We start from the raw sequence: 144179 nt of genomic DNA on the forward strand, positions 1-144179 counted from the left end.
AACCGTTTGATGGAAAACGGTTTACCGTTTATTTCCAGAATCACACTTTAAAAACAGATTTTACAGAGAATCATTTTTGAATTTGAAGGTCCATCTTTTATGAAACAATGAATGGAATTATTATCAAGGCTTTCGTTTATTAAGGAATAGCTCCAATATTTTTATCAAAATACATTTAAAATTTGTTATCATCAAAATCAATATTATTAACATATTTATGTTAACATTAAGGTTGCAAGTTAATGATCCTAAGTTTCATATTCATTGCCCTCATTTTCAAATTCCTTTGGTTTCAAGTTTAATGATCTCGGTTTTCAAGTTAATGGTAAGTGTTTCATATTTATTGGTCCATTAATTGCATGATTTTCGGGGTTGCAAGTTAATGATCCCAAGTTCTATGTTCATTGCCCTCAGTTTTAAGTTCATTTAGTGTGAAGTTTAATGGTCCCAGTTTCAAGTTAATAGTAGTATTTCATGTTTATTGTTCCATTAATTGCATGATTTTCGGGATTGCAAGTTAATGATCTCAAGTTCCATGTTCATTGCACTAAGTTTCAAGTTCCTTTGGTTTCAAGTTTAATGGTCTCAGTTTCAAGTTAATGGTAGATGTTTCATGTTTAGTGGTCTATTAATCAGGGTTGCAAGTGAAACGACCCGTCCCGCACCCCCAGGGCAAGTCTATCTCAACGTGTATAATCGAATCGATAATAATTATGATATCTAAGAATTCTGTTAAAAATCCGACAGAATCTCCCCTATAAATAAAACATCCCAAACCCGCAATTTACAAAACAATACTCCCAAAATAATTCAATATTCATCCATCCTTCATAACCAACTTCTCAAGTCAACATACCAAATATCACCCCAAATCATTCTAATATTAAAATACAATGGTTATCCTTAATTACAAAACATAACAAATAAATACAATTCGTAATATCCCAAATATCAAAATATTAAATCTATGACTCCTAGCACCATCACGTGACCACAATTTCAAATCTAACTATCGTTGCTGGGTCGACTGATGTACCTGCAAATCTCCTGTGGGGGGAAAAATATAATAAAAAACGGGGTGAGTATAAAACTCAGTGAGTGGAAAATAGTTTTTGAAAAATAAATTTATTTAAAATGATTTAATCTTTCTCAAATCAATTTCATCAAAATATCATAAGAACTTATATAAACATATTCAATTCAAATCATTCATTGAAATAACTCTATTACATAAATTTGCATAAAATCAATGAAATCATAATACTTATAATATCAAATGATGAATATCAAAAACTACACCAAACAAGTACCTAGGGAAATGATCTCATCATATCCGGACCTCGACGGACAGGCAATCACGAAACCATCATGCCCCGGAGCTACAACGGATAGACGGGGAAATCTTATATCATATCTCATGTATCTCAACATATGTATCTCTGTAATCATCATACTGCATGCATAAGCCCCCAAAAGGCAAAAGCGCCCAAACACACGGCCCAAAGCCTCTATGTGTGTTCAGACGGGCCCCAAAGGCCTCTATCTCATCTCATCTGTATCTTTGTATTCATCTCGTATTATCTGTATCTCTGTATCTGGAGGGGAAGGGTACTGTCCAATGATTTTCCAAACAACATTTATACACATGTACATAAACATATAATCACATCTGAAATCTCATTTTCTTTTTATTCAACATATCTTAAATCCACTCAATTCTAATATCATGCATTTACTCAAAAACAATAATAAAATCATTAATCAAATGCATTCTTAACAACAATAAATATCAACACATAGATAAAAATCAATTTTCTAGAAAATCATTAAATCGAAGCATCAAATACTTATTATCAAAACATGTGGTAAAATTAGAATATACTATGAAAATAAGTTTTGTATATTCGACTCACAATGACGAAGTCCAGACTCGGTATCAACAACGTCCGCGAGTTGATTCTCGTTCTCGGATCCTCCTCATCAAGGAAACGACATAATAATTCTCCGTAAATTTGAAATACAACTAATTTTACATAATAATTCTCCAAACGAATATCTATCAACAATAAACTATTCCCGCATGCACAAAATTATCGAAATACCCCTACATGCCAAAATTACCAAAATTCCCTCAACATCATTATTTTACCAAAATTATCCTCATAATCTTCAATTACTAAATTGTCCTTAATTCAGATCACGAAACATAACCACAATGTAAGAAATTATGAAATTACCTTCGCAGCCTAAAATTATCAAAAGAGTGATGATACAGTCACAAGCTCTTGTACAAACTTATCTTGTACAAACTGATGTGGCATTAATTCATTGGTTGAATGAAAATATAAATAAATCATGTGGGCTAAGAGATTTTTAATTCAACCAATTTTATCATGCCACACAGTTTGTACAAAATAAGTTTGTACAAGAGTTTGTGGCTATATCATTACTCTTATCAAAATGCCCTTAATGACTTAAATTACTGAATTACCCTCGAAATCTCAAATTACCTCACTGCCCTAACCTAAAATCACCAAATTATCCACTGATTCCTCAAATTACAAATTCACCCTAAAATTTTATGAAATTACTGAATTGTCCTGCCAGTCAACGGTGACTGGACTTTAGTCAACGACGACGAGAAGCTTAGGTCTGATAGTTCAGACCTCAGTGAGTCAAATGGTAGTGGCCGTGTGTCCTTACATACGGTGCCAGCGGCGGATCGAGCTTTCCAAGCCGTGAGTTCGCAAGTGGCCGATCGACGACAATCTAGCCGTTTCAGGTGATGAGGTTGGTTGGAAAATGATGCTGGTGACGTGCGGAGTAGACCCCAGCTGGAGGTGTGCGCAAACTCCGGCGAAATTGACGGCAATGGTGATGGGTTTTTGCCGTGATTTTTCGAGCTTCGATCGTCGGTGTTCTTGCCGTTTTTTCGGCAACAAGGACAGCTGGGTTATGACGGCCGGCTTCCAAGCTTCAGATCGGTACCAAGCTCGGCCGGTGAGGTGGCCAAAATCGCAAGATCGGTCCGGGTCAAGGTCATGGATCGGGTCAAATCTGGGTCAAAATCGGGTCAACTCTCTTTCTCTCTCTCTCTCACGTGCCCCTCTCACTTTCCTTTTTTAGAAACCAACTTCCCCCTTTCCATTTATAGAAACCGGCTTCTTTTTTTTTTTTTTTGCACTTAAGCTTAATACAAATTAAGCTAATACTAGACCCGTGACGAAAATAAAATTCGACTACCCGAGCTTTTAATCGCGCTCAATTTATCTCGATTTAATGTTGTGACAATTTTAAAATTAATATCGAAGAGGAAAAATTAAATCATACACTTAATTAGGAAAAATTAAAGTGCATATGTTACAGCAAGTTAATGATCCTTAGTTTCAAGTTCCTTGCCCTCGGTTTCAAGTTCCTTACCCTCAGTTTGAAGTTCATTTGGTTTCAAGTTTAATGACTAAGTTTCAAGTTAATGATAGATGTTTCATGTTTATTGGTCCTATGTTTCATGTTAACCAATTTTTTAGGTTTCCATTTCTTTCATATTTAATAATAATAATAAATCTCAGCCATTCGATATACTCCAATTTAATCCAATGGCTATTATTTTTTGCATGTATGAGATACATGCATGTATCGTAGCCACGCCCATAAATCTTGTAGCCACCGACCCTCACCAGCAATAATAATAAAGCCATTAACGGGGTTGATGATGTCACGACACTTTTCTTCAAAATTTTTTGATACTATTAATAATTGAATTTTAGTAATAATATATTTTATTATTTACTAATAGCTTAAAAATTAATTAAATTCATTTCGCAAATTATATGTTTTTTAAAAAATAGAAAATTAGGTAGTATTTTGAGATAAAATAATAAGTATTGTAAACGTATATATGGTCTCCAGTTAAATTCTTGACTCATGTTTATCATGACAAAAATTGAATTAATAAATTAATCCTAAAACTAAAATAATAACAAAAGCATTACCAAATTAATCCTAAAACAAATAATATCAAGAAAAATTTATACTATTTTTTTACTATACTTTTAAGGCTAATTTGATAAATTCACAAATTTGACAAATTCAAATTTTGTTTCTTTTCTTTAGCATGTCCAAGAATATAATTGTAAGGATATTATTGTAAATGTAAGGAAAAAATAAGTGTAAGAGTGTAATATAATTAACAAGTGTATCTTGATGTATTTTTTAAAGTATAGAAACTAAACGGACACTTAAATCAAAATATAATGATTAAACGAGCATTTTCCCTTTCCTAAAATGTATATATACTCATATGTTTCTAGATTCAAATATGCATGTTTGATTGGAAGAAATGGGAGGAGAGAGAGAAATGAAAAGGAGAGAGAGAGAGAGAAAATGCGAGAAGAAGAGTATCAATATCAATTTCATTATTTGGTTTGACATAGAATCCATATCTTTTCCCCTTATTTCTTTCCCCTCTTCTCCTTTCCTTTCCTCTCTTCTCCTTTCATTTATTCAATTATTTAACTAGTCAATTACACACCTATACTTCACATTAATGGTTTAAAGATCATTTTATCATAGTTTCTTAATTATTATATATTTACAATGTTAAAAATTAACCTGTTTGCTCAATAATTACAATACATTTAACACCATAAAACTTGAATGTTTTTCACATTATTTATAACTTTTATTATTCCTCTACACACATATATCCCCCACTTTGAGTTTTTGTTTTTTTTTTCTTTTTTGGGTCCTTTTTTGCTTTCAGCACAATATTCATAAATTGGTGCACAATCTTTTCACTCTCAAGATCCATTATCTACAATTAAATTTTCAAAAATTAAGTTCAACGACGAGTTACAATAGCACAACACCCTCCATCACTACTAAAAAAATTATCTTTATTAACACTTAGTTTCTGACATTTTATAAAAAGTATCAGTAATTATGTACATATGCACCATTTTCTGATTTTAACAAACAAGTATTATAAATTATTGATACTAATGTATCAGTAAATTAAATATTAGAAATCACTAATACTAAAGTATCAAAAGTTAAAAAAATAATTAGAATTTGTAAAACTTTGAACTCAAACCTAAGACTTCTAAAATTTAAAATACTTATGTTTGTTCCGCAAACCACCAGATGGATAGAATTAAGACCCAAATATTATATTAAAAGATTAAAGAACAAAAATTAAAAAACAAAATCCCCAATTGATCTCTTCCCCTCATTTCATCTAAGTGAATAAAACTTACAAACAAAAACTTACAAAATCCCTAAATCTACCACGTCGCTGACGCACCCAAAACCTCTCCTATCACTGCCGTCACTCGACTAGCCACTGCCGTCGACTCCTATGCACCAAAGTCTGGTCTCTTTTGCTGTCATCATCTCCTGTGCACCAAAGTTGGAAATCCCCTGTTGTGATTTATGATTTCGTGTCGTCGCCGGTAACAAATCCACTGTCGTCGTCACCCTTAGGTTGTAACAGCTTCCACCCATCATCAATACTCAGCCATTCATCATCGGTATAATTTCTAAACCTCTGTGGTCACTGTTGTACTACCTCAATCTCCGCCGTCGCTTCCGTACTGCCTCAATCTCTATTCAAGGTAAGCTCAATCTCATGACTGCCTCAATCTCTATCCAAGGTAAGCTCAATCTCATGATTGCCTCAATCTCTGCCTTTTTTTATTTATTTCTTTCATTGGTCTTCTTCCTGTGCTCTCCTTAATTTCTAATTGACTGCAATTACAAATTAAGATTTATTTTGATAATTTTGTTATAATTATTATTTTGACGAGATCAAATTTGTTTTGAAATATTTATGAAGAAACTTTATTTTTCTGTCCATTATCGCGAACTTATTACTTATACATGCGACGGGATAGAATTTACTTACCACGCACATTAACTATACTGATTTTGATGAAGAATTGCTCTTGAACATGTACTAGAATTATTGTTGCAATGAGTCTTTGATTATTGACATGTTATTAGCATCTCTTAATAGAAATATCTAGGTTATCCATGATGACTTTAAATTGAAAAATGGGCTTAATTGAAAATGGCATGATGGGCAAATAAAAGTCATGAACAAAAAAGTGAAGTGGAGGGTAAATGCAGTAGCATTAGGCATCTGGCAGCAGTAGAGGCAAGTAGGTGGAGATGGTTGTGGTGGGTATTGTAATGTAATAAAGAAAAAAGGAGGTGACTGTTGAGTGGGTTGCAGTTGTAGTTGCCTATTGCATAGTGGGAGGGACGCATGAACCCTTTTGTAATATTAACAAATATGTACACACATAATCTATACATTTGTCTGCGTGTACTTAATTCAACTAGATTTGGATTGCTATGAAGGGGGGTATGAAAATTATTTTTGATTTTAGTTTTCAATGGAAATTTCAAAGAGAATCCCATGCCATTGAAATTTCAAATAGGGAGGAGAGTCAAATGGTTGTTTCCCTTTTCTATTTGGTTCTTCCCAAGTTGAAATGAAAACGAACAGTAAAATAACATGGTCTTGATTGGGGTGAGGATTTGACTCGGTTCAATCCAAACTGAATCTAATTGAGTTGTATTATGGCAGTTCGGTTCAATTCGATCGGGCAATAAAATTCAATTGATTCATATGATTTATTTAATCTATAATAAATATGAATAAAAGTGTATTTGACAATAAGGGTAATATTATAAACTTATGCTGTCAGGGGAATTATTAGAGATTACAAAAATGGTAGGAGATAACAGTAACAGGAAAATTGGCAATCTACCTTGGGAAAAATGAAGAGAAGAATTCTTCTTGCTGCATTTCTATTGTCAGCATTTGGTTATGGGAAGAACCAGAACTGCAACTAGAGTACATAGGCAGATGCAACTAGTTAGGACTGCGGAAATTTCTTTCTCTATGGTTCAGTTGGTTGTTACGCTTGCTAATTTTATTCTAGCAGAATTGTGTGTCAAAAACAGCTTTGATGCATATGTTTTCTCACTAGTCTTTGCTATAATTGTTGCTGCATTTAATATTATATAAGCTGGGGGAGTTTCCAATTCATCAGGCCTTGCCTCTCCTATTGCCCCAGGTGCTGATCACCAACTGTGAAATTCCCAGATATGATTGTGAATATAATTGTAAATATCAAGCTGCACTGGGGGAATTCATGTAAGCAACTCATCACCTCTATGAGCTCCTACAAATTTAAAGAAACTTGTGTTAGAATATATTACGGCATGGCAATTATGCTCGAGTCTAGGGATTATATTATGTTAGGGATTAATTTGTTGACCCTTGGCTAATTCTAGCCATATGCTACTTGATCCTAGGTTATTATGTGAATCAAGGCATTCATTTAATGCAGGGGCGCACCAACTATATAACCCCTCTTTTGTACATTCTTTTATATGTTGAAATACAACTTTGCATCAATTGTCTCTCTTTTACTTTTTAGTTTGCTTTCTTTTTGTCTTATTACAAGTTGCATGAGATGACAACTTTTGAAGTGTTGTGGAAAAAGGAAATATAAAAATTGTGAGATTCCATTAACTTGAATGCATTGTGTAAATCAGTAATTCAGTCATTAAATGTCTCTAAAAGATTTATTTTATAATTTATATTTATAATGCTAGAGTGCCTTTGTTAGATTTAGAAATCTTTTATGTAATTAACGATTATTTTTGTAGTACTATGGCTACATCAAAGCTGATATCAAATATTTGATTGTTTGTATCTTTTGTAGGTTCATAACCCAAGTATTATTGCTGAGGATGTGGAAGTAAACGATAGCTTGTCTATGGCCTCATGTGCATATCATCAATTGCAGAATATCCAGGTATGATTGTGAACATAAATGAATCATCAAGCTGCACTGGGTAAATTCACATAAACAACTTATCACCTCTATGAGTTCCTACAAATTTCAAGAAAGCTATATGAGACGGTAAGCTTTTGAAATATTGTGGAACAAAGGAAAACTAAAAGTAAAATAACATGGCCTTGATTGCCCTTTTGTCTTTTTATAGGGCTCTTTATTTTGTTCAATGCCGAGTTACAATTGGCAAAATGAGTTGTTTAGAAATAACTTGATTGGGACCATTGTAATTTTATAATTTTTGTTATAGTTTTTGCCATGTAATAAGAGAATTAGAGACTTTATAATGTGAAATGGCACATTACAAGATTATAGTTGAAGGTTGGCTTGTATTTGGTAGCATGGGTTTTAGTAGAATAATAGAATTAGATGGAACTGAAGGTAATCTTTATTAGTAAAACAAGTATTTGCAGTCTCTAACTCCACTCAGGCAACATATATAGTTTATAGATAGTACCACTATTTTTTTTAATTAAAACTTTAGCTTTGTGTTTTTTTGCTTTTTTGTGGATAAATTTTAATTCATAAGTAGGTTGTAAAATTGAGTGTTCTCTCTCTATAAATATACTTTAAACATTAAAATAAATTTATATGATGATTAAACAATATGAAGACTTTTTTTTTTATTTTAAGTCTTAATTTTTATTAGTTACTTCACTTATGAATTAGCTTGACTTAATAAAAAACCATTAGGGCCCATCTTGCTTGTTCATCTTCTGTTTTGCTTTCAAAGCTTCTTTTGTTCCAATTTTAGGATTTTGTTCGAATTACTATTATAAGTGCTTAATTATAAACCTTCTAAATATCTACTTTTACCTATCCATCTTCTACTGCTCATCACTCGCTTACATTTTAATGGGTTTGTTGCAAAGTTGTTATTAGTGGCAACATGTTACGACATTGTTGCTTTTACTTCACTTTGATGAAGATATACCTATTGAGGTTTTATATCTACATCCACATTTGCATTAAAGTGGTTAGTGTTGGTGTTCACAAGTTGTTTCGGCTTCAAACATTACTATATAATAATGTAGATCAACACTCGTTGAAATATTTTTCTTATTAGCATGATTTTCAAGATATTTAGTGTTTGCCTGTATAATTTTGGATAGAAGAGTAACATTATTGGAGTTCATTTCAAGTGCATAAAGTGTTTTGAATTGTTATCACACGAATATATGTAAATGAATGATAATTAAGAAGTTTACAATTTAACTTTTGGTGAATAACTTCTTGTTTTGAAATTAAAGTTCAAGAGAATTGATGAGTACTCGATGAAAGAGCTCTCACAATTTCGTGATCAATAGGCTACATATGTTGCCAAGTTAATTAAAACCTACAATCGCGAGGTAATATATGAGTAATTTAGGACCACTTTTGCTTCCAAATCTCTAAGACTTATTTTTTGTGGTGTTCTAATTGATTTTATGTGCTTGTAGGTGGGGGGGGGGGGGGGAGGGGGGGGGAAGCCACGTATGGATATTCAGTACATTCTTGTGATTATTCTTGTTGGTTAATGTTCGTTGAAATTGAATTTAGTACTTTGTTGCTTGAAACTTGTCGAAAACTTAATTTGATACTTATGTTCTTTTTTTTTTCCAAACAGTGATGTAGTTGAATTATGTTAATTTAAGTGATGTATTTGGGATATTTATTATGTGAATTGTGTTGGGAGATTTGATATATTTAATATATTTATTTTTTTAATTGTAAAACAAACTGGAAAAACATAATTAAAATAAAAATATATTACTAACCAAAAGCAGTATAACATCACTAAATACTGACTCAATTTTAAATATTGACATGTAAATAGTATTATTAAATATTTACACTTCATATCATTATTTTGGTGATACTAGAGTGACACGAATTATTGACACGTAAATAGTATCATTAAGTACTAACGCCATAGTGTCATTATTTTAGTGATATTATAGTAACACGAATTACTGACACGAAAATCACTGACACCAAAAATTAGTGTTAGTGTGTTCTGACTGGAGCATTACTAACACAATTAACAAGTGTCAGTAAAAGTTATTACTGACACTAAATTGGTGTTATTAAAGCCCATTTTTCTAGTAGTGTATTAAGCAAAGATTTTTTGACATTCACCAGAGTCAGCTGAAAAAATCCTTAATGCCATAATTTTTCTTTTTTTTTTTTTGTCTAATAGTGAAAATAAGAAAAGTCAATTCAATCTGATTAAAATGCCATAATGCTATTTTTTCAAATAGTGAAATTTAGCCAAAAACTTGAATGAAACAAATTTGAATTGACAATAATGACCTAAGTGATGTATTTTAAAGATTTTTAATTTCAAAATTTTTTTCTACAAACAACTAGGACTCATAAAAAATGACCTTAAAATCATCATAGATTTAGTTCAAATCAAAATCACAATCAATATATATTTTTGTCGTTTGCTCATTTTTAATTTTCTTTTTTAAAAGATAAAGGTTTGGGTAAAGGTTAAATCAATTTTTTGATCTTCTACAGTAAAACCTCTATAATTTAATACTTGATAAATTTGTAACATTTATTATAGTAGAATCTTGATAAATTAATATTTGATAAATTGATAACATTGATTAAATAATAGTTTTGTCGGTCCTGATGATGCTAACATGGTAAATAATAATTTGATAAAGTTATTAGACAATAAAATTTAAAATAAAAATCTTTATTAGACAATAAAATTTTTAAAAAAATCTTTTTTTTTCTACAAGACAAAATTAATGCATAAATTAATAATTATTAAAAGTTCTTTTTGATAAAAATTTAAAACTAAATACATAAAATATGTCTCTGATTTTCTTTGTTATACTAGCATAATGCTTTATGTATTTCATTGGTCATTAATTTGAAAAGACTTTTTCGAGGCAACATATTAAGCTAATCTCTCCCTTATTTCTCTTAATATAGTATATTGTGATCCAATCAATGTAATTCAGTAAAAAAATTATCAAATGACATAATCATTCAATCAAAATCGTATCATACAGTTTAATAAAATCACTACAGTCTTTAGGAAAGATTGTCAGTTTCCCCTACTGCAATCAATTTATACCACTTATCCCCTACAAGTTTGAGAACATCCAAAAACCACACAGCACGAAATATTTGTAGAAGAAGAGGGATAAATTAGTCATTGTTTTGATAATTTATCTTTGGAATACAAAATATATGTTTATTATAAGAAAAACATTTAAAAAATAATTAAAATACAAGGGAAATATCTTGTTATCAATTTTTTATTCGCACTGAAACATATGGTTCTTATTTTTAATTCTTAATTTTTCTATTTTAATTTTAATTTATATGTTTCATTTAATTTATAATAAATATGAATAAAAGCGTATTTGAAAATAAGCGCAAAACTTTAAAATTATACTATTAGAGGGATTATTGGCTATTATGAAAACAGTAAGGGGGCAATTTGGTATATATTGATTGTAGTAAGGGGAAAACTAATAATCCCATCATTCTTTAATTATACTACATATACATTCCTAAAGTTCTTATTAGGAACGTAATATCATCTTTATAAATTAATAATTAATAATTATACATATATTAATTTTCGCTAAATTAATAGATTTTTCATAGTCCCAAGGTAGTTAATTTATCAAGTATCTATTGTATAATAATTTTTTGCAGTCTGACTTGGGCCAAAGGGTTAAATTAATAATTTCGATAAATTAATAAGATAATATTTAAAAAAAACCTTATACAACTCTGTGGTCCGATTCATATCACAAATTAATAATTTGCTAAAATTACAAATGCTTTTACAATATTTTATTAAATAAAATATGATTCTATTATTACTTAGTTTTCTTCTTAAAGTTTAAACATAGTTTGATCTTATCTCTAATTTTGCCTGCTACTTCTAGAAGTTCCAAGATTGAATTCCAATATTTTATTTTATTAAATAAAATATAATTCTATTATTACTTAGTTTTCTTTTACAATATTGTGTTAATTTAATTTTATTTAGTAGATTAATTCATTTTTGATTGATTAGACTAGTAAAATACAATGAATTTTTAGTTGAATAAAATATATGTTCATTGAATTGTATACACGCTTCATAAACTAATAATTAATTAAAAATTTATCAATCAATTAATACCTCTTTAAATTAATAATTTTTTTATGGTTTCAAATTATTAATTTATAGGGGTTCTACTGTGGCAACCAATTAAATAAAACTATTTGAAAACCACTAACTCACCCCAAGGGCAATTGCTGTCTTTGCCTATTTATTAGGTAAAATTAGCTAGATATGCTCAGATTTTTCATAATTAATGTTGTTGTTCTCCAATTCTAAAAAAATTAGGTAAATTTGAATTCATTTGTCTGCAACATGATTAAATAAGTAATCTCGAGAGCTTGAGATAGTAATCTTTTTAAAAAGTATAACTAAATTTACATTTATATATGCATTTACACTTGCAAGTGATCACGTGCAAGGGTGTATTTTACGCAGTATTCCCTATAAATGTCTTGAAATTTTCGTTTAGCCTTGTTCAAGCTTTAAATTAAATAAGTAGAAGAAAAATAAAGAGAAAAATCTTTTTTTTTTTTGGTTGCATTGAAAAGAGGGTAATTGGTGTTGAGCCTTAGCAAGAGAGTGATTGTTATCATTTGGTGGTTGTTTCAATCCCAAGAAGCAGTTTACAACAACTTTAATGGAAATGTGACCAAAGGAGTAAGGCTTGTAGATGGTGAAACACCACAATGCCAATCTTAGCACTAGTGAGAGTGAGAAGCTCACTACCCTTCATGTAGAGCCCAAATCAATGTTTAGAGAATGTGATCATTCTGTCAGCCTTATTTTCGCTCTTCGTCTCAATCTTTAACTTCTCCAAAAGATTGAGATGAAGAGGATTGAAAATGAGGTAACAAGAGGATTACATTCTCCAAATGTAGATTCGAGATCTACAAGAAGGCAGATGAGCTTGTCACCCTCATGGGCACTAAGATCGGCATTGTGTGTTTGTTAGTGTCATTGACGTAATAGTTATACACTCAATAAAAATTTATTATTAATCTTCCTAACAAAGCTTTGTTAGCAAATTTTGGCCTTGAAAGATAACAATAATTATTTACCATATTGAAGGTAAATAATTTAAAGGTCAAGTAAGTATAGGCATGCTTTCCCATCGGATAGCCTGCAAAGTTGTACTAGATTATCGTCATGATAAACTAAATATATTTATGGTTTTTTGCATTTTAGATTATTTATTGTGAACATTATTTGTTTCAAAGTGTTTATGCATGTATGTCTTATTTTTTAGAAAATGTCCTCCATCAACCTATTATTAATTATCTTTGTTAAAAATAGACTTATTGGCGAAAATTATCTAGATTGGAAAAGTAATCTATTTAATATTCTCACTGCTAAAGGTTGCAAATATATTTCAACCTAACAATGCCCCCCAAAACTAACATTATACGATTATAGAAACCAGAGGGAGCCTTAAAAGAAATGGTACGAAACTAACAAAATGACCAATCGCTATATATTACCCTCGATTTCTATGGAACTGTAGAACCAACATCAGTGCATGGAAACAACCATTGAAATATTAGCCAATCTCCATAAGATGTTTGGGCAAAATACTCATTTTATCATAGAAGTGGTGTTAAAATGTTCTACTGACACCAAGATGGAAAAGGGCACAAGCGTTTGTGATTATGTCCTTAAAATAATGGACTATTTGAATAAAGTTGAGATTCATGGTGTTTGAATCGATGATAAAACAAAGATTAACATGATGATTGAATCTTCGCCTGATATATTTGAAGAGTTTAAGGTCAATTATATCTTAAGCAATAAAGATGTTGAAACGACCCGCCCTGAATTCCCCCAGGCGAGTCTATCTAGTCTCATGAAAACGGACTTGATAAAAATTCTATTAGTAAAGATTATGCCGAAAATTCGGCAGAGTCTCCTTTATATATATAACACTCCCAATCTATAAATATGAAAAAACACTCCCAATACAATTCAATATACAACAAACTCCAGTGATCAACATCCTCAACCAAAATGCTGAGTTTTATATCTCCAGAGTCTCAAAAGATACAGTCTGCCACCAATGGTAAGCTCTATCCTCGAGCAAGAAAGTGGCGAAGGATAATCTGTCATCCTTCGAACACTTCATCACGTCAAAAATACGCTCTAACTTAACAAACCATGACTCAGCCTCGGTGGTTCTCCGGAACCATTAAAGCTCTTCGCCCCTAAACTCCTCACTCGCTCAATAGTGTTTGCATTACCGACATGCGCTTGAGTCTAATTTTGCACAACTGTAGTCATGATCTGAGCCAGCCTATCAAATGACTGCTCAATATTTAGGGCATTCCCCGATGCCTGTTTTGCAATTTCATGCATAGAGGATTCAACTATCCCCTCATTCGTGGGTTCACTTTCCCCCACAGGTACACTACCAGAAGTCAACCCAGCTATTGGCCTAGTACGGCCACAGCCATGTCTACTGCTACGACGAAGCATGATGGTGCCTACAAGATATAAATTCTAACTTTAATAATAAAACTTATTCTTATTAAGACAGTAAAGTCTACAGAATTTAAAACCATGCTCTGATACCAACTGAAATGACCCGCCTCGAATTCCCTTAGGCGAGTTTATCTAGTCTCATCTAAACGAACTTGATGAAAATTCTATTAGTAAAGATTCTGCCGAAAATTCTGTAGAGTCTCCTTTATATATATAATACTCCCAATTTACAAATATGAATATAACACTTCCAATACAATTCAATATACAACAAACTCCAGTGATCAACATCCTCAACCAAAATGCTGAGTTTTATATCTTCAGAGTCTTAAAAGATAATATTATAACTAATATTAATATTTCAGTTTATTCTTAATCCCAAAAGAATAATATAACAAAAAATTATACAATCCCAACAGGACGAGATAACCAAGATGTCCTAACGAAAATATTTATATCTTCTAACACCATCACGTGGCCAAGACTCAAAATATATTTGCAGTCGCTGGGTCGGTCTGGTGTACCTGCAACCTCCTGGTGAGGGGGGGGAGGGAATATAATAAAAACGGGGTGAGTTTAAAACTCAGTGAGATCAGTGAGTGGATAGTAGTTTGAAAATTAATTCTTACTTTAAAAGAAATAATCATATAATTTCCAAACACGATTTCGTTAAACCATAAGCGAGAAACCAGTAATAAATCATTAAACATTTAAATCAGATTACTAACCATGGAAATCATATCACAATATCATATAGAATTCACAAATCTGAAAATCATCACCAAACAAGTACCTAGGGAAATAATCTCGTCATATCCGGACCTCAACGGATAGGCAATGACGTACTATCTGGGTAACGTCACGCCCTGGAGCTACACGGATAGACAGGGAAATACCATCTCATGTCTCATCATATCTGTGCATGCACAATCTAGTCCCCAAAGGACAAAAGCGCCCAAGCACACGGCCCAAAGCCTTTCTGTGTACTCAGACGGGTCCCAAAGGCTTGTATCTCATCTGTATCATTTGTATCTCAATATCTGTCTATATCTTTGTAATCATCATACCACATACATATACCCCTAAAAGGCAGAAACGCCCAAAAACACGACCCAAACCCTCTATGTGTGTTCAAACGGCCCTAAAGACCTCTCATCTCATCTCATCTCATCTCATCTCATCTGTATCACTGTATCTGGAGGGGAAGGGTACTGTCTAATGATTTCAAAAATAATCAATATATTCATATTCACATACCTCTTAACCATATTTTAAATTATACCACATTTGAATCCACTTTTCTTATCTTTAAAATACTATCATGCTTATTCAAAGTCGATAAGCAAAATCATTAACCAAACATTTTAATAAAATACCAATGCGTGAATAAAATCCATTTCGAGGAAATCATTAAATCAGAAATTTAAAATACTTATTTCGCAAACATGCTTTACTATCATAATTAACTATGAAAATAGGTTTTGTATATTCCACTCACAGTGACGTTGTTCACGGTCAGTTATCGTCCACGTCCGCGGACTGGTTCTCGCTCGCAGATCCTCCTAAATCAAGGAAACGACATAATTATTTTTCGTAAATCGGAATTAGGACTAAATTTTTATGCAATAAATTCGAAACAAACATCTATCCATAATTGACAACTCCCATGTCCATAAAATTACTAAAAATGCCCTTGAGTCCGTAGATCATTAACATGCTCCGAAATTGTAAATCACTGAATTACCCTCGGAATCGTAATTACACCCAATCCTCAATTCTAGGAATTACTAACATATCCACAGGCTCAAAAATTACAAAATTGCCCTCATAGTGTGAAATTACCAAAATGCCCTTGTCGGTCAACGGTCATCGGAATTTGGTCAACACTGGCTAGGAAGCTCAAATCTTAAAGTTCCAATCACGTTGAGTTCAATGGTACCGGCGGTGAGCTCCAACGCGGGGCAACGACGCTGGAGTCTAGCTCGGCAGTTGTGAATTCCAATAATCGACCGATAGCAAAACAGTAACTCTCGGTGCCTATGGATGGTCGGAAATGGAAGAGGGAGACATGGGGAACAAAATCCAACCGGTGGTGTCACCCAAAACCGGCGAAAATCTCGGCGGAACAAAATGAAACAGTTGCGGGTTTCAAGCTTTGATCGCTGGTGTTCCGGTTGGTTTTCGGCGATGAGGATGGCAAGGGAACGACTACCGGTCGATTGTTACCAAGCTCGGCCGAAACGGTGGCTGAAAATGGGAGATATGGCTGGGTCAAGGTCGCGGGTTCCAGGTCGGGTTTTCAGGTTTGTAGTTGGGTCGGTTTGGCAGCTTCTCTCTCACTCTCTGTTACACGTGCATATGTTTCCTTTGTTTCCCGCTTATTCTTTTACTTATCAACTCCTTAACCGCCTTATTTTCATTTTAAATTCACATATGTTACATATATGACCTTAACTGAATTGATGCATGAACTACATGCTATAGAAGATTTTTATCATGGCACAAAATTCTTAAAAAAGGATTCTCTTGAAGGCCTAAGTCAAAAGACTAGGATAAGCAGGAGAGAATTGGGATAAGAAAACTATTTGGTAAAAGAGATGGTAAGCCAAATGGCAAGTGCCACAAATATAGACAGAAGAGTCACTAGAAAAAAGATTAACCTAAGATTATAAAAATCGAGTATGGGAAATCTTTAACTTTCCTAATTAATTAGATTTCTATTGATTTATATAAACTATAGTAAAATTTTATAAGAATGATTTCTTTTAACCAATACCATTTTACAAGGACAATTGGGATTGATCATTGTCACTCTACAAATCTTATTTGCAAAAGTAATATGATAAAATGTAGCTCTTTTCAAGCTAAAGAAAAATGTATGTGGACTAATCAATTTACAAGTTAGAAAAGATTATGAGTACTCTATCAATCTTATTAATTACTATTCATTGCATTTATGTTTGTCCAAATGCATCATGATTCCTTGGCTTTTTGAAATTCAAAAGAGTACATGGATAAGATAGAAAAATAATTAGATAAGAACATAAATGAAATTCGATTTGATTGAAGCAAAGAATCTCTCTTTAGAGAATTCAAAGTCTATTTGGTTGTAAAATGGGATAAAAGTCCCATTTGTAATGAACTCTATGATATAAAAGTGTAATTAATTGAAGAAACAACACTCTTTTGAATAAGACAAGATATATGCTAAGTGATTTGTCATTTACCTTTTGATTTTAGGTATGAATATTTATAACTGCATAGTCTATTGAACTTAATTTCATCTATATCAGTGCCTATTACTCTAAGAAATTATGGATGTGTCTCAAACATGGTTTGAGAACAAAGAACAGATCAAAATCGTACATGAACAGATCAGCTAATTCTCATTAGCTTACATCCACAACGGAATAAAGTGACAGGCCTTTCATTGATTGATCATCAAAGTATAAAGAGTTTTTCAGAGTACATTTCTTTGAACATTAACTCTTAATCACAGAGTTTCAATTCCCTTTTATACTCCTCAATGTAACTTCAGTTTATTAAACAAGAATTAGCTGCATTCAGCAACCTGTAACCACCTAGATGCAATTTTTAGAAACTTAAGTGTGAGGCACGCATTATAACGGCTTTTAACAACCTGATTCTTAGATTCCTTTTTCACATGCATCTCATGTGCTTTATTTAATTAGAAAGGCAACGCATGAAGTCATTTCAATGAGTGTTGATTATACACATCAAAACACACATTACAGAAGTTGTTTTGAAGCCATTGAAATTGTTTCACCAGTTACACAACAACATAGTTATAGACATATACTTAACTTTCCTTGAGGAAGACTAGATAAATGACTTAAACCTAAGAGTAAGGTAAAATTAGAGAAATCATCAAGGGATTAAATTGATGCTTAGTTTTTTGTATATGTTTAAGAACATGAAAAAGAGCAACAATAATTAAAAAAAGGATTATCCTTGAAATGTAATAACCTATAGAACTATGTTGCAATGGGTGTGTAATTTTATTACTAGCCAAGTACATGTTACTGAGAGAATCCTATAGGAATATTTCAAAGAAACAAGTACACATTCCCACTAGTTACAACAAAGCTCTAAATAATGTAATGTGGTACTATGGGAAAAGGCCATAATATGCAAGTTGCTAGGATCCATTTATGGATTAAGGAAAGCATCTTGATTATGAACCATCAATTTTGATGAAGTATTTATAATACTTGGATTCATTAAGGACATTGATGAACTATATTATACAACAAATTCAGTGAAAGGCTGTAGCATTACTATTCCTTTGTAATGATAACATCCTCTTAATTAATAAAGATAGAGGAGCATTATTTGTAATAAAGGGCTAACTAGTAGAACAATTTAATAAAAGTGACCTAAAAATAAAAAGTTATATTCTTAGTACCAACCTTCAATAAAACCAAAAGAATAAAACTCTAACTTTATCCTAAATAGCTTATATTGATAAGATTATGTCTTGATGAAACATTTTCAATTCCAAGAATGATACTAATTATTTAGAAATGGAGTTATTTATTCTCCAAGCATTAATGTTCTTGTATATTTAAGGAGATAGATAAAATGAGACAAAATACCTATGCAAAAACTGTGAATGGAAAGTCTTATTTACGTCAAGACATATTCTTATTCTGCAATTGGATGGTCACTAAATATCATTCAAACCTTAAACATCAAAATATTGTTAATCATTTAATATAGATTCTGAAAAGATCTAAGAACTATATGCTTATGTTTTTTTAGTGGCGATCTCATGCTAGTAAGTTTCACAAAAGATTATGACTTCATGTCAAAAAAGGATTCTAGGAAATTTATTTCTAAATCGTGTTTATATTGGGAAGTGGAGATATGGTTATGGGAGTATGAAACAATTTAATGTCATAGACTTCATAACTAAAGCTAAAAATATGGCTCTTTTTGAAGATATTAAAAAGGCTATTTAATGAAACTTGAGATGGTGCCTGTACCAACTGCATTTGTAAACTTTAGTATTGTACCTATAGTAATTGTATCTATTAAATTTTATTAGCATAATGGTGGTGCAATTGATCAACTATAGGAACCAATAAATCACAAGAAAGAAAAACATAGGGAATACTACTAGTTTAAAGGAATAGTGTAAAAATGTTATATAACACGTACCCCAAATGGCATTAGAAAGCTATATGGTAGATCTTATTAGAAATAGCCATTAATGGGAAATCTTTATAACTTGCAGTTGGAGTCCTATAACATGTGCAATATGCCAGATACAATTTGAGAGCTAGTGGGAGACTCTTGGGATTATGTGCTATTTAAAGCATATTAATTTATTTATAAATACATTTTTTGATTAATAAAATATTTGAGATATTTTTTGAGATATCTTAATTGCATAAATAATTTGAATAAAGTCCATTTAGTCATATTATTTATATGTGTGGTAATCATATGGATTTTACAGAAGAGATAAATACTAATTATCTTATGATTAAATAAATTGAGTTCACAATTGATAAATAGAGTGGGGTGCCCTATTTATGTTTAGATTGTAGTAAGTTCATCGAATAATTTATCTTAATCATGTATGAATATAATGATGTAGTTTGACTACATTAGATTAGATCCCATATAAGATTTAATTAACTCTGAAATGACAATCAGACTTATTAAATCTCATAACCATTGATTTTATTGTGGTCTCAATATTGAGTTAATTATAGTTTCATGATTATGATTGTTATTCTATTTGAGTTATGAATAGGTGCGACATACCTTTGTAGTTAAGATTATGCGGTATCTTGGTGGGAGCAATTATGAGTAATGAAATTATAGATTAACAATATAGAATTTGTACAACACATCTCTTGATGAGCTTTTTGTTGATGTATAAATACTAATGCTATTGGTGTCAATGTGCAAGTGTACACAACAAGTAATAAAGTGATGAGTATTCAAGATCGTCTCCACAGGGATTGATGTTATTAGACTTGCCACAACAATCTTAACAATGCAGATTTTGTGTCTAAATTAAGATAAACAATTGATGAAACTAATTTACTAATGAAAATAAAAACACAATAAATAAAATGCAACAAAGTAAATTATCACGTCAATCTCAAGGATAAAATCAATGGGAATATAAAGTAGTTGAGTGAATAAACTCTCCTAATGGTCTTGACTATTTTCTAATGGTTGGGTCGGTTGCTGCAGTATCTGCTACAGCACTAGGCAGAATCCTTATGTATCCTCAGCCGTCGCATGTTGGATATCTTATATCTATATGCAACCTAACAGTGATCAGTTGCTATGCCAACATAAGATATAGCATTACACGCTTAGGTTCTATTTACCATACAAGGTGAATCCTTACGTCTAATTCATCACTAATCTTAAATCAAGCATGGCCCTTTTGGGACTCAAGTAAAACTCAATCCGGGAAACTCAATTTAAGATCAAGTATTGTTCTGATATGTTCCACTAAGATAGGTCATTTTGCTACTCTCTCCTAACTTGTATCATTAAATGGGCGATCAATCAAAATAATGAATAAACATAAATACTATCAAAACAAACTGCTACAGCAAACATGCAACAACACATATATTCAGTCAATAAACCATCAAGATTGTTTATCACTCAACCACAAATAAATTTAATTCATGGTTTGCAAAAGAAAAATGAAGAACAAAATTTCGGCCATGAAACACATCCCCATGAATAAATAGTAAACAAGAAAACAAGAGAAGAATAAGAAGGACTGAGTTCTTGATTTATTTTTGCAAATTCTCCTCTTGTTCAGCCCTCAATCTCTCTCTTGAATTGTGTTTTTCTTTTGTTTCTTTGTGTTTTTCTCCTTGGGTGACGGCTCCCTCTTTTCCTTATGATGTGTGCTTCTTTTATAGTTGAAAATTAGGGTAAACGAAAGCCTAGGTCGGATTAGGAAACTGCAGATTGCAATTCTGCAGTTATCCCGCGCGGAATTTTCTCTGTCGTTGTTCCAGGATTGCTACAGCAGCGGCTACAACAATGGTTGCTACAGCAACAGCTACAGCAACTGCACTGTTTCAGATTTGTTTCAATTCTTTTATAGCTATGTTCTTCCTCCTTTTTGCCAGCCTATTGCATCAGCATTCCTTCCATGATTTATAAGCTTCTGGAAACCTACAATTATGCACACAATTTGAGCATAAATTACTTTAAATTAAGCAAACCTTATTAAGACTAAACTAAAATGAATATTTATGCAAAATGTAACAAAAATGCAATGAAAACACATCATTTACTCTCTAAGTAATCTTGATTTAAGTCTAAAAATGTCATGATAACTCTCATTTCATAGAGTTATCACTTTTGATACTTCATCATAGAATTCTTCTACTAGAGTATGTCAACATAATTAGTATGTTGAAAATGATAAATAGAGAAAATTAATAAATGTCAAGGAACATGATTTAATTAAATTAATTGGATAGTTGAGATATCAATTTAATTACTGATATGGTACAAAGGATTTTATAGTAAAGAAATCAAATATAGCATTGGTCAAATTATTATTCGAGAACACTATCCTAGATAACATACAATTATTGACGTCAGTAGCAATCTTTTAATGGAGTAGATTTGGAACTAAATAATTAGGGTAGTTTGATTACATGTCTAATTACTGTAGTCATTATTATATGTACCCAAGTGATCCCCATGTTAGCTCTCTTAATTGACTGCATTACTACTGGATTAATAAGAAGACAACTAACTATTTGAGTTAAAAGCCTAAATATTTTATTTGGTGTGAGGCTCCATTTAATATGCTTGTTGTAAGGGGTCCTGTGCTATTTTACAAGGTAGGCCCCTATAACAAGAGCAAGTGATACGCCAATTTTGGTTTTATCTTACCTTTTAATTTAAATCAAATATTTTTTTATTTAATATAATTAAAAATGAGATAAAATAAAGAGCCTTGAGTTTCCATTAAAAGATATAAAAAGACTTACTTTTTCACAAAAGAGATAGGATTCACAATATACAGAATACAAAAAATGAAAATTTTTCTCTTTAACTTTGAGAGAAAAAGCTTTTGACTGATAGTTGCTTTCAATAGTGATAAAGGCACCCACACATCAAGTGTATATTAAACTTGAATAATGATTTGGATGATTGTTAGTGATGGATTGTGATTTAACAAGATTGGTCGTGATAGATCGTGACTTGGGAGCCTAAATTGGTACAACAAAAAAGCAAAGGTACAATTTCTAAATTATATTAATTCTATATGTTATCTGAGAATCGCGATCCAAATATTTCCACTATAAAATAATTTTCAACCAACGCCTATATCTCAAATTAATGGTTTAAAGTAGATTTTATCCTTGTTTTTAAATATTCCCACCCTAAAAACACAAGGAGACAATTTATGAATTTGACTAAAATAAGGAGACAAATCAACTAAATTTGACTAAAATACCCTTGCGCTATTTTCTTTTTTAATGGAGAAATTCAGTTAAGGACTTAATGAAACAAATTTGAATTGCGCATATATTGTCCAAATAAAGATTACTTTTTTTTCTTTGCTTATCTCATTAGATAGCTAGAATTAGCGCAATATGCTTGGATATTTCACAATTAATGTTATCATTCTCTTCTTCTCCATAATTAGGGAAATTTGAATTCATTTATTTTTAACATACTTGAATCAGTAATCTAGAAAGCTTCACTAAGTAATCTTTAAAAGAACATAATTAATTACATGTACATTTTCGTATGCTGAGTGTATTTTACGCGTCATTTCCTATAAAAGTTTCTAACATTTTCCTTAAACCTTCTTCAAGTTTTAACATCACTATTTGAAAATTAAAAGAAAAAAATATTTTTTTGTTGTATTGAAAAGAGAGTAATTGGGTTCATTATTGTGCGAATTTCTAGGGATTTAATTAGATTGATTGGTGTGTAATATGAAAATTGTTAAAACGAAGCAAAACAGATGTGCACGCATATCGGCAAACACGTTACTTTTCCCTCTGTTTTTACTTCATCGTATGTAATCAACATTTGGTAGTTATTTTGAAATTTCTTTTATTTGTATTTGATTTTTATTTTCTGTTCTATTTTGATACTGTTTTTTCTGTTTCGCTTTCCAGTGTAACTTCCCTGCAGTTTGACGTGGACACGATGTTGGGTAGCCACATCTTTTTGCAAGGTATATGTGGCTAAATCGCGTCTCTGTTGCCAGTAAATAATGACACCACCATTGTGTAGATTTACAACTTTAAATTTGAGGATAGATAATTAGTATAGAGTATAGCCGAGAGTAATTTACAAAAATATCAGATGTACTTTTAAAATTTTTCCCATTTTTGTTGAACATACTATAGCATTACTACCATAATAAGCTCGATGAATTAATTGGTGTTGGCTAACATTTCCAAAATGAATGTAATTGCCTTTTTTTTTTAAATGAACACAGCAATTTCCCTGTGCTTTCATATATGTGGTCAATTTTGTGATGAATTTATAAAAGGAAAGACAGACACAAAGAATTAGCTAGTAAGGTCATGATTCTATCTATTTAAATTGTTACTTTACCATGTTTTCTTTATAATTGTTAATGAATTAAATTCGTCAAAATTTAAGGTATATCTTTATTAACTTTATACCCTATTAAATTTTGAAAAATATGGTCAGTGTTAACTTGGAACAGATAAATTCTTGGCCTCATACAAATTAATTGTCCGCGTCTTTCCTCTTATATATGCATCACAAAATGATCATATCAGAGCACACAAATATCATTGTTCATAGAAAAAGAAATAAGCCAATCATATTGATTTTGGAAATGGTAGCCAAGAAAACCAGAGGGAGACAAAATATTGAAATGAAAAAGATAGAGAATGAGGATGATAGAATGATGACATTCTCAAAACGTAGACCAGGTATATACAAGAAGGCCTGTGAGCTTGTTACTCTTACTGGAGCTGAGATAGGAATTGTGTTGTTCTCACTGTCTGGGAAGCCTTTCACATTTGGACATCCCTCCCTGGAAGCTGTTGCTAACCGCTTTCTGGGGTCGAACCAGCAGCATCCGAACGATAACACTCATCCGCTGGTCGAAGTTCACCTCCGGGTGAGAATTAATGAGCTGAATCAGCAGCATAATGAGCTGTTGCGCCAGCTGGATAAGGAAAAGGCGCGGGAGAAGATCTTGACGCAGCCTAGGAAAGGGAAAGAGACTCAGCCACCTAGGCGGGAAACCCCAGTTGATGAGCTCAACCATCAGGAGCTGCTTCAAATGGATGCAGCGGTTGATGATCTGCACAAAACTTTTCTCGCCAAACTAAAAGAAAAGACTGTTGCCGCCTCTTCCTAGATGGCACATCCTATGTATTTTCGTCATTAATAATATATCTCATTTTCCTTTAAATTTGGCATAGAAAATCTGATAAAGCTGCAGGTCCAAATGGTTAACTTGAAAAATGCTAAAAAGCTACCGACCGTAATTGCCTATGGTACAATTTGAGAATACAACTTCTTTTTGTCCCACAACTTCGACATAATTTCGTGAGCATCATTAGCAGCAATATTAAATTAATCTGTCAATTCATTCAAGTAATTAACTGATTCATACTTGGTGAACTAGATTTATTGTCATATATTGTAATACCCCACACCTTTATAAATTGAGAGAGAGAGAAGGAAAGAGAGAAGAAGAAGAGAGAGAGAGAATGGAAGAATCGAACCGGATCGACCCAAACCGGCGAACCCGACCCAGCTTCTGTTTCCATTTCCGGCCACCCCACCAGCAACGGAAGGTGCCGACCAAACCAAAAGATTATGCTTATCATTTTACCGGCCTCGTTGTTGTCGGAAAACGGCCGGAAGACCACCGATTGAAGCCTTCAATCTTCATGGAATCGCCGCCTAGATTCGGTGCATTTTCGCCGCCTCAATTTGGTGCGTTTTCGCTAGAATTAGGCCGTGCCAACACTAGGGTTTTGTTCCTCACCTTGCCCTTTGCTATTTCCGATCATCTACAACCACCGGGGGAACCGATTGGCCGTTGATCACCCGTTGAAGGATTCACGGCTTTGGGAGCTCAATCCAGAGCCATCGCCGCGTGTGGGAGGTCACCACCACCACCGTTGGACTCAGCTCGCCTAGAAGTGCATAACCCGAGCTTTCCGTCGCCATTTGTTGACTTTTGGTCACCATTGACCACCAAGGGCATTTCAATAATTTTACACTCTGAGGGGAATTTTGTGATTCCAAACTTTGTGGGTATTTTAGTAATTGCTATAATTGAGGATAAGTTGGTAATTTATGATCCTGAGGTTGAATTGGTAAATTATGATTTTAGGGGTATTTTGATAATTTTGAATTCAAGGGCATTTTGGTAATTCTAAGTATTTGAGGGTATTTTCATAATTTTCAAAAATTATGAGTATTTTGGTAATTAATTATTTAAATTGAGATTATTTGAAGTTAAGTATGAAATGTGACTGTATTGAGAAATTTGAGAACATTGGAGTTTATGATTATAATTTAATTTTATCTTATAAGATTATTTTTATTGATTTTAGGCCGATGATATCGATACATGTTTGTTACTCGAGGGAGTCAGGAGGTAAGTAAACTAGATTTTTAAATGAATATGTATATGTTTGGACAAATGTTAAGTTACATTTAATGTAACTTACACCACTTACATGAAGTGCGTGGGCCCCACACCACACACTGTTCATGTGAGTGGATGTAAGTTACATTAAATGTAACTTAGGAGCTCCCATATGTTTGACATGTTTGAAAATCATATTTTGATATATATGGATATGGATTTATATACTCTGCCCATGTGTTTATATGATGTGTTGATAGGATGTGTTGTTATGTGTTATGTGTGTTTATGGACATGAGCATATGTATGTGTGAATGATTCATTGGCATGAGCACGAAAATGCATTATGTTTTCTATAAAATAAGAAAGTAGATTTTAGCAAACGAAATTTGAAGAAAGAAAGATTGTTTTACAGTTTTGGCTTGGATGCTTGAATTCATTACTGGCTTAGTGGAGGATACTCTGGATGTTATATTATGGTTATGAGATAAATGGGTGAGGGACATGTTGACGTGAAGTCCAAAGTATATGAAAGTTAAAGGAGTGTCCTACTAAGTGGTAATTGAGTAGCTCAAGTTGAAGTAAGTAATTTGAAAGTAGAATGTGAAATTTTGAAAATGACAAAATGAGATTTCAATGATTTGTTTTACAATGTTTTTTGAATGCCATGGCGCGTCATCCATTTTCATTATATGTATGTATGTATGTATGTATGTATGTATTTTGGTATATGAAAAATTGGTTTGCTTACTGAGTTTCGTACTCATTATAATTTATTGCGATTCAATTCCCATAAATCAGGATTGATTCATGATGAGTGACGAAGGGGACTTGAATTGAGGACGGTAGATGGTTTGGCATAAATTTTAAATTCGTCCGCTGCAGTTTGTATTTCGAGGCTATAATTTTTATAGATTATGAAAGAATTATTATTATTATTATTTTTAGTATACATATTTGAGCTGCAGTTAGATTTGCCCTGTGGAGCTTCAGGCGGGTCGTTACATATATAAACCTCACTCTCCAATTACATCATCCAACTAGCTATTTAAATCATGATCATGATAGCAAGTGGACAAATATACTTCCGAAAACAAGTGAATCGTTCTAAATATATTTGAAACTTGATTTAAAACAAAGGTAAAGGATTTAGTGGGCTATAAAATAGATACATATATGTGTAAGGTTTGGTTGGAGTTGAAAAACTTTACCCGCCAAACCTTGACCCCTGCCCCAAAGTATTTTTACTCAAACTCAGATGATCGGGTATAAAATGAATTCATGGCCAATAGAACTACACCCATGGGACTTTTGGTTCCACATGATTGTTTGCGATACATAAGAAATAATTAATCTTTTCAATTTAAAATCTTAACGCCAAATTCACAACCATTCAAGTAAATTAGAACTACATATAAAGAATTTAATAGTAATAGATTATCTTGCAGTAGCAGTTATGGTATATGTTGATGCTGAAATTTGGTCGAGCGGATGGTGACGACTGGATTGCCTTGTCAAAGGTCAACTTTGTCTTTTACTTGAAAATGCACCCTTGTTGATTTTACGAGTATTGAATCATCTCAATGATTTCTATGACCTGAAACAACAAAACAATGGTTAGGGGTGCCGGTTTTTTCTGGCGTTAACCCTCCGACGCTTAAGTCAGTGATTTTGTGTGATTTTCTATATGGAAGAGATGATATCTTGTTCAGAAGGTCCAACCCCTTTTTCTGAATCTTTTTCCTGCTTTAATTGACGATTGTAAGTGTCGGTTATTGTGGCCGTTGTCTAATTGAATGCATTGATTACGTCATTTAAGTGTGTGGGTTAATACGTCCGTTTATATAGTTATTAGTCAGTCGTTGTAACGCCTAATCATACTTTAAACATACCTGCACGTTACAGACTAATTCCTGAAAGGAACTCGTTGTCTTAGCCTATGAAAATCACGTGACCAGCTCCTGGTCTGCTCGAGTTATGCTGGTCGTGCTTAATACACGAGACCAAATAACGAGAATTCTCCTCGACTTGACTAAATTTTAATAGCCCAAACAATGAGTCAAATACGAAGTTGCTTATTTGTTTGGATTGTCTATGTCCAAATGATTTGTTTGCAGCTTTTGACAAGGAAAAATTACTATCGACTTGCTAAATTTTATCCTAAAGATTTTTCTACAATAGATCTTATAACACTTGAGATGCAACTTGATGCTTACATTACGGATTTGCGATATAGTGCAAAATTTTCAGAATTGAGAGTGATTGGTGAACTTTCAAGGACAATGGTTAAGACTAAAAAGGACAAAGTGTATCCGTTAGTTTACCAATTGGTTACATTGTCTTTAATTCTACCTATAGCCACTACAAATATAAGAGAGTATTTTCAGCCATGAATTTTGTGAAGAATCGACTTCCGAATCGGATGGGTGATCAATGGTTGAATGATAACTTAGTTGTGTACATAAAAAAAGATGTATTTGTTTATATTGACAATGAAATTGTTATTCGATGTTTTCAAAACATGAAAACACGTTGAGAACAGTTGAAGAAGTTTTAAAAATGGTTATGTCAATGAAATCAGATATTTTATTTATTATTTTTTCAGTTGGTTTTATTATCTTGTCGAATTTTTTTTTTATCAATTTATATTAAGCTCCTTTTGAATTTATTTCCTTAGTAAGAGAGTGATTGTTGTCATGGTAGCTGGTTCAATATGTCTGAGGAAGTGGTTTGCAACAGCTTCAAAGTAGCAGTGACCAAAGGAGTAAAGGCTTTACCAGATGTTGAGAAATACCACATTGCCAATCTCAACGTTAGTGTGAGAGTGACAAGATCACTGGGCTTCTTGTAGATCCAGATCTACGTTTAGAGAATGTGATTTTTCTGTCATCCTCGTTTTCAACCTGCATCTCAATCTTTAACTTTTCCAAAAGATTGAGATGAAAAGGATTGAAAATGAGGTAACAAGAGGATTACATTCCCTAAACGTAGATCCAGGATCTGCAAGGAGGCTAGTGAGCTTGGTAATTCACTAGCCCTGCCACCAAGCCTTTCTCAATTGGTCACCTATCAATTGAAGATATTGCAAATCATTTCAGGGTTCAAGCAGCCTTCAATGACAGCACTCATCCAGTTGTTGAGGCTCACTGCCAGGTGAGAAATAACTCAGTTAAGAAGCTTGCATATAATGAAAGTAGTAAATTTACATGCTGATGTACATCAAGAAAAATAATCAAGCTCAGGAATGAAAGATATAACTTCTGGTGGCGTTTTTGGATAAAGAATTCACACGACAACCTTAAAAGTTTGGTAGACAGATCTTTGATTTAGGGTAATGCATCAAATTTGAAGAAAGGCTTCAAATTCTTAATATCAAATTTGATTTAACATTTGCTTTTCTGTCTAAACTATGAATAGGTTTGAATTTAGCTGAAGTTTAAGCATTTCCGAATACATAAATTTGAGTGATATATTTATTTCTCTTTTCTTAGTGTTTAATTACAAATGTTACTTTATTTGTTTTCATAAAACAAAAACACCTGAAAATAAGTATTTTGACATATATGTAAAATGTCCATTAAACTATTAAACACTTATTTATTTATTTTTAAGAAACATCGCTGATATAAGACAAAAATTAAAAATAGAAAAATGACACCGGCCAAAAGGATGTATTTAGCTTTACCCATCAAATGATGCATAGTGATAGAACAAAAAAGAGGAAAAGCCGTACAAGAAAATTTGAAAATTATTAAAATGCACGAAATAATCCAAATATAAAAACGAAAGCAATCAATGAAACATATAACGGGAGAATCCATTAGCATCTTCTATATAGAGTCCGACTAATGAACTGAAGTCACGGCAGCGAATGACAAGATTAGCCAGAAGGTAAAGATAGACTGCATGGCCATGCTGTATAGGGGTGTGCATAAACTGGCTCGATTTGATTTTGCCCAAAAACTGAACCGAACTAAACCCGATCCGTTTAAAAAGTTGAACCGAACTTAGGAACCAAACTGAACAGAGTCGAATTATTTCGTATACGGTGGAGTTGAGGATAAATGTCCTTGCACCAATTCTTACTGGGAAACTGATTCCAGCCACTTGCGCTCCAAACTCTTCATTATCTATCTATGTTGTATTTTCATTATTTATATCCCAGACATTCAAGGATATTTGATGACTTGTAATTGGTATATTTTCAAAAGATTAGTTTTTGCCCCAGTCGTTCTTTTTTTATTCTTCATTAAACTACTAACAATGGCATGAGAATTCATGTTAATTAAAGAGAACTCTATGTTGGAAAAGAAATTCTTAATCCCAATGTTTGAATAATGCAAATACAAACACCGATTATAATCTTGTTTCTAAATAAAAGAGGAAGGGGCCGGGGCAAAAATTTATCTTTTAGCACCTATCTGACAATTCAAAGACGGATGATCAGCCTTTATGCACTTTATTTACACATTGTTATAAAAGTTTACAATAAGAAGTCTACTAAAACTTATCTACATCAATTCTATTATGCTATAACCAAAATTTCTTTTTCAAAAAACAACAAAAACAAAAATGAAGGATTAACCGCGTGGTTTTCAAAGAGTTTTATTTGGGTGACTACCCGAATTTTCAAAGAGTTTTATTTAGGTGACTCCCCAAGTTCAAATCTTAGGTAAGATAGACGGTTAAAATTTGGATTCGGATTTAGCTCACTTTTTGTTTTTGAAAAAAATATAATTAATGGCATACAACTATTCTAAAGGAAAGTGAAAGGGATGATGAAGTAGCTATGCTTTAATATAGTTGTAAATATATATATAATTAATGGCATACAACTATTACGGAGGAAATTGATAGGGATGTTGTATTACAGTTCAGACTTAAGAGCTATGCATTTGCCTGAGTTGCGTTGCCACGTCAAGCATTGTTGGTCTACCATCAGCAGCAAATGGTATTGCCATATTAAAAATCTAGCACAGCATGGAAGTAATACTCTAGAAACAAAATTAAGAAAAAATTTCTGATGGCAACAAAAGGTCTATGAAGATTTCATAATTACTAGGCTGAAACTAATTAGGTAATAAATTTGTAAACCTTCAAATATTGGCAAATTAATAATCCACATAGCAAAATCCATCATTCACGAATAGAAATGTTTGCACATGCTCATTAAATACGTGTTTAAAATCAGGTTAATTTTCAGTCGGGTCGTTGTTGTTTGTAGAAAGAACCTAAAAACTATGGTTTTTTTAAAACTTATCGTTTGTATTCTTCTTAGTTTAAACTTATTTTTCAATCAAGAAAAAGTTCACATAATCATCAAAGACAGTTATACCCCTATATTTTAAATTATAGTTTAAAGTATTTTCTACAAGAAAAAAGGTCATTTCCGAAGGCAGATATCCTTTGAAAAACTCATTTTAAGCAATTCATGCTGTCTACCATCGTTGTATTAAATCTTATCAGAAAATCAGAATTTTCAATGAGTCGTAAGAGGAAAAAAAAAAAAAAAACTTTCGACAGCGTTTCTGTTTGTTGTACATAACGAGACAACTCAATTGAATGGCACACAAATTTGAGCTTTGTGTATGTCATAATTGTTTGTTGCTGACTTGAGCTCTTTAGCACGGTAACAACGAATTGGGGATTACGTGTGTTTTTAACGAGTAGGTGATTTATTATTAATTCCAAATTATAATAGAAGGCTATTGTAGAAACGTTCGCGATTGTGTTGTGTTTCTATTTAATTTCAAAAGTACATACAAGTATTTAGTAAACCCATTTTTAATTTACGACTTACTCCTTTTTAATTAAAATATTGATTAAATTAATCACGTTTGATTCATGAAGTTTAAATAGGTTAATTAAAATAGGCTATGAATGAGTTGAACTTTTTACTTATCACGTTTGATTCATGAAGTTTAAATATGTTAATTAAAATAGGCTATGAATGTGTTGAACTTTTTACTTTCCTAACCACAAACAGCACATAAGAGTTTGTTTCTTAATAATTGGTAGCCGTTACCAGAATTTGTTGGAAATTGTACAGCGGAAGTAACCAGAAAGCAAAAATTAATGGACAAGAGAAAACAACTTACAGCCACCCTTGAGTAAGAAAGTAACTCCCAAGATCATGCTAAAATATAATTAGTGGACGAACTGCTGTCACACAACTTTATAAAATGCCTCCACATGAGTGATCAATCCATACCATCAACAACATCTAATTAAATTATATAGATCGTCAAGAAAACATCATCACTTAATACATCATCGAACACAAGATGGATTATAGCTCTTGCTCTCAGCTGCTAGTACTTGCAATCCTAGTTTTGTTTACTTTGGCCCAAAATATAATCAATGCAGCTCCCAACGGAGTTTTCAATGTAATTGACTTTGGTGCTGTGGCCGATGGCATTAGAGATAACAGTAAGGCTTTTGAAAATGCTTGGAGAGAAGCTTGCAATTGGAATACCTACAGCACAGTATTGGTTCCACCAGGAAAATACTTGGTGACTTCTGTTGTATTTAAAGGTCCATGCAAAGCTCCAATTTCATTTCAACTTCAAGGCCTTATCCTGGCTCCCCCCGGTCTGTCAAAGCTAGCCGATAAGGAAAGCTGGATCACCTTTGAATCCCTCAGAAGCTTCACTCTCACCGGTGGTGGAACTTTCCATGGCCAGGGCCGAACTGCATGGCCCGAAAATCAATGCCACAAAAATTCAAATTGCCAGCTTCCCATTGTAATTCTTGCAACACTTTCTTATTTGTTTATTTATTACATTTATGTATGTATTTGTTTTTTAATCTTTATAATGAAAAAAAGTTTGACAACTGCTTTGATTTTCTATTGTGCAGTCGATACGATTTAATAAACTGAATGACTCGACAATCACTGGGGTGCAATCTGTTGATAGCAAGTTCTTCCACATTAACATCTTGGGTTGCTACAATTTGAAGCTGAATAAAATTAACATCTCTGCACCTGATGATAGTCCGAATACTGATGGAATTCATATTGGAAGATCAAATGGCATTGAGATATCGAATTCAATAATAGCCACTGGAGATGACTGTGTCTCTCTTGGTGATGGCAGTCAAAATGTCTTGGTGTCTGATGTTTCTTGCGGACCAGGACATGGGATCAGTGTTGGCAGCCTTGGAAAATATAAAAAGGAAGAAGATGTAGTTGGATTGACAGTCATCAATTGCACTTTCACAGGCACAAGTAATGGTGTGAGAATTAAGACATGGCCTGATTCTGAGGATGGAAAGGCTTCCAATTTCACATTTGAAGACCTTTTCATGAATAATGTGGAAAATCCCATTGTCATTGATCAGGAGTATTGCCCACATAACCAATGTAACATAAAGGTACAGAAAGATTAATTCATTACTCATTATTTGCTTATATCTCTAGGTTTATGCACAAATCTCGTCTTGACATCCTAACGTTAGCTAATATTTACTAATTACCCATTTTAATAGGTTCCTTCACGGGTGAAAATTAGCAATGTGAGATTTAGGAACATCCGAGGAACTTCATTAACAAAAGAGGCTGTTAGAATTGTTTGCAGCAAAGAGATTCCATGCCAAAATGTTGAGATTGGAGACATAAATTTGGTGTATAATGGTATTGATGATAAGGGCCCGGCAATATCTTCTTGTTCAAATGTTAAACCAACTCTTGTCGGAAAACAGATTCCAGCAACTTGCGTCTAACTAGGTTTCGCAGGCTCTTCAATGTCTAAATCATGTATTTTATTTTTCCATTATTTGATTCGAGGATGTCGATTGCCCCCCTGGGATTGTTACTTGTAATATCAATAAATAAACTAGTAAAGATCATTTATTGTGTTTAATTCCCTGATTTTCCCAAGAAATGAACACCCAAGATTTCAATACTCCCCCGAGATTCAATCAAGAGTAACTGAAAAATCAAGGAATAATAGATCAAACAACAAAGAAAACAAGGGATAAAAATACTTAAGTAATTTAGCAACCAGAGGTGCTTACATGCACTAGAGAACAAGATCAAATGCTTTCACTAAACAAGAATCAAAGTTTACAGACAGTGGCGTAACTACTCTTATGCCTTGTGTTGACCAAAATTTTGGAAACTCTTTTAATTCTATGAAAATTTTCTAAATATTAAGTAAAAAGTAAGAGTTAAGAAAAATATTAATCGTCAACATCTACTAAACTTTGAAAACACATTAATTCCCCGTCTACTTTATAGTCCTTACTATTTTACTATTTATTTATAGAAAAAGTAAATTATCTAACTTTTTTCCTTCCATCAAAGAGATGTAATTATATCTCAACATCTTAAGACTTGAAATTGGGGTTTTCGTCTTCTATTTCTTTTTTTTAAGTTTATTTCACACAATACAGCTAAACGAACTATTCAACTTTAAGTTCTTTGATTCTTTCCCACAAGGGGCAAAGCCACCAACTATACCTAAAGATTCAAGAAGGTAAAGTTGGTACAGAATGAAACAATGTAAAGGAAGTTTAATTTTAATAAATGATTGAATTAGATAGTATAATATACAATTATTTTGTACTTTCTTCAATCTCATTGGCAACCCCAAATTAAAATCCTCACTCCACCCGTGACTGCAGAGCTATAGAGCTCATTACAAAGAACAAAATGCTACTAAGAATTCTCTCTACAACTTTCTCTAGCCTCACGAAGCGATCTGCAAATTATGCTCATCAATTAGCCTTACAAAAGTTGTTTTTAGCTAACCCAGGGAACATCGGCTCCTTCTAACTAACTTCTAACTACTTTTGGGCCCACATTCTAAGCTTCTCACGTGCTCATCGCATGCAACTTAAGTTAGCAAGAAAAGATGGATCACTAATTTAACTCCGAAAACATATGCATTGTCGTCCGCTTATAAACGACATTCCGGTCACTAACTTTAACTCTGAACGTCTTATCGGGGTCTTCGAGTTCTTGTCCAAATCTCTCTTTTCCTTCTACATTGAACTACTGACAATGGTGTGTGTATTGAAATTAAATCACTATCAAATTCTATATTGGCAAAGGAATCCCACTTGAAGGATTATTTTTTTCTTTAATCTACTGTTTAAATAATATGATCTCACCAGTTGTTTTATTTATTTATTGTTGTCTACATGAAAATAAATTAAATTAGAAAAAAATATTTTATTTTCTCCAAAAAAAAAATATTTCTTCCTCTCTCTCAATTCTCAAATCCACAAATTAGGATACTCTCGTAATTATAGCAATTTTGATCTGATATTATTTGAAATTAATTTAAGAAAGATTAATTGATGACGAAAGTGAATATGAAATATTATTACTGTATATTCTTCATATTATTTACACAAAGAATGAGCGTATATATAGGCTTTACATGAAGCTAAAATAAGAAACTGAACAAATACAAATACAACATAAATCGTGGGATATACATAATCATAATCTTGGGAATTAATGGAGATTGATTGGACGAGTGATTCTTGCTCAACATATCTTGGGAATTAACGGATATTGATTGGATGAGTGATTCTTGCTTAACACCCCCCTCAAACTCAAGATGGTGTGGTAGAAGTAAGCTTGAGTTTGCAAACGAGGTCATCAGCTCGGTAAAAAAGACTTGGTAAAAAGATCAATTGTATTATCTCGAGAGGACACAAATTGAAGCTTTATGGTACCTTGGGCGTAATGTTGGCGAATAAAATGACAATCTATCTCTATGTGTTTAGTGTGCTCATGGGAGACACATTGTGAGTGATTTCAATGGCACTTGTATTTTCAAAGTAAAGAGATGTAGCTACATTATGAGTAACTCCCATGTCCCTTAGTAATCGACGAAGCCAAACAATCTCTTGAGCCGCATTAGCAAGTGCCTGATACTCAGCATCAACAATAGACAAAGTAACAACAATTTGTTTCTTATTATACAGAGTAAATCACCTAAAAAGAAGCAAATACCAATGGTAGAACATCGATCAATAAGATCATCTGCCCAATCAAATTCAGAAAAACGATGTAGTTCTAAAGAAGAATTGGCTGAAAAGTGGAGACTATGAAAAATGGTCTCTTTAAGATATCGCAGGATATTAATGACAGCAGCATTATGAGTCGAGCGAGGAGCCGACATAAACTGACTAACAACATGGACATCATGGGCTGTATCAAGTCTTGTGACTATCAAATAAACCAAACGTCCAAACAATTGTCAATAAAGAGTAGCATCATTAAGTGATGTTCCATCAAACAACACAAAGTAAATGTTAGGATCAATAAGTGTAGAGGAATTTGATTATCAGTCAAACTAGCTTTAGTAAAAAGATCAGAAGCATATTTACCTTATGAAGGATAGTAACTAGATGAATCAGAGAGTACCTCAAGATCAATGAAGAAACTAAGATGTCCATGATCTTTCATTTCAAAGTGATGTTGAAGAAAAGCGTTAAGATCTATAATACTTGTAAGATCATCTCCAATAATAATCATATCAGATCATCTCCAGTGATAATCATATCAACAACACAGAGTAATAAAAGAATACATCCTTTGTTGGTGTTGCGAACAAAAATAAAAAATAAAAGTCATAAGAACTGGCATCAAAACCAAATTACTTGATTGTGGTACTGAACTTCTCATACCATGCTCTCGATGCCTATTTAAGGCCATACAAGGCATGGCCAAGTTTGCAAACCTGATTTGGAGGATGAGAGTAACCAAGAGGAGGTTTCATATAGACTTCTTCAAAGAGATTGGCACTAAGAAAAGCATTCTTTACATCCATCTGAAATAATACCCAACGACGAACAGTGGCAACAACTAATAAGCTTCTTATAGATGTAAGGCATTCAACAGGTGCAAAAGCCTCATCATAATCAGTGCTACATCCTTGAGTATTGGTAATGTCATTAGGGTGCACTAAATTTAAATCGTTACTAATAATATAAACAATTAATACAGAGCAAGCGAGGATCGATTCGATGAAGGCTATGCTAGTTGTATCTATTATTAACTCTAAAACAAAGACTAAAAATAAAATAATAATAATAATAATAAATTATGAAAATAATAATTTAATAGAAACTCTAATTAAAGGTAAAACAAATAATAATAATGAAACTTTGGTCAAAGGATCATTCGCCACCACCGAACATGCACATAATCAATAAATCAATTCTATCATCAATTTCTATTGAAACTATCAACCATTGACAACAATAAGATTTGTTAATCTCTATCTTTCCTTATTATATCGTTAGGAAAAACAATTTCTTCAACTAATCTCTGACCAATAAATAATTCAAAACAAACTCTTGAAGTTTAAGATAATAGAAACATTAATTAGAGAAAGATATTAGGCTGATCTAAGTAATAAACACACAAGCTCGAATTATTTAACTTAGTTTATGTTCTTCAATTGAAATCACTTATTCCAATTTGCTACTAATGATAAAATATCAAGACAATTACGAATCAAGAATTTTAATTTAGCAATAGAATTTATTCAAATCCTATCTAATTGGCCACTCAAATAAGATAAGGATAAAATCATAAACATTTATTATACAAGAACATAAACAATCTCAATTAAATAAACTGAATGATAGAAATTGAATATTAATCATATGACATGTTTAGGGTTTTGAATTCACCCTTAACCAAATAGAATATCTAGCCTAGCATAATTAAATTGAAAATAAAAAAGTTGATAAAACCAATCATGGAGATTAATCCAAGCAACTGCTGATCCAATTTAGTTCCTTCGGGCTTCTCTTTTTCTTTTTTTTTTCTCTTCTTGCGGCCGTCTCTAGCTCTTGGGTTTTTGTGTATTTCTCCTTCTGGCAGCCGTCATTCAAAAGCCAAAGGTTGGCTTTTTATAATGCTTGGTCGAATCCTTGTAGAATTAGGTTGCTTGGCCACCAATTATAACCTAAGTATCCTCCAACAAGGACAAGCCAAATAAAGCCATTAGTTGATCACGTGCTGACCACTTTTGGTCTTAATTACTTTTCCTTTTTAATTTCCTTTGTTTATTTTTTTTCTCAATGTGCAAGATTAATTCAATAATTAGGTGATTTTGCTTGGCCCTCTATTATAACTTCCTTATGTATAGATTTCCTTGTAAAAATAATGCTTCTCGTGTGCATGCACTATTAGAAAAATGGGCTACCATGACAGAGAATATCTGTCATCCGACCCCCCTTATGACAGAGTTTCCATCTATCATTGTAGCCCCTCTCATAAATCTGTGACAACATTTTATCTATCACATGTTCCTATGACAGTGTATATCCATCACACATATGTCATGAACCAAGCGATGTCTGTTTTGCAAAGCTTTCGAGAATTAATTGAAAATTTTAGCAAGTAATTTAAATTATTTTGAATTTGGTGGGTTTCTTCAAAATCTGTCATATATTAATGATTCACATTCTCTGTCAAGAGATTTAAGGTTTAAAAAAATAAAATTATTATTTTCAATTTTGAAATTATATTAATACTAATTAACATTATTTAAATTCCAGAATTTTGAAATAGAAATAGCAAAAGCCACATTTTAAAACTTGAATTAACAAAAATAAAATTACATTCAAATTCATAAAACTATCTAAAACCAAATAGCACCATACACTAAACATTTCAATCACTTGAAACTTCCAACAAATAGCATCATCAAAATACATCGTGTAACATATCTCACAAATCCTTTGCAATATCCAATCATCAGCCTATAACTAGAAAAACAATTAATCCATAAAAAAACACTGATATTAAATTCCCAAAAGCCACCAACATCACCTGAAAAATAGATTAACCAAAAAAATACATATTAACATGTTGACCACATACAATTAATCAGATTCATAATAAAGTTCACCTGTGTGTAATTGATTTAATCAGCTTTGATACCAAAGGGAAAATGAGGATAAATAGCCCCAGAGGAAAAAAAATCACATTTGACAATTGACATAATGAAGCAGTAAGCCTCAGGAGTTGTAAAAAAGAAATAGGAAAGGGAAAATAAGGGACATCTTCAATGCATGTAGTTTATATTAACCTAAATAGGAAAGGGAAAATAAGGGACATCTTCAATGCATGTAGTTATTAACCTTTTTTTTTTTTGTTCCTAAAGATGTATTAAGAGGAAAAATGATATTCATTCAATGCTTGCATCTCCTATTTGTTAATCTAATTATTCTCCTATTCCTATTGGTTAATAAGGGAGTCAATAAGATTTTAATTTAACAATATAGCAGTGACAATTAACTAGGTCTTCATTAAGAGTTGTTGAATTAGAAAAGATTGAAGTATAAACAAACTATTGTGCAACATAATACATACCGAAGAGAAATATCGAATCAAGTGCAATGCCAAATACAAGAAAAGAGAATTTTTAGTCTAGCCTTCTATAGATTTCAATTCTGAATTTCTTTATGCACCAAACTAAGTATATTTCAAAGACTACAAATTAATTAATGCAAAACATCTAAAATCATAACAACTTTCCATACATAATTAAACAAAATCCACCAAAATCAAGCTAATAAAAAGAAAGGTAAAAGTTGTAAAAATCCAAAAGAGGAAATATCAAAAAATTCTGGAATCACCAGAATCTCCCCATTCTATCAACCTTAATGCCATGCTTGTAGGCTTGTGAACACTGACCCTATCCAACTCAAAGAAAGAAGACACAGGCTAGTATTCTCATCTGGATTACATCACATTAGCATTTGAGATATTTTTACTTTAATGTTTCAAAGAGAAGAATTTTTGTTAAAGCAAGATTTTCAACAAATATGTTAAAAGGAATGCTCATTGTCCAAGGATTTAAGAGGATGCCGAGTATAAGTTTGTTTACAATATATTTTTTATTTTTCTTTTTTCTTTACGACAAACTGAAAAATACAAGTATATCTTGATTTTAAAAATCAACCAAGACAAGAAAATAGAATGAACAACTATTTTTATAGGCAATGAATGGAAAACCTCTAAATGTAGTCATTGGTTTAGTAAGGACAATTGGAACCATAAACAGTGGATAAGTTTCTAATAAAAATAATAAAATCCATCATCTATATAAGTTGAGAAAAAATAAATTTCATGTTAAAGATCTAAAAAATTTGAAGGAAACCTGATAGTAAACAAATATTCAATTCATAATAGTATGAATAATAAAAACTTTACTGTTAACCTGAAACGTAAAGTTGCTTTGTGTTTTTGTCAGCGAGTCCTATTGTTTTTAGCAAAACAACAAACCTTAGCATTTTAATTGGTAACAAATCAGAACCAACATAAAAACAAAATTAGAAAAGATATAGAGATGTATCCTACCAATGTGCAATGTTGGTATCGTCACCATCTAGTAGCCATGGTCTAGTAATCGAATTAGCCACCAAGTCAAGATCGTTCCATAACTTCCTCCTCAGATTTGGGTTGGGGCTAGCATAAACAGTAGTGACTCACGACCAATGGCCTGAAGAATCTGTAACTTTAAAATGAATGAACTGCTTGTGGTTAAAAATAAACTCCATCCTGAAGCCCTCTTTCCACAAAATCCAAATACCCTCGGCAAAACCCTCAGCTTCCACTCGATGCGAGAAATCTAAACCACTATGTTTAATAAAGTTATCAGCTTTAACTCCGCTAATTTAGGCTCCAAGATTGCAACAATATCAGGATTATAAATCTTATCGATTGTGACAAAGGTTCTTCTAAAAACCGGTGAAGACACCCCTTGGCAATTCCAAAAAAGTATAGATAAATTCATCAAGATATACAGAAAAAAAGGGAGGAATCTGTCCATACCATACTTCATTCAGATTCCATGTTATCCTCATCTTCCAAGGAGGTTCCGCTATCATCTGATTCTAAGTCACTTTTCTCACCTTTATCCTTAAAGCTCTTATCATCCGGGTCATCTTCATCATTGGCATCCATTTCCAAATCCTTATTAAGGGGTTTGTCTCGATCATTAATCGGGATATTAGGATCAGCAAGCTCCTTATTTGGTCTAGTTGGATCTAAACTAATATCTTTAGGGTCCGAATGAAAATCATGTGAGGGAAGGAATTTGATTGCTGTGTGTTTTACAGGGTCCAGGCTAGTGGGAATAGCGGTGGGAACATGTAAGTTGGATGAGGTTGCAGGGTTTTTAGATTGTGCACGTGACAATGCTTCTGCATGCACAAAAATTGGTGTGGACTTTTCACTAATAGGGTTTACATTCAAAAATGAGTATTTGGCGGTTGTGTCACTTGGAGTTTGCATAGTTGGAGAGTTGACATTTGCATGGCTATTTATGATAGTAGGATTCTTAGGATTCTTTTTATATATGAATTTAAACTGAATAGCCGACTGATCTTTTTCGGTACTGTGCCCATTTTTGTCATGAAGGGAAGGAAAACCTCTATCCTCATTATCCTCATTTTCGAGCACCTCAAAACGTGATCCCCCTGAAAACACCACCATTGTTGACTTTCCCCTTCCTTTTCGACTGACAATCATCCAGGGTCCAAAAGAAGGGTTTGCTGGGATGACTGTAGAGGACCGCAGTTTATCACTGATAGCGGTCCCAGTCAAAGCGTAAGTGATTGAATATATTTCTACTTAGGGTGAGAAATAAGACCACAAGATATTTGATTTTTTGGATAATAGTCAATGCCTTTATTCAAGTCTGTTGAAGCTTATTTATACTTGAAACAACTTAGCCAAACAATCTAACTATCACTCGAGATTGTAGGCAGGTACTAAGCTAACAACTTGACTTATTCTTTTAGCTTAACAAAACAACCGAATATGAATTAAACCAAATAATAAATCTCCATTAAATCAGCAAGTGATCCCATATTGACCGAATCAACCCATGATCCCTGTAGACTGCTCCAACGACCATTCTTCCAACATGCTGCATGTTGCATGTAACGTATGCATGAGTCTTGAGCCATGTGACCGTTCGACTTCTAAGCATCCATGCATAATTCAAACGTACCCAGCATACTTGTTGCTAGGCTTTGGAATCCTTGATGACCTCTGTGGCGTATCAATACCACCTCCACGAAGAGGACCCTTGTCCTCAAGGGTCAGGTGAGGGAATTGCTTTACTAGGAACTCTAAATCTTCCCATGTTGCGTCCTCATGTGGACGGCGTTTCCAACGGACAAAACTTTGTTCCACCAACTTGTCACCTCTTTTAAGCCAACGAACATCAATAATTCTGTCCGGTTCGAAAATGAGTACTCCATCGTCATCGACATATGGAAGATCTGCGCTGAATTGAGGCATCACACCAACATATTTTTTTAGCAAGGACACATGGAATACTGGATGCACTCGAGATCCCGTCGATAGTTTAAGCTCATAAGCCACTTGACCCACTCTTCGTATAATTGGATATGGCCCAAAGTATTTGCTGGCCAACTTCTGATGAGCACGACGGAATACAGTAATCTGCCTATACGGTGGAAGTCTTAGGAATACCATGTCACCCTCCTTAAACTCCACGTCGCGCCTTTTTTTATCCGCAAATTGTTTTACGCGATTGGTTGCCATTTCCAAATTTTGTTTTAGTTGTCGCAGCAACTCATCCTTAGACAACAAAGCTTAATCTACCTCGTGCACTGGAGAAGATCCCACATGATACATTGGTACTACCAGTGGATGTCACCCATACAAAGCCAAAAAAGAAGTCATACCTGTGGACTCATGGTACGTTGTGTTGTACCAGTATTCTGCCCAAGGTAGGTAAGAGTTTCATTACTTCGGCCATTGGTGAACAAAGCTTCGCAGGTATTGTTCAAGACATCTATTAATAACTTCCGTCTGACCGTCGGTTTGCGGATGAGATGAGTTGTGTACCTGACATATGAAAAAACTCCTTCCAAAACTTGCTAATAAAAATAGGGTCTCGGTCACTGATTATTGATTTCGGCATGCCATGTAATTTTACCACTCCATCAATAAACTTCTCAGCCACCATTTTTGCTGTGAATGGGTGAGTCAAGGCCATAAAGTGTGCACTCTTGCTGAGCCGATCCACCACCACTAGAATAGAATTTTTACTGTGTGAGTTTGGCAGCCCTTCAACGAAGTCGAGCGTGATATCATCCCACAATTGGCAAGGAATTGGCAAGGGCTGGAGGAGACCGACAGGCTTAAGAGTTGATGCTTTCGTTTTTTGACAAATCTCGCATTTACCCACATAGTCATGAACCGTTTGAAACATTGAAGGCCAATAGAATTGTTGTTTCAAACATTTGTAAGTACGTAGAACTCCTGAATGACCTCCCATCCTAGTGTCATGGGCTTCAAAAAGTAATGATTGACGGAGTAGAAGAGGAACTACAACTCGGCCCTTGAAGAAAATCAGCCCGTTACCTATGAAATAAGGGCCAGTGGGTTGAGTCAGGGCCTGATGTGTAATTTGCTTCATATAATCATCATCTTAGGCAGACATTTTTTTTTTCGTTCCAAATAGATACCTGCGCCACAAATAAACTGTTAAGAGTAGAATTATGAGGTTGTTGTGAAAGGGCGTCGGCGGCAACATTCTCACGGCCGGGTCTATATTGGATTTCATATTCAAACCCCATCAATTTGGCCAGCTATTGTTGCTGTTCGGGTGTCGTAATTTTCTGCTCCAAAAGGTACTTAAGGCTACGTTGATCGGTTTGGATGATAAACTTTCGTCCCAGCAGATAAGGTCGCCACACACGGATAGCTTCTATAATCGCAAACATCTCTTTTGCATATATGGACCAAGATTTGTTTGTGACTCCCAAGGCATGACTCATAAAAGCGATGGACTGCCCTTGTTGCTGGAGTATTGCACCAATGCCGTCACCGGATGCGTCTGTCACAATAACAAAAGTTTAATTAAAATTAGGCATGGGTAATGTAGGTGTACTTGTCATTGCCTTTTTTAAATTGATAAAAGCTTTGTCCGCTTCTGCAGTTCATTCAAACTGCCCTTTTTTTAGAAGATTCGTGAGTGGTCGAGCTAAAACTCCATATCCTTGGACGAACTTTTTGTAGTAACCCGTAAGGCCAATGAATCCCCGTAGCTCTGAGATGTTCTTTGGTTGAGGCCAGGAGACCATGGCCGTAATTTTTGTCTCATCTACTTTTACCCCGTGGCTGGTAATTATGTGGCCGAGGTACTCGAGTTCTTGTTGGCCAAAAGTGCACTTGCTTGTTTTAAGGAAAAATTGATGCTCTTTAAGAACCTTCATTGCCTGCTTAACATGAGTAAGGTGGCTACGCCAAGAGGGGCTGTATATTAGTATATCGTTAAAGAAAACAAGGACAAATTTCCTAAGATAGGGATAGAAGATAGAGTTCATGATGGCCTGGAATGTCGATGGTGCGTTGCATAAGCCAATCGGCATTACTAAGTATTCGTAATGTCCGTTGTGTGTGCGGAAAGCTGTTTTGTGTATGTCGGCTGGGTTTACACGTACCTGATGGTATCCGGCCCTTAAGTCCAGTTTAGTGAAGTACGCTGCTCCATGTAACTCGTCCAACATGTCATCGACTGTAGGGATTGGAAATCAGTCTTTAACAGTGGCGTTATTGAGAGACCGATAGTCGGTGTAAAATCGCCAACTTTCATCTTTTTTTTTTACAAGTAGTACTGGTGATGAAAAAGCACTGGTACTAGGCCAAATGAGTCCCGAATTCAGCATCTCCTGGACTTGTTTTTCAATTTCGGCTTTCTGGAAATAGGCGTAGCGGTATGGCCGTACGTTGACTGGCTCAGTTCCCTCTATCAATGTGATGTTATGGTCGATTTCTCGTCTAGGTGGTAGTTTTGTTGGCTCTTGAAATAAAGTGTTGTATTCCTTTAACAAGTCTTGCATATTTGGAGTTGTTGTGTTGAGAGAGTCTTCTACATTCACATGGAAACAAATGGCAAAACCGGACTGCCCTTGTCTCAGCTCTTTGGTAATTTTGGTCAAGGATGCCGTTTGGATTGATTGAGGCCCGATGCCTTGTAACCGGCAACTTTTGTTCTCCCAAGTGAAATCCATGGTAAGTTGTTTCCAGTTGCAAACCACTGAGTCTAGCATCTCAAGCCACTGGACTCCCAGCACCATATCCAGCCCTGTAATTGGAAGTGAATAAAGAGTCAAAGTGAATGGAACTTCTTGTAATAATACCTGAACCTGTTCGAATTTTCCCTTGCATGATAGCGTTTCTCCATTTGCCACGCGCACCGAAAATCCTGCTGTGGGAATGATTGGCAGCCGTGACATGTTGGCCATTCGCGAGCTGATGAAATTGGGAGTTGAACCACTATCGATCAGAACCATAATCTCATATGGTCCTACCTTTGCCGTGACCCGCATGATTCTTGGGGCTGCCCATCCAGTGAGGGCATAGAAAATGATTTTTGGATCGGTTGGCTCTCTAGTGTCAGGTTCTGTACATAAGACTTCAGGAATTCCCTCATATGTAGTTTCATCATTCATTGTGTCACTTTCAAGGAGCAATAGCCGAGGTTGGGTGCACTTATGACCTGTTGTAAATCGATCGTTGCAATTTAAGCAAAGTCCCATTGCTCGACGCCGCTGCATTTCGTCCCAAGTCGGCCGTTTGATGGGTCTCGTTGGTTGGGCATGGGTATTGTTTGTTGGTGCTGGTGGTGTACTGTTGAGGTACTGTGGTCGCAGCAACTTCCTTTGTCGCGTCAATTGATCATCCTTCATACGTGCGAGGTTTATAGCTTCTTTTAAAGTTTTGGACCAAAACATCCGAATTTCTTTTGAAATTTTCGGATTCAATCCTCCCATAAAGGTCCCGACCAAGGCCTTTTGCGTCCATCCTCGTACCCGGTTCCCAAGCCTTTCGAATTCCCTCTGATAATCACGTAGTGACCTTGTCTGCTTAACCCTGGACAACGCCTCATCATAATCTTTGCACTCAGTAGGGCCAAACCGTGCACAAAGCTCCTCTACAAAAATTTCCCATGTTACTGTCTTTTCCTCTTCTTGATAAGTTCGTCGCATCCACTGCCACCATTGGTTGGCCCCTCCTTCTAGGTGAAAAGAAGCTAAGGAGACTTTCTGTTCGTTGGTTGCTTCCTGATACTCGAAAAATTGCATGATCCTATTATACCACTCCATTGGGTCGTCGCCGGAATATCGTGGACACTCCAGTTTGGTAAGTCTTGATGCTAGCTGATGGCGGCTCCCTTCACTATCTCCACGGCTAGGCTGTGAGGATCCAGCGTGATCAGAATTGTTATGACTTGGCATCCCTTTTGAAGTTGAAAGTGAATCTACCAGTTTGCTCATTGTTTCTTCTAGGCAGTGCAATCTGTCAGTAAGCCCTAGTTCCATATGCTTCATTCCATCTTGCAAGCTTCCGATCTCAACTTCCACACGCTCTATGCGTTCCTTGTTGGTTGACATAGTAACCTCGCTCTGATACCACTGATAGCGGTCCCAGTCAAAGCGTAAGTGATTGAATATATTTCTACTTAGGGTGAGAAATAAGACCACAAGATATTTGATTTTTTGGATAATAGTCAATGCCTTTATTCAAGTCTGTTGGAGCTTATTTATACTTGAAACAACTTAGCCAAACAATCTAACTATCACTCGAGATTGTAGGCAGGTACTAAGCTAACAACTTGACTTATTCTTTTAGCTTAACAAAACAACCGAATATGAATTAAACCAAATAATAAATCTCCATTAAATCAGCAAGTGATCCCATATTGACGGAATCAACCCATGATCCCTGTAGACTGCTCCAACGACCATTCTTCCAACGTGCTGCATGTTGCATGTAACGTATGCATGAGTCTTGAGCCATGTGACTGTTCGACTTCCAAGCATCCATGTATAATTCAAACGTACCCAGCATACTTGTTGCTAGGCTTTGGAATCCTTGACGACCTCCGCGGCGTATCAATCACCACCACTGTTAGTTATGTTCCCAACTCCATTGTTCTCTGAATTTTTTGTTGCTCCTTTTATTGTCTTGAGCTGAGGACAATTTTCATTATTATCACCATAGATCCCACAATTAAAACATATAACCGGCAAATTTTCATACTCCACTTTCTGCATTTTGCCATCTAGAAAAAACTGTGAACAAAGAGGTTTATTAAGTGAAACCTCAACTGCAATACGCGCAAACTTCCCTCTTGTTAATGACTCAGTGTTGTAATCGATTCGAATCACTTTTCCAACGACGTTCCCAATCATGCGAAGAACCTTTTTATGATAACAGTGTAGAGGCATTCCCAGTAATCGAATCCGAGCAACAATGTTGTCAATATTATCATTGGAGCTGTCGAAGTGAGGGTTCCATTGTTGCACAGTGAGATAATGACCGAGAATGGTTCAAGGACCTTGTGTTAGAGCATAATGGGCGTCTCCTTCAGTTTTGAACCTAACCAGGAAGAAATCATTTTCGAAGTCAATAACAGAGAATCCTTGTGACATTTTCCAGAGATCATTCAACCTATACAAAGTGCCCTATAACCAATAGTTCTTCCAAGAAGCTTGACCACTACCGCATTCATCCATGGTTTCACCAGTTGTGCATGGATCGTTTTTGAGAAAGAAATGGATGGGATGCTTCCCTTTTCACTAATAGTTACATCTTCGGTATCAAATTCCAAATCTTCTTCTCTCCCCAAAAACTGCTCATCAAGTTCATTATGGTCTTCCATTAATTTCTCTTCAAAAGATAACGAAGATGGATTCTCATCTTCATTCCCTTGGTTTCTAAATCTTTCCTTTTTCGTTGAACGGTCCTCCTCCAGTGGCGGTGGAGGTTCCTTGCTTCAGTTACCGCTACTCATACAGGCATAAGCTCGAGTTAAATTAAAATGATTCTCCCCCACTACATTCCTTTTCTTAGTATTGATTATAAATGTTACTTCGATTTTTTCCCTAAAACAAAAGCATCTGAAAATCAGTATTTTCACACATATGTAATATGTCCTTTGAACCGATAAATACTTGTTCATTTATTTATTTTTTAGATGCATCATTTATTGATTTGTTGAGGTTAAATACTTATTTATTTATTTAGTTTTTAAGAAACATCAGCTATTAATTAATAGATTTTTTATAGTCTCAAAATTTATTGAGGTTCTATTGTATATAATAATTTTTCGCGGTTTTAACTTGGGCCAAAGGGTTATATTTTTTTTGAAAACCATTATACAACCCTAAGTTATTACCTTACCATATTTTCTTTATAATTGTTAATGAATTAAATTCTTCAAAGTTTAGGGTAATTCATTTAGTAACTTTCCACCCGTATATTAAATATGGTAAGAGTTAATTACTTAAAACAGATAAATTCCTAACCTTAGACTCATCACAAACGCTCATATCAACCAGAAAACCAGAGGGAGACAAAAGATTGAAATAAAGAAGATAGAGAATGAGGACGATAGAATGATAACATTCTCAAAACGTAGATCAGGCATCCACAAGAAGGCCAGTGAGCTTGTCACTCTCACTGGAGCTGAGATAGGAATTGTGGTGTTCTCACCATCTGGGAAGCCTTTCTCATTCGGGCATCCTTCCCTAGAAGCCGTTGCGAACCAGGAGCATCCGAATGACAACACTCATCTGCTGGTTGAGCTCACCGCTAGGTGAGAATTAGTGAACTGAATCAGCAGCATAATGAGCTGCTGTGCTGGCTGGATGAGGAAAATGCACGGGAGAAGATCCTGAACCAAAATAGGAAGGGGAAAGAGACTCAGCCTCATTGGTGGGAAACCCCAGTTGATGAGCTCAAGCATCAGAAGCCGCTTCAAATGGATGCAGCAGTTGATCTGCACAAAACTTTTCTAGCCAAACTATATGAAAGCCTGCTGCCACCTCTTCCTCCATGGCACCTCCTATGTATTTTCATCATAAATAATATATCTGACTATTCTTTAAATTTGGCATTTGTCTACAGAAAATCTGAAGAAGCTACAGGTCCAAATGATTAACTTGAAAATACTAAAAAGCTACCGACCGTAAATGGCTAGGATACAATTTCAGAATACAACTCATTTATTCCCAAAACTTGGACATAATTTGGTGAACATCTTTACCAGCAAAACTCAAACTAATCTGTTAATATAATCAAGTAATGGACTGCTTCACTGTTGATGAACCAGATTTGAGTCATATATAAAACTCACCATGCAATTACATCATCGAACTAGCTATTTAAACCATGATCATGATAACAAGTGGATAAATATACTCCCGAAAACAAGTGAATCGCTCTAAATATATTTGAAATTCCTACATTTGGAATTTGATGAAGAATGAAGGTAAGGGATTTAGAGGGCAATCAAAAAGATACATATATTTATAAGGTTTGGATGGCAATGAAAATCCTTGTCCACTAAACGTTAACCCCTGCCCCAAAGAACTTTTTCTCAAACTCGGGTAATCAGGTATAAAGTGAAATCATGGCCGATTGAACTGCGCCCTCGGAGCTTTTGGTTTCACATGATTGTTTGTGATACATAGGAAACAATAAATTTTTTCAACTTAAAATATTAATACAAAATTGACAACCATTCATGTAAAACGACAAAAGAATAATTTAATCTAGTAATTGTAATATATGCACTTTGATTTTTCCTAATTAAGTGTATGATTTAATTTTTTCTCTTCGATATTAATTTTAATATTATCACAACATTAAATCAAGATAAATTGAGTGCGATTAAAAAATTCGGGTAGTCAGATTTTATTTTCGTCGCGGGTCCAGTATTAGCTTAATTTGTATTAAGCTTAAGTGCAAATAAAAAAAAAAAAGCCAGTTTCTATAAATGGAAAGTGGGAAGCTGGTTTCTAAAAAAGGAAAGAGAGAGGGGCACGTGAGAGAGAGAGAGAGAAAGAGAATTGATGCGGTTTGACCTGTTAATCCGACCCGACCCGACCCGACCCGCGACCTTGACCTGGACGGATCCCATGATTCCGGCCACCTCACCGGTCGAGCTTAGTACCGATCTGAAGCTTGGAACCCGGCCGTCATAACCCAACCGTCCTAGTTGCCGTAAAACGACTGGAACGCCACCGTTTGAAGCTCGAAAATTCACGGCCAAAAACCCATCGCTATCGCCGTCGATTTCGCCGGAGTTTGGGCACACCTCCAGCTGGGTTCTACTCCTGACGTCACCAGCATCATTTTCCGACCAACTTTGTCACCTGAAACGGCCGGATTGTCGACGATCGGCCACTTGGAAAGCTAGCTGCTTTGGGAGCACGATCCGCCGCCATCACCGCGCGTGTAAGGTCACCGGCGACACCAATGGACTCACCGAGGTCTGAACTATCAGACCTAAGCTTCCCGTCGTCGTTGACTGAAGTCCGGTCTCCGTTGACCGGCAGGGGCAATTCGATAAATTCATAAAACTTTAGGGTGGATTTGTAATTTATGGAATCAGTGGATAATTTGGTAATTTTAGGTTAGGGCAGTGAGGTAATTTGAGATTTCGAGGGTAATTCGGTAATTTAAGTCATTAAGGACATTTTGGTAATTTTACGTTCTGAGGGTAATTTCATAATTTCTGACATTGTGGTAATTTCGTGATCTGAATTGAGAACAATTTAGTAATTGAAGATTCTGAGGATAATTTGGTAAAATAATGATGTTGGGGGCATTTTGGTAATTTTGACATGTAGGGGTATTTTGGTAATTTTGTGCATGCGGGAATAGTTTATTGTGGATAGATATTCGTTTGAAAATTATTATGTAAAATTAGTTGTATTTCAAATCTACGGAGAATGATTGTGTCGTTTCCTTGATTAGGAGGATCCGCGAACGAGAATTAACCTGTGGACGTTGTTGATACCAAGTCCGGACTTCGTCATTGTGAGTGGAATATACAAAATCTATTTTCATAGTATATTCTTATTTTACCATACAGTACAACATGTTTTGATAATAAGTTTTTTATGCTTCGATTTAATAATTTTTTAGAAAATTGATTTTTATTTACGTGCTAATAGTTATTGTTATCAAGAATGAGTTTGATTAATGATTTTATTGTCGTTTTTAAGTAAATGCATGGTATTAGAATTCAATGGATTTGAGATATGTTAAATAAAAAGAAAATGAGATTTCAGATGTGATTATATGTTTTTGAACATGTGTATAAAAAAGTTGTTTGGAAAATCATTGGACAATATCCTTTCCCTCCAGATACAGAGATACAGATAATACGAGATGAATATAGAGATACAAATGAGATGAAATAGAGGCCTTTGGGGACCGTCTGAACATACATAGAGACTTTGGGCCGTGTGTTTGGGCGCTTTTGCCTTTTGAGGGCTTATGCATGTAGTATGATGATTACAGATATACAGATGTTGAGATACATGAGATATGAGATGAGATTTCCCCATCTATCCATTGTAGCTCTGGGGCATGATGGTTCCCTGATTGCCCGTCCATTGAGGTCTGGATATGATGAGATCATTCCTCTAGGTACTTGTTTGATGATAGTTTTTGGTATTCAGTATTTGATATTATAAGTATTATGATTTCATTGATTTTATGCAAATTTATGTAATATAGTTATTTCAGTGACTGATTTGAATTGAATATGTTCATATAAGTTCTTATGATATTTTGATGAAATTGATTTGAGAAAGATTAAACCATTGTAAATAAATTTATTTTTCAAAAACTACTATCCACTCACTGAGCTCACTGAGTTTTTATACTCATCCTGTTTTTATTATATTTTCCCCCCATAGGAGATTTGCAAGTACATCAGTCGACCTAGCAACGATAGTTAAATTTGAAATTGTGGCCACGTAATGGTGCTAGGAGTCGTAGATTTAATATTTTGATATTTGAGATATAGCGAATTGTATTTATTTGTTATATTTTGTAATTAAGGATAACTATTAAATTTTAATATTAGATGATTTGGATGATATTTGGTATGTTGACTTGAGAAGTTGGTTATGAAGGGTGGATGAATATTGAATTATTTTGGGAGTATTGTTTTGTAAATTGTGGGTTTGGGGATGTTTTATTTATAGGAGAGATTCTGTCGAATTTTTGATAGAATTCTTAAATATCATAATTATTATTAATTCGATTAGGCGAGATTAGATAGACTCGTCCTGAAAATTCCGGGCGGGTCATTTCAGTAATAGCTAAAATGCAGATTATCTACAAGAGCAATTATGGTATAGTTGCTCATCTACTGATACACAAGAGACAATTGATGTCATACATTGAAAAAGCATGATTTTGGGGTGATGCATTTTTACGAGTTGTTTAGCCACATAAACGATTGTCGATCTATCATCTACAGTGGTATTATCAACGAAACAGTCCAGCGCAGCATGGAAACAATATTATTTGAAATAAATATAAGAAAGATTATTGATGACAACAAAAAGCCTTGAAGTTTTAGTACGTAAACGAGTAGACGTGAGACTAATTACGTAACAAATGTTTAAAATTCCAATATTTGCAACATAATAATCCATATACGTGTGTGTGTAGAAGTAATTAAGGAGCAAAATCCATTTAAATGCTATACGTGTGTGTAGAAGTAATTAAGTAGCAAAACTCATTATTCAAGCATTTAAATGTTTGCACTTGTCAATGGACTAGTCTTTAATTTTTTTATTTTCTATTCGAGCAAAATCAATTGTTTGGTCTTTTAACAGTGGCCCATAAATTGTAAGTCTACCTAATTCTAATTTTTAATTTTATGATTAATCTTTTGTCTAGTTTTAAAATCTATAATTTTATCATGCATTCATGTTTGCTCTGTGTGTTGCAATATATGAATATTTTTGTTATTATTAAAAGATTTTAAAAGCAAATTAAGTAATAACCTAATCTTGTATATTGAAAAATATATTTTTTCTTATATTGATAATTAAACTATTAGACATTATTTTCAACTCATAAAATTCCATTGAGGAGTTTTTAACGAGAACAATCATAATAAGTAAATTTATTATCAATAATATTATAGTTAGTAAAGTTTTATATTGCTATCTAAATTTTTAGAAATGTATTATACTTTAAATAGGGTCTTAATTAGATGCATGCAGACACACTCTATAAGCACGATTGTGCATATGGCAAGCTCCCATTTGGAGCTTGTGGGGCCCACAACACCATTTTCCAAATGAGAACTTACCACACGCGTAGTCGCGCATTCTAGTCATGTTTGATTTTAAATGTGCCCCAGCTCGATCAAAATCCTGCCTGCGTCCCTGCTTGTCATTAGGCGTTTAAAATTAATATCCGGGCATTTTTTAGTTGGGTCCTTTCTTTTTTGGAAAGAACATAAAATCCATTAAAATTTAAAAAATGTATCATTGATGCAATACCCAAAAAACAACTGAGTAATTATTAGTATTATTTGATTATATTGTTGTGATTATTGATTTATTTTCTAATATGATTAATATTTTTTACGTCATTAGTATTTTTATTGTTATTCGTTACTAGTATTAATATTAATATTAATAATGTATTAGTGCCTGAACGTTTTGGGTTGGGCCCAGGATTATTATTGGGCCAAGTTTTATTGGTTTTATGTGTAGTTTACCCAAGTCTGCCAGCAAAAAAGCTGATTATAATCGGTGAACGAAAACGAGAGCTGGCTCCTCCGCTCATATTGGTTGGCCATTTGAGATTGACGAGAGACGGGCAAAGATTTTTCTTCGCTTTTATCATTGTAGTACAAAAATTATTGGGTAATTATGAATGTGCTTAAGGTACGCATTTCTATGACATTGAGGGCTAGTCAGTAAGTTTCAACTAGTTAAAAAAGGAGAAAGGTTATAGGAACTAGTTCCTTGAATAGAATGGAGCCTATAATTTTATATGTATATGATGATGTTGATGGGAGTTCAATTTTGATGTTAGGTTATGGTTGTTGGTTTATAAGGTTAAGCCTATTGTTGTAACTGCCGCGAAGTAAATAAATTAGACTTTGGACTAGGATCACGTACGACCAGCAAATACATTTGTGTGACACTTTGTCCATTTGCATAGTCAATGTATGAAAGACTTTTATTTAGTACTATTAGTACTAATGCTATAATAATATTTTTTAAAAATAATTGGTCAAGCTTTAAATAGCTTTGATACATAAACTACTCATTCAAAATTTTTTTTTCTATTGCACTTTAGTGTCCACTCTTAATAAAGCAATATTTCATAAATTTAAGCTTGAGTTGGTTTCTTCACCAGAAACTTGTTATTGAGTGTTTATTTATTTATATCGTATGAACAGTATGCAAGACATTTTAGGGGATGTAATCAGTTTTAAATAATGTAAAGTTTATAATGTCGTGCTTTCTAATTTTTTGTAGTTAGTTTTAAGTGAACATTTCCTTTATCATTTTTAAGTATCTACTGTATTTGTAAAATTGATTGGTTTTGTTCGATAGATTTACTCGTGATGGCGGATGTTTTGTGTCTGTTAGATGTCGCTGGCTGTCATTACTGGTGATGTGTTGGATGTTGCTAGGTGCTGGTGATTTACTTTTAGCATATCAGTTTTATGGTTTCATGAGCTATTTATTTTGTGTAATGGATCATTAGTTTATGTACTTTTAGTATATTTTTTTACCACATAGTATGTATCTTGGTCCTTTAATTTTTGGTTCTAGTGGATGTTGAATTTGATAGAACTATTTGTGTGAACAATGTAATAATTTGCCATTATTTTCATTCAATGGACATATATTTCTATTAAATTGCATTTTCAAATTTTCAAAATTTTTATTTCTTTTATTTTTTAATTTTTTCAAATAAACATTGATACTACGGTGTTAGTCTTTTGATGGTGCTATTGTAATAGATTTTTTTAAAAAATTCCATAGTATGATTATTCTTGTGAGTATGTTGTATTAGTATTTGTCTAATAGCATATTAATTGAATTCACTGACACCAAAATCACTAACACTAAATTATAGTGTTAGTATTTGTTGAATACAAATTTTTTGGTATTAAAGCTCAGTGTCAGTAAAAGATATTACTGACACTATTTACACATCATTGAAGGTCATTTTCTTTCTACTAGTGTTCGAAATTTTACATTTGATGGTATTGATTATAATTCCTTTCAGCCACTACCCATCAGCGATAATATTATATTTACCTACAAATCAATAATTTACTAAAATTAAAAATATTTTGTAACAAACTATGATCCTATTGCCACTTGTTTTTTCTTGAAGTTTAAATATAGTTTGATTTCACCTCTAATTTTCCTTAATACTTCTAGAAGTTCTATGATTGAATTCTAAAATTGCAAGATTGTTTATTTTTTTTATTTTTTTGGTTAATTTAACTCACATTTAGTGGATTAATTCATTCTTAATTGATTATATTGGTAAAACACAATGAATTTTTAATTGAATAAAATGTATGTTCATTGGATTGTATATACACTCTAAATTATTAATTAATTATTAATTTATCTATTAATTAATATCTCTTTAAATTAATAGGTATTGTGCGGTTCCAAAATTATTAATTTATAGAGGTTTTACTGTATCTCGCAAAAAATTCAAACTTGGGTGGCCAACTAAATAAAACTTCTTAAAAACTATTTGTTAAGGATTGTAAGGGCAATTGTTATCTTTACTTATTTATTAGGTAAAATTGGCTAGATATCGTCAGATTTTTTATAATTAATGTGGTTGTTCTCTGGTTTTTAAATACTTAGGTAAATTTGAACTCATTTACCTGTAACATGCTTGAATAAGCAATCTAGAGAGGCTTGAGTTTGTATATTTTTTAAAGAGCACAACTAAGTTTACATTTATGTATGATACACCCATGCACACACTCAAGTGCATGGGTGTATTTTACGTGCTGTTCCCTATAAATGTCTTGACATTTTTCTTGAGCCTTGTCCAAGCCTTAAATTAACATTACTAGGAGTAAAAATAAAAGAGAAAAATCTTTTTTTTTTTTTTTTGGGTTTTATTGAACAGAGAGTAATTGGCATTGAGCCTTAGCAAGGGGGTGACTGTTATCATTTGGTGGCTGGGTCAATCCCAGGATGCGGTTTACAACAGCTTCAATGGAGGGGTGACCAAAGGAGTAAGGCTTACCAGATAGTGAGGACACCACAATGCCAATCTCAGTGCTAGTTAGAGTGACAAGCTCACTGGCCTTCTTGTAGATCCCGGATCTACGTTTAGAGAGTGTGATCATTCTATCATCCTTATTTTCAATCTTCTTCATCTTAATTAATCTCTAGCTTCTTCAAGAGATTGAGATGAGGAGGATTGAAAATGAGGTGACAAGATGATTAACATTCGCCAAACAGAGATCCGAAATCGACAAGAAGGCAAGTGAGCTTGTTACTCTCACTGGCACTGAGATTGGATTGTGGTGATCTCACTAGCAGGCCTTTCTCAGTTGGTCATCCTCCATTGAAGCTGTTGCAAACGGTTTCCTGGGTTGAAGCAGCAATCAAATGACAACCCTCGTCCACTTATTGGGTCTTACCGCCAGCTGAGAAAAATAATCAATCTCGAGAACAAAAGAGGCAACTTCAGGTGGCGTTTTCGGATGAAGAATTCACAAGGGGCCTTAAAAGTTTGCGAGAGAGCTCTTGATTTGGGGTTGTGCATCAAATCTTAAGAAAGGCCTCGAATTATTGACTTGAAACTTGATGTAACATTTGATTTTATGTCGGAAATGAAGAGCTCTCAATCTGATCGAAGAACAAATACGTGAAAATGCATAAATTTGAATGATACATTTATTTTCCATTTCTTAGTATTGATTATAAACGTTACTTTGTTTTTTTTTTCACATATATATAATATATCCTTTAAACCGTTAAATACTTGTTTATTTATTTATTTTTTAGAAGCATCAACTATTAATTTGTCGAGGTTAAATACTTATTTATTTATTTATTGATTTAGCTTTTAAAAAACATCAACTATTAATTAATAAATTTTTTATAGTCCCAATACAAGTAATTTATCAAGGTTTTATTGTACGTAATAATTTTTGCGGTTCTGACTTGGGATAAAGGGCGAAATTTATAATTTTGATAAATTAAGAAGATAATAATTTCTTTTTTGAAAACACTTATACAAACCTAGGTTGTTACCTCCAGAGGCGGATGCAACACATGACTAGTGGGGGCTCAAGCCCCCACTGGTAAAAAAAAAATTTTAAAATAAAAGAAAAAAATATTTTAATTTTCTAATTAGCCCCATTAAATTTATTAAAATAGTTATTATAAAATATAAACCCCATAAAATTTAAACTTTGACTTTTAAGAAATATAAAAATATATATTTTAATTAAAAATAATGATAGCCTACTACTCAAAATATTTTCTATTCTAAGAAATATGATTAATTTTTCCGATTTATATAATAATAGTAGAGCAAACATTTTCAGTAATAAAACTCATAAAAAATTATCTTTAGAATCGGATGGGATAAGTGATAGTTTGGTTGTTTATATAAGAAACAATAAATTTATTAATATTAATAATGAGTCTATTGCATAATATTTTTAAAATATAAAAATACGTAGAGATTAATTATAAATATTTTACATATTCAAAATTTTAATTTTTTATATTTTATTATTATCTAATTTAGCCCCCGATAAATTATTTTTCTAGATCCGCCATTGGTTACCTCATCATATTTTCTTTATAATTAGGGAGGTGAAGGATTTATGTATTTACTCTAAGTTGTTACCATTCCATATTTTTTTTATAAAATTGTTAATGAATTAAATTCTTCAAGAGTTTATGGTAAGTCATTCAGTAGCTTTATACACCTGTATTAAATATGGTAAGACCTAGTTACTTAAAACAAATAAATTCTTTACCTTAAACTAATTAATTTTACGCGTCTTTCCTCTTATAAATTCATCATAAAACGATCATATCAAAGCCCAAAAAAATCATTGTTCATAGAAAAAGAAATAAGCCCATCACATTGATTTTCCAAATGGCAGCCAAGAAAACCAGAGGGAGACAAAAGATTGAAATGAAAAAGATAGAGAATGAGAACGATAGAATGATAGGATTCTCAAAACGTAGATCAGGTATCTACAAGAAGGCCAGTGAGCTTGTCACTCTCACTGGAGCTGAGATTGGAATTGTGGTGTTCTCACCATCTGCGAAGCCTTTCTCATTCGGGCATCCCTCCCTAGAAGCCGTTGCGAACCGCTTCCTGGGGTTGAACCAGGAGCATCCGAATGACAACACTCATTTGCTGGTTGAGGCTCACCGCCGGGTGAGAATTAGTGAGCTGAATCAGCAGCATAATGAGCTGCTGCGCCAGCTGGATGAGGAAAATGCACGGGAGAAGATCTTGAAGCAGAATAGGAAGGGGAAAGAGACTCAACCACATTGGTGGGAAACCCCAGTTAATGAGATCAATCATCAGGAGCTTCTTCAAATGGATGCAGCAGTTGATGATCTGCACAAGACTTTTCTTGCCAAACTAAATGAAAAGACTGCTGCCGCCTCTTCCTCCATGGCACCTCCTATGTATTTTCATCATAAATAATATATCTGACTATCCTTTACATTTGGCATTTGTCTACAGAAAATCCGATGAAGCTACGCCTCCAAATGATTAACTTGAAAATGCTAAAAAGCTACCGACCGTAAATGCCTAGGATACAATTTCAGAATGCAACTTATTTTATTCCCAAAACTTGTAATTTGGTGAGCATCTTTAGCAGCAATACTCAAACTAATCTGTTAATACATTCAAGTAATGAACAGCTTTACTGTTGATGAACCAGATTTAAGTCATATATAAACCCCGCTATGCAATTACATCTTCAAACTTGCTATTGAAACCATGATCATGATAACAAGTGGATAAATATACTCCCGAAAACAAGTGAATCGTTCTAAATATATTTCAAATTCCTCCTTTTGCAATTTGATGGAGAACGAAGGTCAGGGATTTAGTGGGCAATCAAAAAGATACTTACATGTATAAGGTTTGGATGGAAATGAAAATCATTACCCAGAAAATATTAACATCTGCCCCAAAGAATTTTTACTCAAACTCGGGTAATCGGGTATAAAGTGAATTCATGGCCAACTGATACAAAGGAAATAATAAATCTTTTCAGCTTAAAATCTTAACACAAAATTCACAACCATTCATGTAAGTTAGAACTACATATTAATAATTTAATCTAGTAATAGTTAAAATGGAGATTATCTGAAGTAGTTATTCATCTACTGATACACAGAGACAATTGATGTCAAGCATTGAAAATACATAATTTTGGAGTGATGCATTTTTCCGAGTTGTTTAGTCGTTAACAATTGTCGATCTATCATCTGCAGTGGTATTATCAACTAAACAGTCAAGCACAACATGGAAATAATTTTTTTGAAACAAATTTAAGAAGATTGATTGATGACAACAAAAAACCTTGAAGTTAGTGCAGGAGTAGGTGTGAGACTAATTAGGTAACAAATTTAAAAAATTCTAATATTGGTAATATTATAATCCATATATATATATATATATATATAGAAATAATGAAGAAGCAAATCCATTGTTCAAGCATTTTAATGTTTACACTTGTCATTGGGTGTTTAAAATTAAAATCCGAGAATTTTTAGTAGGGTGCTTTTTTTTTGGGGGGGGGGGGGGGGGAAGAACTTGAAATCGATAAAAATATAAAAAATGTGACATTTATGTAATGCCCAAAAAACAATTGAGTTATTATCAGTACTATTTTAATTATATTGCTGCCATTATTGATTTATTCTCTTATTTTATTGTTATTTTTTAATTACATCATTATTATTGTTATTTGTTACTACTATTAATGTTGGTATCAGTATTAATAATGTATTAATGCTTGGACTTTTTGGTTTGGGCCTAGGATTGTGTTGGGCCACATATTATTTGTCTTATATGCAGTTTGCCCAAGCCCGCTAGCAAAATAGCCAATTATATATAGTGAAATAAAATGAAAGCTAGCTCCTCCTCCGCTCATATGGGTCGGCCACTTGAGATTGAAGAGATAAAGATTTTTCTTAGCTTTTATCACTGAAGCGCAAAAATTATTGGGCAATTATGCAGGCGCTTAAGGTGACTTAGGGGTGGGCATAAACCCACAACTCATGGGTTTATCCAAATTCAAACCAAATTAAATGGTTTGGGTTGGATAAATCATGAAAATGGGTTAGATATTATTTTTATATAGAAAACTATTTTATTATGGGTTGGGTATGGTTTACCCATAGGTCATGAACAAAACCCCAACACTCAAATTTTTCAAATGAAAACAAAATAAATGAACACAAATAGGTAAAATATTTTATTATTTATCTTATAATAAATTTTTATTTGTCATTCAAGTTTTCTTATAATAATTTTTTTTATATATTTATTATAAGAAAATTTTCACAAAATAAATAAGTATAAAAAATTTTTATTATTAATTTTTTTGTTCATATCAAAACATATATTTCTTATTTTTAATGCTTTATTTTTTATTTAGTTTCTATTCATATGATTTATTTAATTTATAATAAATATAAATAAAAGAGTAGTTGAAAATAAGGGTAATATTGTAAACTTATACTATTAGGGGAGTTTTTGGCCATTATAAAAACAGAAGGGGGAAAAATGATATATGTTGATTACTGTAGGGAGGAAAGTGACAATCTTCCTAAAATTAAGCATATAAGTAGACAACATAAAACAAAACTACCAAAACGATAAATAAAATCAAATATTGCATAATTAAATAAATAACAAGTGGTTATTTGGGATTTTAAAATTTAACTAGCCAACTCAAGAGGGGGGGTGAATTGGGATTTTAAAATTTAAGCTAAGCAAATCACACAATAATTTAATCTATTGCCTTAATCAAATTGAAAACAATAAATTCAATCATGCACAATATTAAAAGAGTAAGGGAAGAGAAAACGAACACAATGATTTTTACGTGGTTCGGCAATCCCCGCCTACGTCCACGCCTCCAAGCTCACCGGGCTTGAGGATTTCACTAAGCTAGCCTCCCAAGGCTTCAAACGCTTACAATTGACTTCCAATCTCTTAACCCAAGTGTTTATCCCCAATCTCTTAACCCAAGTGTATCCCAACACTTACAATCTTTTAACTTGATTTTATAAAAAAGATTACAAATGAATCTCTCTCACACAATGTATTTGATCACAAGTGAAAGCTCAATGTGTGAATGAATGAGATGAATACAAAGATGTAAAGCTCAATGAAAGTTGTATTCTCAATATTTTGCTCAATGATGATCGTTGGAATTCTTCTTGTTTGAATTGGATTGAACTTATTTATAGTTGGAGCTGAAAAACTAGCCATTATAGACTGACTGCTCGAAAACGGTTCGCCGTTAGCTATTAACGGTTAACCGTTTAGGCCGGTCAAAGTTACCGTTGGGTCAATTTTCAAATAAACGGTTAGCCGTTTAGGCTTACCCTTTCGCCGTTAACTTCCAGAGACCTGCAAAACAAATTTGGTTTAATCGTTCTTACTAAACGGTTCAAGGTTAGCAATCTGAAAATAATCGGTTAACCGTTTTCAGTAAACGGTTCACCGTTAATTTCCAGAATCATCATTTTAGCAATACTTTGCAGAACATGCTTTCTGGAAATTATCGGTTAGCCCTTTTTAAATAAACGGTTAGCTGTTTTTAAATAAACGGTTAGCCGTTTGCTATAGTGATTGCTACAGTGAAAGAATTTTTTGAAATTATAGTTTGACCTTAAAACTTTACAAAATTGTAGTATGACCCAAAACGTTATGAAACATTGCACATAGGTCCAATTTCAGAATTTTTAAGTAATGCTTTGTTAATCCCAAAACTTTCTGAAATTATGGTATAGCCCAAAATGCTATGACACTTTTCAAATAAGTCCTTCTCTAAAATTTCAAGCAATACTTGTTTATTTCAAAGTTTTCAAAATTCTTTCAATTAAACCATAAACTTTGAAAAACAATCAATTTCATAAAATCATTTTTCCATTAAATATGAAACATTTATAATGTGAAAATAATGATTTATTTAAAAAGAATAAAAACAATCAATTTCATAAAATCATTTTTCCATTAAATATAAAACATTTATAATGTGAAAATAATGATTTATTTAAAAAGAATATTAAATAATTTGAGCTTAAAAGATTAATCATTCTTAAACTTGTTTGTTATCATCAAAATCAATATTATGGAAACATATATGTTAACAATCTCCCCCTTTTTGATGATGACAAACATTTCATGTATTTAAAGAATGATTCCACAAAAATAATTTGAGCTTAAAAGATTTATGATTCTTAATCTTGTTATTTATCATCAAAATCAACATTATGAAAACATATATGTTAACAATCTCCCCCTTTTTGATGATGACAAACATTTCATGTATTTAAAGAATGATTTCACAAATTGCTCCCCTAAATATAATCTTCTTTTACAATTTGCCAATTAGCTAAATTAATGATTGAAATACATGGATTTTTCTCCCCCTCATCATCAAAAAGAAAAACTTAATTGGCAAAGAAAAAGTAGCAAATTTTTATAAATTTGAAAACATGTATTCTTCTCCCCCTTCATCATAAAAAAGAAAACGTAAAGGAAAAGAATAAGAGTAGGAAATTTGTTACTCATGTTATCTGAATAGAAATTTCGACAAAATCTCCCCCTAACAACAAGCATCACCTCAAATACAAATTTAGTAATATTACTCATAAATTATCATCATATCTCAAAATCATCAAGTACTCACAATAATCACATATCATCAAAATCATCAAAAGAATATTCAAAGTGCATATTATTCTCCTTCTTTTAACAACATTGAAATGATATATTACTTTGTCTCCCCTTTTAGACAATAAAAAAGTTCAAAATGCATATTATCCAAAATCATATTACATGCTCTCCCTAAATATATGGCCAATTTAAAATTTTAACAAAAATGATTTTATCCAAAAACATATCAAATTTATCTCCCCTTAAAGATGAGCAAATTCTCAAATACACAACGTGATTAAAAACACTTCCATATAAGCTTAAACAATAATAATCAACCAACAACTCCTTCAATTCATCAAGCAACGCACATATAATCATCAATTACCAAAATCATCAAGAAATCAAATCATTGCAAGTTTATGCCGAATTTTTGAAAATTCTTTTTCGCAAAGAGGTTTTGATTTCTTTACCAAATTGGCATGCATATTATCAAATATTCAAGCTCCATAATTATCAATCACATTTTATAAATAAAGACAACTAAACTCATCAAATATCTAATGTGACATTTCAATATAACAAAAAAAAATCTCATATGCTTAAAATTCTCGAAGTATATGTATTTCTCCCTTTTTCGATATCATTTAAAACAAGTAAGACATATTCAACAATACATCGATAAAGTACAAAAAATGCATTCATTTACTAATCATAGATTGCATAAGATCAAAGATTCATCAAATACAATGTAATCATCAATGCACATTCTTTATCATCAAAACTTAAGTAAAAACATAAGTACATAATGGCAATATATAAATCATCAAAATCAACATATGCCAATATATAGCTCATCAAAATCAACATAACTATTAAGAAAAGCCATAATTATGAGTTAAAGAACAAGTGATCAAATCCGTTATTATAAATGCTCACATATATTTTTAAGTGATGATATAGTAGTTACACCTTGTGATGGATCTTTCAAAATTAAGTTCTTAGGGTGAGAAGAAACATACCTCCACTCCTTGGGGAGTATTTGAGAAGTACCTTCATTTTACTACGCATTTGTTTCTTCATGTTGCTCCTCTTGATTTTCAAGTGGTGCATTCTTTTGGCTATCATTTGATAATCTTCTTGTAGCTCTTCATCTACATTATCATCAAAAACAACTTTCTCCATAGAGGAAGAATTAGACTCATCAAATATAACAAGTATAAATTTTTTTACAATCAAAATTCTTTTGTTATACACTCAATAAGTTTTGCTTGTGTTTGAATAGCCAAGAAAAATACCAACATCAAATTTTGGATCAAATTTGCCAAGATTATCTTTTGTGTTCAAAATATAACATTTGCATCCAAAAACTTTGCAATAATTAATGTTGGGTTTTCTATATTTCCAAAGCTCATAGAGAGTATTATTGAGATGATGTCTAATCAATGTGGTCTTAACCATTTTTTTTAATAGACCTATCATTTCTCTCTACAACTTCATTTTGTTGTGGAGTTCTAGGTGATGAAAATTTATATTTAACGGCAAAACCATTACAAAAAAAATCTCAAATGCATGATTTTCGAATTATCCACCATGATCACTTCTAATGCAAGAAATAACATATAACTCATCTATCATGCATATACATCACACAATCATGAAATATGTAAATATTCAAAGATTTAGAATTAAAGCATATCACTTATTTATCATGCTTAGGCATTACATAATCGTTAAAAATCAAACAAATCTATCATGATAAGTTGACAAGCTATCATCATAAATATATAACCAGCATCATGATAAAGCACTAAATGTTAAACACAATGATAATTCCATCATGTAAACATACAAGCATACTTTCGTAAATTTATTTGTCATGATTCACTCAATATAGTAAATAGGCAAGATAAACTTATCCACTTCATGTTAATGCACTCGATGTTATGATACCAAATGAAATGTTAAATATTTACTAAGATTAAAAGACCATAACTTATAATCAATAAGGCAATAATAGTTACCAAAACAATTAAATCATTTTGCCTCATTATTTTTGCTTAGACCATGATCAAGTGATTATCCTCATAAGCTTCATCAAGTAACTCTCCACCATTCCTTGATTGTGGTACCTACAAAGAAAACATTCACATTGTGCCCTTTGGTACCCAAATACTCTTGGGTCCTTGAGTGTTAGATTTAGTTCCTTTCGGAACCCAAATACATTTGACTCCATAATACACATTTCTTTTAATTGGACATCTATTCTTCATATGACCATTTTGATTGCAATAATGACATACAATTTGATCATTTGTGGAGGTAGGCTTAACAAAATAATTCTTATAATATTTTTGTTTCAAGTAAGGCTTATACCCAAGTCCTCCTTTATCAAACACACATTTTTGTGAATTAAGGATTGAAAATGAGGTAACAAGAGGATTACATTCCCTAAACGTAGATCCAGGATCTGCAAGGAGGCTAGTGAGCTTGGTAATTCACTAGCCCTGCCACCAAGCCTTTCTCAATTGGTCACCTATCAATTGAAGATATTGCAAATCATTTCAGGGTTCAAGCAGCCTTCAATGACAGCACTCATCCAGTTGTTGAGGCTCACTGCCAGGTGAGAAATAACTCAGTTAAGAAGCTTGCATATAATGAAAGTAGTAAATTTACATGCTGATGTACATCAAGAAAAATAATCAAGCTCAGGAATGAAAGATATAACTTCTGGTGGCGTTTTTGGATAAAGAATTCACACGACAACCTTAAAAGTTTGGTAGACAGATCTTTGATTTAGGGTAATGCATCAAATTTGAAGAAAGGCTTCAAATTCTTAATATCAAATTTGATTTAACATTTGCTTTTCTGTCTAAACTATGAATAGGTTTGAATTTAGCTGAAGTTTAAGCATTTCCGAATACATAAATTTGAGTGATATATTTATTTCTCTTTTCTTAGTGTTTAATTACAAATGTTACTTTATTTGTTTTCATAAAACAAAAACACCTGAAAATAAGTATTTTGACATATATGTAAAATGTCCATTAAACTATTAAACACTTATTTATTTATTTTTAAGAAACATCGCTGATATAAGACAAAAATTAAAAATAGAAAAATGACACCGGCCAAAAGGATGTATTTAGCTTTACCCATCAAATGATGCATAGTGATAGAACAAAAAAGAGGAAAAGCCGTACAAGAAAATTTGAAAATTATTAAAATGCACGAAATAATCCAAATATAAAAACGAAAGCAATCAATGAAACATATAACGGGAGAATCCATTAGCATCTTCTATATAGAGTCCGACTAATGAACTGAAGTCACGGCAGCGAATGACAAGATTAGCCAGAAGGTAAAGATAGACTGCATGGCCATGCTGTATAGGGGTGTGCATAAACTGGCTCGATTTGATTTTGCCCAAAAACTGAACCGAACTAAACCCGATCCGTTTAAAAAGTTGAACCGAACTTAGGAACCAAACTGAACAGAGTCGAATTATTTCGTATACGGTGGAGTTGAGGATAAATGTCCTTGCACCAATTCTTACTGGGAAACTGATTCCAGCCACTTGCGCTCCAAACTCTTCATTATCTATCTATGTTGTATTTTCATTATTTATATCCCAGACATTCAAGGATATTTGATGACTTGTAATTGGTATATTTTCAAAAGATTAGTTTTTGCCCCAGTCGTTCTTTTTTTATTCTTCATTAAACTACTAACAATGGCATGAGAATTCATGTTAATTAAAGAGAACTCTATGTTGGAAAAGAAATTCTTAATCCCAATGTTTGAATAATGCAAATACAAACACCGATTATAATCTTGTTTCTAAATAAAAGAGGAAGGGGCCGGGGCAAAAATTTATCTTTTAGCACCTATCTGACAATTCAAAGACGGATGATCAGCCTTTATGCACTTTATTTACACATTGTTATAAAAGTTTACAATAAGAAGTCTACTAAAACTTATCTACATCAATTCTATTATGCTATAACCAAAATTTCTTTTTCAAAAAACAACAAAAACAAAAATGAAGGATTAACCGCGTGGTTTTCAAAGAGTTTTATTTGGGTGACTACCCGAATTTTCAAAGAGTTTTATTTAGGTGACTCCCCAAGTTCAAATCTTAGGTAAGATAGACGGTTAAAATTTGGATTCGGATTTAGCTCACTTTTTGTTTTTGAAAAAAATATAATTAATGGCATACAACTATTCTAAAGGAAAGTGAAAGGGATGATGAAGTAGCTATGCTTTAATATAGTTGTAAATATATATATAATTAATGGCATACAACTATTACGGAGGAAATTGATAGGGATGTTGTATTACAGTTCAGACTTAAGAGCTATGCATTTGCCTGAGTTGCGTTGCCACGTCAAGCATTGTTGGTCTACCATCAGCAGCAAATGGTATTGCCATATTAAAAATCTAGCACAGCATGGAAGTAATACTCTAGAAACAAAATTAAGAAAAAATTTCTGATGGCAACAAAAGGTCTATGAAGATTTCATAATTACTAGGCTGAAACTAATTAGGTAATAAATTTGTAAACCTTCAAATATTGGCAAATTAATAATCCACATAGCAAAATCCATCATTCACGAATAGAAATGTTTGCACATGCTCATTAAATACGTGTTTAAAATCAGGTTAATTTTCAGTCGGGTCGTTGTTGTTTGTAGAAAGAACCTAAAAACTATGGTTTTTTTAAAACTTATCGTTTGTATTCTTCTTAGTTTAAACTTATTTTTCAATCAAGAAAAAGTTCACATAATCATCAAAGACAGTTATACCCCTATATTTTAAATTATAGTTTAAAGTATTTTCTACAAGAAAAAAGGTCATTTCCGAAGGCAGATATCCTTTGAAAAACTCATTTTAAGCAATTCATGCTGTCTACCATCGTTGTATTAAATCTTATCAGAAAATCAGAATTTTCAATGAGTCGTAAGAGGAAAAAAAAAAAAAAAACTTTCGACAGCGTTTCTGTTTGTTGTACATAACGAGACAACTCAATTGAATGGCACACAAATTTGAGCTTTGTGTATGTCATAATTGTTTGTTGCTGACTTGAGCTCTTTAGCACGGTAACAACGAATTGGGGATTACGTGTGTTTTTAACGAGTAGGTGATTTATTATTAATTCCAAATTATAATAGAAGGCTATTGTAGAAACGTTCGCGATTGTGTTGTGTTTCTATTTAATTTCAAAAGTACATACAAGTATTTAGTAAACCCATTTTTAATTTACGACTTACTCCTTTTTAATTAAAATATTGATTAAATTAATCACGTTTGATTCATGAAGTTTAAATAGGTTAATTAAAATAGGCTATGAATGAGTTGAACTTTTTACTTATCACGTTTGATTCATGAAGTTTAAATATGTTAATTAAAATAGGCTATGAATGTGTTGAACTTTTTACTTTCCTAACCACAAACAGCACATAAGAGTTTGTTTCTTAATAATTGGTAGCCGTTACCAGAATTTGTTGGAAATTGTACAGCGGAAGTAACCAGAAAGCAAAAATTAATGGACAAGAGAAAACAACTTACAGCCACCCTTGAGTAAGAAAGTAACTCCCAAGATCATGCTAAAATATAATTAGTGGACGAACTGCTGTCACACAACTTTATAAAATGCCTCCACATGAGTGATCAATCCATACCATCAACAACATCTAATTAAATTATATAGATCGTCAAGAAAACATCATCACTTAATACATCATCGAACACAAGATGGATTATAGCTCTTGCTCTCAGCTGCTAGTACTTGCAATCCTAGTTTTGTTTACTTTGGCCCAAAATATAATCAATGCAGCTCCCAACGGAGTTTTCAATGTAATTGACTTTGGTGCTGTGGCCGATGGCATTAGAGATAACAGTAAGGCTTTTGAAAATGCTTGGAGAGAAGCTTGCAATTGGAATACCTACAGCACAGTATTGGTTCCACCAGGAAAATACTTGGTGACTTCTGTTGTATTTAAAGGTCCATGCAAAGCTCCAATTTCATTTCAACTTCAAGGCCTTATCCTGGCTCCCCCCGGTCTGTCAAAGCTAGCCGATAAGGAAAGCTGGATCACCTTTGAATCCCTCAGAAGCTTCACTCTCACCGGTGGTGGAACTTTCCATGGCCAGGGCCGAACTGCATGGCCCGAAAATCAATGCCACAAAAATTCAAATTGCCAGCTTCCCATTGTAATTCTTGCAACACTTTCTTATTTGTTTATTTATTACATTTATGTATGTATTTGTTTTTTAATCTTTATAATGAAAAAAAGTTTGACAACTGCTTTGATTTTCTATTGTGCAGTCGATACGATTTAATAAACTGAATGACTCGACAATCACTGGGGTGCAATCTGTTGATAGCAAGTTCTTCCACATTAACATCTTGGGTTGCTACAATTTGAAGCTGAATAAAATTAACATCTCTGCACCTGATGATAGTCCGAATACTGATGGAATTCATATTGGAAGATCAAATGGCATTGAGATATCGAATTCAATAATAGCCACTGGAGATGACTGTGTCTCTCTTGGTGATGGCAGTCAAAATGTCTTGGTGTCTGATGTTTCTTGCGGACCAGGACATGGGATCAGTGTTGGCAGCCTTGGAAAATATAAAAAGGAAGAAGATGTAGTTGGATTGACAGTCATCAATTGCACTTTCACAGGCACAAGTAATGGTGTGAGAATTAAGACATGGCCTGATTCTGAGGATGGAAAGGCTTCCAATTTCACATTTGAAGACCTTTTCATGAATAATGTGGAAAATCCCATTGTCATTGATCAGGAGTATTGCCCACATAACCAATGTAACATAAAGGTACAGAAAGATTAATTCATTACTCATTATTTGCTTATATCTCTAGGTTTATGCACAAATCTCGTCTTGACATCCTAACGTTAGCTAATATTTACTAATTACCCATTTTAATAGGTTCCTTCACGGGTGAAAATTAGCAATGTGAGATTTAGGAACATCCGAGGAACTTCATTAACAAAAGAGGCTGTTAGAATTGTTTGCAGCAAAGAGATTCCATGCCAAAATGTTGAGATTGGAGACATAAATTTGGTGTATAATGGTATTGATGATAAGGGCCCGGCAATATCTTCTTGTTCAAATGTTAAACCAACTCTTGTCGGAAAACAGATTCCAGCAACTTGCGTCTAACTAGGTTTCGCAGGCTCTTCAATGTCTAAATCATGTATTTTATTTTTCCATTATTTGATTCGAGGATGTCGATTGCCCCCCTGGGATTGTTACTTGTAATATCAATAAATAAACTAGTAAAGATCATTTATTGTGTTTAATTCCCTGATTTTCCCAAGAAATGAACACCCAAGATTTCAATACTCCCCCGAGATTCAATCAAGAGTAACTGAAAAATCAAGGAATAATAGATCAAACAACAAAGAAAACAAGGGATAAAAATACTTAAGTAATTTAGCAACCAGAGGTGCTTACATGCACTAGAGAACAAGATCAAATGCTTTCACTAAACAAGAATCAAAGTTTACAGACAGTGGCGTAACTACTCTTATGCCTTGTGTTGACCAAAATTTTGGAAACTCTTTTAATTCTATGAAAATTTTCTAAATATTAAGTAAAAAGTAAGAGTTAAGAAAAATATTAATCGTCAACATCTACTAAACTTTGAAAACACATTAATTCCCCGTCTACTTTATAGTCCTTACTATTTTACTATTTATTTATAGAAAAAGTAAATTATCTAACTTTTTTCCTTCCATCAAAGAGATGTAATTATATCTCAACATCTTAAGACTTGAAATTGGGGTTTTCGTCTTCTATTTCTTTTTTTTAAGTTTATTTCACACAATACAGCTAAACGAACTATTCAACTTTAAGTTCTTTGATTCTTTCCCACAAGGGGCAAAGCCACCAACTATACCTAAAGATTCAAGAAGGTAAAGTTGGTACAGAATGAAACAATGTAAAGGAAGTTTAATTTTAATAAATGATTGAATTAGATAGTATAATATACAATTATTTTGTACTTTCTTCAATCTCATTGGCAACCCCAAATTAAAATCCTCACTCCACCCGTGACTGCAGAGCTATAGAGCTCATTACAAAGAACAAAATGCTACTAAGAATTCTCTCTACAACTTTCTCTAGCCTCACGAAGCGATCTGCAAATTATGCTCATCAATTAGCCTTACAAAAGTTGTTTTTAGCTAACCCAGGGAACATCGGCTCCTTCTAACTAACTTCTAACTACTTTTGGGCCCACATTCTAAGCTTCTCACGTGCTCATCGCATGCAACTTAAGTTAGCAAGAAAAGATGGATCACTAATTTAACTCCGAAAACATATGCATTGTCGTCCGCTTATAAACGACATTCCGGTCACTAACTTTAACTCTGAACGTCTTATCGGGGTCTTCGAGTTCTTGTCCAAATCTCTCTTTTCCTTCTACATTGAACTACTGACAATGGTGTGTGTATTGAAATTAAATCACTATCAAATTCTATATTGGCAAAGGAATCCCACTTGAAGGATTATTTTTTTCTTTAATCTACTGTTTAAATAATATGATCTCACCAGTTGTTTTATTTATTTATTGTTGTCTACATGAAAATAAATTAAATTAGAAAAAAATATTTTATTTTCTCCAAAAAAAAAATATTTCTTCCTCTCTCTCAATTCTCAAATCCACAAATTAGGATACTCTCGTAATTATAGCAATTTTGATCTGATATTATTTGAAATTAATTTAAGAAAGATTAATTGATGACGAAAGTGAATATGAAATATTATTACTGTATATTCTTCATATTATTTACACAAAGAATGAGCGTATATATAGGCTTTACATGAAGCTAAAATAAGAAACTGAACAAATACAAATACAACATAAATCGTGGGATATACATAATCATAATCTTGGGAATTAATGGAGATTGATTGGACGAGTGATTCTTGCTCAACATATCTTGGGAATTAACGGATATTGATTGGATGAGTGATTCTTGCTTAACACCCCCCTCAAACTCAAGATGGTGTGGTAGAAGTAAGCTTGAGTTTGCAAACGAGGTCATCAGCTCGGTAAAAAAGACTTGGTAAAAAGATCAATTGTATTATCTCGAGAGGACACAAATTGAAGCTTTATGGTACCTTGGGCGTAATGTTGGCGAATAAAATGACAATCTATCTCTATGTGTTTAGTGTGCTCATGGGAGACACATTGTGAGTGATTTCAATGGCACTTGTATTTTCAAAGTAAAGAGATGTAGCTACATTATGAGTAACTCCCATGTCCCTTAGTAATCGACGAAGCCAAACAATCTCTTGAGCCGCATTAGCAAGTGCCTGATACTCAGCATCAACAATAGACAAAGTAACAACAATTTGTTTCTTATTATACAGAGTAAATCACCTAAAAAGAAGCAAATACCAATGGTAGAACATCGATCAATAAGATCATCTGCCCAATCAAATTCAGAAAAACGATGTAGTTCTAAAGAAGAATTGGCTGAAAAGTGGAGACTATGAAAAATGGTCTCTTTAAGATATCGCAGGATATTAATGACAGCAGCATTATGAGTCGAGCGAGGAGCCGACATAAACTGACTAACAACATGGACATCATGGGCTGTATCAAGTCTTGTGACTATCAAATAAACCAAACGTCCAAACAATTGTCAATAAAGAGTAGCATCATTAAGTGATGTTCCATCAAACAACACAAAGTAAATGTTAGGATCAATAAGTGTAGAGGAATTTGATTATCAGTCAAACTAGCTTTAGTAAAAAGATCAGAAGCATATTTACCTTATGAAGGATAGTAACTAGATGAATCAGAGAGTACCTCAAGATCAATGAAGAAACTAAGATGTCCATGATCTTTCATTTCAAAGTGATGTTGAAGAAAAGCGTTAAGATCTATAATACTTGTAAGATCATCTCCAATAATAATCATATCAGATCATCTCCAGTGATAATCATATCAACAACACAGAGTAATAAAAGAATACATCCTTTGTTGGTGTTGCGAACAAAAATAAAAAATAAAAGTCATAAGAACTGGCATCAAAACCAAATTACTTGATTGTGGTACTGAACTTCTCATACCATGCTCTCGATGCCTATTTAAGGCCATACAAGGCATGGCCAAGTTTGCAAACCTGATTTGGAGGATGAGAGTAACCAAGAGGAGGTTTCATATAGACTTCTTCAGAGAGATTGGCACTAAGAAAAGCATTCTTTACATCCATCTGAAATAATACCCAACGACGAACAGTGGCAACAACTAATAAGCTTCTTATAGATGTAAGGCATTCAACAGGTGCAAAAGCCTCATCATAATCAGTGCTACATCCTTGAGTATTGGTAATGTCATTAGGGTGCACTAAATTTAAATCGTTACTAATAATATAAACAATTAATACAGAGCAAGCGAGGATCGATTCGATGAAGGCTATGCTAGTTGTATCTATTATTAACTCTAAAACAAAGACTAAAAATAAAATAATAATAATAATAATAAATTATGAAAATAATAATTTAATAGAAACTCTAATTAAAGGTAAAACAAATAATAATAATGAAACTTTGGTCAAAGGATCATTCGCCACCACCGAACATGCACATAATCAATAAATCAATTCTATCATCAATTTCTATTGAAACTATCAACCATTGACAACAATAAGATTTGTTAATCTCTATCTTTCCTTATTATATCGTTAGGAAAAACAATTTCTTCAACTAATCTCTGACCAATAAATAATTCAAAACAAACTCTTGAAGTTTAAGATAATAGAAACATTAATTAGAGAAAGATATTAGGCTGATCTAAGTAATAAACACACAAGCTCGAATTATTTAACTTAGTTTATGTTCTTCAATTGAAATCACTTATTCCAATTTGCTACTAATGATAAAATATCAAGACAATTACGAATCAAGAATTTTAATTTAGCAATAGAATTTATTCAAATCCTATCTAATTGGCCACTCAAATAAGATAAGGATAAAATCATAAACATTTATTATACAAGAACATAAACAATCTCAATTAAATAAACTGAATGATAGAAATTGAATATTAATCATATGACATGTTTAGGGTTTTGAATTCACCCTTAACCAAATAGAATATCTAGCCTAGCATAATTAAATTGAAAATAAAAAAGTTGATAAAACCAATCATGGAGATTAATCCAAGCAACTGCTGATCCAATTTAGTTCCTTCGGGCTTCTCTTTTTCTTTTTTTTTTCTCTTCTTGCGGCCGTCTCTAGCTCTTGGGTTTTTGTGTATTTCTCCTTCTGGCAGCCGTCATTCAAAAGCCAAAGGTTGGCTTTTTATAATGCTTGGTCGAATCCTTGTAGAATTAGGTTGCTTGGCCACCAATTATAACCTAAGTATCCTCCAACAAGGACAAGCCAAATAAAGCCATTAGTTGATCACGTGCTGACCACTTTTGGTCTTAATTACTTTTCCTTTTTAATTTCCTTTGTTTATTTTTTTTCTCAATGTGCAAGATTAATTCAATAATTAGGTGATTTTGCTTGGCCCTCTATTATAACTTCCTTATGTATAGATTTCCTTGTAAAAATAATGCTTCTCGTGTGCATGCACTATTAGAAAAATGGGCTACCATGACAGAGAATATCTGTCATCCGACCCCCCTTATGACAGAGTTTCCATCTATCATTGTAGCCCCTCTCATAAATCTGTGACAACATTTTATCTATCACATGTTCCTATGACAGTGTATATCCATCACACATATGTCATGAACCAAGCGATGTCTGTTTTGCAAAGCTTTCGAGAATTAATTGAAAATTTTAGCAAGTAATTTAAATTATTTTGAATTTGGTGGGTTTCTTCAAAATCTGTCATATATTAATGATTCACATTCTCTGTCAAGAGATTTAAGGTTTAAAAAAATAAAATTATTATTTTCAATTTTGAAATTATATTAATACTAATTAACATTATTTAAATTCCAGAATTTTGAAATAGAAATAGCAAAAGCCACATTTTAAAACTTGAATTAACAAAAATAAAATTACATTCAAATTCATAAAACTATCTAAAACCAAATAGCACCATACACTAAACATTTCAATCACTTGAAACTTCCAACAAATAGCATCATCAAAATACATCGTGTAACATATCTCACAAATCCTTTGCAATATCCAATCATCAGCCTATAACTAGAAAAACAATTAATCCATAAAAAAACACTGATATTAAATTCCCAAAAGCCACCAACATCACCTGAAAAATAGATTAACCAAAAAAATACATATTAACATGTTGACCACATACAATTAATCAGATTCATAATAAAGTTCACCTGTGTGTAATTGATTTAATCAGCTTTGATACCAAAGGGAAAATGAGGATAAATAGCCCCAGAGGAAAAAAAATCACATTTGACAATTGACATAATGAAGCAGTAAGCCTCAGGAGTTGTAAAAAAGAAATAGGAAAGGGAAAATAAGGGACATCTTCAATGCATGTAGTTTATATTAACCTAAATAGGAAGGGGAAAATAAGGGACATCTTCAATGCATGTAGTTATTAACCTTTTTTTTTTTTGTTCCTAAAGATGTATTAAGAGGAAAAATGATATTCATTCAATGCTTGCATCTCCTATTTGTTAATCTAATTATTCTCCTATTCCTATTGGTTAATAAGGGAGTCAATAAGATTTTAATTTAACAATATAGCAGTGACAATTAACTAGGTCTTCATTAAGAGTTGTTGAATTAGAAAAGATTGAAGTATAAACAAACTATTGTGCAACATAATACATACCGAAGAGAAATATCGAATCAAGTGCAATGCCAAATACAAGAAAAGAGAATTTTTAGTCTAGCCTTCTATAGATTTCAATTCTGAATTTCTTTATGCACCAAACTAAGTATATTTCAAAGACTACAAATTAATTAATGCAAAACATCTAAAATCATAACAACTTTCCATACATAATTAAACAAAATCCACCAAAATCAAGCTAATAAAAAGAAAGGTAAAAGTTGTAAAAATCCAAAAGAGGAAATATCAAAAAATTCTGGAATCACCAGAATCTCCCCATTCTATCAACCTTAATGCCATGCTTGTAGGCTTGTGAACACTGACCCTATCCAACTCAAAGAAAGAAGACACAGGCTAGTATTCTCATCTGGATTACATCACATTAGCATTTGAGATATTTTTACTTTAATGTTTCAAAGAGAAGAATTTTTGTTAAAGCAAGATTTTCAACAAATATGTTAAAAGGAATGCTCATTGTCCAAGGATTTAAGAGGATGCCGAGTATAAGTTTGTTTACAATATATTTTTTATTTTTCTTTTTTCTTTACGACAAACTGAAAAATACAAGTATATCTTGATTTTAAAAATCAACCAAGACAAGAAAATAGAATGAACAACTATTTTTATAGGCAATGAATGGAAAACCTCTAAATGTAGTCATTGGTTTAGTAAGGACAATTGGAACCATAAACAGTGGATAAGTTTCTAATAAAAATAATAAAATCCATCATCTATATAAGTTGAGAAAAAATAAATTTCATGTTAAAGATCTAAAAAATTTGAAGGAAACCTGATAGTAAACAAATATTCAATTCATAATAGTATGAATAATAAAAACTTTACTGTTAACCTGAAACGTAAAGTTGCTTTGTGTTTTTGTCAGCGAGTCCTATTGTTTTTAGCAAAACAACAAACCTTAGCATTTTAATTGGTAACAAATCAGAACCAACATAAAAACAAAATTAGAAAAGATATAGAGATGTATCCTACCAATGTGCAATGTTGGTATCGTCACCATCTAGTAGCCATGGTCTAGTAATCGAATTAGCCACCAAGTCAAGATCGTTCCATAACTTCCTCCTCAGATTTGGGTTGGGGCTAGCATAAACAGTAGTGACTCACGACCAATGGCCTGAAGAATCTGTAACTTTAAAATGAATGAACTGCTTGTGGTTAAAAATAAACTCCATCCTGAAGCCCTCTTTCCACAAAATCCAAATACCCTCGGCAAAACCCTCAGCTTCCACTCGATGCGAGAAATCTAAACCACTATGTTTAATAAAGTTATCAGCTTTAACTCCGCTAATTTAGGCTCCAAGATTGCAACAATATCAGGATTATAAATCTTATCGATTGTGACAAAGGTTCTTCTAAAAACCGGTGAAGACACCCCTTGGCAATTCCAAAAAAGTATAGATAAATTCATCAAGATATACAGAAAAAAAGGGAGGAATCTGTCCATACCATACTTCATTCAGATTCCATGTTATCCTCATCTTCCAAGGAGGTTCCGCTATCATCTGATTCTAAGTCACTTTTCTCACCTTTATCCTTAAAGCTCTTATCATCCGGGTCATCTTCATCATTGGCATCCATTTCCAAATCCTTATTAAGGGGTTTGTCTCGATCATTAATCGGGATATTAGGATCAGCAAGCTCCTTATTTGGTCTAGTTGGATCTAAACTAATATCTTTAGGGTCCGAATGAAAATCATGTGAGGGAAGGAATTTGATTGCTGTGTGTTTTACAGGGTCTAGGCTAGTGGGAATAGCGGTGGGAACATGTAAGTTGGATGAGGTTGCAGGGTTTTTAGATTGTGCACGTGACAATGCTTCTGCATGCACAAAAATTGGTGTGGACTTTTCACTAATAGGGTTTACATTCAAAAATGAGTATTTGGCGGTTGTGTCACTTGGAGTTTGCATAGTTGGAGAGTTGACATTTGCATGGCTATTTATGATAGTAGGATTCTTAGGATTCTTTTTATATATGAATTTAAACTGAATAGCCGACTGATCTTTTTCGGTACTGTGCCCATTTTTGTCATGAAGGGAAGGAAAACCTCTATCCTCATTATCCTCATTTTCGAGCACCTCAAAACGTGATCCCCCTGAAAACACCACCATTGTTGACTTTCCCCTTCCTTTTCGACTGACAATCATCCAGGGTCCAAAAGAAGGGTTTGCTGGGATGACTGTAGAGGACCGCAGTTTATCACTGATAGCGGTCCCAGTCAAAGCGTAAGTGATTGAATATATTTCTACTTAGGGTGAGAAATAAGACCACAAGATATTTGATTTTTTGGATAATAGTCAATGCCTTTATTCAAGTCTGTTGAAGCTTATTTATACTTGAAACAACTTAGCCAAACAATCTAACTATCACTCGAGATTGTAGGCAGGTACTAAGCTAACAACTTGACTTATTCTTTTAGCTTAACAAAACAACCGAATATGAATTAAACCAAATAATAAATCTCCATTAAATCAGCAAGTGATCCCATATTGACCGAATCAACCCATGATCCCTGTAGACTGCTCCAACGACCATTCTTCCAACATGCTGCATGTTGCATGTAACGTATGCATGAGTCTTGAGCCATGTGACCGTTCGACTTCTAAGCATCCATGCATAATTCAAACGTACCCAGCATACTTGTTGCTAGGCTTTGGAATCCTTGATGACCTCTGTGGCGTATCAATACCGCCTCCACGAAGAGGACCCTTGTCCTCAAGGGTCAGGTGAGGGAATTGCTTTACTAGGAACTCTAAATCTTCCCATGTTGCGTCCTCATGTGGACGGCGTTTCCAACGGACAAAACTTTGTTCCACCAACTTGTCACCTCTTTTAAGCCAACGAACATCAATAATTCTGTCCGGTTCGAAAATGAGTACTCCATCGTCATCGACATATGGAAGATCTGCGCTGAATTGAGGCATCACACCAACATATTTTTTTAGCAAGGACACATGGAATACTGGATGCACTCGAGATCCCGTCGATAGTTTAAGCTCATAAGCCACTTGACCCACTCTTCGTATAATTGGATATGGCCCAAAGTATTTGCTGGCCAACTTCTGATGAGCACGACGGAATACAGTAATCTGCCTATACGGTGGAAGTCTTAGGAATACCATGTCACCCTCCTTAAACTCCACGTCGCGCCTTTTTTTATCCGCAAATTGTTTTACGCGATTGGTTGCCATTTCCAAATTTTGTTTTAGTTGTCGCAGCAACTCATCCTTAGACAACAAAGCTTAATCTACCTCGTGCACTGGAGAAGATCCCACATGATACATTGGTACTACCAGTGGATGTCACCCATACAAAGCCAAAAAAGAAGTCATACCTGTGGACTCATGGTACGTTGTGTTGTACCAGTATTCTGCCCAAGGTAGGTAAGAGTTTCATTACTTCGGCCATTGGTGAACAAAGCTTCGCAGGTATTGTTCAAGACATCTATTAATAACTTCCGTCTGACCGTCGGTTTGCGGATGAGATGAGTTGTGTACCTGACATATGAAAAAACTCCTTCCAAAACTTGCTAATAAAAATAGGGTCTCGGTCACTGATTATTGATTTCGGCATGCCATGTAATTTTACCACTCCATCAATAAACTTCTCAGCCACCATTTTTGCTGTGAATGGGTGAGTCAAGGCCATAAAGTGTGCACTCTTGCTGAGCCGATCCACCACCACTAGAATAGAATTTTTACTGTGTGAGTTTGGCAGCCCTTCAACGAAGTCGAGCGTGATATCATCCCACAATTGGCAAGGAATTGGCAAGGGCTGGAGGAGACCGACAGGCTTAAGAGTTGATGCTTTCGTTTTTTGACAAATCTCGCATTTACCCACATAGTCATGAACCGTTTGAAACATTGAAGGCCAATAGAATTGTTGTTTCAAACATTTGTAAGTACGTAGAACTCCTGAATGACCTCCCATCCTAGTGTCATGGGCTTCAAAAAGTAATGATTGACGGAGTAGAAGAGGAACTACAACTCGGCCCTTGAAGAAAATCAGCCCGTTACCTATGAAATAAGGGCCAGTGGGTTGAGTCAGGGCCTGATGTGTAATTTGCTGCATATAATCATCATCTTAGGCAGACATTTTTTTTTTCGTTCCAAATAGATACCTGCGCCACAAATAAACTGTTAAGAGTAGAATTATGAGGTTGTTGTGAAAGGGCGTCGGCGGCAACATTCTCACGGCCGGGTCTATATTGGATTTCATATTCAAACCCCATCAATTTGGCCAGCTATTGTTGCTGTTCGGGTGTCGTAATTTTCTGCTCCAAAAGGTACTTAAGGCTGCGTTGATCGGTTTGGATGATAAACTTTCGTCCCAGCAGATAAGGTCGCCACACACGGATAGCTTCTATAATCGCAAACATCTCTTTTGCATATATGGACCAAGATTTGTTTGTGACTCCCAAGGCATGACTCATAAAAGCGATGGGCTGCCCTTGTTGCTGGAGTATTGCACCAATGCCGTCACCGGATGCGTCTGTCACAATAACAAAAGTTTAATTAAAATTAGGCATGGCTAATGTAGGTGTACTTGTCATTGCCTTTTTTAAATTGATAAAAGCTTTGTCCGCTTCTGCAGTTCATTCAAACTGCCCTTTTTTTAGAAGATTTGTGAGTGGTCGAGCTAAAACTCCATATCCTTGGACGAACTTTTTGTAGTAACCCGTAAGGCCAATGAATCCCCGTAGCTCTGAGATGTTCTTTGGTTGAGGCCAGGAGACCATGGCCGTAATTTTTGTCTCATCTACTTTTACCCCGTGGCTGGTAATTATGTGGCCGAGGTACTCGAGTTCTTGTTGGCCAAAAGTGCACTTGCTTGTTTTAAGGAAAAATTGATGCTCTTTAAGAACCTTCATTGCCTGCTTAACATGAGTAAGGTGGCTACGCCAAGAGGGGCTGTATATTAGTATATCGTTAAAGAAAACAAGGACAAATTTCCTAAGATAGGGATAGAAGATAGAGTTCATGATGGCCTGGAATGTCGATGGTGCGTTGCATAAGCCAATCGGCATTACTAAGTATTCGTAATGTCCATTGTGTGTGCGGAAAGCTGTTTTGTGTATGTCGGCTGGGTTTACACGTACCTGATGGTATCCGGCCCTTAAGTCCAGTTTAGTGAAGTACGCTGCTCCATGTAACTCGTCCAACATGTCATCGACTGTAGGGATTGGAAATCAGTCTTTAACAGTGGCGTTATTGAGAGACCGATAGTCGGTGTAAAATCGCCAACTTTCATCTTTTTTTTTACAAGTAGTACTGGTGATGAAAAAGCACTGGTACTAGGCCAAATGAGTCCCGAATTCAGCATCTCCTGGACTTGTTTTTCAATTTCGGCTTTCTGGAAATAGGCGTAGCGGTATGGCCGTACGTTGACTGGCTCAGTTCCCTCTATCAATGTGATGTTATGGTCGATTTCTCGTCTAGGTGGTAGTTTTGTTGGCTCTTGAAATAAAGTGTTGTATTCCTTTAACAAGTCTTGCATATTTGGAGTTGTTGTGTTGAGAGAGTCTTCTATATTCACATGGAAACAAATGGCAAAACCGGATTGCCCTTGTCTCAGCTCTTTGGTAATTTTGGTCAAGGATGCCGTTTGGATTGATTGAGGCCCGATGCCTTGTAACCGGCAACTTTTGTTCTCCCAAGTGAAATCCATGGTAAGTTGTTTCCAGTTGCAAACCACTGAGTCTAGCATCTCAAGCCACTGGACTCCCAGCACCATATCCAGCCCTGTAATTGGAAGTGAATAAAGAGTCAAAGTGAATGGAACTTCTTGTAATAATACCTGAACCTGTTCGAATTTTCCCTTGCATGATAGCGTTTCTCCATTTGCCACGCGCACCGAAAATCCTGCTGTGGGAATGATTGGCAGCCGTGACATGTTGGCCATTCGCGAGCTGATGAAATTGGGAGTTGAACCACTATCGATCAGAACCATAATCTCATATGGTCCTACCTTTGCCGTGACCCGCATGATTCTTGGGGCTGCCCATCCAGTGAGGGCATAGAAAATGATTTTTGGATCGGTTGGCTCTCTAGTGTCAGGTTCTGTGCATAAGACTTCAGGAATTCCCTCATATGTAGTTTCATCATTCGTTGTGTCACTTTCAAGGAGCAATAGCCGAGGTTGGGTGCACTTATGACCTGTTGTAAATCGATCGTTGCAATTTAAGCAAAGTCCCATTGCTCGACGCCGCTGCATTTCGTCCCAAGTCGGCCGTTTGATGGGTCTCGTTGGTTGGGCATGGGTATTGTTTGTTGGTGCTGGTGGTGTACTGTTGAGGTACTGTGGTCGCAGCAACTTCCTTTGTCGCGTCAATTGATCATCCTTCATACGTGCGAGGTTTATAGCTTCTTTTAAAGTTTTGGACCAAAACATCCGAATTTCTTTTGAAATTTTCGGATTCAATCCTCCCATAAAGGTCCCGACCAAGGCCTTTTGCGTCCATCCTCGTACCCGGTTCCCAAGCCTTTCGAATTCCCTCTGATAATCACGTAGTGACCTTGTCTGCTTAACCCTGGACAACGCCTCATCATAATCTTTGCACTCAGTAGGGCCAAACCGTGCACAAAGCTCCTCTACAAAAATTTCCCATGTTACTGTCTTTTCCTCTTCTTGATAAGTTCGTCGCATCCACTGCCACCATTGGTTGGCCCCTCCTTCTAGGTGAAAAGAAGCTAAGGAGACTTTCTGTTCGTTGGTTGCTTCCTGATACTCGAAAAATTGCATGATCCTATTATACCACTCCATTGGGTCGTCGCCGGAATATCGTGGACACTCCAGTTTGGTAAGTCTTGATGCTAGCTGATGGCGGCTCCCTTCACTATCTCCACGGCTAGGCTGTGAGGATCCAGCGTGATCAGAATTGTTATGACTTGGCATCCCTTTTGAAGTTGAAAGTGAATCTACCAGTTTGCTCATTGTTTCTTCTAGGCAGTGCAATCTGTCAGTAAGCCCTAGTTCCATATGCTTCATTCCATCTTGCAAGCTTCCGATCTCAACTTCCACACGCTCTATGCGTTCCTTGTTGGTTGACATAGTAACCTCGCTCTGATACCACTGATAGCGGTCCCAGTCAAAGCGTAAGTGATTGAATATATTTCTACTTAGGGTGAGAAATAAGACCACAAGATATTTGATTTTTTGGATAATAGTCAATGCCTTTATTCAAGTCTGTTGGAGCTTATTTATACTTGAAACAACTTAGCCAAACAATCTAACTATCACTCGAGATTGTAGGCAGGTACTAAGCTAACAACTTGACTTATTCTTTTAGCTTAACAAAACAACCGAATATGAATTAAACCAAATAATAAATCTCCATTAAATCAGCAAGTGATCCCATATTGACGGAATCAACCCATGATCCCTGTAGACTGCTCCAACGACCATTCTTCCAACGTGCTGCATGTTGCATGTAACGTATGCATGAGTCTTGAGCCATGTGACTGTTCGACTTCCAAGCATCCATGTATAATTCAAACGTACCCAGCATACTTGTTGCTAGGCTTTGGAATCCTTGACGACCTCCGCGGCGTATCAATCACCACCACTGTTAGTTATGTTCCCAACTCCATTGTTCTCTGAATTTTTTGTTGCTCCTTTTATTGTCTTGAGCTGAGGACAATTTTCATTATTATCACCATAGATCCCACAATTAAAACATATAACCGGCAAATTTTCATACTCCACTTTCTGCATTTTGCCATCTAGAAAAAACTGTGAACAAAGAGGTTTATTAAGTGAAACCTCAACTGCAATACGCGCAAACTTCCCTCTTGTTAATGACTCAGTGTTGTAATCGATTCGAATCACTTTTCCAACGACGTTCCCAATCATGCGAAGAACCTTTTTATGATAACAGTGTAGAGGCATTCCCAGTAATCGAATCCGAGCAACAATGTTGTCAATATTATCATTGGAGCTGTCGAAGTGAGGGTTCCATTGTTGCACAGTGAGATAATGACCGAGAATGGTCCAAGGACCTTGTGTTAGAGCATAATGGGCGTCTCCTTCAGTTTTGAACCTAACCAGGAAGAAATCATTTTCGAAGTCAATAACAGAGAATCCTTGTGACATTTTCCAGAGATCATTCAACCTATACAAAGTGCCCTATAACCAATAGTTCTTCCAAGAAGCTTGACCACTACCGCATTCATCCATGGTTTCACCAGTTGTGCATGGATCGTTTTTGAGAAAGAAATGGATGGGATGCTTCCCTTTTCACTAATAGTTACATCTTCGGTATCAAATTCCAAATCTTCTTCTCTCCCCAAAAACTGCTCATCAAGTTCATTATGGTCTTCCATTAATTTCTCTTCAAAAGATAACGAAGATGGATTCTCATCTTCATTCCCTTGGTTTCTAAATCTTTCCTTTTTCGTTGAACGGTCCTCCTCCAGTGGCGGTGGAGGTTCCTTGCTTCAGTTACCGCTACTCATACAGGCATAAGCTCGAGTTAAATTAAAATGATTCTCCCCCACTACATTCCTTTTCTTAGTATTGATTATAAATGTTACTTCGATTTTTTCCCTAAAACAAAAGCATCTGAAAATCAGTATTTTCACACATATGTAATATGTCCTTTGAACCGATAAATACTTGTTCATTTATTTATTTTTTGGATGCATCATTTATTGATTTGTTGAGGTTAAATACTTATTTATTTATTTAGTTTTTAAGAAACATCAGCTATTAATTAATAGATTTTTTATAGTCTCAAAATTTATTGAGGTTCTATTGTATATAATAATTTTTCGCGGTTTTAACTTGGGCCAAAGGGTTATATTTTTTTTGAAAACCATTATACAACCCTAAGTTATTACCTTACCATATTTTCTTTATAATTGTTAATGAATTAAATTCTTCAAAGTTTAGGGTAATTCATTTAGTAACTTTCCACCCGTATATTAAATATGGTAAGAGTTAATTACTTAAAACAGATAAATTCCTAACCTTAGACTCATCACAAACGCTCATATCAACCAGAAAACCAGAGGGAGACAAAAGATTGAAATAAAGAAGATAGAGAATGAGGACGATAGAATGATAACATTCTCAAAACGTAGATCAGGCATCCACAAGAAGGCCAGTGAGCTTGTCACTCTCACTGGAGCTGAGATAGGAATTGTGGTGTTCTCACCATCTGGGAAGCCTTTCTCATTCGGGCATCCTTCCCTAGAAGCCGTTGCGAACCAGGAGCATCCGAATGACAACACTCATCTGCTGGTTGAGCTCACCGCTAGGTGAGAATTAGTGAACTGAATCAGCAGCATAATGAGCTGCTGTGCTGGCTGGATGAGGAAAATGCACGGGAGAAGATCCTGAACCAAAATAGGAAGGGGAAAGAGACTCAGCCTCATTGGTGGGAAACCCCAGTTGATGAGCTCAAGCATCAGAAGCCGCTTCAAATGGATGCAGCAGTTGATCTGCACAAAACTTTTCTAGCCAAACTATATGAAAGCCTGCTGCCACCTCTTCCTCCATGGCACCTCCTATGTATTTTCATCATAAATAATATATCTGACTATTCTTTAAATTTGGCATTTGTCTACAGAAAATCTGAAGAAGCTACAGGTCCAAATGATTAACTTGAAAATACTAAAAAGCTACCGACCGTAAATGGCTAGGATACAATTTCAGAATACAACTCATTTATTCCCAAAACTTGGACATAATTTGGTGAACATCTTTACCAGCAAAACTCAAACTAATCTGTTAATATAATCAAGTAATGGACTGCTTCACTGTTGATGAACCAGATTTGAGTCATATATAAAACTCACCATGCAATTACATCATCGAACTAGCTATTTAAACCATGATCATGATAACAAGTGGATAAATATACTCCCGAAAACAAGTGAATCGCTCTAAATATATTTGAAATTCCTACATTTGGAATTTGATGAAGAATGAAGGTAAGGGATTTAGAGGGCAATCAAAAAGATACATATATTTATAAGGTTTGGATGGCAATGAAAATCCTTGTCCACTAAACGTTAACCCCTGCCCCAAAGAACTTTTTCTCAAACTCGGGTAATCAGGTATAAAGTGAAATCATGGCCGATTGAACTGCGCCCTCGGAGCTTTTGGTTTCACATGATTGTTTGTGATACATAGGAAACAATAAATTTTTTCAACTTAAAATATTAATACAAAATTGACAACCATTCATGTAAAACGACAAAAGAATAATTTAATCTAGTAATTGTAATATATGCACTTTGATTTTTCCTAATTAAGTGTATGATTTAATTTTTTCTCTTCGATATTAATTTTAATATTATCACAACATTAAATCAAGATAAATTGAGTGCGATTAAAAAATTCGGGTAGTCAGATTTTATTTTCGTCGCGGGTCCAGTATTAGCTTAATTTGTATTAAGCTTAAGTGCAAATAAAAAAAAAAAAAAGCCAGTTTCTATAAATGGAAAGTGGGAAGCTGGTTTCTAAAAAAGGAAAGAGAGAGGGGCACGTGAGAGAGAGAGAGAGAAAGAGAATTGATGCGGTTTGACCTGTTAATCCGACCCGACCCGACCCGACCCGCGACCTTGACCTGGACGGATCCCATGATTCCGGCCACCTCACCGGTCGAGCTTAGTACCGATCTGAAGCTTGGAACCCGGCCGTCATAACCCAACCGTCCTAGTTGCCGTAAAACGACTGGAACGCCACCGTTTGAAGCTCGAAAATTCACGGCCAAAAACCCATCGCTATCGCCGTCGATTTCGCCGGAGTTTGGGCACACCTCCAGCTGGGTTCTACTCCTGACGTCACCAGCATCATTTTCCGACCAACTTTGTCACCTGAAACGGCCGGATTGTCGACGATCGGCCACTTGGAAAGCTAGCTGCTTTGGGAGCACGATCCGCCGCCATCACCGCGCGTGTAAGGTCACCGGCGACACCAATGGACTCACCGAGGTCTGAACTATCAGACCTAAGCTTCCCGTCGTCGTTGACTGAAGTCCGGTCTCCGTTGACCGGCAGGGGCAATTCGATAAATTCATAAAACTTTAGGGTGGATTTGTAATTTATGGAATCAGTGGATAATTTGGTAATTTTAGGTTAGGGCAGTGAGGTAATTTGAGATTTCGAGGGTAATTCGGTAATTTAAGTCATTAAGGACATTTTGGTAATTTTACGTTCTGAGGGTAATTTCATAATTTCTGACATTGTGGTAATTTCGTGATCTGAATTGAGAACAATTTAGTAATTGAAGATTCTGAGGATAATTTGGTAAAATAATGATGTTGGGGGCATTTTGGTAATTTTGACATGTAGGGGTATTTTGGTAATTTTGTGCATGCGGGAATAGTTTATTGTGGATAGATATTCGTTTGAAAATTATTATGTAAAATTAGTTGTATTTCAAATCTACGAAGAATGATTGTGTCGTTTCCTTGATTAGGAGGATCCGCGAACGAGAATTAACCTGTGGACGTTGTTGATACCAAGTCCGGACTTCGTCATTGTGAGTGGAATATACAAAATCTATTTTCATAGTATATTCTTATTTTACCATACAGTACAACATGTTTTGATAATAAGTTTTTTATGCTTCGATTTAATAATTTTTTAGAAAATTGATTTTTATTTACGTGCTAATAGTTATTGTTATCAAGAATGAGTTTGATTAATGATTTTATTGTCGTTTTTAAGTAAATGCATGGTATTAGAATTCAATGGATTTGAGATATGTTAAATAAAAAGAAAATGAGATTTCAGATGTGATTATATGTTTTTGAACATGTGTATAAAAAAGTTGTTTGGAAAATCATTGGACAATATCCTTTCCCTCCAGATACAGAGATACAGATAATACGAGATGAATATAGAGATACAAATGAGATGAAATAGAGGCCTTTGGGGACCGTCTGAACATACATAGAGACTTTGGGCCGTGTGTTTGGGCACTTTTGCCTTTTGAGGGCTTATGCATGTAGTATGATGATTACAGATATACAGATGTTGAGATACATGAGATATGAGATGAGATTTCCCCATCTATCCATTGTAGCTCTGGGGCATGATGGTTCCCTGATTGCCCGTCCATCGAGGTCTGGATATGATGAGATCATTCCTCTAGGTACTTGTTTGATGATAGTTTTTGGTATTCAGTATTTGATATTATAAGTATTATGATTTCATTGATTTTATGCAAATTTATGTAATATAGTTATTTCAGTGACTGATTTGAATTGAATATGTTCATATAAGTTCTTATGATATTTTGATGAAATTGATTTGAGAAAGATTAAACCATTGTAAATAAATTTATTTTTCAAAAACTACTATCCACTCACTGAGCTCACTGAGTTTTTATACTCATCCTGTTTTTATTATATTTTCCCCCCATAGGAGATTTGCAAGTACATCAGTCGACCTAGCAACGATAGTTAAATTTGAAATTGTGGCCACGTAATGGTGCTAGGAGTCGTAGATTTAATATTTTGATATTTGAGATATAGCGAATTGTATTTATTTGTTATATTTTGTAATTAAGGATAACTATTAAATTTTAATATTAGATGATTTGGATGATATTTGGTATGTTGACTTGAGAAGTTGGTTATGAAGGGTGGATGAATATTGAATTATTTTGGGAGTATTGTTTTGTAAATTGTGGGTTTGGGGATGTTTTATTTATAGGAGAGATTCTGTCGAATTTTTGATAGAATTCTTAAATATCATAATTATTATTAATTCGATTAGGCGAGATTAGATAGACTCGTCCTGAAAATTCCGGGCGGGTCATTTCAGTAATAGCTAAAATGCAGATTATCTACAAGAGCAATTATGGTATAGTTGCTCATCTACTGATACACAAGAGACAATTGATGTCATACATTGAAAAAGCATGATTTTGGGGTGATGCATTTTTACGAGTTGTTTAGCCACATAAACGATTGTCGATCTATCATCTACAGTGGTATTATCAACGAAACAGTCCAGCGCAGCATGGAAACAATATTATTTGAAATAAATATAAGAAAGATTATTGATGACAACAAAAAGCCTTGAAGTTTTAGTACGTAAACGAGTAGACGTGAGACTAATTACGTAACAAATGTTTAAAATTCCAATATTTGCAACATAATAATCCATATACGTGTGTGTGTAGAAGTAATTAAGGAGCAAAATCCATTTAAATGCTATACGTGTGTGTAGAAGTAATTAAGTAGCAAAACTCATTATTCAAGCATTTAAATGTTTGCACTTGTCAATGGACTAGTCTTTAATTTTTTTATTTTCTATTCGAGCAAAATCAATTGTTTGGTCTTTTAACAGTGGCCCATAAATTGTAAGTCTACCTAATTCTAATTTTTAATTTTATGATTAATCTTTTGTCTAGTTTTAAAATCTATAATTTTATCATGCATTCATGTTTGCTCTGTGTGTTGCAATATATGAATATTTTTGTTATTATTAAAAGATTTTAAAAGCAAATTAAGTAATAACCTAATCTTGTATATTGAAAAATATATTTTTTCTTATATTGATAATTAAACTATTAGACATTATTTTCAACTCATAAAATTCCATTGAGGAGTTTTTAACGAGAACAATCATAATAAGTAAATTTATTATCAATAATATTATAGTTAGTAAAGTTTTATATTGCTATCTAAATTTTTAGAAATGTATTATACTTTAAATAGGGTCTTAATTAGATGCATGCAGACACACTCTATAAGCACGATTGTGCATATGGCAAGCTCCCATTTGGAGCTTGTGGGGCCCACAACACCATTTTCCAAATGAGAACTTACCACACGCGTAGTCGCGCATTCTAGTCATGTTTGATTTTAAATGTGCCCCAGCTCGATCAAAATCCTGCCTGCGTCCCTGCTTGTCATTAGGCGTTTAAAATTAATATCCGGGCATTTTTTAGTTGGGTCCTTTCTTTTTTGGAAAGAACATAAAATCCATTAAAATTTAAAAAATGTATCATTGATGCAATACCCAAAAAACAACTGAGTAATTATTAGTATTATTTGATTATATTGTTGTGATTATTGATTTATTTTCTAATATGATTAATATTTTTTACGTCATTAGTATTTTTATTGTTATTCGTTACTAGTATTAATATTAATATTAATAATGTATTAGTGCCTGAACGTTTTGGGTTGGGCCCAGGATTATTATTGGGCCAAGTTTTATTCGTTTTATGTGTAGTTTACCCAAGTTTGCCAGCAAAAAAGCTGATTATAATCGGTGAACGAAAACGAGAGCTGGCTCCTCCGCTCATATTGGTTGGCCATTTGAGATTGACGAGAGACGGGCAAAGATTTTTCTTTGCTTTTATCATTGAAGTACAAAAATTATTGGGTAATTATGAATGTGCTTAAGGTACGCATTTCTATGACATTGAGGGCTAGTCAGTAAGTTTCAACTAGTTAAAAAAGGAGAAAGGTTATAGGAACTAGTTCCTTGAATAGAATGGAGCCTATAATTTTATATGTATATGATGATGTTGATGGGAGTTCAATTTTGATGTTAGGTTATGGTTGTTGGTTTATAAGGTTAAGCCTATTGTTGTAACTGCCGCGAAGTAAATAAATTAGACTTTGGACTAGGATCACGTACGACCAGCAAATACATTTGTGTGACACTTTGTCCATTTGCATAGTCAATGTATGAAAGACTTTTATTTAGTACTATTAGTACTAATGCTATAATAATATTTTTTAAAAATAATTGGTCAAGCTTTAAATAGCTTTGATACATAAACTACTCATTCAAAATTTTTTTTTCTATTGCACTTTAGTGTCCACTCTTAATAAAGCAATATTTCATAAATTTAAGCTTGAGTTGGTTTCTTCACCAGAAACTTGTTATTGAGTGTTTATTTATTTATATCGTATGAACAGTATGCAAGACATTTTAGGGGATGTAATCAGTTTTAAATAATGTAAAGTTTATAATGTCGTGCTTTCTAATTTTTTGTAGTTAGTTTTAAGTGAACATTTCCTTTATCATTTTTAAGTATCTACTGTATTTGTAAAATTGATTGGTTTTGTTCGATAGATTTACTCGTGATGGCGGATGTTTTGTGTCTGTTAGATGTCGCTGGCTGTCATTACTGGTGATGTGTTGGATGTTGCTAGGTGCTGGTGATTTACTTTTAGCATATCAGTTTTATGGTTTCATGAGCTATTTATTTTGTGTAATGGATCATTAGTTTATGTACTTTTAGTATATTTTTTTACCACATAGTATGTATCTTGGTCCTTTAATTTTTGGTTCTAGTGGATGTTGAATTTGATAGAACTATTTGTGTGAACAATGTAATAATTTGCCATTATTTTCATTCAATGGACATATATTTCTATTAAATTGCATTTTCAAATTTTCAAAATTTTTATTTCTTTTATTTTTTAATTTTTTCAAATAAACATTGATACTACGGTGTTAGTCTTTTGATGGTGCTATTGTAATAGATTTTTTTAAAAAATTCCATAGTATGATTATTCTTGTGAGTATGTTGTATTAGTATTTGTCTAATAGCATATTAATTGAATTCACTGACACCAAAATCACTAACACTAAATTATAGTGTTAGTATTTGTTGAATACAAATTTTTTGGTATTAAAGCTCAGTGTCAGTAAAAGATATTACTGACACTATTTACACATCATTGAAGGTCATTTTCTTTCTACTAGTGTTCGAAATTTTACATTTGATGGTATTGATTATAATTCCTTTCAGCCACTACCCATCAGCGATAATATTATATTTACCTACAAATCAATAATTTACTAAAATTAAAAATATTTTGTAACAAACTATGATCCTATTGCCACTTGTTTTTTCTTGAAGTTTAAATATAGTTTGATTTCACCTCTAATTTTCCTTAATACTTCTAGAAGTTCTATGATTGAATTCTAAAATTGCAAGATTGTTTATTTTTTTATTTTTTTGGTTAATTTAACTCACATTTAGTGGATTAATTCATTCTTAATTGATTATATTGGTAAAACACAATGAATTTTTAATTGAATAAAATGTATGTTCATTGGATTGTATATACACTCTAAATTATTAATTAATTATTAATTTATCTATTAATTAATATCTCTTTAAATTAATAGGTATTGTGCGGTTCCAAAATTATTAATTTATAGAGGTTTTACTGTATCTCGCAAAAAATTCAAACTTGGGTGGCCAACTAAATAAAACTTCTTAAAAACTATTTGTTAAGGATTGTAAGGGCAATTGTTATCTTTACTTATTTATTAGGTAAAATTGGCTAGATATCGTCAGATTTTTTATAATTAATGTGGTTGTTCTCTGGTTTTTAAATACTTAGGTAAATTTGAACTCATTTACCTGTAACATGCTTGAATAAGCAATCTAGAGAGGCTTGAGTTTGTATATTTTTTAAAGAGCACAACTAAGTTTACATTTATGTATGATACACCCATGCACACACTCAAGTGCATGGGTGTATTTTACGTGCTGTTCCCTATAAATGTCTTGACATTTTTCTTGAGCCTTGTCCAAGCCTTAAATTAACATTACTAGGAGTAAAAATAAAAGAGAAAAATCTTTTTTTTTTTTTTTGGGTTTTATTGAACAGAGAGTAATTGGCATTGAGCCTTAGCAAGGGGGTGACTGTTATCATTTGGTGGCTGGGTCAATCCCAGGATGCGGTTTACAACAGCTTCAATGGAGGGGTGACCAAAGGAGTAAGGCTTACCAGATAGTGAGGACACCACAATGCCAATCTCAGTGCTAGTTAGAGTGACAAGCTCACTGGCCTTCTTGTAGATCCCGGATCTACGTTTAGAGAGTGTGATCATTCTATCATCCTTATTTTCAATCTTCTTCATCTTAATTAATCTGTAGCTTCTTCAAGAGATTGAGATGAGGAGGATTGAAAATGAGGTGAGCTTGTTACTCTCACTGGCACTGAGATTGGATTGTGGTGATCTCACTAGCAGGCCTTTCTCAGTTGGTCATCCTCCATTGAAGCTGTTGCAAACGGTTTCCTGGGTTGAAGCAGCAATCAAATGACAACCCTCGTCCACTTATTGGGTCTTACCGCCAGCTGAGAAAAATAATCAATCTCGAGAACAAAAGAGGCAACTTCAGGTGGCGTTTTCGGATGAAGAATTCACAAGGGGCCTTAAAAGTTTGCGAGAGAGCTCTTGATTTGGGGTTGTGCATCAAATCTTAAGAAAGGCCTCGAATTATTGACTTGAAACTTGATGTAACATTTGATTTTATGTCGGAAATGAAGAGCTCTCAATCTGATCGAAGAACAAATACGTGAAAATGCATAAATTTGAATGATACATTTATTTTCCATTTCTTAGTATTGATTATAAACGTTACTTTGTTTTTTTTTTCACATATATATAATATATCCTTTAAACCGTTAAATACTTGTTTATTTATTTATTTTTTAGAAGCATCAACTATTAATTTGTCAAGGTTAAATACTTATTTATTTATTTATTGATTTAGCTTTTAAAAAACATCAACTATTAATTAATAAATTTTTTATAGTCCCAATACAAGTAATTTATCAAGGTTTTATTGTACGTAATAATTTTTGCGGTTCTGACTTGGGATAAAGGACGAAATTTATAATTTTGATAAATTAAGAAGATAATAATTTCTTTTTTGAAAACACTTATACAAACCTAGGTTGTTACCTCCAGAGGCGGATGCAACACATGACTAGTGGGGGCTCAAGCCCCCACTGGTAAAAAAAAAAATTTTAAAATAAAAGAAAAAAATATTTTAATTTTCTAATTAGCCCCATTAAATTTATTAAAATAGTTATTATAAAATATAAACCCCATAAAATTTAAATTTTGACTTTTAAGAAATATAAAAATATATATTTTAATTAAAAATAATGATAGCCTACTACTCAAAATATTTTCTATTCTAAGAAATATGATTAATTTTTCCGATTTATATAATAATAGTAGAGCAAACATTTTCAGTAATAAAACTCATAAAAAATTATCTTTAGAATCGGATGGGATAAGTGATAGTTTGGTTGTTTATATAAGAAACAATAAATTTATTAATATTAATAATGAGTCTATTGCATAATATTTTTAAAATATAAAAATACGTAGAGATTAATTATAAATATTTTACATATTCAAAATTTTAATTTTTTATATTTTATTATTATCTAATTTAGCCCCCGATAAATTATTTTTCTAGATCCGCCATTGGTTACCTCATCATATTTTCTTTATAATTAGGGAGGTGAAGGATTTATGTATTTACTCTAAGTTGTTACCATTCCATATTTTTTTTATAAAATTGTTAATGAATTAAATTCTTCAAGAGTTTATGGTAAGTCATTCAGTAGCTTTATACACCTGTATTAAATATGGTAAGACCTAGTTACTTAAAACAAATAAATTCTTTACCTTAAACTAATTAATTTTACGCGTCTTTCCTCTTATAAATTCATCATAAAACGATCATATCAAAGCCCAAAAAAATCATTGTTCATAGAAAAAGAAATAAGCCCATCACATTGATTTTCCAAATGGCAGCCAAGAAAACCAGAGGGAGACAAAAGATTGAAATGAAAAAGATAGAGAATGAGAACGATAGAATGATAGCATTCTCAAAACGTAGATCAGGTATCTACAAGAAGGCCAGTGAGCTTGTCACTCTCACTGGAGCTGAGGTTGGAATTGTGGTGTTCTCACCATCTGCGAAGCCTTTCTCATTCGGGCATCCCTCCCTAGAAGCCGTTGCGAACCGCTTCCTGGGGTTGAACCAGGAGCATCCGAATGACAACACTCATTTGCTGGTTGAGGCTCACCGCCGGGTGAGAATTAGTGAGCTGAATCAGCAGCATAATGAGCTGCTGCGCCAGCTGGATGAGGAAAATGCACGGGAGAAGATCTTGAAGCAGAATAGGAAGGGGAAAGAGACTCAACCACATTGGTGGGAAACCCCAGTTAATGAGATCAATCATCAGGAGCTTCTTCAAATGGATGCAGCAGTTGATGATCTGCACAAGACTTTTCTTGCCAAACTAAATGAAAAGACTGCTGCCGCCTCTTCCTCCATGGCACCTCCTATGTATTTTCATCATAAATAATATATCTGACTATCCTTTACATTTGGCATTTGTCTACAGAAAATCCGATGAAGCTACGCCTCCAAATGATTAACTTGAAAATGCTAAAAAGCTACCGACCGTAAATGCCTAGGATACAATTTCAGAATGCAACTTATTTTATTCCCAAAACTTGTAATTTGGTGAGCATCTTTAGCAGCAATACTCAAACTAATCTGTTAATACATTCAAGTAATGAACAGCTTTACTGTTGATGAACCAGATTTAAGTCATATATAAACCCCGCTATGCAATTACATCTTCAAACTTGCTATTGAAACCATGATCATGATAACAAGTGGATAAATATACTCCCGAAAACAAGTGAATCGTTCTAAATATATTTCAAATTCCTCCTTTTGCAATTTGATGGAGAACGAAGGTCAGGGATTTAGTGGGCAATCAAAAAGATACTTACATGTATAAGGTTTGGATGGAAATGAAAATCATTACCCAGAAAATATTAACATCTGCCCCAAAGAATTTTTACTCAAACTCGGGTAATCGGGTATAAAGTGAATTCATGGCCAACTGATACAAAGGAAATAATAAATCTTTTCAGCTTAAAATCTTAACACAAAATTCACAACCATTCATGTAAGTTAGAACTACATATTAATAATTTAATCTAGTAATAGTTAAAATGGAGATTATCTGAAGTAGTTATTCATCTACTGATACACAGAGACAATTGATGTCAAGCATTGAAAATACATAATTTTGGAGTGATGCATTTTTCCGAGTTGTTTAGCCGTTAACAATTGTCGATCTATCATCTGCAGTGGTATTATCAACTAAACAGTCAAGCACAACATGGAAATAATTTTTTTGAAACAAATTTAAGAAGATTGATTGATGACAACAAAAAACCTTGAAGTTAGTGCAGGAGTAGGTGTGAGACTAATTAGGTAACAAATTTAAAAAATTCTAATATTGGTAATATTATAATCCATATATATATATATATATATATAGAAATAATGAAGAAGCAAATCCATTGTTCAAGCATTTTAATGTTTACACTTGTCATTGGGTGTTTAAAATTAAAATCCGAGAATTTTTAGTAGGGTGCTTTTTTTTTGGGGGGGGGGAGGGGAAGAACTTGAAATCGATAAAAATATAAAAAATGTGACATTTATGTAATGCCCAAAAAACAATTGAGTTATTATCAGTACTATTTTAATTATATTGCTGCCATTATTGATTTATTCTCTTATTTTATTGTTATTTTTTAATTACATCATTATTATTGTTATTTGTTACTACTATTAATGTTGGTATCAGTATTAATAATGTATTAATGCTTGGACTTTTTGGTTTGGGCCTAGGATTGTGTTGGGCCACATATTATTTGTCTTATATGCAGTTTGCCCAAGCCCGCTAGCAAAATAGCCAATTATATATAGTGAAATAAAATGAAAGCTAGCTCCTCCTCCGCTCATATGGGTCGGCCACTTGAGATTGAAGAGATAAAGATTTTTCTTAGCTTTTATCACTGAAGCGCAAAAATTATTGGGCAATTATGCAGGCGCTTAAGGTGACTTAGGGGTGGGCATAAACCCACAACTCATGGGTTTATCCAAATTCAAACCAAATTAAATGGTTTGGGTTGGATAAATCATGAAAATGGGTTAGATATTATTTTTATATAGAAAACTATTTTATTATGGGTTGGGTATGGTTTACCCATAGGTCATGAACAAAACCCCAACACTCAAATTTTTCAAATGAAAACAAAATAAATGAACACAAATAGGTAAAATATTTTATTATTTATCTTATAATAAATTTTTATTTGTCATTCAAGTTTTCTTATAATAATTTTTTTTATATATTTATTATAAGAAAATTTTCACAAAATAAATAAGTATAAAAAATTTTTATTATTAATTTTTTTGTTCATATCAAAACATATATTTCTTATTTTTAATGCTTTATTTTTTATTTAGTTTCTATTCATATGATTTATTTAATTTATAATAAATATAAATAAAAGAGTAGTTGAAAATAAGGGTAATATTGTAAACTTATACTATTAGGGGAGTTTTTGGCCATTATAAAAACAGAAGGGGGAAAAATGATATATGTTGATTACTGTAGGGAGGAAAGTGACAATCTTCCTAAAATTAAGCATATAAGTAGACAACATAAAACAAAACTACCAAAACGATAAATAAAATCAAATATTGCATAATTAAATAAATAACAAGTGGTTATTTGGGATTTTAAAATTTAACTAGCCAACTCAAGAGGGGGGGTGAATTGGGATTTTAAAATTTAAGCTAAGCAAATCACACAATAATTTAATCTATTGCCTTAATCAAATTGAAAACAATAAATTCAATCATGCACAATATTAAAAGAGTAAGGGAAGAGAAAACGAACACAATGATTTTTACGTGGTTCGGCAATCCCCACCTACGTCCATGCCTCCAAGCTCACCGGGCTTGAGGATTTCACTAAGCTAGCCTCCCAAGGCTTCAAACGCTTACAATTGACTTCCAATCTCTTAACCCAAGTGTTTATCCCCAATCTCTTAACCCAAGTGTATCCCAACACTTACAATCTTTTAACTTGATTTTATAAAAAAGATTACAAATGAATCTCTCTCACACAATGTATTTGATCACAAGTGAAAGCTCAATGTGTGAATGAATGAGATGAATACAAAGATGTAAAGCTCAATGAAAGTTGTATTCTCAATATTTTGCTCAATGATGATCGTTGGAATTCTTCTTGTTTGAATTGGATTGAACTTATTTATAGTTGGAGCTGAAAAACTAGCCATTATAGACTGACTGCTCGAAAACGGTTCGCCGTTAGCTATTAACGGTTAACCGTTTAGGCCGGTCAAAGTTACCGTTGGGTCAATTTTCAAATAAACGGTTAGCCGTTTAGGCTTACCCTTTCGCCGTTAACTTCCAGAGACCTGCAAAACAAATTTGGTTTAATCGTTCTTACTAAACGGTTCAAGGTTAGCAATCTGAAAATAATCGGTTAACCGTTTTCAGTAAACGGTTCACCGTTAATTTCCAGAATCATCATTTTAGCAATACTTTGCAGAACATGCTTTCTGGAAATTATCGGTTAGCCCTTTTTAAATAAACGGTTAGCTGTTTTTAAATAAACGGTTAGCCGTTTGCTACAGTGATTGCTACAGTGAAAGAATTTTTTGAAATTATAGTTTGACCTTAAAACTTTACAAAATTGTAGTATGACCCAAAACGTTATGAAACATTGCACATAGGTCCAATTTCAGAATTTTTAAGTAATGCTTTGTTAATCCCAAAACTTTCTGAAATTATGGTATAGCCCAAAATGCTATGACACTTTTCAAATAAGTCCTTCTCTAAAATTTCAAGCAATACTTGTTTATTTCAAAGTTTTTAAAATTCTTTCAATTAAACCATAAACTTTGAAAAACAATCAATTTCATAAAATCATTTTTCCATTAAATATGAAACATTTATAATGTGAAAATAATGATTTATTTAAAAAGAATAAAAACAATCAATTTCATAAAATCATTTTTCCATTAAATATAAAACATTTATAATGTGAAAATAATGATTTATTTAAAAAGAATATTAAATAATTTGAGCTTAAAAGATTAATCATTCTTAAACTTGTTTGTTATCATCAAAATCAATATTATGGAAACATATATGTTAACAATCTCCCCCTTTTTGATGATGACAAACATTTCATGTATTTAAAGAATGATTCCACAAAAATAATTTGAGCTTAAAAGATTTATGATTCTTAATCTTGTTATTTATCATCAAAATCAACATTATGAAAACATATATGTTAACAATCTCCCCCTTTTTGATGATGACAAACATTTCATGTATTTAAAGAATGATTTCACAAATTGCTCCCCTAAATATAATCTTCTTTTACAATTTGCCAATTAGCTAAATTAATGATTGAAATACATGGATTTTTCTCCCCCTCATCATCAAAAAGAAAAACTTAATTGGCAAAGAAAAAGTAGCAAATTTTTATAAATTTGAAAACATGTATTCTTCTCCCCCTTCATCATAAAAAAGAAAACGTAAAGGAAAAGAATAAGAGCAGGAAATTTGTTACTCATGTTATCTGAATAGAAATTTCAACAAAATCTCCCCCTAACAACAAGCATCACCTCAAATACAAATTTAGTAATATTACTCATAAATTATCATCATATCTCAAAATCATCAAGTACTCACAATAATCACATATCATCAAAATCATCAAAAGAATATTCAAAGTGCATATTATTCTCCTTCTTTTAACAACATTGAAATGATATATTACTTTGTCTCCCCTTTTAGAAAATAAAAAAGTTCAAAATGCATATTATCCAAAATCATATTACATGCTCTCCCTAAATATATGGCCAATTTAAAATTTTAACAAAAATGATTTTATCCAAAAACATATCAAATTTATCTCCCCTTAAAGATGAGCAAATTCTCAAATACACAACGTGATTAAAAACACTTCCATATAAGCTTAAACAATAATAATCAACCAACAACTCCTTCAATTCATCAAGCAACGCACATATAATCATCAATTACCAAAATCATCAAGAAATCAAATCATTGCAAGTTTATGCCGAATTTTTGAAAATTCTTTTTCGCAAAGAGGTTTTGATTTCTTTACCAAATTGGCATGCATATTATCAAATATTCAAGCTGCATAATTATCAATCACATTTTATAAATAAAGACAACTAAACTCATCAAATATCTAATGTGACATTTCAATATAACAAAAAAAATCTCATATGCTTAAAATTCTCGAAGTATATGTATTTCTCCCTTTTTCGATATCATTTAAAACAAGTAAGACATATTCAACAATACATCGATAAAGTACAAAAAATGCATTCATTTACTAATCATAGATTGCAAAGATCAAAGATTCATCAAATACAATGTAATCATCAATGCACATTCTTTATCATCAAAACTTAAGTAAAAACATAAGTACATAATGGCAATATATAAATCATCAAAATCAACATATGCCAATATATAGCTCATCAAAATCAACATAACTATTAAGAAAAGCCATAATTATGAGTTAAAGAACAAGTGATCAAATCCGTTATTATAAATGCTCACATATATTTTTAAGTGATGATATAGTAGTTACACCTTGTGATGGATCTTTCAAAATTAAGTTCTTAGGGTGAGAAGAAACATACCTCCACTCCTTGGGGAGTATTTGAGAAGTACCTTCATTTTACTACGCATTTGTTTCTTCATGTTGCTCCTCTTGATTTTCAAGTGGTGCATTCTTTTGGCTATCATTTGATAATCTTCTTGTAGCTCTTCATCTACATTATCATCAAAAACAACTTTCTCCATAGAGGAAGAATTAGACTCATCAAATATAACAAGTATAAATTTTTTTACAATCAAAATTCTTTTGTTATACACTCAATAAGTTTTGCTTGTGTTTGAATAGCCAAGAAAAATACCAACATCAAATTTTGGATCAAATTTGCCAAGATTATCTTTTGTGTTCAAAATATAACATTTGCATCCAAAAACTTTGCAATAATTAATGTTGGGTTTTCTATATTTCCAAAGCTCATAGAGAGTATTATTGAGATGATGTCTAATCAATGTGGTCTTAACCATTTTTTTTTAATAGACCTATCATTTCTCTCTACAACTTCATTTTGTTGTGGAGTTCTAGGTGATGAAAATTTATATTTAACGGCAAAACCATTACAAAAAAAATCTCAAATGCATGATTTTCGAATTATCCACCATGATCACTTCTAATGCAAGAAATAACATATAACTCATCTATCATGCATATACATCACACAATCATGAAATATGTAAATATTCAAAGATTTAGAATTAAAGCATATCACTTATTTATCATGCTTAGGCATTACATAATCGTTAAAAATCAAACAAATCTATCATGATAAGTTGACAAGCTATCATCATAAATATATAACCAGCATCATGATAAAGCACTAAATGTTAAACACAATGATAATTCCATCATGTAAACATACAAGCATACTTTCGTAAATTCATTTGTCATGATTCACTCAATATAGTAAATAGGCAAGATAAACTTATCCACTTCATGTTAATGCACTCGATGTTATGATACCAAATGAAATGTTAAATATTTACTAAGATTAAAAGACCATAACTTATAATCAATAAGGCAATAATAGTTACCAAAACAATTAAATCATTTTGCCTCATTATTTTTGCTTAGACCATGATCAAGTGATTATCCTCATAAGCTTCATCAAGTAACTCTCCACCATTCCTTGATTGTGGTACCTACAAAGAAAACATTCACATTGTGCCCTTTGGTACCCAAATACTCTTGGGTCCTTGAGTGTTAGATTTAGTTCCTTTCGGAACCCAAATACATTTGACTCCATAATACACATTTCTTTTAATTGGACATCTATTCTTCATATGACCATTTTGATTGCAATAATGACATACAATTTGATCATTTGTGGAGGTAGGCTTAACAAAATAATTCTTATAATATTTTTGTTTCAAGTAAGGCTTATACCCAAGTCCTCCTTTATCAAACACACATTTTTGTGAATTAAGCATGTTATCCAACATCTTTTGCCCATTTGTGAATTTCAAAACAATCTCATTCAACTCATTGCTCCTTTTCTTAAGCGTTTCATTTTCATTTATTAATTCATCAGCATGTGATTTCTCATACTCATACGAAGTACTTTGTTTACATGTGAATGATGCAATTCTATCATGTAACATTTCATTATCTAATTCTAATTCTTTGATCTTTTCATTTAGTGAAACATTGGATTTTTGCAAGGCATCTTTTTCATTTTTCAAGTCATTTGCATGTGATTCTAGATGCTTGTGTGAAGTGCTAGGTTTCTCATTTGATAATGCAACTCTATCATGCAATGTTTTATTTTCTAATTCTAGGCAACTAATCTTTGCACTTAGAGTTTCATTTTCATTTGTGAGCTCTACCATTTTCTTTTTAAGATATGTATTCTTTTTACCAATTTTCATCCACTCATCATACAATTCTTTAAACGCATCATGTAATTCATTATAAGTAAGAAGATCATTTACCTTATCAAGTCCATCATCCGAGTCATCTCCAATTGCCATAAGTGCCAAATTCGACACTTCATGAAATTCCTCCTCCTTTGTAGTCTCCTCATACACAATTTCAAGTTTTCTCCAAATTTCATAAGCATTAGAACAATTTGAAACTTTATGAAATTCCTTTTTATCTAAGGCACAAAATAAAGCATTCATAGCCTTGGAATTTAATGACATCTTTTTCTTATCCAATTCACTTAAAACATTCTTCCTAGGAATGAATGAACCATCACAAACTATTTCCCATAGTTCATAATCTAAGGCTTGTAAAAACACTCTCATCCTAGTTTTCCAATAAGGATAGTCATTACCATCAAAGAATGGAGGTCTAGTGGTAGATTGGCCTTCCATGAAGGTTGAGCTAATTTGGGTTGCTATAGATCTTTAACTCTAGACGGTTAAGTCTATACAAGAGCACCTTGCTCTGATACCAAATGAAATACTAACTAGGCAACCCAAGAGGGGGGGTGAATTGGGATTTTAAAATTTAAGCTAAGCAAACCACACAACAATTTAATCTATTGCCTTAATCAAATTGAAAACAATAAATTCAATCATGCACAATATTAAAAGAGTAAGGGAAGAGAAAACAAACACAATGATTTTTACGTGGTTCAGCAATCCCCGCCTACGTCCACGCCTCCAAGCTCACCGGGCTTGAGGATTTCACTAAGCTAGCCTCCCAAGGCTTCAAACGCTTACAATTGACTTCCAAGGTGTCAATGGACCTTTACAACAAGAGATTATCCCCAATCTCTTAACCCAAGTGTATCCCAACACTTACAATCTTTTAACTTGATTTTACAAAAAAGATTACAAATGAATCTCTCTCACACAATGTATTTGATCACAAGTGAAAGCTCAATGTGTGAATGAATGAGATGAATACAAAGATTTAAAGCTCAATGAAAGTTGTATTCTCAATATTTTGCTCAATGATGATCGTTGGAATTCTTCTTGTTTGAATTGGATTGAACTTATTTATAGTTGGAGCTGAAAAACTAGCCGTTATAAACTGACTGCTCGAAAACGGTTCGCCGTTAACTATTAACGGTTAACCGTTTAGGCCGGTCAAAGTTACCGTTGCGCCAATTTTCAAATAAACGGTTAGTCGTTTAGGCTTACCCTTTCGCCGTTAACTTCCAGAGACCTGCAAAATAAATTTGGTTTAACCGTTCTTACTAAACAGTTCAAGGTTAGCAATCTGAAAATAATCGGTTAACCGTTTTCAGTAAACGGTTCACCGTTAGTTTCCAGAATCATCATTTTAACAATACTTTGCAGAACATGCTTTCTGAAAATTATCGGTTAGCCCTTTTTAAATAAACGGTTAGCTGTTTTTAAATAAACGGTTAGCCGTTTGCTACAGTGATTGCTACAATGAAAGAATTTTTTGAAATTATAGTTTGACCCCAAAACTTTACAAAACTGTAGTATGACCCAAAACGTTATGAAATATTGCACATAGGTCCAATTTCAGAATTTCTAAGTAATACTTTGTTAATCCCAAAACTTTCTAAAATTATGGTATTACCCAAAATGCTATGACACTTTTCAAATAAGCCCTTCTCCAAAATTTCAAGCAATACTTGTTTATTTCAAAGTTTTCAAAATTCTTTCAATTAAACCATAAACTTTGAAAAACAACCAATTTCATAAAATCATTTTTCCATTAAATATGAAACATTTATAATGTGAAAATAATGATTTATTTAAAAAGAATAAAAACAATCAATTTCATAAAATCAATTTTCCATTAAATATAAAACATTTATAATGTGAAAATAATGATTTATTTAAAAAGAATATTAAATAATTTGAGCTTAAAAGATTAATCATTCTTAAACTTATTTGTTATCATCAAAATCAATATTATGGAAACATATATGTTAACAAGGTATGTATTTCTACGACATTGAGGGCTTGTCAGTAACTTTCTACTATCGTTGAAAAGAGAATATCAAGATGTATAAAGTTATATAGGTACTAGTTCCTTGAAGAGAATGGAGTTTATAATTCTATATGTATATGATGATACTGATAGTTCAATTTTGATGTTAGGTTATGGTGGTTAGTTTGTAAGGTTAACGTTATTGTTGTAACTGTCGTGAAGTAAATAAACTAGATTTTAAACTACAATCACAACGAGCATATACATATGTGTGTCACCTTGTCCGTTTGGATAGCAAATGTATGAAAGATTTATATTTAATACTAATGCTGTAATAATATTTGGAAAAGAATAATTGTTCAAGCCCTACATAGCTTTGATACACAAACTACTCATTTATATTTTTTCCTATTGCACTTGAATTTCCACTCTTAATAAAGCAATGTTTCATATATTTAGGCTTGAGCTGGTTTCTTCACCACTAACTTGTTATTGAGTGTTCATTCGTTTACATAGTTACGAAGGGTATGCAAGACATTTTAGGAGATGTAATCATTTTTTAATTATGTAAACTTTATAATTTCATGCTTTCTAAATTTTTTAATAATGTAAACTTTATAATTTCATGCTTTCTAAATTTTTGTATTTAGTTTTAAGTGAACATTTCCTTTATCACTTTTAGGTATCTACTATATTTGTATGGTTTATTGGTTTTGTTTGATAGATTTCAATAGTAGAAAAATGAGCTTTATTAAGACCAAATTAGTGTTAGTAATTACTTTTTCTTAACACTTATTAATTGTGTCAGTAATGCTCAAACTAGAACACACTGACACTAATTTTTAGTGTCAATAATTTGTGTCACTATAGTATTACCAAAATAATATACGATAATGCTAGTATTTGATAATACTATTTACATATTAGTGATTTCTGTGACCATAGCATTAGAAGCACACTGACTTAATAACGTCAAAAATCATTAATGTCATTTTAAATATTTAGTGTCAATATTTAGTGATGTTATGCTACTTTTGATTAATAGTATATTTTTATATTAATTATATTTTTCCTGTTTGATTTACAACCAAAAGAAACCTGAAAATATATTAAATATACTAAATCTCGAACACAATTCACATACATCCCAAGTATATCACTTAAATTCACATAATTTAACTATACCATTGTTTGGAAGATAAAAACATAACTACCAAATTAGGTTTACGACAAGCTTTAATAGAGAAAGTACTAAATTAAGATTCAACGAATATTAACCAATAAAAAGAAGCACAAGAATGTCACTGAATATCCATACGTGGCTTCATCTTTTTTTTCCACTTACAAGTACATAAAGTTAATTATTATACCACAAAAAATAAGTCTGCGGTATTTGAACACAGAAATAATAATAAATTACTCATATATTACCTCGCGATTGTAGGTTATGATTAACTTAACAACATATATAGCCATTGATCATAAAGTTGCGAAAGCTCTTGCATGGTGCAGTCATTAATTCCCTTAAACTTTAATTTCAAAACAACAAGTTATTTACCAAAAAGAATTATTATTTAATACACAATTTCCAACTTAATAATAATTTTTGCTAACATAATAAGAGACTATAGCTACAACTTTTGCGATGATTTGCCTAAACCACAAAGTTTAAGATATTAAAGTCAAAGATCAAAGCCTTATTGAAATTTGTCCCAAAAGCAGAATATAAATAAACTGAGATAGTTTCTAACAAAAGGCCAAGCCAATGTTCTTTAGATTCTAATCTAAACAGTGAAGTACTTTAACAAAAAAGGGGCCCATAAAGTTGAAAATTAATGCAAACACAAACATTTTTGTTTAGCTTTAGTGAATTGTCAATTTCAATGTTTATGGATGTTGGAATAAATGATGACGCATGAAACTAAGTCATGTTGAAATACTATATATGGGGAATCATACATCAAGGAGGGGAAAGAAAAAGTAAAAGCTTTAAGTTTTAAATACCTTCGCAACCTCTAGGACACCGATTACAACTTATTGGATTCTTACAAGATTTTAGAAACTCGCTTACTCTTGTTACCACCTTGTTGTATCTAACTTAGTTGACCTTACTTATCTAGAACCCCTCGTCTTTAATTGTGTTTGCTATTTTCTTTGAGATCTCCTCAACACAACAGACGACCTCTTTGTTCCAAAGAGAAAAAAAAGTAAATATAGTGAATGTCTAATGAAAGACTTGATGTGATGATGGCTTGATGAGATGAAACATAATATGCAGCCTTCTTCTAGTTCTCTGTGTTGGCTTCTTCTTTCATGTAAAATACGATGTCTCTTCTTCACCACTTTAATGTGTGAAATACTTCTCTTTATATAGGAGTAGTACTTCACCAATCCCTAGTAGAGGAATATTAAGATATACTTCCTTAAGAGTTTAATATTCCATAAATACTTAGTATACTTGCCAAAGTAGTAGTCATCTTTATTTGGAACTCTTTGATATGGAATCCTACTTACACACCAATTTGTTTGTTTTATGCCTCTAAAAATATTCTCCAACATTCCACATAATCTAATCTTAATGAATTTCTAAGACTAGATGAATCTCTAATAAAAGGAAACAAATCCCTAATAAAAGAAATAAATAAATAAAGATATTATTGACACAATGATGCCGACAATAAAAAAACTTAAAAATCTCCCCCTTTGGCATCCTTGTAGTCAAAACATAAACTAACCAGTTTTCTATCTTCAAGAAGCATGTGTAAAAGCAAGCTAGATCATGAGCAATAACCTACGTAGGCGACAAGAAAAAACAAAGAACTAACAAAAAAAAATCATAGAACAAACAAAGAACTAACAAAAACAAAAGTCATCAGTCACCGTTAGTTCAAGATAAATATCTTCTCTAATAAATAAATACTCATGTCTATGATTCAATTAACTCTCCTTCTATGACAAATAATGTCATATCAATATATCTAGAGAGTGATAATGCATATCAAAGATAATGAAATAATCAATAAAGAGCATAAGCAAATCAAACAAGCTTCCCCTCAGAGAAAGAATAAATGAACTCAACGAATATATAAATAAACTCCCCCTTTACTATTGAAATCAAAATCTAATATGATTTAAACAAATAAGGAACTACTCTCCCCCTTTCACGAGGCAATAAAAACGTTACTCTCCACCTTTTTAACAAAAGGTACCAAAACATGATAGAGAACATAAACAAAAAATTGAGAAAGCATTATAAACTATACGAAAATCAAAACTAACAAACAAGGTAGGTATAAAGCAAATAAATCAAGGCTAATGAACATGCCTAATGTCATAAAGATGTGTTCAATGCCTTCAACTCGATCCAAAAAATTTGAAATCATCTCCCTTTGTTCATCCAAGCGCTGGAGAGTTGAGTGAATGGCTTAAAGTTCAAAAATTAATAGTGGCTGAATCTAGGAGAGTATTCTGAGTTTGAGAATCTTCATCTTGATCACCAACAACACTAAGGGACTCTAACATAGGATAGGTTAGTTTAATTTAAATAGGAAAAGAAGTAAACATCTCATCTTCTTCAATCGGATCATAATATTAAGATGTCAACACTTGATAAATCAAGGAAAGAAGTGCTAATGCATGTCTCTCCTAAAGACATTGGCATTTTTCACAATCAAATCAAAAGCCAACTTGCCAAAGTTGAAAGAAACTCCGCCTCCAATTAAAAACTATACATTAGCAAATAAGGGATCCACTGTAGCATAATTTTTAGTTGGATACTAATTATGTGCTTCAATCCAATGCAAAGATTGATTTTTAGATTTAAGTTTGGAACCAAAAAGTCTTTAGGCCAAGGAGAATACTTTCCAAAAAGACGAGTTGCGTAGACATGTCCAAGGTATTTATGCGTTTCCAGACATTGATATCATCAAAATCTTTACATTAAATCAATGAATGATTAAAGAAGGGGAAAACTCCAAGATACATGCTCTTGATGGATTAAAGAAGGAGAAAACTCTAAGATACGCTCGCTCACATAAACATATTAGTCTCATACATAATATTCTCATTCAAATTGGCATAGAATTCTCAAACTTGTTTAGGCACATATGAAGTGATCTTCTTAATGGGGTTTTTCAAATTAGCACAATAATGGATGGTTCAATCTCAAAAGGAAAAAACTTAGAAAAAGCAACACTATGTTCAGGATGAATATTTTTTTTTAAAGCAAAAAATCTAGACCATCCCTAGGGGAACAAGTATATTACCTTTTACTATAAGCGCAAGGTATGTGTTACCAAAGATTGAGTAGCTACTGTTTTGATAAATTGGAGACTTTAGGACACGCTCATTTAAATTGGGTTCACTAGGATCTTCTTCAATTAAATATGCATGGCCATTATGAGATCTAACAAAATTGTTGAGTGAATTGGTGCAATCGGTATGTATACCCAATCCTTGTGCTTGAGCAATTTTGATGAATTTTCTATCATAGTCCACAAGCTGTCATCATTTTTTTCTTCATAAGCAGCATGCAGCACATCAATTGGATCAAATTTATGCACATTGGAATCACCGAGAACATCTACTTCCTTTGCTTGATCAACATGCATCTTTTATTTCTTCTTCAAAGAACTTGATATTGTGGAAATCATAATGCACAATCCAAAAAAGAACTAAAACAAAGAAGCTTTAGAGATATAGGCTACTGTTTGGTGAGAAAAAGTGAAAAAATGAGCTAAATAGAAGCCCTTATATAGAGAGATAACCCTAGACCTTATATGGGTAGAAAAGTGTATTTTGGGTGGAAATAATTATTACGTTTTTACAAATAATTAAACAACTCAAATAAGGTCATAAAATCTTTAGTACAACAATAATAACTAAGATATACCTAAAATAAAATCATATATAAGAATTATTTTCAAGAAAAATTGCAGAAACTGCAAGTGTCATGCAAAAACACGTCAGAAGGACGACACTAAGAATCATGTCAAATAAAAAAGAAAAGGCGCAAATATAGAAAGGTTTCATGTTCAATCTGAAAATGGTCAAGTGCTTATGAGATAAATACAGAAAGTCCCCTAAAGACTGTAGAATCTAAGAACAACCCTAAATGACTAAATGCTATCAATTGAAACCCTAATTTATGAAAAACCTTAAAAATAAAACGCATGCTTATATGTTTCATGCAATTATCCACGCGATAATGACTAAAATGCCCTTTTTGATAAATGAAACACATAATTAAAAATTTTATGCAATAAAACATTTTTTTGTTTTGTTTTTTTATTTGAAAATTGAACAAACCAATATGCACTTTTGTAAAATAAAACATGATTTTTGAAAAGTTAAAGAAACATGCCCATCAATAATCATCAAATATACCCATAAAATCAAGATAATCAAACTTTAATCACTTAAACTCATAGAAGATTAGTGAAATTTAAACTTGTATGTGTGTTTGATACAAATCCATCAAGACTCAATCTTGATTTTTCTCAAGATCAACAACTTTAGTGTTAAAAAATAGAATGAATAAGTCAAACTAACCTTATCATCTTGATCTCCAAATTGATCTTTTTTATGTAACAGGCAATATAAGAAGAGATTGCAGTAATAACGTTTTTTTTTCTTTCAATCGCATATATACTTTTTTTTTTCTAAATTGCTTATAGCCAATATCTTTCACTCTACCTTTTAAGGTAGGCTTTTTCATATGGTAGTTCATCTTCTATCATATTTGTGGTACGCAGACTCATATTACTTAAGGTTAGCTTCACTGTTAAGAGTTATAAGTAGTTATTTTTTATTAAGGTGCTTGCAAATCTTAGTATCTATAGTTGAGATAAGAGCCAAAGTATATAGTTAATGTTCAATCCCTTAATCTCAACATCGGCAGTCTCAAAATTGAAAATCAAGCTTTAAATTAAACTAATCAAGACTAGAAAGATATTGTGCATAAAAATAAGTTTAAATTAAACTAATAAAAAATTGTGTGAAGCTTTCAAGTCATCAAATCAAGACTTTTATGCACATAGTGATTAAAATAGAGAACATGTCATGTAAAAACACATGTAAATAATGTATTAACCATGTCATGGGATGCAAAAAAATAATAATACATATACAAAATGTTATAAGCATGACCACATAGAACCAATACCTAAAGCTTTTCTTAAGGAATCAAATATAGATGCATTTCAAGCTTTAATAAAGATATTCGCAAGCTGATTTTATGTTTTAATGTACTCTCGAGATATAGTCTTGCTATTAACTAAGTCACGAATGAAATGATGTCTGTTATAAATGTGCTTAGTTCTAGAATGTTGAACATAATTCTTAAAATTATTAATAATACTTATGTTATAATAACATGTAGTAAGAATATCTTGAACAATATAATAATCTTCAAGCATTTATTTCAGCCTATGTAATTGAGTATGACAATTACTAGCAGCAACATATTCGGCCTTACCAATAGATAAAGGAATTGATTTTTATTTCTTACTATACCAAGATACAAGATTGTTACCAAGATAAAAACAACCTCCAATGATGCTTTTCTTGTCATCAGAATTACCTGCCCAATCAGCATTGCTATATGCTCGAAGACTTGAATTAATGTCTTTAGTACACTAAATTCCATCATTAATAGTTTCAAAACGAATGATTCGTTTAACAATAGATAAATGAGATTCCTTTGGATTTGCTCATATCTAGCACAAACACCAACATGAAAATAGATATCTAGTCTACTTGTAGTTAAATAAAGTAACCTACCAATTATACTTCTATATAGGCTTGGATCAACACTAGAACCACTATTATCTTTTATTAATCTTAAATTCGTTCTCATAAGTGTTCTCATGCGTTTGGCTGAATCTAGTGTAAACTCTTTTTCCAAATTTTTGCCATACTTACTTTGATAAATGAAGATGCCATTTTCGAGTTGTTTCACTTGTAAACTTAAGTAATAAGTTAACTCACCAACCATGCTCATTTCAAATTCATTCTTTATTTGATCAATAAATTCTTGAACATGCATTAGAGATGTAGAGCCAAAGACAAAATCATCCACATAAATTTGAGCAATCATAATTCTAGGATTAAGTTTTTTACTAAATAATTTCTCGTCCACTCTCCTTCTCTTGTAGCCTTTTTTAATCAAGAATTTGGTTAATCTTTTATATCAAGCCCTAAGAGCTTGTTTTAATCTATACAAAGCCTTTTTCAATTTGAAAGCATAATCAAAATGATATGGATTTTCAAAGCCCTTGGGTTGCTCAACATAAGCTTCTTAATCTACCTCGTGCACTGGAGAAGATCCCACATGATACATTGGTACTACAAGTGGATGTCAACCATACAAAGAAAAAAAGGAGTCATACCTGTGGACTCATGGTACGTTGTGTTGTACCAGTATTCTGCCCAAGGTAGGTAAGAGTTTCATTGCTTCGGCCATTGGTGAACAAAGCTTCGCAGGTATTGTTCAAGACATCTATTAATAACTTCCGTCGGTTTACGGATGAGATGAGTTGTGTACCTGACATATGAAAAAACTCCTTCCAAAACTTGCTAATAAAAATAGGGTCTCGGTCACTGATTATTAATTTCGGCATGCCATGTAATTTTACCACTCCATCAATAAACTTCTCAGCCACCGTTTTTACTGTGAATGGGTGAGTCAAGGCCATAAAGTGTGCACTCTTGCTGAGCCGATCCACCACCACTAGAATAGAATTTTTACTGTGTGAGTTTGGCAGCCCTTCAACGAAGTCGAGCGTGATATCATCCCACAATTGGCAAGGAATTGGCAAGGGCTGGAGGAGACCGACAGGCTTAAGAGTTGATGCTTTCGTTTTTTGACAAATCTCGCATTTACCCACATAGTCATGAGCCGTTTGACACATTGAAGGCCAATAGAATTGTTGTTTCAAACATTTGTAAGTACGTAGAACTCCTGAATGACCTCCCATCCTAGTGTCGTGGGCTTTAAAAAGTAATGATTGACGGAGTAGAAGAGGAACTACAACTCGGCCCTTGAAGAAAATCAGCCCGTTACCTATGAAATAAGGGCCAGTGGGTTGAGTCAGGGCCTGATGTGTAATTTGCTGCATGTAATCATCATCTTAGGCAGCCATTTTTATTTCGTTCCAAATATTACTCTTCAAAAACTAGTGAAAATCTGAAATACAATATCTATTAAATCACTTAATACATATGTTTGTTATCATCAAAATTACATTATGAGTAGCCCTTTAGGCTAACAATCTCTCCCTTTTTGATGATGACAAACATCTCATGTATTTTGACATTTATACTCCCCCTTAATACATGGCATATATAATTGAAGACATAAATCAAAATTAAAACAAAAACTCCCCCTGAATATATGATTTATGATAATTTGTAAGCTCCCCCTTAATATTTCAAAACCATGCATAAATACTTGAAATACAAAATACGTATTACATGTCTCTGAATTCAACATACGTGATCTCTGCCCCTTCATTATAAAAAATTGCTAGAAATTAATGCTAAGACCGATAATATATTAATGGATAATCGAGAAACATGAATATATGACCAATTAAAAATTTTAACCAAAATGATATTTTTCAAAAACTTATCATATGTATCTCCCCCTTTAAAAAAAATAAAAGATAGATATATGCAATTTGAAACAAGATCATCAAAAATAATTCAATGAAGATATTACCCATTTTGTGCGAGAAAAAATTTCGGCAGAGTCTCCCCTTAAAAATGAACAAATCCTCAAATATACAACATGGTTAAAAACACTTCCATATAAGCTTAAACAAAACCAACAACTCCACCAAGTCATCAAGCAACACATAAGAATTAAGCATATAATTAACCAAAGAGTTATAATATTCCAAGAATCCGAAAACATCATCCAAATATAACATATCCGAAGATCAAATAACAAGCATCCATAATCCACAAATTAAAAATAACATATCTAAATATCAAACAACAGGATGTCATCTGCAAATGAAAAATAACAATGCAAGGAGAGATGTAGTGTAGAGTGATGAATAAAAAATAAAAATAGAGTGCTAAAAAGATGGCGGATGTGATGAAGAGGATGGTGGTGGAAATCCAAGAGCTGTAAAAAGTTGCTGCTGGCCATCAAGAAGCTGCTGCTGTTGAGTAAAGGGACGCTCTCGCTCGGAAATGGACTAAAGTTGAAAAGCTTCAAGCATAGACTGAAGTTTGTCTTGCCGCTCAAAAAGTGAATCCACTTTAGTTAACAGCTGCTGCAACGGATCCTCAGAGTCAGCTGAAGTAGAGTGGGAAGGGCCCTCGGAAGGTGGAGGACGTGAGAGATATAGAGCACTAAAATCAGGAAGCAAGTGTGGGGGACGGACATCGTTAAAGAAACGATGATCTGAAGGAGCAAGTTCCGTAACCTTTTTGTTTCTTTGATCCTTATGCCAGCTATCATCCCTCCAATAAAAACCCAGATTAGCGATTGAATCATCGCTTAATTCCCTCGAATTCAAGGAGATTGACTCGGTTATAGGGACATGGAAATACTATAGAATTCAAGTAATAATACTAGCATATGGAAGGGATTTTTTGGCTAAGCTGGGAGTACTAAGCATATGATGAAGGATAATATACCCAATATTTAGCACCCTCTCCTCTAGAATGCAGTCCAAAATGGCTACATCTAAACGACTAACTTCATTCGCATGACTAGCTCTGGGAGTAATAACATGATGAAGAACATAATGAAGGATTCGAGTTTGAAGAGGTAAGGCTTGAGATTTCAAAGGTGAGTTATAGAACGCAGTGGACAAATCACGCCGTCGACAAATTTTTAGAACGACATTCTCAAGTGAAAACCAAGGTTCTTTGATTTTAGCTCTAGCACTATATAGTTCCAATCCCTTATTTGAAGTTCTAAGGATAAAATTTAGCAAAGCAACATCAAATTCAATATGAACTCCCCCAACATTAGTAACAATTCTATTCGAAACTTCTGTATCCATATTCGAATAAAAAACCTTGACTAAATGTTCATAATAATGTTCATTAACAACTAACACATTCTTCTATCCCATAGAAATAAGGAAATCTTTAAGGGATTTATCAAAAATTTCTAAATTATCCATATTACTGAGATTGACAAAATAAGGTGTAATGACCGACCTTGGCTTGAAATTGTCGAGAAAACGTTTTCGAAGCATAGGTTGTGGAAAATGAATAAATATAAATTCTGAATTATCGCGGTGATCATCCTTACGCTTCTTGGCCACGTGTTTTCCCTTGGACTTGTCACCACCCGCCATTGGTGGAAGAAAAATAAGCTTAAAGATGCAATTTCGGGTTTAAAACAAATTTGAGTGAAATGGATTTGTTTGAGGCAAGAAAATCAATCCTAGAGATGAATGAAGCTAATTTATGATGTAGATTCAATTAAAGATGGGCTAAAGGAAGTTTGAAAATGAAGAGAGAGAAACGGGTAGAGTGAGAATTTTTGATTTTGGGTTTTATGTGGAGAATTGATGAAATGTTGTTTTAAGAGTGAAAATTGAAGCAGTAATGGATAAATAATGATTTGAGTGGTTGATTTTAACAAGAAAATGGGTGAGAAATGAAGAAATTTGAGAAAGAAAATGGAGGGGCACTATTCATGCGTGAATGAAATGAGGAAGAATAAGTGAAGAAATGATGATGGAGAAGTGTTTAATGAAGATGAAATGCATGGGTATTAGTTTGAATGGTTGATTTGGGCATAAAAATGAGTGAGAAATGAAGAGAAATTAAATTGAAATGGAGGAGAGTTGTTCACGAGTTTGGAGAGAGAGAAACGAAGAAAAACAAGTGAAGAAGAAAAAACAAAAAAAAAATACATCCAACCCGTGACCAAGCGGCTAGCCGCTTGCTCTTGGGTTTGGGACAGTTTCTAAGTGGCTAACCGTTTAGAACAGGCGGCTAGCCGCCTTGTTGCTATCCAGCTGCACTCCAGTTAATTTCTGGCTAATTTTGATCAATTCCGTGGCCATTTTGTGATCCCGAAACATCTCAAGAGCCAAGTTAATGCATGAATCATGATTTTAAACATTCAAAAGATGATTAATTTAAACAAATAATCCATCCAACAAGCATATATTCATGAAGCACCTAAGCATTCAAAAATTTATAAATCAAACACCTCATATATCTAACATGCTCAAACACTTCATAAACATCAACAACCATCAAGCAAACAATTTTAATAGATTCAATAACATAAATAGAGATGTTAATGCGAAAATTTCATCATCCCAAGTTCATGCCGAATTTTTGAAAATTGTTCTTCGCAAAGGGGTTTTGTAAAAATATCTGCAAGTTGTTTTTCCGTAGAGATAAATTCTAATGCAATATCACCCTTTTATACATGATCTCTCAAGAAATGATGCCTAATCTCTATATGCTTGGTTCTAGAATGCTGAATGGGATTCTTTGAAAGATTTATGGCTCTAGTATTATCACACTTGACAGGAATTTGTTCAAGATTAATACCATAATCTTTAAGTATTTGTTTCATCCAAAGTGCGTGTGCACAATAACTACCTGCGGCAATATATTCTGGTTCAGTAGTTGAGAGTGCAACCGAATTTTTTTTCTTGCTAAACCATGAAACAAGTGAATGGGCAAGTTCCACTAGTACTTTTCCTATTGACCTTGTAACCGGCAAAATCGGCATCCGAATAACAAGTTAAATCTATATGAGTTCCTCTAGGATACCAAAGGCTAAGATCTATGGTTCCACTCAAATAATGAAAAATTCTTTTAACAGCAAGCAAATGAGATTCCTTGGGACATGATTGAAATCTTGCACACAAACATACACTAAACGTGATATCGGGTCTACTTGCGGTTAAGTAAAGTAAGGATCCGATCATACCTCGATAGTTTTTAATATCAACCTCTTTACCTTTTTCATCTTTATCAAGCTTGATTGTTGTACTCATTGGAGTATTCTTGGTATTTGATTCATCAATACCAAATCTCTTGAGCAAGTCTTTGACATACTTAGCTTGGTTTATGAAGATCCCCTAATTGTTTTGTTTGATTTGAAGTCCAAGAAAATACTTCAATTCTCCCATCATGCTCATCTCGAATTCCTTACTCATACAAGAGGAAAACTCTTTGCACAAAAATTCATCAGTAGAACCAAAAATAATATCATCAACATAAATTTGAACAACAAGAATATCTTGATTTTTATTCTTAATAAAAAGAGTAGTATCCGCTTTTCCCATCGAAAAACCGTTATCCAACAAGAAATTTTTAAGTCTATCATACCATACTCTAGGTGCTTGTTTTAATCCATATAATGCTTTTGATAACTTATAAACATGATTTGAAAATTTTTTATTTTCAAAACCAGGGGGTTGTTTCACATAAACTTCCTCCATAATATAACCATTTAGGAAAGCACTCTTCACATCCATTTGAAATAAAATAAAATCTTTATAACATGCAAAAGCTAACAACATCCTAATGGATTCCAATCTAGCTACAAGTGCAAAGGTTTCATCAAAATCGATTCCTTCTTCTTGGTTGTATCCTTGAGCCACTAATTTAGCTTTATTTCTTACAACCACACCGGATTCATCCATTTTATTTCTAAATACCCATTTAGTGCCTATAATGGATTAATGTTCTAGTTTCGGAACTAATTCCCACACTTTATTTCTCTCAAATTGATTTAACTCTTCTTGCATTGCCATAATCCAAGACTCATCATTTTCCGCATCCGCAAAAGATTTTGATTCAATTTGAGAAATAAATGCATCATGCTCACATGTGTTTCTAAATGATGATCTAGTTGTGATACCTCTTGAAGGATCACCTAAAATTAAATCCTTAAGGTGAGAAGAAACATACCTCCACTCCTTGGGAAGTGTTTGAGAAATACCTTCTTGTTGCTCCATATTTGTTTGTTCTTCTTGTCTATCCTCTTGATTTTCTTGTAGTGCATTCTCTTAATTCTCTTTTGATGATTTTTCTTGTAACTCTCCATCTGCATCATCATTAACAGCTCCTTTCTCCGCAGAGGAGGGGTTAGATTCATCAAACGTAACATGCATGGATTCTTCCACGACTAAAGTTCTTTTGTTATAAACCCTATAAGCTTTGCTTGAGTTTGAATACCCGAGAAAGATGCCAACATCCGATTTTAGATCAAATTTACCAAGATTATCTTTTGTGTTTAAAATAAAACATTTGCATCCAAAAACTTTGAAATAACCAATGTTGGGTTTTCTATCTTTCCAAAGCTCATAGGGAGTTTTATTGAGATGAGGCCTAATCAACACCCGATTTAAAACATAACAAGCGGTGTTGACGGCTTCGATCCAAAAATATTTTGGTAATGCATTTTCATTTAACGTAGTTCTGGCCATTTCTTGAATAGACCTATTCTTTCTCTCAACAACTCTATTTTGTTGTGGAGTCCTAGGTGATGAAAATTGATGCTCAATGCCAAAATCATTACAAAAATTTTCAAATGCATGATTTTCAAACTCTCCACCATGATCACTTCTAATACAAGTAATAGAATAACCATTTTCATTTTGAACCTTTTTACAGAAAATTTTTAATGCATCAATGGCATCATCCTTATTAGCTAAGAATAATACCCATGTGTATCTAGAATAATCATCTATAATTACAAATGCATAGAATTTGCCGCTTAAACTAGCATATCTAGAAGGTCAAAACAAATCTATGTGAAGTAATTGAAGAGGTTTTGAGGTAGAGATATGATTCTTGTTTTTGAAAGATGTTTTGATTTGTTTTCCAAATTGACAAGCTTCACAAATTCTATTCTTTTGAAAACCAATTTTTGGAAGACCTTTAACTAAATCATTTTTTGAAATTTTTGAAATTAAATCCATGCTTGCATGTCCTAGTCTTCTATGCCATAGCCAACCATCATCATGCAATGCCGAAAAATATTTATCATGAGTAGATGCACACTCTATATCAATCGTGTAAACATTGCCACATCTATTTCCCATAAATAAAATTTTCCCATCACATGCATTCTCAATAACACATCTTGATTTGTCAAAAGCAACTTTATAACCTTTGTCACATAGTTGACTAATGTTAATCAAATTGTGTTTCAAATTTTCAACCAAACACACATTTTCAATAAGAGTTGAAGAAACTTTACCAACATTACCAATTCCGAGAATTTTTCCTTTTGAGTTATCTCCAAAGGATACATCTCCACCATTTTCGATTTTGGTGAAACTTGAGAACCATGCATAGTTTTCGGTCATATGCCTAGAACATTCTCTATCCAAGTACCATTTATTTTTCTTTTTCTTCAAGCCCTGCAAAGAAAATCTTATGTCTTAGGTACCCAAACGTTTTTGGGTCCTTGAACGTTAGCAACGGTTCCTTTTGGAACCCAAATACATTTGACACCATAATATGCATTCCTTTTCACGGGACATCTATATTTCATGTGACCATTTTGATTACAATAATGACAAACAATCTTATGATCACTTGTGGAGGTAGCTTTAATAAAATAATTCTTATAATACTTTTGCTTCAAGTTAGGCTTATACCCAAGTCCTCCTTTATCAAAAACACATTTTTGAGAGTTGAGCATGTTATCCAACATCTTTTGCCCATTTGTAAATTTTAGAACAACATTACTAAGTTCAATATTCTTTTTCTTGAGCATTTCATTTTCCTTTTTCAAATCATCTACATCTGACTCTAAATGCTCATGTGAAGTGCTAGGTTTTTCATTTGATAATACAACTCTATTATGCAAGGTTTTATTCTCTAATTCTAATCCTTTAATCTTCTCATTCAATGACTCATTGCATTTTTGCATGGCATCCTTTTCATTTGTAAATTCTAGCAATTTCTTTTTAAGGCATGCATTCTTTTTACCAATTTTCATTAACTCATCATGCATTTCTTTAAAAGCATCATATAATTCATCATAGGTTGGATCACTTACCTCATTGAGATCATCATCATCTCCTATTGCCATAAGTGCTAGGTTTGATACTTCTTGCGATTCTTCTTCATCGCTTGAATCTTCATCGCTATCATCCCAAGTAGCAACCATAGATTTCTTCTTGAGTTTGTTGAGAAGTGGGCATTCCGATCTTATATGGTCGAGCTTTTTGCATTCATAGCATATGATTACCTCTTTCTTCTCATTTTGATTTTTGGAGTTTCTAAATTTTCTTCGGTCACCGGTTTTCTTGAAAATTTTTATGAACCTCCTTGCTAGCATAGCCAACTCCTCATCATCCGGCTCACTTTCTCCATCACTCTCATATTTTGTGGCTTTGAGTGCAATGTTTTTCTTCTTTTCCTCATTTCCTCTTTTGGCTGTCAAATCTTCCTCATAAGAAATAAGAGAACCAATTAAATCATTAATAGGTAAGATATTCAAATCTTTAGCTTCCTCAATGGCAGTCCTTTTTGGTCTCTATTTCTTAGGTAATGACTTAATGATTTTCTTAACTTTCTCACTATTTGAAAAGGTCTTTCCTAGGGCTCCTAGAGTGTTTACTATGTCCGTAAATCTAGTATACATAGAATACACACTCTCATTTTGTTCCATTTGGAACAATTCATATTGCCGAGTGTACCTACTAATTTTAGATTCTTTCACTTAATTCGTGCCTTCCTAAACAACTTCAAATTTGTGCCAAATTTCATTAGCACTTTCACAACTAGACACTCTATGAAACTCTTTCTTATCGAGTGCACAAAACAAAGCATTCACAGCTTTGGAATTTAGAGAAGCTTTTCTCTTTTCTAATTCATTCCATTCTCGTGAAGGTTTTGGAATGTCTTCCCCGAATTCATTTTTAGTCAAAGGCATAAATGGACCATCACATACAACTTCCCAAATTTCATAATTTAGTGCTTGTAAATAAATTCTCATCCTAGTTTTCCAATACAGGTAGTCATTTCCGTTAAAGAATGGTGACCTAGTTGTGGATTATCCTTTTCTAAAGGTTGAATTATTTTGGGTTGCCATGGATCTTTTACTCTAGACGGTTAAGTCCTAACAAGAGAACAAAGCTCTGATACCAAATGAAATGCAAGTTACGCAACCCGAGAGAGGGGGTGAATTGGGTTTTTAAAAATTATGCAATACAATTCGCACAACAAATTAATCTAACGCCTTAATGGAATAGAAAACAATAAATTCAAACAAGCATAAAAATAAAAGAGTAAGGGAAGAGAAAAACAAACACGCGGACTTTTACGTGGTTCGGCAATTCCCGCCTACGTCCACGTTTCCAAGCCAACCAAGCTCGATGATTTCACTATCCAAGCCTCCCAAGGCTTCAAGTTCTTACAATTGACTTCTAAGGTGTTAATGAACCTTTACAATCAAGAGATTATCTCTCCAATCTCTTCACCCAAAGTGTTTCTCACACTTAACACACACACAATTTGATAAGAAATGAAAATTACAACAAAAACTCTCTTTAAGAGTGGATATGCAAATAATAGCTCAACAATGATTCAATCAATGATGATTTGTGTTTTGGAAGCTCAATATATGTTGTATGATCTATATTTGCTTGTATTAGTTCTTAGAATGAAGTTTGAGTTGAGTTTTTATAGTTAAAGTCCGAAAACTTGCCGTTATAGGTAAATCCCCCCGCTCAAGCGGTTAGCCGCTTAATTTATCTGGTTAGCCGCTCAGGAACAATGATATTACCGTTATTTTTAAATTTGCTACAGTAAGACTGTTCACTAAAATTACACTTTGGCCCAAAACTTTTTATAATTATATTATGGCCTAAAATGTCATAAAACTTTACAAATATGTCCAATTTTATAATTTCCTAAGAATAGTTGACTTTCTAAAACTTTCTAAAATTATGATATGGTCCCAAAGATATTATTATTTCGCAAAAAGGTCATTTTTAACATAATACCCATATTTTTTAAAGTTCTCAAAACCTTTCACTTTAGTCCATGATATTCATAAATTATAGTATGGCCCAAAACATTTCAAATGTTTGTAAAAACGTCCAACTCTGAAATTTAATAATAATACTTATTAAAATCACAGATTTCAAAACTTTACATTTAAGTCCAAATTACTCAAAACCACAAAATACTTTACTTTATAAAAATAAACCTTTTAGTTTATGAAAAGTATTTAATTAAATTAATCTCTTGAGCTTCTCAAATACTAAAGCATGCATCAATTAAATCATACCGGCTTTGCAAGAATTTATCGCACTAATTTATTCGTTGAGCTCTAAACGTTATTCTTGATTTCGCCGTTTGTCCGTTGAGTGTTTTGAGCTTGATTTCACTTGATTCACTTGCATAAATATTACCCTTCAAAAACTAATGAAAATGTGAAATACAATATCTATTAAATCACTTAATACATATGTTTGTTATCATCACAATTACATTATGAGTAGCCCTTTAGGCTAACACAATTAATGAGGCAAAACAATTAAATCGAGCAAGATTTGCATACCTCCTTCTAGTTATCATGGAACTTTTTGGACTTCCAATAATAAGATTTGATTGGTGATTCTTTACAACTCTTCAAGATGGTCATTTTTTCACTTGATCATGAATTGATTTGTGATTTTACATTTTCTTCTTCATTTTTTACTTGAGATGATTGGGAAGAATTATCATTTGTCAAATCAATTAGTTGACTTTTGATCTTTGGAGTTTGGTTGATTGGACCTTTTTTCAGTGAGGGTTCAACCATCACTTGACTTTGACTTTTCTTGATTTTCAATCAACTTGGTGATTTTCTCTTCAATAGAGAATTCTGCAAAATCTTTAAAGTCATCAATAATATCATTGGCAAATTCCATAATACTTTGAGTCCTCATTGATAAGTTTTACTATTCATAGAGTAACCAAGAAAAACACCCTCATCACTTTTTGAGTCAAACTTACCTAAATATTGATGATCTTTCAAGATATAACAAGTGCTATTAAAGATGTGAAAATAACTTAGATTACTTTTCTTACCTTTTCATAATTCATAAGAAGTTTTCTTAGTGTCTGGACGTAAATACACGTAGTTAATAATATAACATGCAATATTAAGTGCTTTTGCCCAAAGACATCTAGTTAACTTCTTGGAATTTAACATCACATGTGCCATCTCCTGTAAAGTTCTATTTTTTCTTTTAACAATTTCATTTTTTTTAGGAGTGATAAGTGCTGAAAATTCATGCGTTATACCACGTCTATCACAGAATTATGCAAAATTGATATTTTCAAATTCTTTTCCATAATTACTTTTAATTTTACCAATATTGCGATCCTTTTTAGTTTTTAATCTAACACATAAAGTTTTGAGCACATCAAATATATCAGATTTTTCTCTAATAAAATCAGTCCATGTGTATCTAGAGAAATCATCTATGCAAACAAAATCATATATTTTTCCAGTAACACTTTCCACTTGCATTCGACCCATGAGATCCATATGAAGTAAATCAAGTACCTTAGATATGGTAATGTATGGCACAATCTTGTGTGATGTTCTCTATTGTTTACTGAATTGAAAGAATCACAGACTATAGGTTGTTTCTTGTTGAGCTTACGCAATCCTCGAACAATTTCTACACTCACGAGTTTAGTCAATAATCTATAATTCAAATGACCAAGTTTTTTGTGCCATATCTCAGTTTCATCAAAAGCTGTTTTATGACAATTAATAGATTGGATCAATTTATAATAATAATTAGACGATCTAGTTCATTCAAGTATACATTATCCCTTACTATTGAAAACGTGACTTTACTGCTATCAAAATTACCATTAAGTTTTGGTTACAAATTTGACTAATCCTCTAAAAATTAGCTTTAAATCTTAACATATAGAACATTTTCAAGTCTAGGAAAACCTTCAACATTTAAAATTCCTTTTCCAAGCACACGACTTTTAATACCATCAGCAAAGGTTACATGTTCTCACTACATTTTTTAGAAATTATTAGTACAAGCTCGCAAAGATGTAAATGACATATGTGCTTTTAATTCATATTTCCTAATCCAAATTGGTTTAGTAAAGTTACCTTTAGAATTAAGTTTAAAATTAGAAGCATATCTAGATTTATCATACAAAAATAAATTAGATGAAACAACGACATATGTACTAATAATGACTCGCACATTGATAAATTAGAAGCATTTAGGTCTTATGTGTCCTTCAACATGAAAGAAATGACAAGTAGGAACAAACATTTCATACTTACCATGTGAGTATAATGTATCATGTGCCATAGATTTAACTCTTACTTTATTAGGAAACTTTGCCATAGTAATGGTAGTTCGGTCATTGGTTGAGTATTTGAACTTGAAATAATTTCATTATGATATCTAAGACCATGATGATCTGAACTAGGTTTTCCCGTAGTCAAAATCTAATTATTTTTGTTCCCTTCCAGAATTCATTATTCTCAAAGATATTTGAGTACTTCTAGTTCTATCGAAACAGGCTTCAATTTTTCTTATTTTTTAAGAACAATAGTCTTAAGGTTGGTTGCCACACTTTTGAACTTTAACTTTTTACAAAAGAGTTTTGACATTTAAGCATGCATTTTCGTGCATTTATCATTCATCTTTACCCATTCTAAATACATACGATCATATGCTTTACTCAGTGATTTGACAACGGGGATCAACATCATAACCAATTTATGCTTCTGAATTAGATTCTTCATCATTCGTCTTTACACTTGAGATTTTAACATTATTATGAGGAAGAATTCATAAATCACAAGGAGGAGAAACATCATATGATTTTGATCATTTGTCATCAATACCTTCAAGTTTCAACTTCTCATCATGAACAAGTTCGCTAATAATATCCTTATCATCAATGCTCGAGTCATTATTATCATTCCATGTTGTTTCCATTCCTTTCTTTTTCAAGATGTAATTAGGACATCGAGCTTGAGTATGACTGTAACCATCGCAAGCCCTGGATTAAAGATGTAATTGGGACATCGAGCTTGAGTATCAAGGTAACCTTCGCATGCCTTGCATTCAATTCATTAAAAAAATCATCAGAGGATGTTTTTTCGGCTGCGAAAAAATAATTATTTTTTTATCATGTCCAAAAAAGTTGACAAACTAGCTGGATATGTAAAAGAGATCCTTTCTTTTCCATCACTTCGACATGCATAAAAAAAATAATGTGACATTTCGTTTCGTACAGCATTTTCAAATCTATTATTTTTTTTATATCGAAGTGGCCGAGTCCAACGTTTATAGTCGAAAAGAAGGGTCACAAGAGGTTTTTCAAACCATAATAAATATTTCTCTTCTTTTTTTTCTTTAAATAATTGAAATATTTCGAATTTCGAATTTTCTTGATTCCCATCCAGATAAGAAGTTTCATAAACAGGGCTATTTTTATCGCATGTCTCTTTAAAGCGCAAGTGGAATTCATGCTTTGTTTTTTTTTTTTCCTTTCCATTCACTCGGATCTCTTCCGTTTCCTCGATTTTGTCCGGATCCTCCTTTTCTTCCGAAAAAAGGGAAGGAGAAGGATCTTCTTCGGCGGATACCTCTTGTCCCTGTTTAGTCCCCTCATTTCTTCCGTTTTTTCTATTTCTACATCTCTTTCTTCCATTTCTGAGGTTTCTTTCACTTTTAGTTTCTTAGTAAAAATGGGTGAGGGTATTCTGCCTAAATAGTAGATACAGGTAATAAATAAGAGAATACTAAAGATTCGAGCCATAGAATTTCTCAATTCTGACACAAGGTACTTATTAAATCGAATAAGTACATTAGACCTAATAGAATTCTTTTGCTGCATCCAAACTAATACCAATCCAACCCATTTCATGAATAAAATGTGACCAATTAACCAACCAACAAAACTACTTGTTACAAATAACATCTTGTTGTTGCATCGAAACATATAAATGTTGACTAATCTGGCTAACATTGAACTTGGTAAAAGGAAATGGTTGAATAATTGAAAAATGAGATTATTCAGGAATACACATTGAATGCTAAGATTACGCATTGAATTTCTGGTAGTAGATCCATAATCAAAAAAGTGTTTGGGATTGTTCCAGAAGAAATGAAACAAAAGATACGGTAGAGCTAGGACAGTTATTGTATGCGGTCTACCCAATGCTAGATGCAGAGGCGCATAATAGATCGATATGAACATCATGAGCTGTCCCGCAATAAAACCAGTTGTTGCTGATACCTTCTTCTCGGTTCCTTCTTCTCCTTCTTCCATAACCCGAGCTCGGAGAAGGAAGAGATAAGAGGGCCCTATGGAGAATGTGGTCATAAAAGAAAGGATCTCTTTTACATATCTAGCTAGTTTGTCAATCTATATTAGTTTCAAATGAATTAGAATTGGAAGAAAATTTACCCTTTTGTGCAAGTTGCGACTTTGACAAAAAAAAAATAAAATCTTCTTGCTGGTTCTTGAATTTCCTCAAGTCAAATTTTGAATTATTTTGGTGATCACAACAAGGGATTTTTGCATGTCTTTAACTTTATTATGAGCATCATCAGTATTATCAACATCACTCTCTGAATTTTAATCTCAGCTTGAACAACAATACCTTTTTCTTTCTTTTTCTTCAAATGATTAGTCTCAAAAGTTTGATATTCATAATCAGTTGAGTTTTTGTCATGGTTCTAATATTACAATATTCTTGAATAGCTACAATTTTGATAAAAAAATCTATCTGGCAAGGATCTCAAAACTTTAACCAATTCTTCATAAGAAATTCTTTTACTAAGAGAATATGAAGTACTAGCAATCGTAAGAAGTTTAGCATTAAAGTCAAGTATTTCTTCATGTTCATGCATCTTCAGAATCTCAAATGTAGTTGCAAGTTTTTCAAATTTAGAATGTTTTACCATATTGTCTCCTTCTCTTCAAAGAATGTCCTGAGCTTCCTTAGCAATGGTACATGTAGAGATTAAATCATGCTGATTGATGTCAACTTCATTGGCAATAGCATTAAGAGCCTTGAAATTAAAGCTAGATTCTTGAATTTCCGCATTGGAATATTCATCCATAAGCTTAAGGATTATGTTTCCATCTCAATCAGCCTTGGTGGGTTAACTATATTGTCGATTGCTCATAAATTGTTTTCAATTTCCTCCAAAGAACATCAGCCCTAGATTCCTTCGAGACATGGTGGTATGCACTCTGATCAATCCATGAACTAATGGCAACCACATCCTTATGATTTAATTGCGCCTATTTCTTATCATCTATTGCGCCTATTTCTTATCATCTAAATCGGCGGGTCTAGCTTCTTCACCTTCAATGGGTTCATGTAAATTTTTCATGTACAACAAATCTTCCATCTTACACTTCCAAATACCATAATTCCATGATTTGAATTTAATCATACATGTCTTGGATTCCTCCATCTCAACTACACAAGTAATAAAAACACAACCTGATGCTCTGATACCACTCTATTGGGAAAGGGACTCACACAAGCAGTTGTAAATTAAGCGGAAACAAAACTCTTTCTCTCTTTATGAGATTAAAATAGGATGTACACCACAAATAAATAGGTAGAAAAATAATCCAACAAAATCTAAAGTAAAAATCAACCGCAAGATAAACATATTTTATGTGGAAAACCCAAAGTGGGAAAAACCACGGACAATAGTCCATAAAATCTTCCACTATATTAATGAGATTACAACATAAATTCTTCTCTAGATAATATTGAAGGCTACCAACACCAAGAATCTCAATATTCTTGGCTTATAATAACAATCTAATAATCGTCTCTCTAACAAATAAGTATCTCAAATAACAGCCAATGAGAGGATAAAATAAAAGTTAAGACTAGTAAGATTGTAGAGGGCGATGTCAGGAACTTATCCTCAAATTTAGGGAGAAATTAGAGTTAATTTTACCTTCCAATTATCCAATTAAAAAAAATTTTACCCCTAAATTGTAATAGCCATACATTGTCTTCTTCTCTCTTTTCCCACTTGTCTTTTTGCGATAATAAAACTAGGGCTGCCGCTTGTTTTTAAAGACAAATTTCATGGCAATTTTCATCCAAGTCTAAAGCTTAATGTTAATTACACATCATGCAAGCCTTTTTTGGGCTTTGAGCTTTTGGGCCCCTAAACGAGATGGACCTAAAAGATTTACAGGTTTTGTTTGATATATTTACTGGTGATGGCGGATGTTTTGTGTTTGCTTGATGCTTGATTCGTATTAAAAATTGTTTGATTATCAAGAGATTAAAATGTTATTTTGTGCTTATATTATAATTTGTATTTGTGTTTATTCAATTTATTAGGAATTATTAATTATCTTTTAACTATATATAATTTTGTGTATTTTTGTGTGTTTATTAGGTAAAATATTAATTTCATATAATTCGAGACTCCAAACAGATAAATGAATGTCAAATTTAGATTCCTGATGTCCGAAAACCTTAAGATGAGTCAAGATTGGCTTAAAATTGAGCTTGTGCAAAAATTAACTTTTTCTGTTGATTAAGATATGAGTGCATTGGATAATTGTCAATTTTGACTAAATCTCAACTATTCATGATTTAATGGTCACAATCGTGCCACGTGGCAATGGTTGGTGAAGCAAGTTATAGGATCCGAATCTTTGTATTCAGGTCGACCCGATCCACCCCTTAACTCGCCAAATCTCAACCATTCATTGATCAAATCGGACGCTTCACAAGATGCCATTTGTAATGTTGACTTTGAAGTTTGACCAACCGTTGGATCGTTATCTAATGGTTGTGTAGAGCGCATGCATTAAGCTTATGATCGGCCGCAATACACTGGATTATGAATTATTTTTCTATAAATAGAGCCTCATTTTTATGTTTTGATTATCTCTCTTCTTCTCAATTTCTCTCAATTTCCCTGTAATATTGTTTTTCAAGTGTGTTTTAATATTTTGCATAATTATTTTTATAAATAAATTTAGTTTATTTTCAATTTTCGTTGTTTTTAATCCTTTTAATTATAAGTAATTTAATTTTAATAATTATTTTTATTTCAATTATACTTAGCTAAATAATAATAGTTAGGGTAAGGTGAAACTCTTAGTAAATAACCGAAATATGTGGTTGTGTGCAGGGTTTTCTTAGGAAATAACCAAAAAACCGAATCGAAAGACCGGGTTATTCTTGAAATTTTATTTAAATAGACACGTGTTAAATTTTAATTGATTGCATAAGATAACTAAAATAGGCATGCACACACACGATTACGGGTATATATATATATTTAAAAATTGTTGTTGGTGTTTGTTTCCAAAATTTCTTTTTCTTTTGTGTTGTAAGTTTTAATTGTTGTTATTTTTATTTGTCTTTACAACATTATGTTTATGTAGATGGAGTATTGGAGTTTGATTATGTATTTTGAAATCTTAATATTTCATATTTTGTAAGTACCTTTTTAGTAGTTAGTAAGATATTAGTGATAAAATGTGTTTTGAATACTTTGTATTTATTGTTAATATTTGTAATGAAATTAGGTTAAATTAATTATTGAAAAATTATTACATTTATGAGGCCTAATGGGCTAAAATTTAGAAATTCAAAATAGGCCCAATAGGCCCAAAACCGAAAAAACTGAACCTAACCGATCCGAAAATATCCGTTTATGTTCAGTTTTTATTGAGTTCGGTTCTTATTTGGTTCTTTTTATTAAAAAACCGATTTAAATTGGTTCTGCTTAATTTCGATCCGGACCGAATCGTGCCCAGTATTATTTATAGTAGACAAACAAGGGAGTATGGCACAATAAATTCTAAATATCTTAATATAAAGTATGGTAAAATGATATTTTGACTTATTGTAGACAAATTAAATTTTGGCACAATAAATACTTATTTCATAATAAAACTAATGGGAAAATAATAATAATTTATATAATTAATCTTTTGGGTAATAGATCTAAAAAAATGGCAAAAATAATTTATTAAATTTTATTTACTACTAAGAGTGGATCCATAACCTTAACTAATTCAATTTCATAGTTTCATTTAAATTAAGTTGCATATATTCAAGTTTTATTTTTATTTTTAGATAAAATAAAATAAAAAAATTAAATTTTTTCTCCGTGGATCAACCTCAGACTCACCGAGTTATAATATAATAATATACTCTTATACTTGAGAGTTAAAAATTATTTTTAAGTTGTGTCAATGCAACTGGCTGTGATTACTGGTGATGTATTGGATGTTGCACGATGCTGGTGATTTACTTTTAGCATATTAGTTTTTATGGTTTGATGAGCAATTTATTTTGTGTAATGCATCATTAGTTTATGTAGTTTTAGCATATTTTTTTAGACACATAATATGTGTCTTGGATGGTTGAATTTGACAGAACCATTTTGTGTGCAAAGTGTAATGATTTGCCAGTATTTTCATTCAATGGACATATATTTCTATAAATTTTTATTTCTTTTATTTTTTTTATTTTTTCAAATAAACATTGACACCATGGTGTTAGTCTTTTGATGGTGTTATTGTAATATATATATATTTTAAAGTTATGGAGCAGCTCCTCACTTCAAGATCAAAGTCCTCAGTTGCTGACTCCTCTAATGACGATGAAGAAGATGAAGAGCCATTTATTTCTCTTGGAGACGAAAATGAAGATAACTGTTTTGAAATTTTCTCTCCAGTAAAGCATTGTAAATAATTATCATTTATATGCAAAAAAAAGAGTAATTTTATTCTGTATTTCTCTTATGTATATGAAATCGATCCTTTATTTCCTTCTGGTATCAGAGCCAAGGGGAGGATAGTGTAATATAGTTTAGAGACTTTGTGTTTAAAGACTTGTGTTTTATTTTGATTTTTGTTTGTGTGGTGATTTCCTTACTGGTAGTAAGTCCCGCTTTAGGATAAGGATTTCCGCTTAGGGCAGTAAAACCATACCTGTAGCCATACGGACAGGACTAAGAGTAGAACATAGGTTTTTATCCATGGATTCTCTACTCTGTAGAGCATCGTTCTTTTCTAGCTCTTCTTCCGCGAAGACTAGTGATTCAAAGAATGTTGTGAATTCTGAAGAATTTGTAATTGAAGATTTTAATAAAGCAATTGATAATTGGGAACTTCCAAAGATTTTCAAAGAAATGATTTACAAAACAAAGAAACTTGATTTTTTTAAAAATGATTACATCATAAAGACTGAAGAACGTGACATAACTCTTTCAAAACCTTTTGAAACAATTCATTTGTTTTCAGAACGATCTTTAAAGAAGTTAAAAGATAAAAATTTTAATTATGTGCAATATCGGTTTAATTCAGGTCGATATAAAGCCTCTCACTAAGGAAGGACTAAACACTTCCATTCTTGTTGTCCTAAGAGATGGACGATTCATCTCTTTTGATGATTCTTTACTAAGTAGTATCGAATCGAGTCTTTGTAAAGACCCTATCTCATTCGACTATTACCCAAACATAACAGTTTCTTTAAAAGACAAAAACATTTTGAAAAGCATGATCTTACAAATCAAAACTCATAATTATCACATGATTAAGGGATCTGTCCCAGTAGCTTTGATTTTTAAAATCTCTTACAAAGCAATGATTTCTGCTTTTAGCACACAGCACAAATTCCAGTAAAAAAGAGAAGAGACTCTTCTCTTGCAAACTGATCTGTCTAAAGCCAACACTGTCATTCCAAAACTAATCCAATGGAAAGATGTCAATCTTCCAGATGAATGGATTCTTGAAGGAGCCACTACTCCAGTAATTCCAAAACAACTTTAGCCTAATACATGGTTACAAAATGAAACTCAGTATTCTGATGGTAAAGTCAAATTATCCTTTAGGAGGTCTACTTCGTCTAAATTTTCTGATAAAGATTCTATCTCTAGCATCCCTTCATTGGAAAGGAAATTTTCCAAAATCCCTTCAGTAATAAACCTTCCTTTCCAGAGTCAACCTAGGTTTTCCACTTCGGATATACCTAGTTCCTCAATTCATTCAGTTGACTACACCACTAGTGTTCCTCACCCAATTTACACTAGTAGTCAACACTGTAAAGAAGAGAAAGAACCTTCTCCTCCAACTTCTCCTACGTTTTCAGCTGTCACTGAAAATGTAATAAATGTCATTGGAAAGGATTTTGAATTGGATAAAACTCTTTTACATAATGATTTTTGTTCTGATTCAAATAAAGAAAAAAGACTTTGGTTTTTCAAACATTTCTTAAACCAAAGAAAAGAAATCCAAGAGATTTATTATGAATTTGTAAATTTGCATAAAGTTCATATTTTGTTTTTTGATTGGTTTCAATTATATGCTTCAGATAACAACATTTCTTACCCTTTTAAAGAGTCAAACCCTATTACTATTAGAAAGAAAGTCCCTGAGTGGAATCTTTCTGATAGCAATAGAACCATAGAGTCTAAGCATTCACCTCTTTGGAGTTTAACTGTTGATCACGGTGAACCTCCTATTTAAATTAGAGCCTCACTTTATAAAATCCCAAAACCAAATGATTCTGATGCAAATTTAAGTAGTATTATTCAACAGAACAATTTCTGTAATACTCACTTAAATCAATAGGAAAACAGTTGACTAGAATAGAGAATTAATTCCAGCAGTCAACCATAGTTGTTTCTCCTATAGCAAAGCCAATTACTTCAAAATCGGATTCTGACAAAAAGCTTAAAGAGCCTATTTTCAAACCTTTTCAGGTTTCAAAAACTAGTCAAAAGTCTGTTCAAGAGTCAAAATCAGATTTTACTAAAGCTATTAGAGACCAATTAGATAGAATAAAAGCTTTTTCTTCTTTTTCTTCTTCTTCTAAGGTTCAGATAGCCCTTGATAGTGCCCAATCTAGCAAGATTGGTGTACTAGAACATGACAATGTTTCTATAGCCTCTTCAGATATATAAGCATTTAAAGATGAACCGTCTGCTCCTAAAGCCAACAAAATCCACTGGGAATTTGCCCTACCTACTGTCAAGACTCCACCAGATCTAGTTATAGATAATAGACCAAGTGCTTTAAATCAATCACGATTTAATGCATATTCTGTCTATGAGTGGAATATTAATGGTATGTCTGAGTACAACATCTTAGGATTGGTCCAACAGATGACTATGGCAGCCAATGCCTATAAAACTTAATCGGGAACTTCTGACAAAGCCATTGCAGAAATTCTCATAGCAGGGTTTACTGGTCAACTAAAAGGTTGGCGAGATCATCTTCTCACCAAACAGCAACAATTAGATATCCTAAATTCCATCCAAGTTGATGAGAATGGAGCCCCCATTCTTGATGAGTTTAATAGTCCGATTCAGGATACTGTTGTCACCTTGATTCTGACTATTTCCCTACATTTCATAGGTGACCCATCTCACCTTAGAGACAAAAATGCTGAGTTATTACACAATCTTCGGTGTAGAAAACTTAGAGAATTCCAAATCTATAAAACCACATTCTTCACCAGACTTTTCCTTAGGGATGATGCAAATCATATAACTTGGAAAGAGAAATTCCTTGTAGGTTTACCTACCCTACTAGGAGAAAAGGTTAGGAATTCCATTAAAGCCCTTTATGACAACCATATCCCTTATGACGAGCTTACCTACGGTGAACTTGTTAGTTTTGTCAATAAAGAAGGTTTAAAGATTTGTCAAGATTTGAAGTTATAGAAACGACTAAAATGGGAGCTTAGGAAATCTAAGCAAGAATTAGGTAGTTTCTGTAAACAATTCAATTATGACCCCTTTAAAACTTCTACTTCCAAAGATTGTAATGGTAAGTGCTCTGCAAAGCCTTATAAGAGACATTATAAATCGAGAACCCATAGGAAATCCTTTCAAGATTTTAGAGAACTTTCTTATAAGAAATCTTCGAGGCCTTATAAGAAGCTCAACTTCTCTAAAAAGAAAGAGTTTAGAGCCAAACCAAAAACCCCTTTTAACTATAGAGAAGCCACATGTTATAAATGTGGAAAGAAAGGCCATACTGTAAAATTTTACAAGTTGAATAAAAATCGCTTGGCCTTGATGAAGAAACCCTTTCCAAAATTGCCCCTTTGTTTATAGAGTCTTCTGACTCTGAGTCTTCTATGTCGGGAGACAGTGACCCTTTACAGGTTGATGAGTTAAATGACTCTGAATCTATTTCTTCCAGTGATTCCGACACCGATATTTCAGATTTTTATTTAAAGAAAATCAATGTTTTGACTAAAGACCAAGAGACTTTTCTTGAACTTGTAAAACATATTTCTGACCCAACTCTTCAAAAGGAGTACCTTGATAAGCTTCTAAAAACCTTAGAAGTAGGTACTAAAGTGGAAACTTCTAAAGCCCCAATCATTAAAAAGAATACTTATGACCTAACTGAGATTTTGGATAAAAAGAAAACGAAGAAAACAACCCCTACCATCCAGGATCTTCAGAAAAAGATAAAAGATATTAAACTTGAGATAATAGGATTAAAAGAAAAACAGAAGCATGATTCGGATACTATTCAGCTTCTGTTGCAGAAGCAATTACAAGATAATTCTGATAAGGAATCAAAATCTGATGGTGATAATGGTAACCAAAATTTAGAAAACATTGAATCTGTGCCCAATGATTTTCTATTCGTTTTAAAACAAATCACCACAAGAAAGTACTTGATAAAGATTACTTTGATTTTTTCTAAAGATTTTGAAATTAATACCATTGTTCTTTTTGACACTGGTGCTGATTTAAATTGTATAAAAGAAGATATTGTCCCCAGAAGGTTTCATGAGAAAACTAATGAAAGACTTTCTGCCGCCAATAATTCAAAACTTAAAGTTAATTCTAAGGTTGATGCCTCTGTTCATAACAATGGTTTTGAATTTAGGACTTCTTTTCTCCTCACTAATGACATACATCACTCTGTCATTCTGGGAACCCCTTTTATAAATCTTATAACCCCGTATACTGTCAATTATGATAGTATATCCTTTAAAGCAAAATAAAAAAAGCTTGTTTTCCTTTTTATTGAAAAGCCAAAAACAAGAAACTTGAACATTGTCAAAGCATGTTCTGTTTACCAAAACCAAATTAATTCTCTTCTTAGATCAAAACAAGATGATTTTCTTTATTTAAAAAAGGATTTGAGTCTACAAAGAATTGAAAGCCAATTACAAAATGATTTTATCAAAAGAAAAATCTCTGATTTCAAGTCCTTAATTGAAAAGGAAATCTGTGCTGATTTACCATCTGCTTTTTGGAACCGAAAACAACATTTGGTAGATTTGCCTTATGAAAGTTCTTTTGATGAAAAACAAATACCTACCAAAGCTCGTCCAATCCAAATGAATATGGATTTGGAGCAACATTGTAAAGAAGAAATAAGAGACTTAGTTTCCAAAGGCCTTATTGTTAAGTCTAGGTCCCCATGGTCTTGTGCCGCTTTTTATGTAAATAAAAATTCTGAAATCGAAAGGGGAACACCGAGACTTGTTATAAACTATAAACCCCTTAACAAAGCATTAAAATGGATTAGGTATCTCATACCTAATAAAAAGGATTTGCTTCAAAAACTACATTCTGCATTCATATTTTCAAAATTTGACATGAAATTTGGTTTTTGGCAAATTCAAATTCACCCAAATGACCATTATAAAACTGCTTTTACTGTTCCATTCGGACAGTATGAATGGACAGTCATACCATTCGATTTAAAAAATGCACCTTCAGAATTTCAAAGAATCATGAATGATATTTATAATCCTTTTTTCGATTTCAGCATCGTTTATATAGATGATGTGTTCATTTTTTCTCAATCAATTCATCAACATTTCAAGTATTTAAAGACCTTCTACCTAGCCACTAGAAAGGCTGGACTGGCTATTTCTAGTTCTAAAGTTTCTTTGTTTCAAACAAAGATTAGGTTTCTTGGTCATAACATTTCCAAAAGAACCATTACCCCTATTGAGCGTTCTCTTGCCTTTGCAGATAAGTTTCTTGATAAAATCCTAGATAAGACTCAATTACAGAGATTTCTAGGAAGTTTAAATTATGTTCTTGATTTCTTTCCTAATATCAATAGGATGTCTAAACCTTTGCATGATCGATTAAAGAAAAATCCTATTGCATGGACCGATGAACATACTAAAGTTGTTAAACTCATAAAGAATTCGGTTAAGAGCATTCCATGTTTATTTCTTGCTAATCCTGCATTACCTAAAATTGTTGAGACTGATGCTTCTGATTTAGGTTATGGAGGTATACTAAAGCAAGTAGATAATAATAAAGAACAGATAGTACAATATATTTCTGCACATTGGAATGAATGCCAGAGAAATTATTCTACTATCAAAAAAGAAATTCTTTCTATTGTTTTGTGCATTTCCAAGTTCCAAAGTGATTTACTCAATCAAAAATTTTTACTTAGAGTTGATTGCAAAGTTGCAAAACATGTTTTAGAAAAAGATGTTTAAAACATTACTTCAAAACAAATTTTTGCACGATAGCAAGCTATTTTGAGTGTTTGTGATTTTGATATTTAATTTATTAAAGGAGATACAAATTCTATCCCTGATTTTCTAACTAGAAAATTTTTCCAAAACAAATAAATGTCGTCCAAAAAGAAAGACAAGGGAAAAGAGATTCTTAAAGACCATATGTCCCAAACACCTTCTAAAGCTTCCCAAACCTCTCCACCTAAAGAAAAATTACTTTCTTCTGCCATGCCAATCAAATCTTGGATCGACATAATAGAGGATCAAGAAGCCCAGTCTAAAGCACTTGCCTCACATGAGCAGGTAAATGAATGGATGAAATCCATTTCTAAATCCCTTGAGCTTTTGCTCGCTCTACAAAGTTTTTCTCAAAGCCAAATTTCTCCTAAAGAAAATATTCCTAAAGAGATTTCAAAACCCTCTTCTCAAAATGTGGTTGTTTCTGGTGAAAGTTCATCTTCTCAAATTGTTCTTTCCCAGCCAAAACTTTCAAAGAAATCTTCCGATTGGTTTGATAAAACCCATTTCTAAAATATTTTATCTATGGAAGATGGTTTTTACCATACTGATCCTTTTCAAGCTATTTCAAAATTTTTCCCTAAAGGCTGGTTTTTCAAATCTTGGGATTTGACAAAACCCCAGTCTTATTATCAAAGCATTTTGGAAACCCATTTTGAGCCAACCTATTCCATGGCTACTATCCCAAAAGTCTTGAGCCCAAACCAGTGGGGAGATCAACTCCACAAACAAAAAGCCTTCCTTCCAAATTTTCAAATGTGTTTATCTCACTGTTTGTCCTATTCTTATTGGGATTACCAACAAGCATGGTTTAACACATTTTTCATACAAAACCCAAAGAAATCTCATTCCTGGTTATTTTTTTTCAATTCCAAAATAACCGTTCAAAGCCTCCCAAATTGGTTTCAACAATGGTAGAACTCTTTTGGCCCAATACCTCAGATTTTAACTCCAAATGCCACCTATTGTCTAAACCTCTTTAAAGCCCACTATATCCCTTCTGAATCTGAGAAAAGGTTTCCCCCCTTTCTCTGTTTCTGTACAAATTTCTTCCTTCCATGGGTATGGATGTGGAATTTCAGATATCATACCCAAGAAGCCCAGCTCATTTTACAAAGAACCTTTAAAGTAAAATGGTGGTCAAAGTTTAACGAACAGTCCAAATTAACTGATACTCTGATAAAAAATTGGCTCTGTTCTAAAGGCCTCTTACCCCCCACCATTAAAGATGTCAAAGCCCAAGAAACCTTTCTTACCTAAAAATCCAAAGCCCAATCTCTTTTGGCCAGCGCCAAAACTGAAGACGAATATTTTAAAGTTATGGAGCAGCTCCTCACTTCAAGATCAAAGTCCTCAGTTGCTGACTCCTCTGATGACGATGAAGAAGATGAAGAGCCATTTATTTCTCTTGGAGACGAAAATGAAGATGACTGTTTTGGAATTTTCTCTTCGGTAAAGCATTGTAAATAATTATCATTTATATGCAAAAAAAAAGAGTAATTTTATTCCGTATTTCTCTTATGTATATTTTCCTCTCTTGTATTTACTTTCAGTTGTATTTTCTTTTTTTGTGTTTATATATGTACCATCAGGTGGTCCCTTGGACACAAGTGAGAGCGCACATGTCTCTTCACTCGAGTTACACTTGTATTTTAAAGAATGTACATTCTCGTTACAAAGACTACTGTTCCAAGCTACAGTTTTGCTACAGTTTCGCTACAGTTGAGAAGCTACAGTTTCGCTACAGTGGAGAAGCTATAGACTCGCTACAGTTAAAGATTAAAAATTTTGTATATAATTCGATAGGAAGACTTAAACTCCTCAGAATTTTTTCCAAATCTCTCTCTCTCTTTTCTCTTCTTCTCTTCTTCTCTCTTTCTCTCTCTGGGAAAATCTGGATCAAGACGTCAAGGAAATTTTTCCTGTCTTGAAATTTTTCTCTTTCTTCCTTGTAAATCAATTTTACTTATAAAGCACTTCGTTTAAAACACTAAATGTAAGCATTTCCATTTCAGTTTTATTTTAAAGAATTTGTAATTTAATTTTAAAGCCCGAATGCATGTTTAAATTTCTGCAATTTAATTTAAAATATTTTAATTTCCGTAATTTATTTTAAAGCATTTTAATTTTATGCATGCTTCACAGACTGATCTGTATCAGATCTGCCATATAACTGCTACGTTCCTCTGAGGCAACGAGACCAGATCTCAATCCTCAGTTGTATCTTCTCTTCTCCCTCCATCCATTCAGAGTGTAATATAGTTTAGAGCCAAGGGGATGATAGTGTAATATAGTTTAATTGCAAATAACCCTATTTTTTTAATTGCAGAGCTACAACTTGAATGAGTCTTTATCTTCATTTTTGTTATTTTTCTTCCTACTTATCATAGGTTAAATCAAGTATGCAGTAAAATAGAGGAACTTGGTACAAATCTTTCTTAACTTAAAATTTTTTAGGAACCAAATTCATCTAGTAAGTTTTGAGAATAAGAGATTTGCATCTAGTAAGCCACTGATTTGTTTAGAGCCAAGGGGAGGATAGTGTGTATATATATATATATATATGCGATACAAATTCTATCCCTGATTTTCTAACCAGGGAATTTCTTCAAAATAGATAATGCCGCCCAAGAAAAAAGACAAGGCCAAAGCTATTCTTAAAAACACTGAGTCACAAGCAACCTCCAAAGAACCCCAATCAACTCCTTCTAAAGAAAAATTACTTTCTTCTGCCATGCCCATTAAATCTTAGATTGAAATGGTTGAAGAACAAGAAGCCCAATCTAAAGCCATTACCTCAGAAGATCAGGTAAAAGAATGGATGAATTCCATTACAAAGTCTCCAGAGCTTATGCTCGCCTTACAAAATATTTCTCAAACTAAAGTCCTTTCTCAAATTCCTGAGAAAGAAAAACTTATTTCTAAAACAATTTCAAAACCCTCTTCCTCTAAAGAAATCATTTCTTGTGAAAGTTCTTCTTCACAAATTGTTGTTTCTCAATCAAAGCATTCGCAAAAATCATCGAATTGGTTTAATAAAGCCTATCAACAAAATGTTTTATCAATGGAGGATGAGTTTTATCATTCTGATCCATTTCAAACAATTTCAAAGATTTTCCCGAAAGGCTGTTTTTTCAAACCATGGGATTTATCCAAACCTCAGTCTTTCTACCAAAGCATTCTTGAGTTCACTGAGTCAGTAAAGTTTAAACATTTCTTCCTTAGTGAAGCTCATTCTGAGCTAGCTTATTCCACGGCTACCATTCTTATTAGGTATGGGATACCTAATCCATTTTAATGCTTTATTTAAGGGCTTATAATTTATTACAAGTCTAGGTGTTCCTCTTTCTATTTCAGAGTTCTTATTAACATAGAAAGCGGCACAAGAGCAAGGAGATCTAGATTTTACAACGAGTCCTTTTGACTCCAAGTCTTTGATTTCATCTTTACAGTGTTGTTCTAGATCCATATTCATTTGTATGGGACGGGCTTTAGTAGGTATTTGTCTTTCATCAAAAGAATTTTCATAAGGCAAATCTACCAAATATTGTTTTTTATTCCAAAAAGCAGATGGTAAATCAGCACATATTTCCTTTTCGATGAGGTCTTTAAAATCAGAGATTTTTCTTTTTACAAATTCACCTTGTAATTGGTTTTCAATTCTTTGTAAACTCAAATCCTTTTTTAAACAAACCAAGTCATTTTGTTTAGATTTGAGGAGAGTATTGATTTGGTTCTAGTAAACAGAACAAGCTTTAACAATATTTAAATTTCTTGTTTTCAGTTTTTCAATAAAAGGGAAAATAAGTTTTTTGGTTTTTGCTTTAAAAGAGATACTATCATAATTGACAGTATATGGGGTAATAAGGCTAATGAAGGGAGTTCCCAATATAACAGTATGATGAATATCATTTGTTAAAAGAAAAGAAGTCTTAAATTTAAAACCATTATTATGCACTGAGGCATCAACTTTAGATTTGACTTTCAATTTTGAATTGTTGTATTTGTGTATTTTTCTAGGTGGTCCCCTGGACACAGTGAGAGCGCACATGTCTCTTCACCCAGTTTTTGCCTTTTCAAGGCCCCTTCTCCATGTTGCTGTCTCCACTAAAGTCTCATCTTACCAGCCACGCATGTGAAGCTACAGCAAAAGCAAATAAAGCAAAAGATGCGATGCCCTCAATCATGATTGTCTTCCACGACACCCCCCTTGTTGGCTTTTTCTGGTAAAGCTACAGTTTCGCTACAGTAGATGAATAAAGCTACAGACTCGCCACAGTTCAAGCTTCAATTGTTTTAAATTCAAAACTATGTAACATTTGAGGATAGAGTTTTGTTTACAACATTTTTAGATTCTATCCATCTCTCTCTCTCTCGGGAATTTAGGATCAAGACATCAAGGAAGACTATTCCTGTCTTGTAATTTTCCCTTTCTACAACAACTATAAACATTTTCCATTGTAAAGCCTCCGGATCTAAGCAATCTATGTAAGCATCTCTCATTTAATCTATTTAAAGTTTCAAATGTATGTTTAAATTTCTGCAATTTATTTAAAGTTTTAATTTTCATAAACATTGCTACGTTCCTCTAAGGCAAAGAGACCGGATCTCTACCCTTAGTTGTATCTTTTCTTCTCCCTCCATCCAATCAGAATACTATTTCTGGGATCCAGATCTAGTATTATCTATGAGCCTTTAGATTTTGTTGCTAGGCTTGAGTAAAGAACATAAAATTATTTTGGTATATCGGCTGGAAAACAGAACGTGCGAGATATTGATATGTTCTAAGTCAAATCTAGTCTCAAAGGCAGATTAAGTTCTGCATCGATCTGGTAACAACGCCACGTACCGATCTAATTAAGAGTAATAAATTTAATTTTCTACTTATTAATTGCAAATTGAATTTAAAATTTTGAATTCCCTTTAATCACATCCATCCTTCGATCCTATTTCCTGTTTGGAAGAACACTTACCATTACAATCTTTGGAAGAAGATGCTTTAAAAGGGTCATAATTGAACTATTTACAGAAACTGCCTAATTCTTGTTTAGACTTTCTAAGTTTCCATTTTAGACGTTTCTGGAGTTTCAAATCTTGACAAATCTTTAAACTTTCTTTGTTAATAAAACTGACAAGTTCACCGTAGGTGAGCTCATCATAAGGAATACGGTTATTCTATATATATATATATATATATATTAATTCCATAGTTTGATTATTCTTGGGAATCGGTTGTATTAGCATTTGTTCAATAGCATATTGATTGAATTCATTAACACTAAATTATAGTGTTAGTATTTGCTGAATAAAAATTCTTTAATACTAACACTCAATATTAGCGAAACATATTGCTGACATTATTTAGATGTCATTGAATGTCGTTTTCTTCCTACTAGTATTCAAAATTTTACATTTGATGGTATCGATTATAATGCCTTTCAGCCATTACCCATCAGTGATAATATTATATTGCTACTTATTTTTTCTTCAAGTTTAAATATAGTTTGACATCTCTAATTTTGTGTACTACTTCCAGAAGTTCTACGATTCAATTCTAAAATTGCAAGATTTTTAAGTTTTTTAATTTAATTTATGTTTGTAGATTAATTCATTTTTAATTGATTAGATTAGTAAAATATAATGAAATGTATGTTCATTGGATTGAGTGTACACTTTATAAATTATAAATTAATTATTAATTTATCGATTAATTAATACCTCTTTAAATGAATAGGTTTTTGTGGTTCCAAAATTATTAATTTATAGAGTTTTTACTATATCTCCCACAAAATTCAAACTTGAGTGGCCAACTAAATAAAACTGCTTGAAAACTATTCAATTAAGATCCCAAGGGCAATTGTTATCTTTGCTTATTTATAAGGTAAAATTAGCTAGATATGCACAGATTTTTCATAATTAAAGTTGTTTCTGTAGTTTTCATATACTTACGTAAATTTGAATTCATTTATCTGTAGCATGCTTGAATAAGTAGGTCTTGATTTAGTTTTTTTTTTTAAAGAGCATAACTAAGTTTACATTTATGTATGATATACACATGCACATTTTCTTTCAGCCTTGTTCAAGCTTTAGATTAACATTACTAGAAGAAAAGAAAAAAGAGAGAAAAATCATTTTTTTATTGTATTTAAAAGAGGGTAATTAACCACTTGGGCTTAGTCCAAGTGGCTCGAACCACTTCCCTCACAATTGTAAGGGAAGTGGTTCGAGCCCCCGCAGACGCATTGCGGGAATTTAATTTAAATGTCCTTCCTTGGAGCCCCAGAGCTTGAGTGAAGGCAGTCTTTCTCTCAAAATGGGAGTTGGGCGTCCCTCGAATATTTGAGAGGGTTAAAAATCTAAGGGGTGCCATATCAGAATTGATGTAAACGGGTCTCAGTAATTTGTATGGTGTAAATATCATGAGCAATAGTTCTCTTAAAAAAAAAGGGTAATTGGCGTTGAGCCTCAACAAGGGGTGATTGTTGTCAATTGGTGGTTGGTTCAATCTTAGGATGCGGTTTGCAACAACTTCAATGGAGGGATGACTAAATGAGTAAGGCTTGCCAGTGGTGGGGGCACGACAACGCCAATCTTAGCGTTAGTTAGAGTGACAAGCTCACTGGCCTTCTTGTAAATCCCAGATCTACGTTTAGAGACAGTGATAATTCTATCATCCTCATTTTCAATCTTCATCATCTCAATCTCTAGCTTCTCAAATATTCGGAGATGAGGAGGATTGAAAATGGGGTGACAGGATGATAAACATTTGCCAAAACATAGATCCGAATTCTACAAAAAGGCAAGTGACCTTGTTAATCTCACTGACGCTGAGATTGTATCGTGGCAATCTCAATAGGAAGCCTTTCTCAGTTCGTCACCCCACAATTGAAGCTGTTGCAAATAGTTTCCTAGGTTGAAGCAGCCACAAAATGACAATACTCATCCACTTTTTTTTAGGCTTACCACCAGCTGAGAAATAAATCATTAAAAGCATGCAAATGTACTTGTAAGAAAATAATCAAGCTCGAGAACGAAAGATACAACTTCGGGTGGCGCTTTTAGATGAAGAATTCACAAGCGGCCTTAAAAGTTTGTGATAGAGCTCTTGATTTAGGGTAGTGCATCAAATCTTAAGAAAGGCTTCGAATTATTGACTTGAAACTTGATGTAACATTTGTTTTTATGTTGGAAATATGAATAGGTCATAATCTGATCGAAGTCTGAATATGTTAAAATGCACAAATTTGAATGTACATTAATTTTCCTTTTCTTAGTATTTTTGTCTTATACATTGGAACCTAGTAGGAATTAGGATATAACTGATCGGGGAACAAAGGTCCCATACATATCATTACATAACCAATATCCAATCCCCTCAAGAGGGTTATCAAAGACATGAAAACCGAGAGGCAAGGATCCTGCGAACTTGGCCATGAAATCAGCAGCAAAATTAGCTTCACGATATATGTGCTTTATGGAGATTTGCCAATCTCTATTCATTAACTCCTTGATGGCATTGATAAGTGAAAGGTTGGCATTAGACACCGATCTTGTGGAAGAGATAACTTGGAAGATACATTGGCTATCCACCTCTGCCTCCAAGTAATGGATACCACGATCCCAAGCAAGGCGTAGACCTTGAAACATACCCTGTAGTTCAGCTGACGTCACCGAACAAAGACCAATGTTCATTCCAAAACTGAACTGCCACTTGCCAAAGCAGTCCCTCACCAAGCTTCCGGCACTTGCCAAACCATTCCTTAATCAAGAGCCATCTGTATTCAATTTGAAAAATGGTTCAGAGGGAGCATGCCAGTCAATTTCTTTGATGATTTTACTACTACGAACGAAATGGAGGCTTGATTTTGCATTATGGATGTCATGAACCCAAGATCGAATTTCAGCGACCATTTGAGTGCAGCAAGGTGCATTATGTGAGAAGATAAATTGGTTATGCCAAAACTAAATTTTCCAAATAACAACGCAAAACAAGCAAGCCCAATCATCCGTAATCTCATTGATACTAGCCTTTCCCAAGTTGAAGCATAATCGATCACGAATATTAAGAGAGAAAAATGATTGCCAAAACATATTTGGAACCAAATAATTCCATATTCTTTTTGCAACTACATAATCTCAAAGGGCATGAATCACATCTTTTTTTTCTGACCACAACATTCACAAATCATGGAGCTCTGGATGTTCCTCTTGAATAAATCCTCTTTAGTTTTAATCCGTCCATGCATTACTAGCCACAAGAAAATACGAATTCGCTGGGGTCCTTGCCAATGCCAAATCAATTTCCATAAATGAGTATTATTGTTACAGATTAGATAATTAAGAAATAGATAAGCTGACTTAGATGTGAAATTGCCTGACTTAGAATGAGCCCAAAAAGGTTGGTCTTCACAACCTTCATCCGAAGGGGGCTTGATTACTGTAATCTGGGGAAAGATCTTATTAGGAAGGAAATGACCAAATATGCTCCAGTTCCAATTCCCCTCATCATCCACAAAATCCACCACGCATTTATTCTTCAAGTCATCCGGTATTTGAATTGTAGTATGATTAGAAATGATAAGCTCTTCTGAAACCTAGCACTAATGCCAAAAATTTACCTTATTACTTGTTCCAATCGACTATCTCGTGCCCTACAACACATATTTCCATATTCTTATGCTCTTCCAAAGATAAGAGCTGCATTTATTCTCTAGTGTAGAGGGAATAAAATCTAAATTAAGCCTATATTTTGACCTTAAAACCCGAATCCATAGGCTGTGAGGGGAGGTCAGCATATTCCATCCGATTTTCATAAGGAGTGCATTATTCATATTTTCAAGATTTTTTAAACCAAGACCACCTTCAGCTTTTGGTATACAGATCGTTTTCCAATTAATCAAGTTGAGTTTATGGCTTTTATTCTTACTCCCTTAAATAAATCTTTAAGAAATATGGTCGATTTTATCCAAAATTC

The 144179-nt window shown here is 33.1% G+C and overlaps 8 protein-coding genes and 2 pseudogenes across 8 annotated transcripts; 7 read left to right on the plus strand and 3 right to left on the minus strand.

The window, feature by feature from the left end:
- Positions 1 to 24250: 24250 nt before the first annotated feature.
- Positions 24251 to 24781, plus strand: LOC127899819 (agamous-like MADS-box protein AGL61). The gene has a single exon (XM_052433949.1). The coding sequence runs from the start codon at positions 24251 to 24253 to the stop codon at positions 24779 to 24781; it is 531 nt and encodes a 176-aa protein (XP_052289909.1).
- A 7529-nt stretch (positions 24782 to 32310) lies between these two features.
- On the plus strand, positions 32311 to 33748 carry LOC102626295 (exopolygalacturonase-like). The gene is made up of 3 exons (XM_052433950.1): positions 32311 to 32769; positions 32885 to 33400; positions 33515 to 33748. The coding sequence occupies exons 1-3, from the start codon at positions 32311 to 32313 to the stop codon at positions 33746 to 33748; spliced, it is 1209 nt and encodes a 402-aa protein (XP_052289910.1).
- A 10827-nt stretch (positions 33749 to 44575) lies between these two features.
- LOC127899820 (uncharacterized) lies at positions 44576 to 46438 on the minus strand. The gene has a single exon (XM_052433951.1). It carries the CDS (start codon positions 46436 to 46438, stop codon positions 44576 to 44578), a length of 1863 nt encoding a protein of 620 aa, XP_052289911.1.
- A 1164-nt stretch (positions 46439 to 47602) lies between these two features.
- LOC127899821 (agamous-like MADS-box protein AGL61) lies at positions 47603 to 48990 on the plus strand (annotated as a pseudogene).
- An 8993-nt stretch (positions 48991 to 57983) lies between these two features.
- Positions 57984 to 58620, plus strand: LOC127899822 (agamous-like MADS-box protein AGL61). Its single transcript, XM_052433953.1, has 2 exons — positions 57984 to 58528; positions 58587 to 58620. The coding sequence occupies exons 1-2, from the start codon at positions 57984 to 57986 to the stop codon at positions 58618 to 58620; spliced, it is 579 nt and encodes a 192-aa protein (XP_052289913.1).
- Positions 58621 to 68501: 9881 nt separating this feature from the next.
- On the plus strand, positions 68502 to 69939 carry LOC102608401 (exopolygalacturonase-like). The gene is made up of 3 exons (XM_052433954.1): positions 68502 to 68960; positions 69076 to 69591; positions 69706 to 69939. The coding sequence occupies exons 1-3, from the start codon at positions 68502 to 68504 to the stop codon at positions 69937 to 69939; spliced, it is 1209 nt and encodes a 402-aa protein (XP_052289914.1).
- Positions 69940 to 79821: 9882 nt separating this feature from the next.
- LOC127899823 (uncharacterized) lies at positions 79822 to 82628 on the minus strand. The gene is made up of 4 exons (XM_052433955.1): positions 80867 to 82628; positions 80677 to 80750; positions 80256 to 80451; positions 79822 to 80069 (listed from the first exon to the last, which is right to left on the minus strand). The coding sequence occupies exons 1-4, from the start codon at positions 82626 to 82628 to the stop codon at positions 79822 to 79824; spliced, it is 2280 nt and encodes a 759-aa protein (XP_052289915.1).
- Positions 82629 to 83792: 1164 nt separating this feature from the next.
- LOC127899824 (agamous-like MADS-box protein AGL61) lies at positions 83793 to 85180 on the plus strand (annotated as a pseudogene).
- An 8939-nt stretch (positions 85181 to 94119) lies between these two features.
- On the plus strand, positions 94120 to 94756 carry LOC127899825 (agamous-like MADS-box protein AGL61). Its single transcript, XM_052433956.1, has 2 exons — positions 94120 to 94664; positions 94723 to 94756. Exons 1-2 carry the CDS (start codon positions 94120 to 94122, stop codon positions 94754 to 94756), a joined length of 579 nt encoding a protein of 192 aa, XP_052289916.1.
- Positions 94757 to 124054: 29298 nt separating this feature from the next.
- Positions 124055 to 125043, minus strand: LOC127900060 (protein TIC 214-like). The gene has a single exon (XM_052434489.1). It carries the CDS (start codon positions 124990 to 124992, stop codon positions 124216 to 124218), a length of 777 nt encoding a protein of 258 aa, XP_052290449.1. The 5' UTR covers positions 124993 to 125043; the 3' UTR covers positions 124055 to 124215.
- Positions 125044 to 144179: the final 19136 nt, after the last annotated feature.

The sequence above is a fragment of the Citrus sinensis genome, chromosome 9, assembly GCF_022201045.2.
Source record: "Citrus sinensis cultivar Valencia sweet orange chromosome 9, DVS_A1.0, whole genome shotgun sequence".
Classification (NCBI taxonomy): Eukaryota; Viridiplantae; Streptophyta; class Magnoliopsida; order Sapindales; family Rutaceae; genus Citrus; species Citrus sinensis.

What these genes read in the sequence shown, in the direction of transcription:
- LOC127899820 (XM_052433951.1), bottom strand. Translation starts at nt 46,438, where the DNA reads ATGTCAACCAACAAGGAACGCATAGAGCGTGTGGAAGTTGAGATCGGA.
- LOC127899823 (XM_052433955.1), bottom strand. Translation starts at nt 82,628, where the DNA reads ATGTCAACCAACAAGGAACGCATAGAGCGTGTGGAAGTTGAGATCGGA. An exon ending in ACTCATTTGGCCTAGTACCA is followed by an intron (nt 80,751 to 80,866) that starts GTGCTTTTTCAT and finishes CAATCCCTACAG; the next exon opens with TCGATGACATGTTGGACGAG. An exon ending in TAAGGGCCGGATACCATCAG is followed by an intron (nt 80,452 to 80,676) that starts GTACGTGTAAAC and finishes CATGTTAAGCAG; the next exon opens with GCAATGAAGGTTCTTAAAGA.
- LOC127900060 (XM_052434489.1), bottom strand. Translation starts at nt 124,992, where the DNA reads ATGGAAGAAGGAGAAGAAGGAACCGAGAAGAAGGTATCAGCAACAACT.
- LOC127899819 (XM_052433949.1), top strand. Translation starts at nt 24,251, where the DNA reads ATGGTAGCCAAGAAAACCAGAGGGAGACAAAATATTGAAATGAAAAAG.
- LOC127899825 (XM_052433956.1), top strand. Translation starts at nt 94,120, where the DNA reads ATGGCAGCCAAGAAAACCAGAGGGAGACAAAAGATTGAAATGAAAAAG. An exon ending in TCCTCCATGGCACCTCCTAT is followed by an intron (nt 94,665 to 94,722) that starts GTATTTTCATCA and finishes ATTTGTCTACAG; the next exon opens with AAAATCCGATGAAGCTACGC.
- LOC102608401 (XM_052433954.1), top strand. Translation starts at nt 68,502, where the DNA reads ATGGATTATAGCTCTTGCTCTCAGCTGCTAGTACTTGCAATCCTAGTT. An exon ending in CAAATTGCCAGCTTCCCATT is followed by an intron (nt 68,961 to 69,075) that starts GTAATTCTTGCA and finishes TCTATTGTGCAG; the next exon opens with TCGATACGATTTAATAAACT. An exon ending in ATAACCAATGTAACATAAAG is followed by an intron (nt 69,592 to 69,705) that starts GTACAGAAAGAT and finishes CCATTTTAATAG; the next exon opens with GTTCCTTCACGGGTGAAAAT.
- LOC102626295 (XM_052433950.1), top strand. Translation starts at nt 32,311, where the DNA reads ATGGATTATAGCTCTTGCTCTCAGCTGCTAGTACTTGCAATCCTAGTT. An exon ending in CAAATTGCCAGCTTCCCATT is followed by an intron (nt 32,770 to 32,884) that starts GTAATTCTTGCA and finishes TCTATTGTGCAG; the next exon opens with TCGATACGATTTAATAAACT. An exon ending in ATAACCAATGTAACATAAAG is followed by an intron (nt 33,401 to 33,514) that starts GTACAGAAAGAT and finishes CCATTTTAATAG; the next exon opens with GTTCCTTCACGGGTGAAAAT.
- LOC127899822 (XM_052433953.1), top strand. Translation starts at nt 57,984, where the DNA reads ATGGCAGCCAAGAAAACCAGAGGGAGACAAAAGATTGAAATGAAAAAG. An exon ending in TCCTCCATGGCACCTCCTAT is followed by an intron (nt 58,529 to 58,586) that starts GTATTTTCATCA and finishes ATTTGTCTACAG; the next exon opens with AAAATCCGATGAAGCTACGC.